Source organism: Neofelis nebulosa, chromosome 2 (assembly GCF_028018385.1).
Source record: "Neofelis nebulosa isolate mNeoNeb1 chromosome 2, mNeoNeb1.pri, whole genome shotgun sequence".
NCBI classification, from domain to species: domain Eukaryota; kingdom Metazoa; phylum Chordata; class Mammalia; order Carnivora; family Felidae; genus Neofelis; species Neofelis nebulosa.
This window is the reverse complement of record NC_080783.1, coordinates 188,703,654-188,842,367: the sequence shown is the minus strand read 5'-3', so window position 1 is coordinate 188,842,367 and position 138,714 is coordinate 188,703,654. Positions and strand designations below refer to the sequence as shown.

Sequence of the window (138,714 nt, the reverse complement as noted above, 5' to 3'; positions counted from 1 at the left end):
GACATTCAGATGACTAACAGACACATGAAAAGATGCTCAACATCACTCATCATCAGGGAAATAGAAATCAAAACCACAATGAAATACCACGTCACACCTGTCAAGATGGCTAAAATTAACAACACAGGAAACAACAGATGTCAGCAAGGATGCGGAGAAAGAGGAACACTTTTGTACAGCTGGTGGGAATGCAAACTGGTGCAGCCACTCTGGAAAACAGTATGGAGGTTCCTCAAAAAATTAAAAATAGAACTACCTTGGGGCACCTGGGTGGCTCAGTTGCTTGAGTGTTCAACTTCGGCTCAGGTCATGATCTTGCGGTTTGTGGGTTCAAGCCCCGCGTCAGGCTCTGTGCTGATGTCTCAGAGCCTGGAGCCTCCTGCAGATTCTGAGTCTCCTGCTCTCTCTCTGCCCCTCCTCTGCTTGCTCTCTCTCCCTCTCTGTCAAAATAAACATTTAAAAAAGGGTCACATAATGATGAGTTACAATTTATCCAAAATATATAATAATTCTGAAGCTATGGACACCCAATAAAACTTCAAAAGTTAGAAGTGACCTTGTTACTTCTAGGTGAAAGTTCTAAAAGTCTCTATGTGTTGCTATGTGCTCTCTTTTCCCTCTGCCATAGCAATTAGGACTGTCCTAGATAGTGCCTTCTCCATTAGCCTGGGTCCCAGCCTGAGGATGATGATAATACTTTTAGCCAATTCATGATGGACATGGAGCATGAGCAAAAAATCAATCTTTAATAAGTTGTTTTTGACAGCCTTATTGAGCTATAATCGACACACAATGAATTAAACATATTTAAAGTGTCCAGTCTGATCAATTTTGACATAGGCATATACCTAGAGAGCCATCACCACAATCAAGATAATGAACATATGAGTTCCAGTCCAAGATGGCTACATAGGAAGACCCTGAACTCACCTCTCCCACAACACACCAAATCTACACCTATTTACAGAGCAATCCCTTCTCAAGGAAGAACTGAGAGCTGACCAAACAGTGTCTGCACAGCAAAGGGTAGAGAGACCACACTGAGAAAGGCAAGAAAGACAGAGACATAGTAACAAAGGGAATCCCCACTCCCAACTACTAGAATCTGAAAGATTCAGCCCTAGAACTGTGCCAAATGGCAGGAGGAGCTGCTGGAACTCTCCAGGTTGTGGGCAGTGAGCTGGATCTGGGTGCCATTGCTGGCCTGCTTGCCCACACCAATCCTGGACCCCTAGGGCACAGAAAAAAAAAGCTGTGGGTTTAAGATAGTAACTAGAATATAAAAGATCCAGGCTTAGAACATTATCAGGCAGCAGGAGAGCTGCTGGAACTCTCTCTGTGTCGAGTGGTGAGTGCTATGGTTTATCTTCCCCTTCTACCTTGCTGGTGGGGATGGGAGTAGGGTCCAGGCACCTTAGGCAGCCTACCATCTCAGCAAGCACTGGGCCCCTAGTCCACACCAGCCCCAGATGTCCAACCAAGGCAACCCTAGCACAGTGCACACTGGGACACAGGTGTAAAGCACCCTGGAACACTCCAAGCCTGCACCACTTTGGTTCCAAATGACTTGACAGGGCACCCCTGGAGCACAGTGCCCCAGGCCTATGCCTGTCTCAGTTCCAGCCTCCCTGTCAGGGGCCCCTTGTGCAGAGCATCCTGGGACACCCCCAGTTTGCACCCACTTCAGCTTCAGCTGTCCTCCCAGTGTGCCCACAACACAGAGGAGCGCTGGGATAGCCTCAGCCTGCACTCACTTCAGTTCTGGCTATCCCACCAGGTTGGCCCCAGCATAGAGTGCTCTGGGACCCCCAACCCACACCAGCCACAGCTCCAGCCAGCCAAAGTCACCAGTCACACACATTCTACATAGGGGATGACCATACATATGATCATTCCTTTCAGTTAAGGAAGTAGCTGTTCCACCTAATTCATAGAAACAAACACAGAAAGTCAAACAAGATGAAGAGACAGGAATATGTTCCAAACAAAAGAACAAGACAAACCTCAGAAAAAGAATGAAATGAAATGGAGATAAGCAATCCACCTGATAAAGAGCTGAAGGCAATCGTCATAAAGATGTTCACCAGATTGGAGAGAAGAGTAGAACTTAGTGAGAACTTCAACAAAAAGATAGAAAATATTAAAAAGAACCCATCAGAGTTGAAAGTACAATAACTTAAGACTACATGACAGGGAATCAATAGTAGATGGAGGTGCAGAAGAACGGGTTAGTGATCTGGAAGGTGGTATTGCAGAGCACCCAAGATGAACAGAAAAAAAAAAAAAAAAAAGAAAAGAAAGAAAAAAAATGAGGATAGGTTAAGGGAGGTCTTGGACAACATCAAGCCAACAAATGTTCACATTATAGGGGTTCCAGAAAGAGAAGACAGAGAGAATGTGGCAGAAAACTTATTTGAAGACAAAATAGCTGAAAACTTCCATAACCCGGGGAAGAAAACAGACATCCAAGATCAGGAAGCACAGAAAATTCCAAACAAGATGAACCCAAGGAGATCCATGCCACCACACATAATAATTAAAATGCCAAAGACTAATAATATTGAAAACCTTTTTATATGCTTATTTGGCATCCACATCTCATCTTTGGTGAAGTGTCTGTTCAAACATTTCCTTATTTTTTTTTTTATTGGGTTGTTTGTTTTCTTTTTCAACTGGAAACTTATGGTCTTTGAAAGATACTGTTAAAGAATGAAAAGATGAGCTGGGGCTGGGATGTGATTAGAAACAGTAGCACAAGGAGATTTTTGTGGCAAAGGAATAGTTCCGTGTCTTGATTGTGGTGGTGGTTACACAAATATGCACATGTGATAAAATAACACATGTCTATACACCTACATCATGCTAATGTTATGTTCCTGGTTTCGATAGTGTGTAATAATAATGTAAGCTATGATTGTGAGGTAGTAGAAAACATATATGTTAGTCTCTGCCCCAGTTCTTGGCACAGAACTCCTAAAACTCTTGTAATTCCCTAAGTGATAGGAGCACTAGGAACATCTTTTGTTCTAATATTTGTTCTTTGGCCCTGGTTTCTGACACAGAGTTCCTAAGTCTCTGGGAATTTCTTTGTTCTAGGTGACTCTTGATGGGCCCTTGGATGAGGGCTGGTCACCAGAAAAACCAAGCCATGACTGGAAGCTTGACATTTTCAGCTCCACCCACCCCCATTTTCTAGAGAGGAGAGAGGGGCTGGAAATGGGCTTAATAATTGATCATGCCTACGTGAGAAAGCCTGTGTAAGAATCCCGATAGTATGGGGTTCAGAGAGCATCCAGGTTGGTGAACATATCCGTATGTGCGGGGAAGGGGGTGATGTACCCCTACTCCACGAGGACAGAAGACCCTGTGCTCAGTATTCTCACAGCCCTTGCCCTATATATCTTTTCTGGCTGTTCATCTGTATCCCTTATCACATCCTTTAATAAACTGGTAAACGTAAGTGTTTCCCTGAGTGTTCTGTTCTGGTAAATAATTTAATCTGAGGGAGAGGAGGTCATGGGAACCTCTGATTTATGGCGAAGTCAGACACAAGTTGTGGGTAACTTGGGGACTTATTACTACTTGGAATTGGCATCTAAAGTAGGGGGCAGTCTTGTGGGACTGAACCCCTAACCTGTGGAATGTGCTATCTATAGGTAGATAATGTTAGAATTGAGTTAAATTGTGGGTCACCTCGCTGGTGTCATGAATAATGGCTTCTTGTCGGGAACCCCCCCCCCCACATCTGGTGCCAGAAGTGTTGTGGATATGGTGGTGGTGTGAGATTAATGGGGAAATGCAGGTTTCCAACTCAGTAACCATTGAGGGAAACTGGATGAAGCTGATATAAGGTCTCTCTGTACTATCTTTGAAAATACCTGTGAATGTAAAATTACTTCAAAACAAAAAACTAAAAAGCAAAAGACAAACAGACATTCTAAAATAAATGGTGTTTGGATAATTGATTATCCATTAGGGAGAAAGTAAAATTGGATCCCTATCTTACAATATACGTAAAGTCAATTCCTAGAGTTTTAAAGACCTTGATACAAACAGAAAATTATTAGAGAACATACAGGACTGACTTTGTGACTACAAGATATTTCTTTCTCTTTTTTAAAAATTTATTTCCAAGTTAGTTAACATACAGTGTAGTGTCGGCTTTAGAAGTAGAAGCCAGTGATTCATCTCATACGTATGACAGTGTTCATCCCGAAAAGTGCCCTCCTTAATGCCTGTCACCCATTTAACCCAGCCCTCCAGCAACCCTCAGTTTGTTTTCTGCATTTAAGAGTCTCTTATGGTTTGCCTCCCTCTCTGTTTTTATCTTATTTTTCCTTCCCTTCCCCTATGTTCATCTACTGAGTTTCTCAAATTACACATATGAGTTAAATCATATGATATGTCTTTCTCTGTCTTATTTCACTTAGCATAATACCCTCCAGTTCCATCCATGTTGTTTCAAATGGCAAGATTTCATTATTTTTCATTGCTGAGTAGTATTCCATTGTGTATATATATATATATATATATATATATATATATATCCCACATCTTCTTAACCCATTCATCAGTTGATGGACATTTGGGCTCTTTCCACAGTTTGGCTATTGTTAATAGAGCTGCTGTAAACATTGTGGTGCATGTGCCCCTTCAAATCAGCATTTTTGAATCCTTTGGATAAATTCCTCATAGTGCAATTTGCTGGGTAGGTCTATTTTTAATTTTTTGAGGAACATCCATAATGTTTTCCAGAGTGGACCAGTTTGTTCCCACTAGCAGTGCAAAAGAGATCTCCTTTCTCTGCATCCTCGCCAACATCTGTTGTTTCCTGTGTTGTTAATTTTAGCCATTCTGACAGGTGTAAGGTGGTATCTCATCATGGTTTTGATTTGTATTTTCCTGATGATGAGTGATGTTGAGCATCTTTTCATGTGCCTGTTAGCCATCTAGATGTCTTCTTTGGAAAAGTGTCTATCAATGTCTTTTGCCCATTTCTTCACTGGATTATTTGTTTTTTGGGTGTTGAGTTTGAAAAGTTCTTTATAGATTTTGGATACTAACCTTTATCTGATATGTCATTTGCAAATATCTTCTCCCATTCTGCCAGTTGCCTTTTAGTTTTGCGGTTTCCCTCGCTATGCTGAAACTTTTTATCTTGATGAAGTCCTAATAGTTCATTTTTGCTTTTGTTTCTCTTGCCTCCAGAGACACGTTCAGTAAAAAGTTGCTGCAGCCTAGGTCAAAGAGGTTGCTGCCTGTTTTCTCCTCTAGGATTTTGATGGTTTCCTGTCTCACATTTAGGTCTTTCATCCATTTTGAATTTATTTTTGTGTATGGTGTAAGAAAGTGGTCCAGTTTCATTCTTCTGCATGTTGCTGTCCAGTTCTCTCAACACCATTTGCTTAAGAGACTGTCTTTTTTCCATTGGATACCCCTCCCTGCCTTGTCAAAGATTAGTTGGCCGTACATTTGTGGGCCCATTTCTGGATTCTGGATTCTATTCCATCGATCTATGTGTCTGTTTTTGTGCTAATGTCATACTGTCTTGATGATTACAGCTTTGTAGTTCAGGTTAAAGTCTGGGATTCTGATGCCTCCAGCTTTGTTTTTCTTTTTCAATATTACTTTGGCTATTCGGGGTCTTTTGTGGTTTGATAGGAAAATATTTCTTAATTCGTTCAAAAAAGAAAAAGAAGGGGCACCTGGGTGACTCCGTCGGTTGAGGATCTGACTTCGGCTCAGGTAATGATCTCATAGTTTGTGAGTTCGAGCCCCGTGTCAGGCCTGTGGAGTCTGCTTCAAGATTCTGTGTCTCCCTCTCTCTGCCCCTCCCCTGCTCACACTCTGTCTCTGTCTCTCTCTCTCAAAAATAAATAAACATTAAAAAAATTTTTTAAAAAGAAAAAGAGAATTAACATATTTAACTATATGAACATTAGACATTTATAGTCACATAGAGTGAAAAGATAAGCTACAAACTGAGAGAATAATTGCAACACATAAAAGTAAGTATAATTTAATATCTACAATATATGTCTATAAACCAACAAGACAACTCAATTAACACAATGGATGAAGAAATGAACAGTGCTTTCACTCCAGAGAAAGCATAAGTAATCCATAAACATATGAACGAAATGCCAGGTTCACTTGAAATCTGGGATATGTAAGTTGTAATCACAATAAAATCCAATTTCACAACCACCAAATGTAACAGTTGAATAATACCAAATATCAGCTAGAATATATACAGCAGTGGGAGATTTTATATTGTTGCTGACAGTAGTATAAACTGGAAAAGTCCCACTACCTTAAAAAGTTGATCATGCATGTACCCTACAAGCTAGCAATTCTACTAAGTATATATCCTGGGAAAACTTGCACGTGCACACCAAGAGACATGTAGAAAAATGTTTATAGTGGCATTGTCCATAAGAACAAAACAAAACAAACAAAAATAACAAAAGTGACTGTTTTTATGGTTTTGAGATTTACCTATGTCATTACAAGAAGCTGTATTCTTTGATTTTTACTGCTCTCTTGTATGAATACTACTGTATTAGGGAAATGCTATGACTCGTTTAATCTATTCTCTTCTTATAAAGCACTAAAGCCAGACTGTCTTGCTAAACTTTCAAGGGTACAGATAATTCTTCTCCATATGCATATTATTCCAAAGGGGAGAAATTATCCAACTTATTTTTAAGAGGTTAATGTATTACTGATAACCATTTAAGGGCAGTAGAATGGATAATCTCATTTATAAATATGGATGCAAAAATTCTAATCCAACAGCAAATTTTAACATAAGGCATTACAACCACAGTACAGCTTATTCCAGGAATGTAAGGATTTTTTGAATATTGGAAACCATCTCTGCTTTTGGCTTCCTAACCTAGTCCCACTACTTCTGAGGCAATGGCACGGGCGAGGAGAACCATCCAGGCAGTCAGCCACTACAATTACTCTGGGAGTAATTGGGACCAGGGAGTGAATGTCTGGGGCTCATTCATACAGAAAGGCTAGTAATTCCAACACACAGATAAAACAGATATGCAAGTGCATGATTTACTAACTTACACTGACTAGACTGAAGTCACCAGTAGAAGTGGCTGTTTCATGGATCCAGAACCCAGAAGCTCTCTTGAGTATAAAGGCTCAAGATAATATTTTCTTTCATGACATCACGTGTCTTCTGCGCAAATCCCTTGTGCCTCCCCAGACCTTCCCCCCGTGAGGTAGAGCTAACTTCTCTAATTTCCATTTACTTCCTTTGCACATGGTATTATTGCCTCAGTAGATCACTACTTTACAGTCATCAGCGTAATGGATGGATTCAGGTGAGGATCATCAATGATTGCTAGAACCATTGGGTGAAAGATTGCTGCACAATAGGTTATTTAAACAGTTGCAAAGTATAACTCCATAGGTTACTTGATTAACTACAAAGAGATAAAAGGACCCTTAAAATGGAGATCTGACGAACATCACCTGAACCAAATGATCAAACTTACTATCACCAATTAGAGACAAAATGACATTACATGCTTCCTAACATGATGTAACGGGAAGTACACATCACGTATGTAGTGTTTTTTTTTGCCAAGAATGATTAACCTGAATCTAATAGTGGCGGGAAAGGGACCAAATCCAGATTGTGGGACATTCGAAAAGACAACTTCCCTGGACTCTTCAAAATAGTAGAGTCAAGAAGGACTATCCATATGACGTGTGCATGTGTACCACGTGTGTGTGTGTGTGTGTGTGTGTGTGTGTGAGATTCAATATAAAGATGAAAGGATACTAAAAAAGGCTTGAGGGGCACCTGGGTGGCTCACTCAGTTGAGTGACCGGCTCTTGACCTTGGCTCAGGTCATGATCTCACAGTTCGTGGAATTGAGCTCTGCATCGGACTCTGCACTGACAGCGTGGAGCCTGCGTGGGATTCTGTCTCCCTCTCTCTGTCCCTCCTCTGCTTATGCTCTCTTTCTCTCTCTCAAAAATAAAATAAACAAACAAAAATAAATAAACAAAAAAAGGCTTGACAACTCAGTGCAATATGGAATCCCTACTTGGAGTTTAGATCAAATAACAAAAATGTTATAAAGGAGGGGCGCCTGGGTGGCTCAGTCGGTTAAGCGTCGGACTTCAGCTCAGGTCATGATCTCACAGTTCGTGAGTTCGAGCCCCACGTTGGGCTCTGTGCTGACAGCTCAGAGCCTGGACCCTGCTTCAGATTCTGTGTCTCCCTCTCTCTCTGACCCTCCCCTGCTCATGCTCTGTCTCTCTCTCTGTCTCAAAAATAAATAAAAACATTAAAAAAAAATTTAAAAAAATGTTATAAAGGAAACATGGAGGACAACTGATGAAATTTTAATGTTATTGTATATGAGATATTATATTCATGTTACATTTTTGGATGTGATAGTGGTGTCGCAGATATTTAGAAGAATGTTCACTTTCTTAAAGAGTTATATGCTGAAATATTGAGGCATAAAATGTCTCAATGTCTGGAACTTTCAAATGGTTCAGCAAAAAAGAAAAAATTACATAGATGGATACTTAGATAAGTAAAATGTGGCCAAATGGTGATAGTTGGTGAATCTAGGTGTTGGATAAATTAGGTGTTGGATTAATTCATTATGCTATAATTTTACCTTTCCTGGGGATTATTTTTCAAAAGAAAAATTCTGCAGGAAAGTAAAAACAAAAATCTAGAAAATGCACCTAATGTGTTTTACAGAAGCAAGAGCAGCAAAGGATAAGGAAATGCAGTGCATCCATTACTAAAGCTTTAATTCTAATTGGTTAATCACCCACTGTGTTCTTGAAACCCTAACTTTTGTCGTCCCCAAAATGGAAACATTCCTTAATTTCTGCTTGTTTCTCTTCTCTCTCTTCATAAGGTCTGACTGATCTGAACAGTTTCTCCTGAATTTACTGCCTTAGTTTTATTTTTTCTAGTTAACCGTATGTCTTTCCCTCCTCCTGTACATTATGTAAATTCCTGCAGGAGTGCTGACAACACTGACTCCATCTTTGGCCCTCCATCTTGTTCATGCTTGCGCAATGACCTCCCTGGAGGCTAGGCGTTCCAGGCCCCATGGAGGTTAATGTATGCCCTGATCTTCCCTAAGGTAGTGGACAGGAGGCGCCACGTTAGATAACTCGTAAAGATTTTGGGGCGCACAGATGGTGCCACTTTTGACCTCACCACAATGCCCCTTGTTCTAGAAGAGCTGTGGGTTAAGATCCAGATTAGGGGGGAAATAGCTGCATGATGTTTGGATTGTCTGTTCTCCTGATTTCCTTGTCAGTAAGTTACCCTGGATAAAACTCTGTATAAACAGTAGGGAGTGGTTTGCATTGTTTTTTCCATCTCCAAGTGCTTTTTCAGTTTAAATACTTAACTGACTCTCCTCCACCTCATAACAATTTCCCTTCCTAATTTCCCCTCCTTTGATCAATGCTGTCCTTTCAACAAATGGAATTCACCTTAATAGATTAAAGGAGGAAAACCATATGATCATTTCCCTTGATGCAAGGAAAACATGCAAAATTCAGTGCCTCCTAAAAAATGAGAAAACTTCCTTTTTAAAACAACAAAAAAAGCATCTATAGCAACATCTCTATCAAAACTCATACTCAGAAGTATCATTATGCTTCTAAACTTTAGAAGCATTTCCTTTCACATTGGTAACTAAGCAGGCCAATAAGATGGGGTACTTCTATCACCATTAATGCTCAATATGATAATGGACGTGCTGACCAATACAATAAGACCAGAAAATGAAGGCAGATGTATAAGGATTGGAAAGGAAGAGATTTAACTGCAGATTATCTCACCATTTGCATAAAAAATAAGAATAACTAACATTTACTGAGCACTTAATATGTGCAGGTTCTGTTCAGTAAGCATTACATGTATAATGCCATTTAATCCTACTTTTTAAAAAACCCTAGGAGGTGGTCACAGTTATTGTCCCCATCTTACAGCTGGGGACACTAGGGTAGAGAAGGTAAGAAATTGACTTAAGACAACTAAGCAGTCTAATCCTAGGGCCTTAAGTTTTAACCACATTCTATATTATAACTTTACTGTCATTGATGCAACTTGCTTCAGCAAAGAGAGGAGAAGATCTGATGTAAGAAAATTAACGTGTCTTTAGAGCTGGAGGAGAAGGCATAAGAATGGTTCTCAACTTTGCATATTAGAATCACTTGGGAAGCTTTCTGAAAAACCCAAATGCCCACACTGCCCCAGACCAATTACATCGCAATCCTGGAAGAAGGGTGGAAAGGCCTCAGTTTCTAAAGAACAACATAATTAAAAGTGCTCTTAAGAGCACTCAAGAATTCACTCAAATTGTGATAGAAGTTTCCTTGCTTGCAACCTGGGTGAAGTTGCAAACTTCAGTCAGATGAATTACAGAAGAGTGTAATTTGAACCCAGGAGAAGGGAAGACAAGAAGTCCCCTGTAGTTATGGTGACTATAAGAAGGGGTCACTGCATCCACAGGTGGCTCAGGTAGAATCACTTTGGAAGCCTGCAGAGCTCAGGTCCTGCTTCCCAGTGTTGAATCTCTTGCTGATAATGACCTCACTGTGTTAATAAATTGTCAACCCAATAGCCTCTGCTTGTTTAAGATGTCAACTTCAGCCTTGCTGAGAAGGTAACTATATCAGAGCCATGAACTGTTGAGCTGGTCACCTCAAGGTGGCCTCCCCTAGATGGTAACTCTATCATGGTTGTGAATTGCTGACCCAGTAATGTGATCTCCCTGGAGATGCTAGAACTTCTTTCTTAGTGATTAAGTAGCTTTCAAACCTGAAAAGGCTTAAAGTTAAATATAGTGATGATAGAGGCACCTGGGTGGTTCAGTTGGTTAAGTGCCTGACTGTTGATTTCGGCTCAGGTCATGATCTCACTGTTTTGTGAGTTCAAGCCCTGCGTTGGCTCCCCAGTGACAGTATGGAGCCTGCTTGGAATTCTCCATCTCCCTTTCTGCCCTTCCCCTGCTCACATACCTGTATGCACTCTCTCTCTCTCAAAATAAACATTAAAAAAATAATAAAAATATAGAGATGATAAATCAAATCTATCATATTCATACTTTTGTGTTTAAAATATATGTCTGTGTTGTAATCTTGAATAATAATAATATAATTCGTCATATTGACGAATCTGGTAGATTAGTCTGTGAGGTGTAAGAAAATGTAATTAAGTTTGGAAATAGTATTGGAATACTTCACAATTAGATCTACTAGATTTGTGTTACATGTACATATATAAAACAAATTTTTGTCAACTACTTGGGAAAGATTTGCTCATTAGGGATGGTAACTAAATGAAAATAGAATATATGAGATCTGTAAGTTTAGTTCAAAATGCTTAATGGGGGGGCACCTGGCTGGCTCAGTTGGTAGAGCATGTGACTCTTGATCTTGGGGTTGTGGATTTGAGCCCCAAATTGGGTGTAGAGAATATTTAAAAATAAAATCTGTAAAAAAAAATGTTAAAGGAATTACATTTTATAAGTTTTAAAAATGGGATTAATTTTTTAAGAGTTTAGATTTTTCTGCCTGTTACTTGAACAATATTAAAAGATCCCCTTAAACCTAATTAATATTTGTATATAAGTATACAAAACTTACAAATAGAATAGTATAGCTGTAAATTAAACATTTAAAGCTTAAATAAGACCGAAGTTTTGAATTTGTAAATGAATAAAGTTAATATTAACATAAAACCAAAGATGCTATAAACAGTCTTTTCTGTTCACAAAAATCTGTCCTCAGACATGAAAAAAAAAAACCACACTGATGCTATTATTATCTGGATTTAACCAGTGAAGAAGCTGAAGCTCAGAAAGGTTAAGACAGCAATCAACTCTATGCATGTCTGGCTCTAAAGCCTGGGCTTTTTTTTTTTTAATTTTTTAAATGTCTATTTTTCAGAGAGAGAGAGAGAGAGCGAGTGGGGGAGGGGTAGAGAGAGAGACACACACACACAGAATCCAAAGCAGGCTCCAGGCTCCGAGCTGTCAGCACAGAGCCCGATGCAGCGCTCGAACTCAGACCATGAGATCATTACCTGAGCCTAAGTTGGACGCTTAACCGAGTGAGCCCCCCAGGCACCTCTAAAGCCTGTGCTTCTTAACCAGTTTACATGTGGCTTCCATGACTGACCAACCCCCTAAAAAGTCAGGTGACTTTGGATCAATTAAATAAAATCTTCTGAAGTGACTTAATGTTTGCTTACATGCATTATAGATTGACTTTATAGCAAAGCAGGCAATTTTAGCTCAAGGAAAGAGAATTTATTGGCTTATATAACTGAAAAGTCCAGCTTCTGACAGGGTTGCTAGAGACTCCAATCCTGCTTCTTTCTGCCCATCTATCTATATTAGCTCCGTTTAGAGACAGGCTTTCTTTCCCCTTTTGGTGCAAGATGACTGGACCTTACCTCTGGGCTCAAGTACAGCTAAAAAACATGTGACTGCCTCTCCCAAATGTTCCCCTCAAGGAGTCATTGCATCTCATTAACTCTGGGTAGCTTATGGGTCTATTCACGAACCAATCACTGTGTCTGGGAAATGTGATGCTTTAATTGGCCATGCCTGTGACTGACCCCAGAATTTGAGGTAGAGTCGACTCCATCACAAACACACAGGTTTGAAGTAGGGATTGTGCAGTGTGTGTGGGACAATATCAGATGGACCAACATATGCATTGTGGACATCCCAGAAGGAGGAGAGAAAAAGAAAGGGACAGAGAGAATATCTGAAGAAACAATGCTGAAAACTTCTCAAATCTGATGAAAGATATGAATATAAACACCTAAGAAGCTCCATGAACTCCAAGTAAGATGAACTCAAAGAGACTCACATTGAGACACATTATGATCAAACTTGGAAAAGAAAGACAAAGAGAGAATCATAAAAGCAGCAAGAGAGAAACAAATCATCAAACACAAGGGATCCTCAGTAAGATCATAAGCAAATTTCTCATCAGAAACTTTGGAGGCCGGAAGGCAGCGAACCAACATATTCAGCGTTCAAAGAACAAAAACTGCCAGCTAGAATCTATATGTGACAAAAATGTCTTCAAAAGGGAAGGAGAAATTAAGGCATTCTCTGATAAACGCTGAAGGAATTTGTGGCCACTCGATCTGATCTGTAAGAAATGCTCAAGGGAGTCTGGAGAGGTGAAATTAAAGGACACTAGACAGTGACTTGAAGCTATATACAGAAATAGAAATCTCAATAGAAGTAAATACATGGTAACTACAAAAGCTAGTGTTATTGTAACAGTGGTTTGTAACTTTTCTGCACTTGGTGTTTTCTACTTGAGTAAAGGGAATAATATTTTAAAGGAAAAAAAAACCCTAATTATTGGTTTAAAACGTGTTATGTGTTATCATAACTTTGGTTTATAACTCCAAATTTGGTTTTTGACATAATTTAAGAGGCTAATTAATTTAATTTTTTTTAATGTTTGTTTCTGAGAGAGAGAGAGAGAGAGACAGAGTGTGAGTGGGGGAGGGGCAGAGAGAGGGAGAGGGAGACACAGAATGTGAAGAGGCTCCAGGCTCTGAGCTGTCAGCACAGAGCCTGATGCGGGGCTTGAACTCACCAACTGCGAGATCATGACCTGAGCTGAAGTCGGACGCTTAACCGACTGAGCCACCCAGGTGCCCCAGGAAACTAATGAATTTAAAAGAATTATTAGTTTATGTTTTGAGGCACACGATGTATAAAGATGTAGTTTTGCAGCATCAACAACCAAAAGGGTGGGGACAGAACTGAAAAGGAATAGGTTTTGTTTTGTTTTGTTTTTTAAGAATGTGTATTTATTTACTTTGAGAGACAGAGAGCTTGAGCAGGGGAGGGGCAGAGAGGGAGGGAGAGAGAGAATCCTAAGCAGGCTCTGCACTGTCAGCACAGAGCCTGATACAGGGCTCAAACTCACAAAGCATGAGGTCATGACCTGAGCCAAAATCAAGAGTTGGACACTTACCCAACTGAGCCACCCAGGCTCCCCAAGGAACAGATTTTTTGTATCTTATTGAAGTTAAACTCTTATAAATTCAAATTAGAGTGGTATAACTTTAGGATGTTAAGTGCAATCCCCATGTAATCACAAAGAAAACAGCCACAGAAAAATCACAAACAAAAGGAAAAGAGAAAGGAATTTAAACATTTTACTACAAAACAAAAACAAAAACAAAACAAAAAACTAAACACAAAAGAAGACAGTAATGCAGAAAACATGAGACAAAAAAAGCTATGGGGTATATAGAAAATAAATAGCAAAATGACACAAGTAAATCCGTCTTTATTAGTAATTACATGTAAATGGGTTAAATTCTCCAATCAAAAGATAGACTGGCAGGATGGATCCAACTAGATGCTGTCTACCAAAGACTCACTTTATTTATTTATTTTTTGGGGGGGGGGTTATTTATTGGGACACCTGGGTGGCTCAGTTGGTTAAGCAACGGGGTCTTGATTTCGGTTCAGGTCATGATCTCACAGTTTGTGAGATTGAGCCCCGGGGCAGGGTCTGTGCTGACAGCACAGAGCCTGTTGGGGATTCTCCCTTTCTCTCTCTCTCTCTCTCTCTCTCTCTGCCCCACCCCCGCTCACTTCCAGGAGCTCTTTCTCTCTGTCTCTCTCTCAAAATAAATAAATAAACATTTTATTAAGTTTATTTATTTTGAGAGAGAGACAGAGAGCATGCACATACATGCATGAGTAGGGGAAGGGACAGAGAGAGATAGAGAAAGAGAGAGAGAAAATCCTAAGCAGGTTCTACACTGTCAGCACAGAGTCCGGTGCAGGGCTCAGTCTCACAACATATGAGATCATGACCTGATCCGAAATCAAGAGCTGGATGCTTAGCTGACTGAGCCACCCAGGTGCCCCCAAAGACTCACTTTAGATCCAAAGACAGATAGATTGAAAGTGAAAAGATACAAGTATGTAGTCCATACAAATAGTAACCAAAGGGGAGTAAAGATAGCTCTCCTAATATCAGCAAAATAGACTTTAAAACAAAAAAGTTTACAGATTACTAGGGGCATGAGCAGGAGGTAAGCATGTTAGAAAAAGCAGGCCATAGAGTACAGAGCCTTAAATGACAGGTTGGGTATTCTTTCTGCAATGTGCAGTCAACAAGGCTATCCAGGAGTAAGGAGATAATCCCAGATCTGAGTGAGAAGAACTGAAACAGTGAAGAGTATGGAGGAAGTGAACTTGGTTGAGGAGGTATTTCAGTTTACTCAGAGAACAATAAATGTTTTCCCATAAATGCTTGGCTTGAAATATCCCTTATTGAGCTAGCCTCTGAAGATACATCCTAAAGAGTCAGATGTGATTTTTGAAAGTATAAAATGAGAGACTAAAGCCTGCCTGAGCTCCAGCACCTATCACCCAAAGAATAAAAGAACAATTTTATAGATTTTTGGCCCACTTGCTTTGGATCTATGTGGTTTTTAACAAATCCAGCATAAGTTGGCTATATAATAATAGTTATTATAGTAACCATTTAATGAACACTTGCTGTGACCAGGTACTGTAAGTCTCTTCTCATCCAATACTCACAATGACCCTGTGATGATATACGTTCAGTTATCCTCTTTCCATACTTGAAAAAACTGAGTCTAAGAGCAGCCACAGAATCAATATGCAGCATTACTTAAAGTTCTGTGCTTCCTATTTCAAAATCATGTTCTCAGCCACCACACTTCACATACATAAGCAGTTGCACTTGGCGAACAGCATATGGCACTGCCCCCGGGATTATGGGCTCACAAAAGAACTGCTTGACTTTTCTTTTTTAATGTTTTATTTATTTTTGAGGGGGGGGAGGGGTAGAGAGAGAAGGGGACAAAAGATCTGAAACGGTGAGCCCATGTGGGGCTTGAACTCATGAACGGAGAGATCATGACCTGAGCCAAAGTTGGATGCTCAACTGACTGAGCCACCCAAGAGACCCAAGAACTGCTTGACTTCTTTAGGCCTCAATTTGTTCAGCAATAAATGGAAATAAAAAGTGCTTCTTTATTGAGCAGGGTGATGGAAGATAAGACCAGTTTTTCCTCTTGATTGGATTTTAGAGGAAGCAGATGGAAACAGGAGGCCAGTTAAGAGGGTGTAGTTACACTGGCACCCAACTGCAGTCACCTCATCTAGACAATGGGCATAATAATAGTAATATCTACCCCCTAGGGGGTTATAAAGATCCAATGTATTAATAGAGGTCATAGATTTAGAACAGTGCTTGAGAAATAGTACTCATTATCTAGACGCCAGCTGCTATTGGTATTAAAGATAGAAACTAGGCCACCAGGGATCCTTGTGGCTGTAAATATATGTAACCTCCAAGCAGACAGAGAAGCCCACACTCACTTTGGCTGCCTCTCAGTTGGCATTTAGCTTGGAGGATTAGCTAGCTATAATCTTGGCTAATAGAAAGAGGAACACAAAGACATGACATGGATGGAGACAGAAAGTGTTGAAAACCTAGTTCCTATTTTTTATCATTTCTCTGGTCAAGCACTACATGAGGAACATACCACTGGGTCTTGTCTAATCCTCACAGATCTCCAAGGTCAGTATTCTTACCTGTGTCCTTTGTCTTAGCTTCCAATTCCCACCTCTGTAAAAAGACAATAAAAAGTGATGAGGAGTTGTGTCTGGGCAATATGCCCCATGAGCCTGTACTCCTGGCCCCTATCTTCATGCTTCTTGAGGATCTGCCACTAAGAACCAGATGTCAAGGCCAGGTGTCAACAAAGCTATGGTGTGGGGGGACTGGGACACACTGTAGATTACATCACAATCTGCACTAAAGCATGTGGAAATAAATGATAAGCTCCAAATACTTTGATATGCCTTGTTTAAAATTAGAGTTTAAACCCTAGGCTACAAGTATCAATGATACTTCCTGAGAAACTTTGAGGGCAGCCTATTGACACAAGCACTTTTGAAATACAAAACACTAAAAGACCTTCTATCCTCTGCTTAGAAAGAAAGGGGGGGCGGCGCCTGGGTGGCTCAGTTGGTTAAGCATCTGACTCTTGATTTTGGCTTAGATCATGATCTTGTGATTTGTGAGTTCTAGCCCCATGTCAGGCTCTATAAGTCTGCTTGGGATCCTTTCTCTTCTCCTCCCCAACTTGTGCACATGCGCACGCTCTGTCTCTCAAAATAAATAAATAAAGCTTAAGAAAGAAAGGAAGGAAGAAAGAGGAAGGGAGGGAGGGAGGAGTGAGGAAGGAAGGAAGGAAGGAAGAGGAGAGGTAAGAGAATATTTACCTATAAGTTTTTATAAAGTTTAATTAAATCTATCCTTATTCTTTATACTTATTTCTACCAGAGACAGCAATTGAATTCTGAAGCCTCCTTACTAGGAAAGGCAATGAAATTCTTGTAACAGTCAGAGGTTTGTTTTCATAATTATCTTTCATGGGTTGTTGTAACTCTACAACTCTATTTTTATTATAGAAAACTACATATGTAGAAATGTGGAGAATTAATTGTATTGGTCCCCTCAGAGTTGTAAAATATGCCACAGGAGTTTGGATTTGCTCACCAACCCTGTGATAACTAACATGCTGACCATAACCACTGATCATAAATAACAGAAAATATAAAAATTGTGAAGTCTCTTCTTACATTTAAAAACAAAACAAAAAAGTTTTCATATGGTCTAAAGGCCCTGTGTGATATAAACACCCTTTCACATTTCTTTTTTTTTTTTTTAATTTTTTTTAATGTTTATTTATTTTTGAGACAGAGGGAGACAGAGCATGAGCAGAGAAGGGGCAGAGAGAGAGGGAGACACAGAATGCGAAGCAGGCTCCAGGCTCTGAGCTGTCAGCACAGAGCCCGACGCGGGGCTCGAACTCACGAACTGTGAGATCATGACCTGAGCCGAAGTCGGACGCTTAACCGACGGAGCCACCCAGGCGCCCCACCCTTTCACATTTCTGACCTCATCTCCTTGTTACCCTGGTCCCAGTTGCCCCAGCCTCCTTGCTAGTCCTCCAACACATGAGCATGGTCTCACCTTTGCACCTTAGAGCTTACTGTACCCTTGACTGACAAGGTTTTTTCCCCTCAGACATGTGTATGATTTGCTTCCTCGCTTCACTCCAGTCTGTACTGAAATATTGCTCCCTCGGGGAAGACTTCAGGTTATCTCGTCTAAAACTGACCTATCTGCACATGCCCTCACAATCCATCAGCCTCTCTCCCAGATTGCCTTTTACCCCACAACACAAATCACCATCTGATACATTTTTATTGATTGCTCACACTCCTGCCCCCCGCCCCCCATTCCAGCCCCAGAATGTAAGCTCCTTGAAAGACTATCTTTCTTATCCCCAGCACTGGAATAATGCCGGACACCCAGTAGTTGGCCAGTAAATGAATGAAGCAAAATGAAAGAAAAAATCTGAGTCCCAAGACAGGAAACAGCTTGCACTGGGAATCCATCACCACGTGGTTTACGAGATGCTGACCGTCAGAGCCAGAGATGACCTTGAGAATGGAAGAGACCCCTGGGAAATCACAGAAATCTCAGGGGTAAGTACCAGACTTTCTGAAAAGAGTGGAAGGGAGAATGTGGACTAATTCTAACTGATGCCAGCTTTATACATATCTTATTTCATGTTAATATCACTACAGGCGAGGAAACTGAAGATCAGAAAAGGGAACTGATTTCTCCAGGGTTATTCCACCAAGTAACATGTTCTTTCCAAGACACCACACGGCTTAAGAAAAAGCTTGGCAAAGAGTGTATGCTCAGTTAAGTAACAGTTGAAGGAATGAATGGATGCTTTGTAGAGAAAGTGACAGTTAAACGGCCTTATAGAGAGAGCAAAGGCAGACCAGGAGAAAGAAGGAGATTGAACAAAAAGTTTTGGGTTAGGTGAGGAGCTGTCCAGGGAACACTGAGCACATCATTGTGGCTGGATCCTAGAGTGCTGAAGGAGTGTGTTGGGAGATAAGGGCTCCAAAGACCAGAATGTGAAAGATCTTCACTACTAAGTTAAGGATTTGGGCTTTATCATGAGATAGTGGGGAGCATTAAACCCTAGGATAATGTAGTCAGACACTGCTTTAGGAAGGTCATTCTGGGATGCCAGTGACAGGGTAACCAAACAGATTTGTTGTAATAGTCCCAGTGAAGGATTATCTCCAAAGCAATCTATTGTCTCTGAACCCTTGAGAGGTTGAGGTTAAAACCTGCCCCAAGTGTTCACACAACAGCCACTAGTTGGCAGCAGTGTCCCAAGGAGCAGCTTCTCCCGGGGCTGTGATGGGATAAACCACCTGGTGGACAACTGGAGTTGGTGGGAAGGCCATCTGCGTGGAGGGGACCCAAAGCCCCTAAGGCAAGGAGTATGTAAAGGTCAAAGGACAGAGTAATCAATGCCTAGAGGATGGTTCAGGTGAGGTGGTGGGGAGGGGGCAGTGGTGAAAGATGAGGCTGTGTGTGAGTGCTAGAAACTGATCCTGAATGGTCTTGAATTTCTGGACTAAGGAAGCTGGGCATTATCCAAAGGGAATTGAGGACCCAGGGAAGGTTTTAAGTAGGAGAGAGACATGACCAGATGTGCATTTTATAAAGATTTGCAAGGGTGCCTGGCTGGCTCAGTCAGTAGAGCGTGAAACTCTTGATCTTGGGGGTTGTGAGTTCAAGCCCCACATTGGGTGTAGAGATTACTTAAAAATAAAATCAGAAAAGAGAAAGAAAGAAAGAAAGAAAGAAAGAAAAAGAAAGAAAGAAAGAAAGAAAGAAAGAAAGAAAGAAAGAAAGAAAGAAAGAAAGAAAGAAAGAAATAGATAGATAGATAGATTTGAGAATAAGGGAAGGCAGAAAGCAGAGAGAACAGTGAGGAAGTGCTGCAGTGATCCCTGGAGAGAGATGAGTGGCCCGCAGCCTGCAATAAACAGAATGGGTCAGATCTGTAGGTGATTTAGGAAATCAAAATCATAGGATGAGAAAGGGGGCACTAAACATACTGTTATGACAGGAGAGAATGAACATTCTTTCCCCCTTATACATACGGTGAATTGTTGGATTTTCTGCCTAAAACTGCCCTGGAAAAAAAATCAGATTGTGGAACATCACTGAATCTAAATTCTAGTTCATTTGGTCGCCTGACCAAATTGTGTGGTGAGATCTGAGGCCAAAGGAATGGCTCAGCAGTTGCCTCCCCAGTCTGGTGTTGGGACAGCCAACTCCCAGGTAGTTGATGGAGGAAATACACGATGCTGCGGGGTCCAGCGGGTAACCTGATCCAGGTGTCCAGGAAGAGGAGGCTTTTGAGCAGAGGATATCCGACGAAGGAGCTCACAAACTGTCAGCGAACTTAGCTAAGCCCTGGAAAAGAAGGTGGCCGGGAGCACTCTCGTTACCTATTTACTCCTTTTCGTCAGAATGTGTAGCCGTCCCCTTATGGGCGATGGGAATCCCAGGTGGCCTAGGTTCTCCAGGTGCCGGCGCTAAGGTTCAGAGCAAAGGCACCTCCCAGAAGGCAGACTTACAAGACGCTACAGGAGCGCCGCCGGAGAAGCCAGGCTGTGATTGGTGGTGGCCTGGGGCCCGCCTCCCCGCCAGCCAACAGTGCGGCCTGATTGGCGGAGGTACCGCGTAGCCCCACCCCTCCCGCGAGGCGACCAAGGGAGAGACCGCCAGAGCAGGTCCTGGAGCACCGCTGGTGGGGTCTGGGGAGGACGGCCTGTCGCCCCGGCCGCGGTGGACGCCAGGAGAAAAGGCGTCGAGGGAACGGAAGCTGTGCCTCCCACAGCATTGTGGGCCACGGCTGGGGCGGGACTGGGCTCCGGGCGCCTGCGCGCACTGCGCACTTTGGGAAATGGCCGGCACCGGGCACTTAGGGGCAACCTAGTGCGGGCAGGGAACCGGGGAGGGGGTTCTCGGGCCTTTTCACACCCGGGTCTGGAGCCCTGGGCCGGGGCGGGGCTGGGGTGCTGTGGGCTGTGCCCCGCTTCGGAGCCCGGGGATCGTGGGCGCCAAGGAGCGGCGCGGTCTCTGCACGCCATGGTCTTTGCATCCTCGAGCTTCGGCCCTGGGTACGCCCCTTCCGCCCCAACCCAGCCCTGGTCTGTTAACTTGCATCCAGCGCAGCAGCCGCCGAGTGCCGCCATGAGCTTTTAAGAGCCTGGTGAAACTCACTCCTGGCATTCTGGGCCCCTAACTCTCCTCTTTACACTGCCCCTTCGGGTGCCTCCTCGAAGTTTACAAAGATATCTTGCTTTCAGCGTTAGATTTTTGGAGAGACACAAGGCTTTCTCCATCCCACGCAACCTCTCACGTGGCCTCAACCCTTCGCGCTTTAAGCCTTCAGGCTCAGGCAGGGCATTACTCTGAATCGCACCCCTCATTTGTGAGATGGGGATGGATAGATAACGCCTCAGATTCTTTGTAACTAATAACATACATAGACACTTCCATTTACTAAGTTCCATTTCCCTTCTCACTCCCTCCTCTTGGTGCCAAGGAAATTTTATAGTTTTGCCTGACTGCAGTTATAAAGGCTTCTACCGGCAGATTCCCCCGATTTTCTCCTCTGAGTCTCTAGGGACAAATACCCTTAGTGCTTTATTTCATCAACTATTTTCCAAGCGCCTGCTGTGTGCCAAGCCTGCCTTTAGTGCTTAAGACACAGATGAACCAAATTTGACATTCTATGACATTGATACAAGGGGAAAATTAGGAGTTGTAGATAAAGGGTGCAAGAGTACTGTGCCATAGGAAAGGAACAGAGGAGGCCCTTGAAATTCCTGGGTGGGAAAGGGGGTGAGAAGTCTTTTGAGAGGCCCCAGTAGCATGTAAGCTGGATCAGAGGGGTCATTTCCTAGTTTAAAGGTTGGAGGAAATCAGCTATGGGGTAGGGGTTGTGTAGTGTAACTGTTAAAAGTAGGGGTTCTAGCATGATTTACTTGGAGGTTTCAGGCACATAACCTCTGAGCCTTTCAAAGGCAGATATGGTACCTATGTCACATTCAAGATAATGTGTATCAAGGCATGAGCATCAAGGTTAGCACATAGCTGTCATTTTTTGAATACCAACTATCATGTGAAGGAAAATAGGAATGTCTTGGATGCCAAGATATTTAGATTTTCTCTGGGGAATAGGGATTAGACAGATTTTTAAGCAATGGAGGGTCTCCCATCCAAGTACTAACCAGGTCCGACCCTGCTTAGCTTCTGGAGATCAGAGGAGCTCAGATGCCTTCAAGGTAGTATGACCCTAGACTAAGCAATAGTGGGTGTTCATTCCTTGGAAGGGACTGGGTTTCAAGTCACAAAGTTCAAAGTTGCTATAGCCATTATTTCGCTCCCATTCTATCTCATTCTCCCTACCCTTAACGCACAAGCATTTCAAACCATGTTTCTAAAAACCAGCCATTTATATCTGTTTAGGTAAGTTACAGAGGAAGTAAGGTGGTGTATTTACAAGTTGGTTTGTCCAGATATACTATAACTTAGTGTCTGTATTTAATATTGACAACCAAAAAATATATATAAATATCTTCCATCTATACACAGCAGGGCAGGAGTGTCCATGTCTTCTTGAGCAGTGAGTTCTCAGTCTCCTATGGCCCTCCTCTCATGGTGATCGTCTGGCCCTCAGTGCAAAGGAGACTAGAAGCTGGCAGCCCAGTCTGGCCCTTCCCCTCTCCTCCCTGCACTCCAGTGCTCCCAACTGGTCTCAGGCAAGGCAAGATTACTTTGAGTGGTTGGGCAGGAAGGGATGGGTATGGGCGAACCCTAGTGGAGCCTAACCATTAGGGTAGGGAGATCCAGGCCTCAGAAGAGAGCGGCCACAGCTACCTCTTGGGGTAGAAGCCTCATAGTTCGTTGTTTGATTAGTATGTCCTTGGTCATAGGTCCAGCCCTACAGATTAGCGTGGCGAAGAAGGCAAGTGTCTAGGCAGGACTTGGTCCCCACCTTCAGGTACTGAGCCATTCAGAGTGAAGTCTGGGTGTAGGTACAGGAGACTCTGGCTGATAAAAAAATAATAACAAAATCAGTAATAAAAAAAATTATAAAACCTGTTGCTTGTCTGAATAGATCTGAGCAACAGTCTTGTTTTTGTTAAAATCCTGGAGCCATTAAAGTCCTAATATTCTTCTGGACATCACTGTTGGCTGAAGAAAGGAGCCCCAGGCCCGGCTCTGCTGAAATCCATCAGTTTGAAAGTCTCATCCAGCTGCCTGTGCTCCGAGAGATCCTTGGGGCTGCTGGGAGCAGGCCGGGCTGGTGGTGTGGGGCACCTCACACTTGGGAATCGGCCCCCAGGGGGTGAAACAGCTCCTCGGGTGTCTTGTCACTTTGACCGGCTCCTCCCTGCCGGAAGCCGGAAGCAATCTCATCGAAGGTCCGGCCTTTCGTCTCGGGAACTTTGAAGTAGGTGAAGATGAAGAACAGAACCAGGAGTACGGTGAAGATGATGAAGACATATGGACCACACAGTTGCTGAAAGACACACACACACACTTGGTTGGAGTACTGATCCTACATCCTGACTGTAGGACCTTGGCTTATAGGACTTGATCTTTGATCTGAAAAAGGGAACAGCTACTCAAGGCCCAGGCATGCTGGGATGATTAAATGAGACTGCCTGCACCTGGCATGTGATGGGCTCCAGGGAGCAGGGTCCCACCGCAGAGCAGAATAGAGACAATTCAAAGCTAAGGAAAGAACCCTGGAATTGAGGTCAGTGTTTTTAGCTGTGTGACCTGGGCTTCTGAGCCTCAATTTCCTCCTCAGCAGGATTCCAATGAGAACAGCTGGGAGAGCATTTTGCAGAGCAGCATAGGGTCCTGCATGCAGGAGAGCAATGGTGAGCAGGGACAGTGCAGGGTTCTTACCTCTACATACTGGAAGCACATGCCCACAATGAAATTGGAGGTCCAGTTGGAGAAGCCAGCAACAGCAATCGCAGCTGGGCGAGGACCCTGGCTGAAGAGTTCAGCCACAATGAACCATGGGATAGGGCCAGGGCCCACTTCAAAGAAGGCCACGAAGCCAAAGATGGCCACAATGCTGAGATAGGACATCCAGGGCAGCTGTTCCTGTTGAGGACAACAGAAGGGTGGAAAGTTAGATTAGGTTGTTATGGATCCTCAGAGGAAACCAAAACTGCAGAGGTAGCCCAGGGCAGGGCTAAGAGTCCTAGGCTGGGAGGCAGTCCTGGGGGCTGATCCTGGATTTGCCACATAGCTTAGGTTCCCTCCACTGGGTCTCCGCTTCCTCATCTGAACAAAATGATCTAAGTCCTGCAGGATGGCTGTGAGCTCAAGCCTACCCTCTGGGAATGGTAATGCGGTGTGCACATGGAAGGTGCTAAGAAGAGGTCCCTGTGGTCCCCTGGCTCTAGATGCAGAGCAGTCCGCCTGAAGCAGAATGCTGTGGAAGAGCATTCCTAGGACTAAGTGTTAAAGAGTTTGTAAGGTGCCCAGCTCAGGGCCAGCAGAGTAGGCCCAAAGCATGTGGTCCTACATCCTCATTCTCTTCGAGGAGGCCACAGTAGAAAAGGTATAGGCTTTGGGTCTGATCCCAGATCTGCCACACATTACCTGCTGTGTGCTGGACCTCTCAGCTATCACCAGACTTTCTACGCTCCGGTTAAGTTGTAAAATGAGCATATTGTTGCTTCCTTGCCCAGAGGGTAGACAAAGGAGGGTTCGTGCATGTGAAGTGCCTGGCACAGGGTTACCACAGTGGTTACAGTCACAGGCTCAGGGCCAGTAGACCTGGGGTCGGTTCCTGGCTTTATCCTTTATCTGCTGAGTTACGAACCTCAGCAGGACTAGAATTTCTCACTTGTGAAATGGGAATACTAACTACACCTGGCAGGGGTGAGAACTGAGAAAAGGCATGTTTCCATGTCTTGGTGGTAAGGAGGGGAGTACTTTCTAGGGCTGTTCTGAAGATGAACTAAGGTCACAGTTGAAGACTTTGGAAGACTTAGTACTGGGCAGAGCAATTCCTGGGGAAAGGGGCCTTAGGTCCTGGGGCCAGAGGTGCTGTGGTGAGAAAGCACGGAACAGGGAGGAGCCAGTTCAAGACAGGATGTGAGTGGGTAGGAGACAATCTAGGGAGCCAGAACTAGGGAGAAGGCAGCCCCTACCTGGTCTCTGGATGCTTCTGGCCAGACTGGGGCTGACACAGTCACTCGGATCAGAAGCTGTCGTGAGCTTTCCCCCCAACCCCTGCTGTCTCGCAGAGCGGAGCAACTCACCAGCAGTGCCAGCGCGATGGTCATGAGCACAGCACAGCCTGCCATGCCAGCCAGGCCTATGAGGTGCAGGGTCCGCCGGCCAGCTCGTTCCACTACAAACAGCTGTGGACAGAGACAGAGTCAGTGCCACCCCCTCCTAGTGCCTCTCTGACCACGCCCGCCCCCCATCTAGAGGCTCGTCCCAAGTGTTGAGAAAGCCAAACAGCACTGCCTCCTCCGTGGGGCTCAGCTTAAGGACCACATAGGATCTGTGGGCAGAGAGCTGACTCCAGGCAGCAGGACAGGGGGTGAGAGCCAGCCCCAGAGAGCCAGACAGCAGAGCATCCTGGCTGTGACTTTGGGCAAGCCGCTGCCCTTCTCTGAGCATCAGTGCCATGGGCTGTTTGATATGAGTAATGAACTTGACAGGTTTGTGAGGATGAGACGACACAGCACTCAGGAAGAACCTGACACACTGCTTGGCTTGCAGTAAATGCTGCCGTTCGGTCACAAGGCCCTGAGGCCACCCTGAGCTGGACCCTGGCAGCTGACCGGTGGTGGGCAATGACTCAGACTCACCGACACGACAGTGAAGGCTGTGTTGACGATGCCGGAGCCAATGGTGGCATACACAGGCTGCTGCACCCCCGCCTTCTCGAAGATACTTGTGGAGTAATAGAAAACCTAAGGGACAGAGAGTTTGTTGGGACTTGGCCAGGTGCCGTGGCTCTTTCCCCACCTCCGTCGCTGTGGGTGTGGGACACGGGTGAGTGTAGAATGAAGGGGACATGTCTGGGTTTTGGTTCTGAAGGAAAGCTGCTCCATTGGAAGGGGCTTGTCCGTTTTAAGTTTGGGATCTGTTCACAGCACACACTTGACCACGGGATTTGGCTGGGCCCAAAGGAAAGGGTGGGTGAGGGGCACTCACAGCGTTGATGCCCGACAGCTGCTGGGACAGCTGCAGGACCACGGCGATGAGGATGGGCTGGCGGTAGGCGGGCGAGCGGAACAGCTCCAGGATGGTGACCTTCTTCTCCCGCATCATCTGCCGACTCTCCTCCTTCATCTCCTGCAGGTCGCGGGTCACGTCAGCCGTCCCGCGCAGCTTCTTCAGCACTGGGGGGACCGGAGGGAAGGTGGGGGTGGCTCAGAGCAGGAAGGAGGCCGGGGCGGGAGGGGGGCTGGGGGGAAGGCAGGGCCCCGCCCGTACCGCTCTTGGCCCGGTTCTCCTCGTTGCGGTTGATGAGCAGGAAGCGGGGGCTCTCGGGGCAGAAGGGCAGCAGGACGCACTGCAGCAGCGCCGGGACGAAGATGACGCTCAACAGCAGGGGCCACAGCTCCTCGCTGCCCATGATGGAGTCCAAGCCAAACACCTGTGGGCAGCAGGGGTGGGGAAAGCCGCCCTGAGCGCCCTAGCCCCGCCCCCACACGGGCCCCGCCCCCCCCAGTGGCCTCCGTGGTGTCAGCGGCCGCTTTACCCCAGTGTCCTCATTTGTCACATGAAGAAAGGAGGACCGACCTCACAGCATAAGTGGGAGGACAAATGGCACACGGCATAGGGGCTGTCACTCTGCGGCGGGACAACTTTGGGGAGGGGAAAGGGAAAGCCTTCTAGAGAGAGGGTAGTGTATACAAGGAAGGCCTCAAGGCCTGCAGGCAGCAGAGAACCTGGCATGTGGAGGTCCCAGGGGGCTTCCCTGTGGCTGGCTCCCCAGGGGAAGGACAGGTCACGAGGCTGGGACCAGAAGGGTCAAGTCATCTGGGACTTGCGCTCACACCAGGGAGGCCTTGGCGGAACTGTGAGTGACAGAGTGCTCTCTGGGGCCTGTGCCTACTAGGGTGTGTGCACGAGGCTATCCCTTGCTGCAGGGCTGTGGAAGGCTGGGTGACAACTCTGATCAGGGTGTCATCTGGACACAGGAGAGCCACCAAAGCTGTGGGGTGAGGGCAGTGCTGGGCAAGGAGACCCAGCCCCAGCTTACCTGGGCGATGAGGATGCCAACAACGATGCCCAGCTGGTGCAGGGTGCCCAGGGCCCCACGGAGGGCCGTAGGGGACACCTCCCCCACATACATGGGGACGAAGCCTGTGGTCAGGCCACAGTACACACCGATGATGAAGCGGCCCAGGATCAGCATCTCAAAGGACTTGGCCAGTTTCGAGAAGCCCATGAGCATAGAGGACAGGACGGCCAGCAGGTTTATTATCAGCATTGAGTTCCGCCTGGGGGTGGGGTCACAGGTCAGGTGGGTGCCTGGATCTCCCCAGATTCCCAGGGGCTAGGTCATAGGCAACACCCTGAACAGGCAGGGAAGTCTCCCCCACTCCCATCTGGGATGCCCTGGCCAGGGCCAGGACCCCTTCTGCTCACCGGCCAAAGCGGTTAACAAAAAGGCCCACAGAGAAGGAGCCAATCATGCCTCCTACAGAGAAGATGGCCACGGAGAGGGACCACAGCGTGGTGAGCGTGGTAGGCAAGATGCTCTCCCCATAGCGGTGGATCCAAGTCTGGTTGTAGAACTCTTCAATCACCTGCAGTGGGGGAAGCAGCCTGTTGAGTCGGCCGGGACCCAGCCTCCTTTTCCCCTTGCACTGCACTGCCCCCTCAAAGAGGGCCCAGCACCCGGCCAGACCCCAAACTCACTGCATGTCATTGAGCCAAGTCCCTCCCTTTTGTGGGCCTTAGTTTCCCCAGGTGAGAAACAAGGGGATGGGCTCCATCTCCAGAGTGGCACCAGCTCTCCTGCTTCCCCCAGGTGTGGTTTCCAGTGCTCTATGGTTTCATCTGTTCCACAGAACTTGCTGGAGTGGACAGCAAATGACCAATGGTGGAACTTCAGGCACAGAGCAGAGAGAGGTTCAGGGAGAAAGTGCTTCTTCCCACTTGCCCCTTTTCTCTTCAAAGTGCCTAAGGTGCTAGGCCCTGGCCACCTGGGCCCTGTCCCCAAACCCCTGCTGGGAAGGAAATACAGCTGGACAGATGGTTCCACGTTCCAGACGCTCTGGGATGAAGGGAAGGCTCATGGACTTCACGCTCAGGGCCTGTTGTGACCAACATGCACATAAGACATGCTCCAAAGACTTGTGCAAATTGCTTTCTGACCCCCAGGCCCAGCTATTTGTGGGAGTTACACCCTGAAGGACCCATGGCCTCCTCCCCTCTCCAGGGTGCCGAGCTAGGAGGCATGGGGAAAGCTAAGGACAAGGAAGCAGTTCCAGGAACTGGAAACACCTGTCCTAGAGGCCTGCCCACTACCCCCGCCCCCGCCCAATGGAGGGCCTTACCTGATCCACCGGTTCTGCCTGAGCACGTTCACCCTACTCTAAGGCAACACAGATATACACCCAGTGCCACGGGACTGGCCAGACCCACCCAGCCACATGCGTAGCTGGGCACAGGCCCAACATACCCAGAAACAGCTTCCTGTGTACATGCACCATCACACACACATACTAGTGCTCACACAATCTGAATATTCCTGGCTTCAGCCAGTCACAAACCTGGATGTCCCTCTTTCCCTTCAAGCACCTGCAGCTCAAACTTGTGTAGCTAGCCCATCCTGGCACCCCTCTGCACATGCATGCTGCAAGTTCATGTGCACGCAGCAGTATGCAGCCTCTTACACAACCTGCATGCCACTGCCCTTGAACCTCTCTAATCCTCCCCCAAGCCCCAGGGGTCTAGCAGAAAGGATGAGGTGGGTAAGCCATAATTGCCAAGGGGAGAACGAGGCTCTTGGTCCCAGGAATACTCATCGAGTATGCTGGGCCTGGCCGACAGCTGCAACGGGTCCTTGGCCTCTACCTTCTTCCTGCCCTGCTGCCATGATCTGTCCCAAGTCTGGAGACACCTGACAGAGGCCGGGCTCTAGGGGGTGAGGACAGATTGACACAGGAATGGGGAGAGGAGGAAGGCAGACCTAAAGATCTTATGTCCCAAGGAAGCCAGACAGAGTGTAGGGGTTAGGAACCTGGACAACAATTGAGTTCAGATCCCAGCTCCACCATTTATCTCAACTGGGACCGAGGGCAAATTATTTCATCTCAAATGGCGACATCAGCAATATCTATTTCATCATGCTGCAGGGGAGTAATGAAACATAGAGTGCTTACATGGTTCCTGGCACGTTCACTGAGCCAAGGGACCCCACCATGTTCTGGTACTGACCCAAGGGCAGTCAGACCACTGACAAAGTACAACCAACCCTGCATCCCATCATTCAAAATCAAGGCTCCTGCCAGGTATCAGTCTGACCTCCCCACCTAACACCATCTCTACCTTTGCTCTCGGCCTCATTTTCATGCTCTTCATGGTTACTCTGCCTTGAAGGCCCATCCTGCCTTACCATGCTGAAACCTTTTGAGATCCAGCTCAAAGGCTCCCAGGAGTGTGTCCTCCCTGAGCGCAGGGACCCTAGTGGATTCACACTGGGACCTGTCCCAGAGCTGGTGCCAGGGATGCCTGGTGAGTGAATGAAGAGAGGGCCTTAGGCTCTCCTCCTGGGAGCCCCTGCTTCTGCTGGGGGCAGAAAGAAGGCAGATTTTAACAAAACAAAACAAAGTGCTGTGTTCTTCGAGGGATAAAACCAACCCCAGAGGAGGACTGGTTGGGAGCAGTAATGGTCCATTTATCAGGCCCTGCAGAGAACAAGCTGTCCTGGATAAGGGGACTGTCCAGATAAATGACGCTTGCCCCACTAAGGACCCATCATCAGGGTGGAAATCTTTCTCCCTTCGTCACTCTCACTCTGCTGCCCTTGGGGCTCTCCACGGGGGCAGGAAGAGGTGTTTGCCCCAGATGGCCTTTAATTGATGCATTCTGTAGTTCTCAGGGTCTTCCTCCACACCCCCGTGGTTCAGATGCTGTCTCAAGAGAACTCTCCACATCCAATTTAAATTTTGCCAAGAAGTCAGCTAATGGAATTGCCTGAATTGTGTGCAGAGTCAACAAGGGCTGAGTAAGGGGTTTCTACCTAAAGGAGCTTAAAGATGTGAGGCTGAGGTTTCTGTTCTGGCTGCTTGGGTCTTTAACCCTCTTCTTGGGGCTGGCTGGAGATGTTGAGGCAGCCAGTAAGAGGACCACAATCCCAGAGGCTCCCTTCCCCCAGTGAAGTGTGCTCCTTGTTGTAACAAGTGAGAGGGACCAAACCTTGTCGAGAGGTAGCTCCTCAATGGCTCATGAGCTCCCCTGCTACTCAGATCAGACCTCTTTATGGGCATGCATAACGGGGAATACCCAGCCCCCTTCACCTTCACCTTGGCCTCAGGCTCATCCTTTCCACCCCCAGCAGCACTTCCTGGCCAAGCTGAGGCTGCGCAGTGAGTTCCTGCCTTCTGATCTGGGGGTCTATGCCCCACGTGGGGCTGAACTGGCCCTTGGCCCAGGAAAGGCAGGGAGTCCCTGGAGAATGGGAAGAACCCTACGTGGGGACAAGTTCTGGGTCACCATCCACCGAGTCCCTGCCCTCAGCATCCACCCTAGCACTGGCTGAGTGCCCCTAAGCAAAGAAGGGCCTTCTTCCTCAGAAGGATCCCACAGACCCAGTCTCCACTACACAGTCACTGGCAGCCTCTGCAACCCTGGCTCATGTTTGAGGCCTGGCTGGTGCTTCTGAAAGCTCCCACTCCCGTGCTCCCTCCCACCTCACATGCTTTTCACGAGGCTGGAAGACCCTTGATCCTGCCACCGCCCCACATCCAATCAGTCACTAGGTCCCGGTCAGTTCGCCCTCTTCATCTATCCTATTCTCTGCCTGTACAGCACCTGCCCTAGGTCTCACCCGGATTCTCCTCCTGACTCCTCCCATCCACCCAACTGATTCTGCCTCCCGTGATTAATTACTCTCCATGGAGCCCTGCACATCAAATGCATCAGGTTTAGCCAGATCTGTCTGTATCTCTGCTCCCTTCCCAACCTATTCCCAAACTCTCTACCCACCGAGGGTCTATGTGAATGCATGCATGCTGGGCAGAAGTGGGGGGTGCTCCTAGTCAGCTTGAGGGGGGACCGCCATGGCATCAGACTCTCAGGAGTTGAGGGCTATGAAGGATCTCTGTCCAATCACCCCACATTGACCCTAGAGGGCAGATGGCTGCTTAGTGACACTGTAGGAGCCAGCGTGGTGGTGAAGCAGACCTCCTCTGGGCTGCTGAGATCCCTTAGACTGGATGGTTCCCAGTAAAACCTATTCCTCATCCCAGCAGTTCTCAAGAGGGTGGCAGTGGCGGGAGGCTTGCATCACATCTGACTCCTTGGGAATCCCCCCTCCTCCCTCTCCCCACCCGGGCAACTGTGGGAGAAGGACCACACGTCTGCCTGTCTGCAGAGGAAGTTCTGACTTCCTCTGTGTCTGGGCAGTGTCTGTAGTGAGGGCCTGGGCATGAGGCACAGTCTGCTGCCCAGCATACAGAATAAGCGGTTTCTTAAGTCACTGTTGTTCTTTCAAGGAGAGAAGCTGCCATCAGAGGAGCATTAAGGACAGACAGGGTTTTCCATTTTTAAAGTGCCTGAAGATACAGCATTATCCTAAGGAATTTATAGTGCAAGAAAGACCTGAAGGAACTAGGGCCCTGCCTCAAGGAGTCTTTCTTCAGACCCTGCCTGGCTGCCCCACTCATAGAGAAACCCAGCAGGTCTGCAGAGCCCCAGGGCACAGGCTTCACCTCGGGGAAGAAAAGCTTTCTAGGCTTCAGAGGAGGAGACTGTCTACCTTACAGGTAGTGAGTTCCCTGTCAGCAGGGAGCATACAAGTCAAAGTTTAGGGCAAAGATTGCTAAACATTTTATGTAAAAGGCTTGATAGAAAATATTAGGGTCTGCTGACCACATATGGCCACAGTTGCTTATTTTTCTTCCCCCGTCTCAATGTAACGTAATTTTCTCCCCCCTTTAAAAACGTAAAAACCATTCTTAGCACATGAGCCATACAAAATGAGCTGCTAGCTGGACCTGGCCTCCCTGCCAACCCTTGATCTAGAATTCTACATTACTGCCAAGAGAAGGGGTATGCTTCAGAACCCCCGGCCGGTCTCAACATCCTTCCGTGTAGACTCCTCCAACCCAGGGTCTTCTAGATCATCCTGTGAGGGAGAGTTAGAGCTCCCACCTCAGCTTCTCTTCTCTCTCCCAGATGTTACTGGGGGGCGAAAGGGTTAAAGAGCCACCTAAGCTCTGAGCTCCAGTTAGAAAGAGGAAAGGGCCAGCTTGTCCAGTTCAGTCCCTCAGCCCGGCCTTGACCACGATTTCCTATTCCCTGCTCTCCCCTCCCCCACAGCTACCCTCCCTCAGCCCAGAGTTTATGTCTCCATAGCAACTTTCAGCCACACCCCAGGGTCAGCTGAGAGTTCAGAGCAGATGCCACAGGTGGTGTTGGACAGATAGCCCCACCTGCTGGGTCCCCTGGGGCCCCTCCTTGGAGCCTGGGGAAGAGGCCCAGGCAGCCAGACGGAACTGGAAGCTGGGCCCCAAGCCCACAGGAGAGGTTCCCGTCACCCATGCTGCTTCTCCAGAACAGCCCTGGCATGGTTTCTCTCTAAACCCAGGCCAGGCCTTCACCCTGGCCTCCTCACTGGTCCCTGATCTCCAGAGTCTCCCCTGCTGGCAGAGAGATCTTCATGTCCCTGCAGGAGCCCTGCTCCCAGCCCTTCTTGGCTCCCCACTGCCCCCTCCCACCCCCACACAGTGACTCCCCCATACCACCCAGGCACCCCACATTGCTGCAATTTCGCTTGTGCTGCTCCTCTGCCTTCTCCCTGGCGAGTTTCAGAGAATACACAAACACTCCTCTGGAGAGCCTTCCTGAAAGTACCCCTCCTCCTCACTGCAGTGGCTTTCAAACATGGGCAGTGTGGCTTTGCAGAGGACATCTGGCTACATCGGGACATTTTTGGTTGTCGCGCTGGCAAGGATGCTGCTAAACATCCTACAATGCATGGGACAGCCTCCCACAGCACCAAAGAACTATCTGGCCCCAAAGGTGAATGTTGAGAAAAACCCTGCTCTGTGGGCCAGGTACCTTCTCCCTCTCCCTTCTCCACTCCCACAGAGCCTGCCCACGCTTCCATCCACGCTTCTGTCCGTTGTTGACCCAAGAGCTAACTACAAGGAAACATGTGCTCCCTCTAGACTACATTTCAACACGGGAGACGTCCGATTCATCTGTGTCACTAGGTCCCAGCACAGGGCTAGGGGTAGAAAGAGTTGTCATTAATCGATAAACACGCCATGAATTCGAGGGGCTTAAGGGATGATGTAGCTATGACAGGGCTATAATGGTGTAGAAAAATTATGCAACCATGTGTGGGAAACCGTTGAGATGTCTGTACCTGACTGAGCTTGACTCGGCCTGGAAGTCAGAGTAAGAGGGGGCAGCTGGGTAGCAGTTATAGGTGTGTGAAAGGGTGTTTCAGTGCCCATCTGACTGTAGTATAATTGCCATTCCTTCTACGGTGGTCAAGGATGCAGACTGGAGCCAGACTCCCTGGATTCCAATCCCAGCTCTGCCACGTCCTGGCTGTGTGTCCTTGGTTTAGTCGCTTAACATCTTTGTGTCCCAGTTTCTTATAAAACAGAGATTATAGTGCGTACCTAACGAGGTGATTATAAGAAACAATCGAATTCTGATTTCTGTGCACTTACACAGTAAGCTGTAAGAGTCTGTATTAGTGGAGATGGGTGAAGGCCAGAGGGAACACAGAACTCTCTGGATCTTGACAGAGATAAGGAGAGGCTACCTGGAGCCTGGAGCCCAGTGCAGCCCTAGTGGGCAGAAGTCTGGGCTGAGAAGTGGGCCTCTAGTACTTCTGCTCATAAGCCGGGTCATCTCAGGCAGACTTTGCCTGCTTTCCAGGCCAAGTTCCTCCTTTGTCAAATAAGGAATGCTAAACCAGTGGACCATCAGGCCCCTTCCAGCCCTAACTCTGGCTTCTGAGGATGCTTCATTCTGAGACATGCCCGACACTGTCCCTTGGCCAGGAACGCATGGTTTCTAAATGGCCTTTAGTCATCTCTATTGGCAACTCGGCCATTTGGGGAAGGGAGAGGCCGTTCTCTCCACCCAGTATGGTGGTCAGGATGCCTTGTTCATTTATTTGCTCTCTCTGTGGCTGGGCTTCCCTCCTCCTTCCTCCCCAGAAGGCAGGAGGCCTGGCAGGGGCGTCACAGGGATGTGGTCATCACTCCCTGGTGAAGCCTGGAGGCCAGCCGTAGCTCAGCCTCTTACTTTCCAGGTGACCTCATCAGCCTAGTTTCCTCCTTTATGAGAAGGCAAGATAACCCAGCCCCACCCACCTTGTGGGGTGGCCATGAGGAGACGATTTATGGGGAGGTGCTCTGTAAACATTTAAGATAATGTTATGATTAATTAACCACTTCCAGGAGGAAGCCCTTTGGGGCCTTTTTTATGGAGGAGCCCCAGCTTCTGGCATCCTCACCATTAGTGAGGTGCAGGCTCCTCAGGAAAGCAGGCCGACCCGGCCAGCCCAGGGCAGCTTCCTAACAGTCCTAAACAGACAGGGGATGTCGGTGTGTGGGCTCAACACTTCTGCCACCACATGTCCCCAGTGCCTGGGCCACCTGCCCCTTGAAAGGCTGCCCCCTCCCCCTCTGCATAAGCCTGCCTTCCTCTTTCTCCAGTGGCACCCAGAAGCTCTCCATTAACTATGTTCTGGATCTTCCCAGGGGTCTCCCCGAGTGCGCAGACCTTGGCACAGCTCCACCCCTGCCCCACCTCCCACTGTCTGGGATAGAGCCTGTAGACCTTGTGGAGCGAAAGTGTCCGCAGGGCTGAGGCAGGGCTGAGTCACTGTGCTCGTCACCCTTACCCTTGTGTCATCCTATCCCCTCTTCGCAGCTTAAGTTTATCACATTGAACCCGCCCCTGCCTGGAAGGACTATGACCAGGCTTTCGAGAAGTGTCTGCAACACGGGGAGTCCGAGCGCACACCCTGGAAACACCACTCCATTTCAGTGTGTGCACAATCAACTGTGGCCACTCCGGGCCTCGCTGCCTGGCTCCTGAAGTGATCTCTGGACAGGTGTTCACAAATGCTCCCAGAAATGCCCTCTGTGCTGCCCACCAGGCCTGCTAGACGCCCTGGCCAGTTGCCCCTCCCATCCTTCTCAGCTGTTCTCCCCTTCCGTCTGTCTCTGATTAGGCGGGAGGCACCGAGAACCCGAGAACTTCACTGTGGGTTTGTCCGCATCTACAGCCTCAGAAGAATCTCGGGCCCTCCCCGCCCAGTGCCACCCTGGTGCCTCTGCTCCAGCAGCCCCTGAGTCCTGAGACCTCTCCCCAGCTCACCCTCACCCTCACCCTCTCTGGTGATTCCTTACAGCGCATTTAAAAATGAAGTCTTCGCATGGGAAAAAGCATCCCAGCCAGATGACCCCTGCAACCACCACCCTCTTTTCTTCTTTCTCCACTAAGTCTCTTGGAAGAGCCATCTCTAATCTTTCCCATGCCCTCCGCCCTCCTCAACCTGCTGGAGGGAGGTTTCTACCCACATGGCTTCACCCAGTCAAACTTTGGTCACCACAGGGTCACCATCCAGTCTTTGGCATTCAGCAATATGGGGCTGACTTGTCCAGGTTAACCTCTGGGGCACCTGATAGCACTCCTTCTTCACCTCATCCATCACCTCTTACTTGACTCTTCCTTCTCTTTTCATTCCAGTCTCTCCAGGACATCTCCTGCTATTTGGATACCAGTGACCAGCGCTCAGGTTTTCTCCAGCTGACCACACGCCCGAGAAACAGACCCCCATGTCCAAGTGCTTCCTGTACATCTCCAAATATGTCACCTCAGTTCTGGCACCTATCAATTATTCCTCCCATACCTGCTCCTCCAGATCCCATATTGCCCAAGCCAGAAACCTAGAAGCCATTTTTTTTTTAAATGTTTTTTTATTGAGAGAGCATGGAAGTGGGAGAGGGGCAGAGACGGAGAGAATCCCAAGCAGGCTTCGCACCATCAGTGTGGAGCCTGATGCGGGGCTTGATCTCACGAACTGTGAGATCATGACCTGAGCTGCAATCAAGAGTCAGATACTTAACTGAGAGTCACCCAGGTGCCCCTAGAATCCCTTTTTAAAACCCACTCTTATCCTCACACTGAACTGATGACCAAACCCTGCCCATTCTTCCTGCGTGGTGTTTGTTTTTCCTATCCCTATTCCAAAGCAGCTTTCTTGCTATTTCCTGGTCTCTCATTTCCCATTCTTAGATCCCTCCCACCGCCCAGATGCCCGAATCCTTTCCCTAAAATGCAAATCTGATCATATCTGTCCTCTTCAATGAGTCCCTATTGTCCTCACTCTGAAGTCCCTACTCCTAGCTTGGCCGACTCTTCGGTGCCTACGTGCCCGTCCTGATGGTGCCCTGCCATGCCAGTGGCTGAGATTTTCTAGATGAAATCTACCCACGACACCCTTTGTAGTCAGGCCTGGGCTTACCTGTTGGCCTCCCCAGCCTTCTTTCTCTTCCCACTCACCCTACAGACGCACGAGCCTCTCTCCTCTGCGTACCAATCCCTGTTCTGTTTCTGGAAAACACTTCTTCTATCCTGATCTTAGAGTCCTCGTTCTCTCATTAATTCACTAGGTGATAGGTCGAGACATCACTTAATCCAGGAGCTCTGGACTTTGGACACACATTAGGATCAGTAGGGGAGCATTAAACATTCCATGCCCAAACAGCATCCCAGATCAATTACATCAGAATCGGGAGTGTCAGGAGCGTCCAGGACACCACAAGTGCAGAACTCAACCTCCCTCTAAGACTGCAGGATTTCCATCTGTAGATTCCCAAAGGGAGTCAGTGTCGAGGCACACACCTTGGCAAGAGTTGCTCAGAGCACTTAGCTAAAGCAGGGCTTGGTGCTGTTCCAAGCATGGGAGCCATTTCAGACGAGTTTGGAAAAGTCCCGTCACCTCCGCTGCAGCTGAGCATGACTCAGCAGGCCAGGCCTTCCTGGTGACCTGCTCCCGGGCATCAGGCGTGGCCCCTCACAGCCACCCTCTGCCTATTTGGAGGAGGACAGCTTTGACTCCCAACACTCCCAGTTCCCCCAGACAGGCCACTGGGCCTCGGGAGCCAGCCACACTCACTTTCTAGCCTCCCCTTCTGCACAATGAATGTGGTCCCGACAGGACTGTCCACTCTCATTTCGTCCTCCCCAGGAAGGTACAGATTTTCCAACTGACATGGCAACTGATCAAGGAGATAGCCTGTGGTTGTGGAAACAGAGTCTGGCTTCCAGAGCCACCATTCACTAGCTATGCGACCTTGAGCCTGTTGGTCATTTCATCTGTCCAGGGCCTTAGTCTTTGGGTCTATGAAATGGAGACTCACCACCCAACCTCATAAACATATGCAAAAGGGCTGGTATAGAGAAGGGACTCCTTACAGTATCCTGTCCTGCCCCTTGACCCCTTTCATCTTCTCTCCTTCCTGAAGCAGGTGGGCTGAGCTGGGGGTGATCACAGGGGACCCTCCCAGTCCTGACATTCAAGGAACAAGTGAGGACGGATCTGGGATGTGCTGCGAGAAGAAGGAAGCAAGCCTTCCTTCCAGCAGACCCCTAATCCCTCTGGTTCCCTAGGATAAGACACCATTTTTGATGTGACTGGCGCTGGGCCTCCAGGGGAAGGAGGCTGTTTCCACGTGGAACAGGATGCTTTACGAGGGAGGGTGGTAGGAGCACCTGGTCTGGAGGGCTCCATGGCAGACTAGGGTTGGATACCAGCTCCATCCCTGCCTAGCTGGGGGGATACTGGGCAGGTTTCCTTTCTCTGGCCACTCTTCCCACCTGCAGGAGGGGAGTGCTGGCTGATTGTTGCCTGCCTGCCTTATAGAGCACTGTGAGCAGCAAGTGAGGTAAGCACCACAAAGCCCTATGTAATCCCAGAGTGTTATGTAAATGGAGCATCATCACACCAAGCATCGTTTTGATTATTAGAAATGTCCGTGTGGGTGCGAGGTTGGTCAAAATGACTTATAAAGACCCCATGATTCTGCAGCCCTGAGATTCCAAGGCCAAAGCCAAGGGTTTTTGACCTTTTCAGGGCCAGAATAATTGGCCGGTGGGAGCAGATGGTGAATTGATGTGAACGACTGACACCCAACAGGCAGGGTGAGCATGTGGGATGTGGGGTGTGCAGTGTGCAGCACAGCAAGCTGGTGTTGATAATCCAAGGAAGGCACGGCACTCACCTTCTGGGGGGCATTGATGACTCCAGTGTTGTAGCCGAACTGCAGGGAGCCGAGCACTGCCCCTCCCACGGCCAGCATGAGGCGGCCGGTCAGCTTCTGCAGAGAAAAAAAACCATACTGTGACAGGCATGTCTGGGCCCAGGTTACTACAGGGCAGGACATGGGCTGGTTCCCTCGTTCAGATATCTGGCCTGACTCCTGGCACCACACCAGCCCTTCTCCCAGGAAACTCGGCCACTTCCTGATCTCAGATGCCTGAACCAGCTCCGCTGACTTCTAGACACTGGGCCGGCCAGACTCGTTCCTGGGGAGAGAGGGGAATTAGGGTCTTCTTTCTCTGCAGCCAGGTCTTGGCACTCCGGAGTCTCATTCCTCTGGTGGAGCCATGCCCTGGGTCCAGGTGGCTCTAGACTGTTTGGGAAGCCCAGGAATCAACTCTCCTAAACAATGGGGGCCAAATTATGTGGGAGGAGCTGCATAGGTAGGGGGAAGCACCCTAGATTTGGACCAGAGAGTGCTGCCTTCTGATTCTAGCCCCCCTGCTACTTGTTCTGTGAATTCCAGCAGGCTGTCGCCCATCCTCACTCCTCCCTGGACCCTCGTTTGTTTCTGTGCAAGACGGGAACAGTCATGCCAGTCAGCATTGGAGGTGGGGTCTTGCCCTTTCCTCTCCTCTCCTCCCTCCATTGACGGGGCAGGAAACTGAATCCTGAGAGGCAGAGTAAGTCCCAAATTACTCAGGAGACTGCAAAGAGCCAGACTGGAGCTCAGGGCTCCTGACTCCCTATCTCGTGCCTTTCATGGCAACCATCTGCAGACCATGAGCTTCCCAGGGTTATTTGGACATAGATGACAACAGCCAGGAATGTGCTTTGGAAAAGTACAGGACACCAGGCAAGTAAGAGTATTGGACTAAGGTCTTTCTTCCTCTTTCTTTCTTTCTTTCTTTCTTTCTTTCATATTTATTTATTTATTTAGAGACAGAGACAGTGTGTGAGAGAGGAGGGGGGGGGAGGGAGGGAGGGAGAGAGAGAGAGAGAGAGAGAGAGAGAGAGAGAGAGAATCCCAAGCAGGCTTCACACTCAGTGTGGATGGAGCCGGACACTGGGCTTGATCCCATGACCCTGAGGTCATGACCTGAGCCCAAATCAAGAGTCAAACATTTAACTGACTGAACCACCCAGGCGCCCGTGGCCAAGGTGTTTCAACGGGCAAAGGTCTGGGAGAGAAAAAGGGTGGTGGGTTTTTGTCCCATGGCAGCCTGGGGCATGAAGGCCACAGGCAGGGAAGAGGCCGGCAGGCAGAACAGCCCTAGGTGAGCAAGATGACCTTGCTGGAGAAAGGGAGAGGACTCTTCTTTTCTGGCTTATAAAATGAAAAAGCCAAGGGACACCTGGGTGGCTCAGCTGGTTGAGCATGTGACTGTTGACTTTGGCTTAGGTCACGATCTCAGGGTCGTGTGGGATTGAGCCCCATGTCAGGCTCCGTGCTGAGCACGGAGCCTGCCTGAGATTCATTCTCTCCCCCTCTCTCTGCCCCTTCCCTGTGCACATGTGTGCTCTCTATCAAAAAATAAAAATAAAATAAGATAAAATAAAATAAGATAAATAAAATATAATAAAATAAAGAAGCCAAAATGTGACATGAGGCAGGCCCTTAATTGGTTGTGAAAGAATGGAACTGGGGGAGGGGCACCAAAGCAATTGGCATTCACTGTGGGCACCACACACACCCTGGGCTGGGGGCTAGGCGCTAGGGGGGAAGGTTGGGAAGCACTGAGCCACACATGTGGAGGGGAGAGCTGCTTGGCCATGGCCTTCGGCCTCAGTTTCCCCACAGAATCCCGAAGCAGCCCTGACTTCAAGACCCTCACAGAGAGCACTGGGCTTATGGTTAATCAGACAGGTTTCTAGTATGGTCTTTTCATTCCCTAGAAGCTTTCAGGCCAACGATCGCAAAAGCCAAGGTTCTCACATCAGATGCGGAGAAAGAGAAAGAGGCTTTGGCTAGTAGAGTGCACAGGCTGCGTCCATTCTTCATCCGATGAGTGCTGAGACCACCTTCCCACTGGCCCACCTGGCCCCTTTCTGGCCCAACTCTGGACATCCCTCCTATGCTGGAGCTTTCCTCATGGCAGAGGCTGGGTGGAAGACAGACTTTTCATTTTACCCCCTTTTGTGTGGTTTTGAATTTTGAACCATGTGAATGTGTCACCTACTCAGAAGAATTTTTTGTATAAGCCCCGTGGTTTCATATTACTTAGAACACAGCATTTAGATAAAAATATAAGTGAAAAATAATACAGATGATAACGTGGATCTGGTAAGAGCCATGCTGGTAGCACAGGAATGAATGACGCTGCAGCAGAGGCTCCGTGAGAGCTAAGTCCTCGTATTACAGACCCTGTTTTCAGTCTGGCTCTGATGTTCCAGGGGTGTCTGGGCCTCTGAAGTTGTTGCTCTTAGGGCCCTGTTGGGCAGCTGTGGCCTCTGGCAGTAGGGGCTACTGGGAGCCAAAGACAAACCCCTGGGCTGGAATTGCATGGGCAGGTCAAGGTCAAACTCTACTTTAGAAAACCTGCCTACCCACGCCCTGGGTTATATCCACAGCCACCCAGGCAGGCTGCTGCACTAGGACTAATGCTCAGTGGCCCATGCTCCAGGCCCTGGATGAAAGAGGCCCCTGTCCCGACATCAAGGAAGAGGTACCCCAGCAAGTGCAGAGGCCAGAGTGGTCTGAGTTTCAACAGGGGGGGTGGGGGAAGGCATTGTGGGAGCCCTGGAGGGAGAGACTTCTAATTTCGCCTGGGGACAATCGAAAGATAGGTTCCCAGGAGGTGACATTGGAGTTGGGCCGTGAAGGACATGCAGACAGTCTGCCAAGTGGGGAAGCAGCGGCAAGACTGCATTCCAGGTAGACAGAACAGTGTGTGCAGGGGAAAGAAGAGGGGCCTGATTCCACCGGATTAAACAGGGAGCGCTCCGTGCAGCTGGGTGCAGCTGGGTGCGAGATACAGGGGGAGGAGCATCACCCGCTCCTGGGTAGGCTGCCCCCACCACATCCAGCTTGATCACGGCTGTACCGAGAATCAGGAGACCTGGGCTGAAAGTCCAAGAACTGCTTCCCTTCACTTGGGAGTTGGGATATGTGGAGGCCTCTGGGCCTCGGTTTCCTCACATAGGAAATGGGGATCGGAGTTCTTTCCCTCAAGAGTTGCTGTCAAGTTCTGTATCAGTGGCCATCATGGAGCCTGGCAGGGTTCACCTGACAAGCATTTGCTTGCTGAATCAGGGAAGAATGGGAAGCCACCCTCAATTGGGCCACCAGGGCACCATCTGTCCCCACCAGCTCTGTGGCTGCAACTGAAATGCCGTGATGGAATCATTCATTCCATGTGATTCCACAGATATTTATTTATGTACCAAGCTGATGAACTGCTTGGTGAAAACTTAAGAGAAGGGGAACAAAGCCCACAGCTGTGGCTTTCTTGTGAGGCCTTCTTTAGGAGTGGAGGAGCAACATATTTGGGATCTGTGACCCCCAGCAGCCCATCACCGCCCTGGGGCTGAGGCTACCTTCTAGAACATCCCACACTCTTCCAGGGTTTTTGCCCTTATGTCCTCTGCAGTCTCTAGCTGTGGCTTCTAGCAGTTGGGAATACCCATTTGCTGTTCACCTACCAGTCTGGGAACTCCCTAAAAATGGGACCTGGGTCTTACCCAGCTCTGCAGCCAGAGTGCCCAGGGTCGGGCATGGCACAGAACATTTGTAAAACAGACCACTTTGGAATTTAGCTCTCAGGCAAAACAGGCTCTACGTGTATCCACTTTGCCAGAACAGTACTCATCCTAACAGATTTTAACCCGGCCATTATCGAACCTCTGATGAGTACTGGAACATCAGCTCTGAGAGGGAGAGAAACAGGCTAACAGTAACTCACAACTCCTGGGACCAGAGAGAAAAGATCTCTGAAATTAGGCAGAGTACAAACCCTGACTCTCCTAGGAGCGCCATAGACCTCTCAGTTCAGCAAATGCCCAGGCTCAGAGTCTAGCACAGAGGAGGTCCTCACCCCCTCACCCCGACCAGCCCTATGCCAGTGTGAGGGTCCCAGGGCCCACTGAGGGTTCTCCCCCTCCCAGGGTGTCAGCCTCAGGACCTCTCCTCCTACATACCGGGATGCCAAATGGCACCGGCCGTGTCGCATCACTTGCTAAGCATTGTGGCCTTTTGACCCATGCCTGTGTGCCCTTCCTCAGCACAGTGCTCCAGCCTTGGGCTTGGCCCTTGGTCAATATTGGCAGAGGGAGGGCATATGGCTACTGCCATTCAGAGGCAGGGCCTTCTCTGCAGGAGGGTCACGGTGCTGGCACGATCCAGACGTTGCTCTCATCCTGGCCTCCTCCCACAGCTTCCCCATGGTTTTCGGAGGTGCACTGAAGCCTAGGACATGGGGAGCTTTTAACGGCTTGGTCCCCAGTTCTAAGGAGGGCGGGAGGGGTTGGTGAGGGAGGGGATTATGGAATCTGTAACAGCTCCTTTTTTATTTATTTTGTGTATGGTTCTGTTTGTTTTTAATTCTGGGCATTAAAAAAGAAGCCCAAGAAATTGCAGAATTCCTGTAACACTCTTATGCGACAGATGGGGAGCCTAAGGTCAGAGGGCAGAGGCCCAGGATAGTCAGAAAACAAAAGCCAGGGCTGGGACTTGAGTTCTTTGGATTCCTTGACTGGCAGTTTACTCTCTGACCTCTTCCATCCTGCCAAGTCTTTTCACAAAGAAGAGTGATGGGTTACCCCCTCCAAAGCCTAACCTTCAGGTGACCTCAGGCATTTACTCCTCTTGCCATTTCCTTCAATGCACCCCATGGTGGCCCTGGGGACAGAAGGTACTCATCAATCTTTAAAGCAGAGGGGAGAGGAGGGAGCTGCTGCATTTATCAGTACCGGCAGCACCAGTGAGGGAGGCCCTAGGCGCCATGCCAGGGGCTCACGGGTACTGATTTAAATCACCGTGAACACACGCTGGGGGAGAGATTACTCTGACTTCACAGATGAGAAAACTGGAGGCTCTGAGAGGAAAAAGTGGATAATCAGAAGGTCCTCGGCTTCTGTGAAGCTTCCAGCAGGAGGTCTCTGATGCCAAATCCTATGCCCTTCCTGCTCATGTCCTCCCCCACACCTTGCTTCCGGGTACTCTCCCTGAAGGAAACAAGGTTTCTACCTGGTGCTTCCTATGTAGGTCAAATTATATTCTAGAAACTTTTGGGCCTTGGCCAGTCTGAGCCAGGACAGCCCAGGCCAGAGCTCAGAAACCTTTGGCCACTTGGGTAGATTTTGCCCTAAGCCAAGGTTGGCAAACTATGGTCTGTTGGCTAAATCTAGCTTGCCAGCTAAGAACGAAGTTTACATTTTTAAGTGGCTGGGAAAAAAAGACTAATATTTTGTGGTACATGAAAATGATACGAAATTCAAATTTCAGTGACCACTAAGAACATATTATTGGAACACAGTCACACTCATTGATTTATATGTTGTTTATAGCTGCTTTTGCACTACAATGGCACACAGGGACCATATGGCCCACAGAGCAGAAAAAGTTCATCAATCTCTGCCTGAAGCCCTATGTCCTCTGAATGGCTATGTGCAAACCTAACACATGAACTGCACAGGATTTTCAAAGGCTTCCACGTAAAACCGAATCATTCTCTCTAAAAAACCAAAAAGGTGTTTGTCCTAAAATGGGATGTTAAAAGCAAACAAGCAGGGTTGTATGCATGGGCCTTGGTCAGGCCCTGGACATCTGCAGAAACCGACACCCCTGACAGGTACCCATTCAGTAGTGAGACGGGCACCAATTCGACCTTGATGAAATTAATTTGGTAAAACCACGGGAATATGCAGAGGTCCCCGGCAGCAGACAAGTTCAAGTCCCAGCCCCCCCACCCCCGCCCCCGCACTCGCATGACCCTGAAAAAGCCCCTTCCTTTCAGACCTCTTTTTCTCCACAAGAAAGGTTTCCTAATAATACATTACTAAGGGAAGATCATACCTGTATGCACGTTCCCAACACTACTCTAGTTGATGGGGATTCGGCAATAAACTACACCAAACCCCTGCCTGCACGGAACTTGATATTTTAGTTGGGGGCGGGCAGGCAGAAAATAAATACCTAAAATATATCAGGCGGTGAGTGGTATGAAGAAAGAAAGTGATGGGAGTGCTATGGCTTAATCACAGTGGGATATGCCTGTAATGGAATATTATGCAGCTGTTGATGAAGGGAGTGTCAGGGCAGACTGTTAAGGGAAAAAGCAAGGTGAAAAATAATGTGTAGGATATACATTTTGTGTAAGGAAGGAGAAGAAAATGAACTTGTACAATGGCACTTGGCTTGTAGGGGCAGAGCAAATACACCTGTAAATATTTACCTCTGAGGGGTGGTGGGTGAACAGGATGGGCTGCTCAGAACTATGTAGAGAGTGAGATTCAATCACATAAAAGTCACATTTATAGGCACATATATACACATGCCCAGAAAGAGGTCTGTGAGGGTAAACACCAAACCATTACAACTGGGAGACAACATTCACTCTTTTGCTTTGTATGACTGACTCCACCAGTTCTGTAATTTTTTTAAATCCTCAACCTGACCCAGAGAGGTGGATATGACCCCCACTGCACTTGAGAAAACAAGCTCCAACAGGAGGTGTGTAGCTTGCTTGAGGTCAAGTGGTAGAGCTGTTTCTGATGGATGCCTTCCTCTGCCCCCGGCCCGACTCCCAAATGACAATGGTGGGCCAGCCCTGGGCTAGGAAATTTGGGCAGATGTCCTGTCCAGCTGAGGCCTCAGTAGCCAAAGGTTCCATAAGCTGGGTGTGGCAAGAGGTCTCTCCCCTTTCAGGATGCTGAAGCCCTCCCCAGGGAGGCGAAAGCCAGCAAGGTACTGGTGCTGAGGTCTTAGAGAGGGTGAACTCTGCCCTCATTCTGCCCTGAGTTCAAGGCCTGGGAGCCCTGCTCAGTTACTATAAAACCCCAACATTTATGCATTAGCTACTGCCTCCCTGGCTTGGTGGCCGGATGGCAGAGCCTTGGGCTCCACTCCACCCCTCCCACGGAGGGAGGTAACAATCAGAGGTTTGTTTTGGTGGCCAGGCTTGGGCCTGCCGGCCTGGTCACAGCCTCTGGGAGCCCACGAGGCCAACCAGGAGCCTTCTCAGTCTCCACCATCCCCGGGATGCCAGTTACCCAACTGAGTGGCTTTGTCACCTGCATGCCCAGGAGTGAGGCGGGGGAAGGGTGAGGCTGCAGATCCCAAGCCAATGCTGCACACTTCTCCCTTTGTTCCAGGCCTCCCCAGCTCTGCCAGCCCTGGGGGAGGGGGAACTGAATGCCTGTACCCTTGGAGCCAGAGAAGAGCTCTAGGCCCTATACCTCGTGACCAGGAGGCACTGGGTAAAGCTGAGCTCCCAGAAGTCACAAGCTGATTACGGAGGATTTGGGACTGACCCAGCTCTGGGGCAAGTAGAGTTGGGTCCCCAAATGGCTCAGCATGGGACAAGGATCATTGTGGATATGTTTATACTGTCCGTGCACCCAAAATGACCCAACAAAAGGTCTTCCCACCTCAACAGCCTCCCCCTTGAGTTGGGGCACTTGGCCAGCTTCACCGTACCTGCCACGGGGTAGCAGGCTCCATCTCCAGGGAAGGAAATCAAGGCTCTGAGGAAAGTCACTTCCCCAAGGTCGTGTTTTTGTGAGGACATGTTTTATTTCCATTCACAGAAGGGTTTCAGCTGTCAAGTTATGTCTAATCCAACTCTTATTTATTTATTTGTTTGTTTAAAAAAAATTGGGGGGGGGGAGTGCCTGCTGGCTCAGTCGGTTTTACATAAATAAAAAAATAAGCATTAAAAAAAAAGACTTTTTTTTTCTAAGTTTATTTACTTAGCGCATGGTTAGAGAGAACAAGCTGGGGAGGGGTAGAGAGAGGGGGACAGAGGATCCAAAGCAAGTTCCCTGCTGACAGCAGAGAGCTCGATGCAAACCATGAGATCATTACCTGAGTCAAAGTCGGATGATTAAATGACTGAGCCACCCAGGCACCCAAAAAACTGTTCTTAAAAACATTTTTTTTAATGTTTCTAAATTTATTTTGAGAGAGAGAGCATGCAGGAGCATGGGGGAGGGGCAGAGAGAGGGAGACAGAGAATCCCAAGCAGGCTCCCCACTGTCAGCACAGAACCCGATGAGGGGCTCGAACTCACAAACCATGAGATCATGACCTGAGCCAAAATCAAGAGTCAGATGCTTAACTGACTGAGCCACCTAGGTGCCCCTATCTAATGCACCTTTGAAACTCCTACTGCACCCAGAAGGAGCTTGGCAAGTCCTGGAGTGTGGGAATTCTTGTTCATCTGGGGTGAATGGAGGGTTGGCACAGAACACAAGGGTGTAGAAAAAGCATCTTTTTTTTTTTAATACTGTGGAACGTCACAAGTTTTTTGTGACACCCTTATCTTGTACAAGTTTCTTTCCTTCTCAGGCCTCATTTTCCCCATCTGTCAAACGGAGGGCTGGGTCATGCACCTGAAAGTCCCTTCCTGCTCCAACTTTCCTTTATCCTCTCATGTCTTCCTAGAAAGGCTGGCAGCATGTTTTGCAGTAGAAGGCTCAGTGTGTGACCTTGGGAAAGTCATTTTTCATTGGACGGTGATGTCAATTGTGGCTCATATCTCCCTCACAGATGAAACAGACGAGACAACGCAGCCACATTAGCTGACCCATCTCTGGGCCCGGCACTCCTAGCCAGGTGCTACCTCTGCAACCTGGCTTCCCAACAAACCCTGCTGCAGAAGAATTGGTCAGTGGGATCTTTAATGATTTACCCAACCAACCAACACTCGTGGCCTGGGGATTCTGGGGCTCCCCAAAAGCTCACATTGTCAGAACGCCAGGCTTCTGGACAGAGGCCACCACCCAGGTACAGGTCACCTGGGACCAAGGTAAGTCTAATGCATCATAGGAGTCCAAAGAAGCAAGGAACATTTATGGAGCATCTATGGGGACAGACGCATTTTTTTCTGAATTCTTACAGACACTCTAATAAAAAATTACATCACTCTGCAGATGAGGGAACTGAGCTAAACTGGAATTCAAAACCACATCCACGGGACTTCTAAAGTCTAAGCTCTTCATACCACTGAGGAGCTGAGGAGCCCTGCAGATGTCTGATTTCTCCTTCATCTGGAAGGCAAGATAGCAGAGATCCCGCAGAGACCCAGGGCACCACAGGGAACTAGCCAGGAATTCTTCACAAAGGGCTGCATGAGATGTCCCAGGGGAGGGCTCACCTGCTGCCCAAGAGGGGGCATGAGTGAACCCTTGGCTGGGAGGGGAGGCATTCAACCTGTCCCCCCAGTTAAATTCAGCCCCATGCGCAGAGGACACGACAGAACACAGCGAAGTCAGTTGAATCTATTCTCAGTGATAGGAGATGAAGGGGAACACAGCAGAAAGAACTTCAGGGGCGCCTGGCTGGCTCAGTTGGTGGAGCCTGAACTCCTGACCTTGGGGTTGTGAGTCTGAGCCCCACGGTGGGTGAAGAGGCTACTTAAAAAATTAAAAAAAATTAAAACATTAAAAAACAAAAAAACACCAAAAACTTCAGAGTCAGACACGCCTGGTTTAAAAGACCTTGGGTAAGGGCCATAACCCTTCTAGGCCTCAGTCTTAACATCCTGCACAAAAAAGGGCTGTGCTTGCTGACCAAATCAGCAGTCTCCAAAGAAAAAAAGTTTTATTCCAGAATGTATACAAATGACCTATACGGGGTTTAGGAGGGGGAAAAAAAGTGTGGTTTTTTACCATAATTGTTACCTGTGTCTTTTTAAATTTCTATTTTATGTAGTCATATAGTCTACTATTGTAACAGGGCTATATACACGAATTTTTAAATAAACCACCGAGAAGGAGGTGCTCCAAAATTATTTACTGATGGGCAGACAGTTAAGTTTGGAGCGTATTGCATGAAAAACACCTACCAGCTACAGCATTGAGAACCAGCTCATACAAGGCAGCCTTTGAGAGTTTAGGCAAACTCCCTTGAGCCCAAAATTCAAGAAAGGCTGTGGTGAAAGGGAGCAGTGGAGACTGAAAGCCCTTTCTGACTAGCCTGGGTTTAGATCCAGCCCCGCCATTTATTAACTGTGTGACTTCAGGAAAATTACCTCCCTTCTCTGAGCTCCAGACCTGTGAACCAGCAGGGCTATATGGAGGGTCAGTGACACCATGGTATTTTAGCCAAGAGCCTAGTAAACTGTAAGTGGCTATTGATTTTCTCCTGCACTTTTCTGTCTCTGCTCAGAATGTTCATTTATCCACTCCACAAATAAACACCCAGGTCCTGCTGAACAGGACAGTTCTTACTGTTGAGGAAGTAAAAAAAAAAAAAAAAAAAAAAAAAGCCATTCTCTTTTACAGAAGACAGACAAACTGAGGCCCAGAGGGGTTAAGTGGCCTATCAGGGCCCTGAGATAAAACAGCAAGTATCTGGACTTGAAGGTCTCAAGCCCTCACCACCAGCTAAAACTCACTTCTTGTTTTATTTTTATTTTGTTATATTCATATCCGAGCATAATGGCTCACCCATGAATGTGGGGTTCCCGACTCAGGGTCTCAACTCAAGCCCAAGGGCCAGGGTGGGGTGAAACAAGCTGTCTGGATTCAACAGGTATGAAGGAGATGGTCTGTACCCCTTGAGAGGACAGCCCAGCGTCAGTCAGGCGCCACTCTGCCCAGGCAAGACCCGCTGGGTCCCGCTCACACCTCCACAGCCCATAGGAAGGGCAGTGTAGAGTTCAGTCCCCTCCCCGCCTTCCAGACTTTTTTAAAAAAGGGGTGTGTGGGGGGGTGGGGGGGAGACACCCTCTGCCTCCCCCTGCCAAGAAGCTGGGAAAATTCAAGAGGGAGCTTTTCAAATTAAAAAGTCACTTGAAAATACTCTATACAAGGGGGAAGGGAGGGAAGAAACAATGCCCTGTACACAGGAGATCAACAAATATTTGTTGAAAAGGAACCGTTCTGGGAAAGTCACAAAGATCCCCTGCAAGACAAGCCTCTTTACAGATGAAAAAAGAGATCTTATCTAGGCAGTTGTTCGCCCCCCGAGGAAGAGACCACATCTCTTCAGAGTACGGAGTGCCCGCCGGACCCCGGGCTCCTGGCGTGCGCTCCTCTCGCTCCGTGGCGGCTAGGGACCCCTTCCCGGGCCGGTCCCGAGGGGCTCGCACTCTCCCGGGTGCTCTCTCGACCCGGCCCTCGCCAGCCCCGCCCGAGCAGGGAAACGTGCCACCTTGGAGCTCCTTTCCCCGGTACTTGGCAAAGCTTTGGGGCCTGCACTACGCGGAAAGAAGGGCCTCGGAGGCCGGCTTTCTTTCTCCGCCCTGGAGCCGGGCATCCTGGAGTTGAAGCCCCGGCCTGAGAAAAGTGCCCTCCGCCTCGGAACCTCGGAGGACTGGCTCCGGGACCGCGCGAGGCCGTGTCTAGCGCCAAGCAGCAGGCCGCGCGGAGTGCGGCCCCCCGGGAAAGGGGAGCACCGGCTCCGAGCTTGCCGAGTGGGGGCGGGTCCCGCCGCCTCCGCGCGCCGGGGCCGGGGCCGGGCCGGGGGCTCGGCTCGCTCAGCCAATGGGCGCCGAGCTCGAGCCCCCTCCCCCGCCTCGGGAGGAGTCGGCGCGGGGCCTCCGCCGGGGAGATCGTGAGCGACGTGCCGCGCCAGGGCCCTGGGTGCCTTGGCCCCGCCGGGCCGCGTGGACGGCGCGGCGCCCCCGGAAGGAAGCCAGATACTCAATGCGGGCGCCAACTACGCACGCGGCGCCCTCGCGCCCGCCACATCCCGAACCCATCCGCACCCGCGTCCCCTGCCCCGGCAGAGCGCGGCGCTGCAGGCCAGCGCCGAGGAAGGCTCAGAGAGGCGCGCCGCCCGCCTCGGGCGCACAGCGCGGAGGGGCGGCGGGGGAGGTTCGGGCAGGCGGAGGGTCGGAGGGGTCTGCGCCTTTGTTCCGGGCGGGGAGGGCCCGCGCCGCGAGCGCGCGACTCACCTTGCTGCTAGGCTCCATGGCCGCGCTGCGCCGGAGGCTCTGGCAGCGCCGGGTGCGCGGGCGGTGACGGGCGGACGGGCGGCGCTCTCCGATTCAGGCTTCTGCTCCGGTTCCGAGACTCCGACTCTGATTCCGGTCGTTTGGCCTCCTGCTCCTTGGCGAGCTCGTTCCCAAGACCCTCGGCCCACGATCTCCGCGCTAGCCGGGGCTACCTCTAGCTTCTTGCCTCGAGCGCGCGGACGGTAGAGTTTATAGGACCCCAGCCATTGGCTGGCGCTGCCGGTGTGTGTGGGGTGTGTGGGCAGAGCCTGGGGGCGGGGCCTGGGGCACGTCCGGGGCGGGGCTCGCGGGGAGGGGGCCAAGGGTGGGGGAGGGGTCGGGGGATGAGGGCTGGAAGGCGCCCTGTCCGCACTTCGCTCTGGCGGCGGTTCTCTCCCGCTGCCCGTGCCCTGGGTCCCAGGAAGCGCGCTCGCTGTGTGACGCTAAACAAGTGTGCACACCTCTCTGAGCCTCAGGGACTTCTAGCAAAATGGTGGAGCTGGTACCCGGCTGTACGGCAAATTGGGAGCGGCGTAGGGTAGCGCTTAAGAGCGAGGACTCTGTGGAGTCCTTACTCCGCCGCCAGATAACTTCCGTAAACTAAGGACAATAATAGTGCCACCTCATAGGTTTGTTAAGATTAACTGAGTTAATATTTATAAAGTGTTTAGAACAGTGTCTGTTTCGTGCTAAGTGCTATTTAAGTATTTGTTAGATTAACTACAGGAGGTCTCGCTCCGAGATTTTCTCCTAACCCCCGTCCACCCCCAACATTCCTGTTTGCCAGCCAAGCCTTGCTTTAGCACGGGCTGGGCCCTCTGCCTGAAAATCCATACCCACCTCTTCTCTGGGCTTTCGCATCATTCCTTTATGAAGTCTTCTCTACTCCTGACAGGACATGTGAGTCTATGGCAACAGGTAAGTGTGAAAAATACAAACGCTAAGAGCACAGGAGGCCTTGGGTTTAAGCCAGCTCTATTGTATACCAGCCCTAGCATGATCCCAGGCAACGTGCTGGCCTTTGAGCCTCGGTTTTCTTACGGGTAAAACGGAATTAATACCACCTTCAACCTCATGTGCTGTCGTGAGAGTTATAATTTCCAGATAAGTCCATGAAGTACTCAGCGCTTGCTGACACACAGCAAGTCCTCCTTAGGGGTAGTGGTATTACTTCACCTTCTTTCCTCTTCTAAACTGTGTCTTACTTGAGACACAGTGAAGGCAAAGACCCCCAATCCAAAGTCCCGAGGTTAGGCAGAGCGTCCCTTTTCCTGTGGAGAAGGACAGAGAGAGGTTACTTTCAGCTGGAAAGGAGCAGGCTGAGCTGACCACATGACTCCTGGACTCGTTTGTCTGGGCTGTGTGTCCACTGCTGCAGAGGGGGCCCCCTGGCTGGGCCCAGAGCTCTGGAAGGGGGAGCAGGCCCCTTCTGGACACACACCTGCCGGCGGCTTCTATTTCTGTGGTCAACCAGCTGCTCAGCCTGGAAAGCTTGGGGGTACCTCTTCTTCAGGTACCAGCGGCCACCAAGTCCTGTTGATTTCAATTTCTGTACCACCCCATCCTCCTTCCCTCCCTGCTGTCTGCAGGGCCTCTGCTCCTCTGGTCTCACCTCCATTCCTGACCTTCACTGTCATGCCCTGTGTGACTGATGCTGCCGGAGAGGGAGCAAGGCCCAGCCTGCTTAGTTTATCAGCTCTGCCTCACCTCCACACCGGCATTTTCTACATCTCTACTCTTGCTCGGGTTGTTCCCTCTGCCCGATTCCCTCCACTTCCCCCCTCAGTGTGCCAGAATGCTTCAGACTGCACAAAGTACCTCTGGAATGGGGCTTCTGGAAAGTGTCCCAGAGTCCCCCAAGAGAGAATCTTTATCTTCTTTACCCTTGGGCCCGTCTTTCTTTTTCTTTCTTTCTTCCTTCCTTCCTTTCTTTCTTCCTTCCTTCCTTCCTTCCTTCCTTCCTTCCTTCCTTCCTTCCTTCCTTTCTTTCTTTCTTTCTTTCTTTCTTTCTTTCTTTCTTTCTTTCTTTCTTTCTTTTTCTTCCTCCTTCTTTCCTTCTTTCTTTCTTTAGGTTTATTTATTTTGAGAGAGAGGGAGAGAGTTCATGGGGCTCAAACTCATGAATCATGAGACCATGACCCGAGCCAAAATCAGGAGTAGGTCGCTCAACTGACTGAGCCACCCAGGCACCCCATACCTTTGGTGTTTCTTAGTGTGCTGCTGGTCCTTCCTATCCTCCCCTAGATGGAGCACCCTGAGGACGGCTTCTGTGGTGGAGACACATGGTGAAGGAGTGAAGGCAGGTGATAATGAACGATCAGATGACTAGCTAGTCTGCCTGTTTCCTGCCAACGCTTCCAGTATTTCCTTAAGTACCTTTTTGGTTTTGCCACTTCCCTGCTCAAATTCTCCATAGCTCCTTGTTTCCAAGCACATTCAGTCTATTGTTCATGCCTCTTCCCAGCTGTGAGTATGTCTCACTCAGCCCATGGGCCACACTCACCATCAGGCTTCCTTTCCTTCTCTAGACCAGCCCTGTGTTGGTCACTTCCCCAGGGATAGACGCATACGTGTCTGTTGCTAGCTTTATGGAGCCCCTAAACTGGAAAGGATGTAAGAGGAGAAATGGAGAGCAATAATACCAAGTTGAATGTACAGGGATAAGAATGTGCATAGGAACAGAACTTGTACCCCAGAAGAAGGAGAGGGAGTAGAGAGCTTCAGGGAAGGGAGGGGGCATGCTGAGCAGGGTTTAGAAGGCTGAACATGAGTTCACCAGGTGGATCATAGGGAAGGCCATTCTTGCAAGAGGGAAGAACATGTGCAAAGACAGCAGGTAGAGAGAGAGTAATTGCTAAAAGGAAGAAAGAATCTCTAGACCATACTCAGAAACTGATGGTGGACCTCTGGATTCAGACTCCTGAGTCCCAGTTCTGCAATTTATTTGCCAAACATCACTGAGCAAATCCCTTCTCTCTGAGCCTCAAGACTCATATCTGTAAAATAGGTATAACAATTTCCTCCTGGATCGGCCTGAGGAAAAATGGATATGTGTAAAAGTTTATCCAAATAAACAGTACTAATTAATAATGTCAAATCAAATCCCCTTCCTGTGTGCAGGGTAGCATTAGAAGACAAAGCAGAGTGGCCAGAAAAACAGCTTTACCTTCATCCCACTTCATCATACCTGCCCAAAGAGACCCCCGTTATCTGCTTGAAATTCCATTTCTGGGTGTTCTCTCTCTGTAAAAGTTTTATGACCCCCCCCCTAGAGGCTGCCTTTTAGAGGTAAATTCATGAGAAGCTATTAACTGGATCAGAGGTTCGATTCTCAGGTGGGCTAGTTTATTTTGGGGGGTGGCTGAGTCCTGGAAAACAGGATTTAACTCCAGCCAGAGAGGTAACACCAGAGAAAAAGCCTAAATGGCATCTGAGCCTGGAAGTTTGGGATGTGAGGGAAGAGAGAGCATGAGCAAATGCCCAGAAGGGGTCATGAAGGTGCAGCCTAAACCACAGACCCTCCTAGGCAGCCCCTGTGGCTGCCACGTAGGGACTTGGGAAAGAGAGGAGATCAAGTTAGGGAGAACTGGAGCTATGGAAGAGCTGGGGTCATAAAGCCCCTCAAATGCCAGGGTATAGGAGTTAAGACTTTATTCAGTGAGCGTTGGGGAGCCATGGAGGGTTTTTGAGCAGGGGAAGGACCGAAGGAAATCTCAGGTTCCCCTCAAGCCTCCCCTACCCCATGGTTTTAAAGAAGGCTGCAAAGGAGGCTGTGGAGTCCTGGTGCTCAGCTTGGAGGGACTTAGGGCCCCCTCCACTCCCCCTCAACCCCAAGCTGTGCTCACACTGGCAGCTTTGTTCCCTGGAGGCTGCCTTTAGCTCTGGAAGGAACTCGACTTTTTCTGGGTCTGATTCCAAGCAGTTCCAGCCCTAGCCAGTCGGAGGAAGGGCTCTCTGGGACTGAAGGGGCGGTGCCAGGTGGCCCAGCGGCTGCTGGCGCCGGGGTGCGTGCCTGAGAGCACGCACGTGGGCTCGGGCGGAGCTGTGCAGGGCGGTCCTAGCGGCTCCCTACCCTCGAGTGAGTAAGGAGGCCCGGGAAGAGGTTTTTTTTTTTTTTTTTTTTTCCTTTTGCCTTTAAAGGCAAGCTGCCCGGAGAAAAGGCGAAAAACCGTTGCTGAGTAAGCCTCCGCTGATGCAAGGGGGGCTGGCCCTGGCTGGGACCGGGGCGCCCCTAATCCTTAGTATGTTTTGCAACTCAAATCCTCCCAGGCTGCAGGTAAACACGGTGTTGGACTCCGGGAAGGCTGATGGGCCAAGCAGGACAGTTTTCTGTTTAATATTTTCATTCTAATTTGCACACCTGTTCAAACCACCCGCTCTCCGAGAACTTTTCAGTTTGCCTTCTTTATCTTTTCGTGCACCCTTCCCCGGATCTCTGCAAGCGTTCTCATCGGGGCAACCACCTGCTCGCTAATGCTGGAGGACAAAGAGGGAATATATTCCTTCTCCATTCTCTCCAGAGCGGCAAGCTTGTCTGTACAGCTGCCTCCATGAGAGCCCTCTAAATGTCCTACAGGTACCTACCTAGCACTCACTTTGTTTAACTCTAAATCCATCTTCCCCCCCCCTGCCCCCCCCACACGGTCCCCACCTCAGAGATGGCTCCTCTATCCACCAGATTGCCTAAGCCAGAGACCTAGCATCTTCCTTGACTCCTCTTTCTCTCTCATTCCTAATATCCTGTCCTAAGAACTCTGTCCTTCCAAAATATCACTGGACTCCACCCCCTCCTCTTCATCCCCGCTGGCCCTGAGCCAGCACAGTCTAGAACCCCCGTGTATCCATGCTCCCACTTGCCACCAGAGTGGTCTCTCTAAAACGCCCAGCCACTGCATCCTTCCCTTGTTTAAACATCTTTCCCAGGCATGCCACACATGGCTACATCTCGCAGACATAATGTGGAGTGAAAGAAGCCATATGCAAAAGAGTGTGATTTCATGTATACAAAATTCAGAAACAGGCAAAACTTACCTGAGGGATTAGAAGTCTGGATAATAGTTACCCTGGGAGGGAAGGCAGTGACTATGAGGGGAGCTGATATGAGCGCTGGGACTGGTATAAGGCAGGATCAACATTACTGACATTTTCCTTTTACCCTGAGCTTTCATATGACTCAACACGGTACCATTAGTAATCCCGTCTTCATATAAAATTTAGATATTTTGTCATCATGGATTTTTTTTGCATTAACTTTGAGTTTTTGAAAAATACCACATTGAAACATTGTTTATCTTGATGACTGAACTTTTTGACCCCTCCCCCCACCCCACCTTAAATTTTACTGTGGAGGTGAGCGCCTCACTTGCTATATCCTAGCCCTGACCCGGCTGGGAATGTTTTGTAATCAGGGTGTTAGTTACAGGGTGTGTTCAGTTTGTAGAAATTCACCGAGCTGTATGCACTTTCAATTTTTGCACTTTTCTGTATGTACATCATGCTTCGATTAATTTTTTTCCTTTTTTTACTTAACAAAGTAAGTACACTTGCCCTAGCATCTGTAGCACCAAGAACAGTACCTGGCACATGCTGGGACTCAGTACATAGTTGTTGAAAGAATGAATACAATATTATTCCAGTTAACTTAATTCCCACAAGAACTTGATGAGATAAATATTTTTCTCTCCCATTTTCTTTTTTAAATTTTTTTTCATGTTCATTTTTGAGACAGAGAGAGCAGGAGAGGGGCAGAGAGCGAGGGAGACACAGAATCCAAAGTAGGCTCCAGGCTCTGAGCTGTCAGCACAGAGCCCAACACAGGGCTCGAACTCATGAACTGGGAGATCATGACCTGAGCCGAAGTCAGAGGCTTAACCGACTGAGACACCCAGGTGCCCCTCTCCCATTTGTTAAAGAGACAACCGAGATTCAGGGAAGTGAAGTAATTTGACCAAGATCAGGTAGTAAGTGTGAGTTCTAGCACCTTGATGAAAAAAATAAAAACTCTGACAAGCAGCACTTGTTCAGGTACTTGGCCCAACACCAGCACAAGCATGTACCTGGGTCTGGCTCTTATCAATTAGATTACAATGATTTGAGCCTTATCTTTCCCCAGGTAATGACCTCTTTGGGGCAGGGGCTCAGGCTTCTGTCTTCTCTCTGTCCAGCTAGTTGCTGAGCACAAGGAAGAGGCTGTAAATGTTTAATAAATAAATGAAGCAAAGAATGAATGAATGAGTGAGGAGTCTGTCAGTGATATGTGGTAGGGAGAGCACAGGTATTGGAGACAGATCTGCTAGCTGTGTGTCTTTGGGCATATTACTTAGGCTTTCTGAGTCTCGATTTCCCCAACTGTAAAATGAGAGGAATATTAGTACGTACCTCAAAGACCAATTGAGAATAGGAAGTGAGAAAATGATTGTCGGGTGACCGGCATATAATAAATAGTTGAAAAGTGATAACTGTGTTTTACGTTCTCAAAGCTGGATTTACGTCAGGGTGGCAGGAATCTACCTCTTTGGAGTTCCACGTATTGTTTTCTGGGGGTCTCTGGAGTTAGAAGGAGGGGACCTGATGCAGCCACGAGGGCTTTCCTCCTCAAGCCCACAGACAGGGAGAGTACTGGAACAGTCCTGAAGTTGGCCTTATGGCTCAGCTCCATCCGGCCAGTGGTACCATATTTGACACGTTGTGTTCTCTCTGTGAGCCTCAGTTTTGTCTCTGTAAAATGGAGCTCAGAACAGTCTTGACCCTATGGGGGCCACTGAGGAGGGTTCATCAGCTTGTCCCTGGGCCTCGTGCCCAGTAGACTCTCTGTTAAGGTTGCGTCTGAGGAATTAATCTGGCACCCTAAGGTAGGACCAGCAAGAAGACTGGAGCGTCTCAGCGACCCTGAGAAGCCCAAGGACTGATGGGAAAAACAAACAGCCTGACCGGGGTCTCTTTTGTTCTTGGAGACTTGTTTCTCCTGAAAAATGACATTGCCCTTTATGCTGATGCAACTTTTTTTAAGTGTGTAAGATACCTTCCCACGCATCATTCCTTGCATCCTCCTCACACCTTGTGCTGAGGGCAAGACTAGATTTATTCAGATTTCCACAGTGCGGTTGAGGAGACGGAGACGCACAGGAGTCAGACGCCACACCAGAGGCGGGATCTGGTAGCAAATCGAAGGTATGAAACCTGGGCTTCTTAACGGCCGAATACCACCGTGCGGCGATTGGGATCCAGACAGCTCATTCCCCAAGCAAGCAGCCTCGACACAGCAGGTGTCACGCTGTGCTCACCCCCCTCCCCCAGCCCCCACCTGGATGCCACCTGGCAGTCACACGCACATTCATCAGGAGTTGCTGGCTGACTCACACCGTTTATACCAGAGCTGACTCATGCTTTAGAAGGGGGAGAGTGAAAACCAGTTGGGCGCCCCAGAGAAACCCTCCCTTCCTCCATGAGGCTTGAAATGAATGCCCCAAATCCATGGAAGTTTAGTTCTAAAAAAAGGAAAAGTGTCGTGGGCTGGCTGGAGACAGAGGACTCAGAGAGGGTTGGTGGTTCCGCCATGCTGGGCTGTGTTATGGGTCTGCTGGGTGACTTCAGGCCAGTCACTGTCCCTTTCTAAGCCTCAGTCTCTTCCATTTTGTAACGAGGAGCTTGTAACAGGTACCCTCCAAGGCCCTCCTGACTCTGGGTTGAGAGGCCTTGTCATAAGAAAAAGTCATGCGGGGGGCGCCTGGGTGGCTCAGTCGGTTAAGGGTCCAACTCTTGATTTCGGCTCAGGTCATGATCTCACGGTTTGTGGCTTCGACCCCTGCATCTGGCTCTGTGCTGACAGTGTGGAGCCTGCTTGGGATTCTCTCTCTCTCTCTCTCTCTCTCTCTCTCTGACCCTCCCCCCACTTGCTTTCTATCTTTCTCTCAAAATAAATAAACTTAAAAAAAAAAAAGAAGTCATGTGTATGGACAATTTGCTGTGTGCCAGGCACATGGCTAAGTGCTCAGCGTGGAATTATCTTCTTTAATTCTTATAACCAATCCCAGACCCACTCCATTTCACAAAGAAGTTAACCAAGGCACATTTCTCGAGTAATGTGCTCCAGGTCAAGCAAGTAAACAAGTGGCAGATCTGAGAACTGAACCCAGTCTGTTCCTAGAACTCTCATAAACTGCTCTACACCCATTCTGTTGATCTTGCTAGACCTCACTTTTCCATTAAAAAAAAAAAAAAATCATGGTAAAATATATACAACATGAAATTTACCATTTTAGCCGCTTTTAAGGGTATAGTCCGGTGGCATTAAGTGCATTCACACTGTTGTGCAACCATCACCACCATCCATCCCCAGAACTTTTTCATCCTCCCGAAGTGAAACTCCTTACCCATTGAACAGTCACCCCCATCACCTTACCCCCAGCCCCTGGCAACCACCATATTACTTTGGGTCTCTATGAATCTGACTGGTCTGGGTACCTCATATAAATTTTTCTCATCTTTAAAATTATGATAATAAAAGTTCGGGTAATTTGTTCCTTCTCCCAGGGGAGCACTTGGCTCCAGTTCTTCCATTCAGCAGCTGTGTGCCCTCAGGCAGGTTGCTTCATCTCTCTCTCTCTCTGAGTCTCCCGTTTCCACAACCCTAAAATTGGCCTAATGAGCCCTGACTTGTGGGGCCGTTAGCAGGATTCCAGGAGACCATGAGTGAAGGTGTTCGGAGGGTGCGATGCCACTGCTAGGGCTTGTTATATGTACTTTCTTCCTGGAGCACTGGGACCGGGACCCTGGCTTAGATTTAGGGGTATGAGAGCTGGAAAGATGTTCAGGTTGCACATGTCAACCTATGTACAGATGAGAAGACTGAGGCCCAGAGAGGTAGAAATGACTTGTCCGGAGTCGTGCACAGAACTCCACGCATCTGTGGGCATCTATGCCTTGAACACTGTGACCTGCAGATGGCAGGTGCCCAATAGATGTTTGCTGCTGAGGCTGGAAGGTGCAGGCCATGGCATAAAGAGAGGGTCTTGACTGCTCAGCTGTGGAGCCCTGCCCTCAGGCAGCTTCTTGCATTCCATCCTGTGTACCTGGTACTGGAAGGTGGCTGGTAGAGCCTTGCTTATAGCAGGTGCTGGGGCGATATTCTTCTATCTTGGCTTGTTCTTCTTTTCACTGGTTCCCAGAGGCCTGGGAGGTCCTCTGTGCCTGAGAGTCCCATCTTTCTTATACCCTTAGAGTAATCATTGTTAGGATTTTTTGGGTGCAAGTATCAATATATTTAAGCCAATTTCAGCCAACAAAGGAGAATTTATTGAAGGATACAGAGGTGCCTCACAAACCAGGGGCAGAAAGGCAGTTGGATGCTGACAAAGCTGTGCCATCAGCGTGGAGGCTGCCACAGGGATGGTCTGTGTCGCTCATCCCTGCTTTATTCTTCTTTCTCTGCCCAGACAGGCATGTCTCCACAAGGCAGATTATGCCAGAATATGCGTGGGACCATTTCAACGACCCTCAGGCTGATTTGACTGTCTCCTGGTCCTGGTTCTAAGTTTGTAGACAAGAGAAGCATATCAGCCCAGTTTGGGTGAGATGTTTATCTTGGGTCCGATTGGCTATAGTCAGGTGATGGGGTCATAGAGCACATACCAGGCTGGCAGGGCTCACCTCTGTGTGGGGGTGGGGCGGAGGAAGATGTGTGATGCCTGATGGAGGCACACAGGCAAATATGTGCACCCATTAAAAATGTTGTTTAGGGGCGCCTGGGTGGCTCAGTCGGTTAAGCGTCCGACTTCGGCTCAGGTCATGATCTCATGGTCTGTGGGTTCGAGCCCCGCGCTGTGCTGACAGCTCAGAGCCTGGAGCCCGTTTCAGATTCTGTGTCTCCCTCTCTCTCTGCCCCTCCCCTGTTCATGCTCTGTCTCTCTCTGTCTCAAAAAAATAAATAAACGTTAAAAAAAAAAATGTTGTTTAATGGACATATACCGTCATTGACATGGAAAGAAAGTCAAGAGGGTTTTTTTGGATGAACAAAACAGGTTACAGAACAAGCATGTTTATGCCATTTTTAAAAGTAAATATCATATGTAATGTAAATGAATCTCTATACACAAATGTAGGCTAAATATTAATTGAAATGACGAGTAGTAGACTTAGGGGTAATTTTTATTTTCTTCTTTTGTAATATCTGCATTTTTCTGATTTTTTTCCCTAAAGAATGAATATCAGTTGAGTCATAATGAAGGTGCTCTTACTTCACAGGGCTGCAGTGTGTGCTAAGACATTTATTCACTTATTCCATAAATATTTACTAACCATCTCGTGCATGATGGTGTTTGCGAAAGCCACGCAGTGATGGGCCAGTGGTAGATACTCAATAACTGGGCTCAGCCAAGGCTCTTCTGTCAGGTGGCACACATGGGAGCTGGGTGCTCAGTCACAGGTGCTCTGTTCTACGGGTCTACATACATTTCAAAAATCTAGGAAATGAAAACACTGGGGTGTTTCCACTATCTAAGCCACTCCAAGCTGAGTGGCTTTAAACGGCAATGATACGTGATTTCTCCTGATTTTGTGGATTCAGCAATTCTGCTCCCTGTGGTGCAGCTGAATTTCCTCATGCAGGTGCATTCAGTGGGATACTTGGTGCGGGCCGGTCTCTGCACGTGGTGTCACACTCTCCTCTGTCTCCAGTAGCCTGGGCTTCCTTACAACCTTGTGTCTGGGGCTAACAGGGAGTATTCCAAGTGGGCAAACCCCAATGTGGGAAAACGTATCAAGCCTGCTCGTATCAATGCAAATTGTTCCGAATATAATTTGCTTTGTTGTCTAATCTATAAGGAGCACTTTCTCAGTAAGTGAATATTCTTCCCAGCTTGACTTTTAATGGTTGACTGATAGACTATCATTGGTTTAACCAATCTCCCATTGATAAATATTTAGGTGGCTTTCATTTGAGGGCAGTTGTGAACAACTCTATGAAGATCAACTTTGTACCAAGAACTAGGTATGAATCCTTTCAAGAGAGGGATTATGAGGTCAAAGGACAGGAATTTTTAAAGCGTTGCCAAGTCACCCGTCAAAAACATGGTATGCATTGCACTTCTACCAGTGTAAAGGGACCTGCCCTTCTCACAGTCCTCTGCCAATACTGGGTGTGGTCTGTCTTTTTTGTCTTTGTCCATTGGATCGGTGAAAAATAGTATCTCATCGTCTCCAGAAGAGAGAAAATTAAAAGTGGCCTCACCCAGAGGCTTAAGGAGAGTTCTTGTCATTTACTCAGAAGTGGCCCTTTAGGCCCTTTTGTGTCTAAAATCAGTGGACACAAAGCCAGTGCGATGCAATGTGTTTCTGTCCGCTGACTCAGGCTGTAAAAAGGAACACAGTGCTGACAGCTGAGCTCCTGACAGTGGAGATGAGGTCACTGTGTCCCCGCTGTGCGGTCGATCGGGACAAGTGCTCTGCTTTCCGGTCTGGTGTCTGCGGGTCTTCCGGTAGTCACAGGGCACATGGCCTCACCTGCCACACTGCCACACCCATCTTGGGTCTGGCTCTTTCCCCTCTGACCCACTCTGGAGGGCCTAATAGTTAGGTCTGGACCTGGCTGGCTATGACTAATGAGAGTTGTAAGGAGAGGCATATAAAGCGGGACCCTGCGTCCTTGGCCTTGAACAGCCAGAGCCATTCCTCATGGCCTCAAAAACTCATGAACTGGGGGACACCTTCCTGTGTGGTAGCAAGGGTCCTGGACTCGAGCCAGCAAGCAATGGAGCCTTTCTGAGCCTCAGTTTCTTCATCTAGAATCTTCATCTAGAATGTGGGGGTAATAGAGCTTTAAGGATTATGTTCTTTCTCTTGCCTGATACCTGTAACTTTCACGGGATCCTCAAAGGTTGGGAGTGTCCTGCCCACTTTACAGATGTGGCAAAATGAGGCCCAGAGAAGGGAAATAACTTGCCCCCAATCGTGCAGCTAATAAGTAGCAGAACTGGAAAACATGAGTATGATTTTAAAACCCTGCTGTCACCCAGCTGGACCAGTAGAGCATTCTCAGTGGGTGGGATGGCTGGGCTGGGGACCCACCACGGAGAGCCAAGTTTACTGCTGGAGTTCTCCAAAAGGGTGCTTGACTTCACAGCTGTGATTCTATTTTGTTCCACTCTTCCCTCAGAAGGAGGCAGGGCCCTTCACTTAGTAACTGCTACCAATTACCTAGGGAGGTATTATGCCTGTGTTAGGCGCCCTTTATATGTACCTACTGCCTTTCCGCGTTCAATTCCCATGGTGATTCTGTGCAAAGGTCTTCTTGTGATCCCATTCATTGGATGGGGTGCTGGGGCACAGGGAAGGTCGGTGACCTGCCAGGGCAACAGTGCTGAGTTGCATGCTCACTGGAGTGAGGTACTCGGGGCTGGACCACCACCAGTATTTGCAAAGCATCTTGTCTTCTGATCACCAGAGCCTCTTCTCAGCCCTGGAAGGCAACCACTGTTTGCCTTACAGATGGAGAAACTGAGGCCCAGGGAGAGGAGGAGGCTTGTTTCCTCTACAGACTCAGCCTACTCAGTCCAGATTGCTGTATGGGGAAGTAATGGAGAAAAACTTGCCAGCAATGAACGGACTTCAGCCTGCCAGCTGAAGTGGACTCAGCCAGGGCTGGGTGTTCCTTCCAGGGAACTCAAGGTGGGGCAGGATGAATGGGAATGAGCTTAGAGGGCAGGCCAGGCCAGAAAGAGGAGAGGGCTGGTCTCTGGGGGGGTCATGGGATGAGAAAGGGAGCCTAGAATGGGGCTTGGCCTATGGATTCCTTACCAACATGTTTAAAAAGGGGCCATGTGGGAGTGTGGAGCTCGGGAATCAGGGCTCCTGGGTGTAAATAATGTGTGTGCTACTTATGGAAATGGGGAGTTTGGAAAAAAATTATTACATATATATAAAAAAAAAAGTGGTGAGTTTGGGGGCAATATTTCCCTGAGCCTCAGTCCTTATTTGTAAAAGGGCTGAAGTGTGGTGGGTAAGACTGTGCAATCTGGCGCGATCTGGAGCAGTGCCGGGAGTAGATCTCGGCTCTGCCACTTCCAGGGTGACCCAGCGCAAGGGCGTTTGCCTCTCTGGGTCTCAGTTTCCTCATCTGTATGATGGGCCTGCTAGTAATAGTACCCCCCTCACCTGGCTGTTGTGAGGATTTAATGGCTTCAAGCAGGCTTTTCCCCTAATCAGCCTTTGCTTCCACTGTCATCATCATCATGATCATCACTTACCTCCAAGGATGTTTGGAAGGATTTACCAAGGCTGCTGGTGCAAACTGGCGCAGCCATTATTAGATAATTACCGAGCAGAGTGACAGGTGTTGTGAAATTCACAGGAAGGAGATAAAAGTTCTGCCTGGCTGGGTAGGAGAAGGGTGTGGAAGGCTTCCTGGGGAAGTGGCGTTTTCTGGGCGTGAAAGGATGTACAGAAGTTCCCCAGGTAGAGGAGGGAGCAGGTAGAGAGATGAATTTGAGGAAGGGCTCAGCGGTGAGAGAGCCTGAGCGTGTCTGGGAACCACAGAGCCGTTTCATTAGTTCCTATGCCTGTTGTCCATGTGGCAGAATCACCCAGAATACTTTAGAAAAACACAGATTTTTGTGGTTCCACCCAGCAATATGCTGAGTAGTAGGTGTCAGGTAGGACCTAGGCTCCCTAGGAAATTCTGGTGCCCAACCAGGTATGAGAACCCCCTGCTCTGCGGAGGAGGCTACCTCTAAGCAGGGATAGGCCTCACTGAAATACCAATCCCAGACCTCTAAGATCTGAGCAGAGATCTTGAGAAGGTGGGGAGGTAATACAAGCAATCCCTGACTTAGTCTCCTCACCCCCTCCCCCTCTCCAAGAGAGTCCCACATTCTGATGGCCACATTTGCCACCAGGGATAGACCCCGGAGATGCTACTCCCCTGGCCCCCAAGCAGGACAACTTTCCTTCCCTCTGTCCATCCATCCATCTGTCCGTTCACCAGACACAGTTCTTGAGCTCCCTCACATGTGCCAGGCGAGGTTTTGGGTCCTGGAGGTACAGTGGTGAATAAAGCAGACACTCTGCGTTCCCCCTACAGAACTTTCCATCAGCCCTGGCTCCCTTAGCTGGCGGAGCATGGTGTGCTTCGTCATTAGGAATGTGGCTAAGTACAAGAGAACTGGGACAGGAAACCCACCCGGGGGGCTCAGACAGAGACAGCAGCAGCGCCCAGTGGCCCAGCCTCCAGACTCCGTGGCTTCCTGATTCTTCTCTCCCACAGGCCCCACCTCCTCTCCCAGATGGCTCAGGCCTTGCCTGCCCAACTCTCAGGCTCTCCCCATGGTGCCTCTGCCAGGCAGGTCCTGGTGCCCAGGGGAGGGGTGAGCTGTGCAGCCTCCACCTCACCCCCCAGCCCACAAAGAAGCCAACAGCCTTCGGTAAGTCCTGAGCAACTCTTCTCAAGGGCAGGGTCAAGGAGCATTTCCTCACAGGGGTAGCAGAAATAACAAACACGAGGAAATGACAGGGATTCTGGGGATTTCAGAGCACGCAGCCTGGGTACAGGATGGACCCACGCAGAGAGATGGGGGGAGAACCTTGTTGCAACAACTTCCTTGCCCCCCGCCAGAGCCATCTCCTTGCGTCTTCGTGCCTTTATTCAGTCCTTCTGGTTCATCACAATCCCTTGCCTGCTCCAACCCCCACCCAAGCTGTCACCAGTGTGGGTGCTGCGATGTCACTGTCCCACTCACTCACTCTGCCATTCATTCATTTCTTCCCTCATTCATTCAACATATAGGTGCCACGTGCCAGACACAGGATGAAGCCATAGGCAGATGAGAGCCTCTCGTGGAATTGCCAGCTGAGTGGGTAAACAAACAACAATGGGACAACGGTAATACAATGTGACTATTGCCACCATGGAGTTTTGCTCAGGGTGCCAAAAACCCAGGGAGGAACCAAAGGAGGGCTGATTCTTGGTGAAGGAACAGGAACTTAAAGAGAGTGTAGCATACAGTGGGAACAGCAAGCATCAAGGCAGTGAAAGATGGTTTGCAATGGCTAGAGCACAAGGAAGGCTCAAGGGACAGAGGGAGTGGAGCCTGGAGAGGTCAGAGGGGTGGTCCATGGAGGGCCTTGAATGCTGGGCTAAGGAACTAGAACTTTCCACCATAGGCAATGGGGAGCCATTGGAGGATTGTGAGCTGGGGAGGGACATGGTCAGATTTGTGTCTTTGAATGACAACATGTGGCAGCTGGTTTGGGGGAATGGGCTGGAGCAGGAAAGGCCAGGCAGAGCAGCCAGGAGAGGACAACACATAGTCCAGGTGGGAGAAGCCAAGGCCTAACTAGGGCAGGACAGGTGGGTGGCTCAGCAGGTGTGAGCACCTCTGGGCATAAGAACCGAGGTCAGCGTGGGGCAGACAGGCTGCAGAGCTGGCCCCATCAGGCAACTGGGCGTTTTTAGGGCTTGAGGTCAAAGACAGACTGAGGCAGGCAGGAGCTCTAGGAACTCTTGGCCTTTGGGCTGGGGTAGGCTCAAGGTCAGCAGATGCAGCTGGGTCTGGGTCTAGAGACTTGGGAGGTCCACAGCAGGACTCCAGCCTGCATGCAGGAATCAGGGCAAAGTCCAGCCCCGGAAAAGAGTTCCCAGGAGCCAGGCAGGGTGTCAGAGCCCTGGTCCTGAAGGAAGAGTCTACAAGGCAAAGAGCAGAGGACTCCTGCCTCCAGTTCCTTTATGTCATGAACCACTTCCCTTCTATGGCTACCTGTGAAGATGGGCTGCGGAGGCACCTGGGGCTACTTTCTTGCTCATGCTTCGTCCGTCTTCAGATGAGGCTCCCCTCAGACTCATCTTGAGTCCAATGACCATCTGCCCCCATCCTGGGGAACCGAAGTCTGCATGGGGTCTGACCTGCCCCTGGCTCCAAGCTCTGGTGAGGATGGACTCGGGCATGGCTCCACCCGCAAAGCGTGCAGTTGGAATGCCACATTTACCGCCAGGAAGTTTCTTGTAAAGATATATACACTTACATTACAATCCAGCAGTCCCACTGGTAGGTATTTACCCAACATGGAGGGGAGAGTATGTTCACCCAAAGACTTGTAGGTAAAAGGCCGTAACAGCTCTATTTGTAATAGCCGAAGACTGGAAACGATCTACATGCTCGCTGACAGGTGACTAAAGAAACAAATTGTGATATAGCCATACAATGGGGCGCTACTCAGCAACGAAAAAGCATGAGCTAGTAATGCATGCAGCAACATGGACAAATGTCAAAGCCAGTTGAATGAAAGAAGCCAGAAAAGAGAGAGAGCATACATAATGCATGTGATTCCATGTTTATGAAATTCTCGGAAATGCAAACTAATCTGCGTTGACAGAAAGCAGACCCATGGTTATCTGGGATGGAGGGTGGCGGAGGGATGACAAGGAGGATGACCAAGGGGATGAAGACCTTTCGGAGGTGATAGATAATGTGCATTATCTTGGTGGTGGCCAGAGTTTCAAGTGCGTATACATGTGTCAAAACTTGTCAGATTGTATCATTTAAGCATGTGCTGTTTCTTGTACGTCAGTTATACCTCAATAAAGCTGTCTGAAAACTCTGATGCTAGTTATGCACGGTCATAGCCAGGCTGGTCCTTACACAGCATCCGTCACCGTGTCTTCCTCCCAACCACCAGGGAGTTTGGGGCGCCTGGGTGGCTCAGTCGTTTAAGCATATGGCTCTTGATTTCAGCTCAGGTCATGATTTCATGGTTCGTGGGATCGAACCCCATGTCAGGCTCTGCACTAACGGTACGGAGCCTGCTTGGGATTCTCTGTCTCCCTCTCTTTTTACCCCTCCCCCACTCACACTATCTCTCTCAAAATAAATAAATAAACACTTAAAAAATGTATGAATGGAGTTTTCGCTTAAGCCTCACAACAGCCTTGTGAGGTGGTGCTGTTACTATGATCTCTTTTACATCTGAGGAAACTGAAGCTCAGAGAGGTTAAATCACTTCTCCAAGGAAATGTCATCTCACTGAATCCCAGCCCCAGCATTTGCTCCTAACCTAATCCAAACTCTGTTTGATTTGTTCTTATGATTATGCAAACATTGTGATATTTGTGGAGAACAGCGTTGAAACATTTAAATTGTTTTCCGTCTCTTGTATATCATTAAGTATCCTAGCACATCTCATAATATTTAGTTTTTCCATATTTTTATCCATATGAAGACAGTGTTTTTACTACCGTAATTCAATATGTGCATAAACATTTGTTCCCCCTCCCCCAACCCTGCATATTTACATGTGGTCTTATACTCCTCTGAGCAAAGAACACCAAGAAAAACAGTTTTTAGGTAGGTGATTTTAGGTTCTCAGGGAAAGTCCTGAAAAGTGGAATGCAAGACACAAAGTGTTATGCTTTTTCCTCCTTATCTGGGTCTAAAAAAACACAACTCAACCTTTTTCCTGCTCAGTCTAAGCTGGAGCCTTTTGGGAGCTCTAATCTAGACATCCTTGTGACAGTTCAAACACCCATTCTCCCTCTTTGCAGGAAGTTGCTCACTCCCCACACCAACAACAGGTTCTGATTGGTTTTAGCCAGTCCATATATCCACAGCCATTGTCCAGGTTTGGCCCCAAAGCACATCAGAGCCAGTGAAAAGCAAGATTTCTTCTGTTACTCCTGAGAAGGAGAAGCGGCCTCTCTTCTCCATGGGTGCTACCAGGAGACCCCCCTTTTATGGAACACTGCAGGGAGGCACAAGGAGGCTCTTGGCAGACTGGTGGTGGGTGGTGGGAAGTTTTCGAATGGCACTGCAGACAGAGGTCAGGGCAGAGAGATAGAGAGCACCCTCTTCCCCATTCTCGTTGATGTTTGAGACACCGGAAGCCAACTAACAGATTCCTTCTGTTTAAACCAGTTTTCATTCATCCATTTATTTGAACAACATATACTAATCTCTCCCTATGTGTTAGATACACTTGTAGGAGCAATAGGAGTTAGGTTTTCCATGACCAGAACCCTAAATATAATCTTAACCCAATCCTTAGTCATAAACTACAACTCTGATCCTTTTCTAGCGAAGAGCTTTTAATGGCAAGAAACAAAGGACGAAGGGGCATTAGTATGAGAGTATGTATGGTGTGCTAAGCGAAGTCCCAGGAATATCCTTTTTACTTTTTAAGTTAATTTATTTATTTTGAGAGAGAGAGAGAGCATGCAAGTGGGGAATGGGCAGAGAGAAAGGGAGAAAGAGAGAGAGAATCCCAAGCAGGCTCCACACCAGCAGTGCAGAATCCGATGTGGGGATCGGACCCACAAACTGCAAGATCATGACCTGAGCTGAAGTTGGATGCTTAACCGACTGAACCACTCAGGTGCCCCCCACGAATATTCTTACAAAGATCCTCCAGTGCTGGGCCTCAGGAGGTCCAGATGGAGGTAGGTCCCTAAAGATGAGGGATGCAGCCTCTGTCTAATCAGCGGAACTTCATGTCAGGGTCTAAAATCAATCATCTCCACTAACAGAGATCCTGAAATGATTTGTTCTCTGGACAAACTGTGATCCCTTTATAGATTTTTTTTTTTTTGAAAGAGAGAGGGCGCAAGTGAGCAAGGGACAGAAAGAGAGAGAGGGAGAGAAGTGGGGCTCACCTAGGGCTCACCTAGGGCTCAAGCTTACCCAAAGCGGGACTCAAACTCATGAACCATGAGATCATGACCTGAGCTGAAGTCAGATGCTTAACCAACTGAGCCACCCAGGCGCCCCCTTTATAGATCTTTAGTAGCAATCTCCACCGGACAAATACTGTAACTCATATATATGATACTGGACAAAAATAGTAAATCCTTTCAAATGTATAATATTAGAACTCCTTTCAAATTAAAAAATTTTGCTCACGAAAGTGCTCAGTGCCTTTCCCCTTTGGCTAAACTTCCTAAGATTTCATTTTTCCTACCTTGGTGCTCTGAGGCCCCTCCTACACTGCTGACCACAAGGCCAATCTTGGAGGTGGCTTTGTGTCTAAAAAGAAGCCTGTATTTTTAAAAAATAGGTTTTATTTAGACACAAATTACACGCAATAAAATTCTCCAGTTTCTAGTGTAAAATATGATTGACAAATGTATAGTTGCATAGCCCCCATATATATATAGATATACATATATCTATACCTCAATGTATGTATTGAGATAGAAAGCATTTCTATCACCCTAAAAGTTCCCTGTACCCTTTGAAGTCAATCCCTTCCCCCTCCTCTCAGCCTCTGGCAACTACTGATCTGCTTTCTGTCATCATAATTGTGAATTTCCAGGATTTCTTATAAACGGAATCATCTAATATGCATTCTCTTGTGTCTGGCTTCCGTCAGCCAGCATAATGATTTTGAGATTCATCCATATTATTGTGTATATATCACAATAGCAGTAGTATGCTGAGTAAATTCCATTCTGTGGATATACGACAGACGATTAACTCACTTACCAGCTAATTGGCATTTGGATTCTCTTCAGCTTTTGGCTATGGTGAACAGAGTTGCCATGGACATTCACTTATATGTCCCTCGATAAATATCTCTCGGTAAATATCTCTTGGGCAAACATGTAGGAATGGGATGGCATGGGTGTAATGTAAGTGCGTATTTATTTTACAAGGAACTGCCAGACTGTTTTCCAAAGTTGGACCATTTTTCATTCCCACCAGCATTATAGGGGAGTTATAGTTGTCCACATCCTCGTTACCATTGGCATGGTCAATTTTTCTATTTTATTTTTTTATTTTTAGTCATTCTAGTGGATGTGGAGTGGCATTTCATTGTGATTTAAGTTTGGGTTTCTCTGATGACTAATGACGTCAAGATACGAGTATCTCCTTATGTGTGTTTTGGCTGTTTATGTATCTTCTTTGGTGAAGTGTCTAATCAAATCTTTTTTCTATTAAAATAGTTGGTTGCCTTCCTACTTTGAGTTGTCAGAATTCTATGTATTCTGGCTAATCCCTTATCTGATAAGTGTTTTGCAAATGCTTTCACCCATTTGTGCCTTGCCTTTGCCTTTTTAATGATGTCTTTTAAAGAGCAGAAGTTTTTCATTTTCTTTTATGGTTTCTGAGTTTTGTGTCCTATCTAAGAAACTTTTGCTTAGCTCAGGGTTTCTTAATTCCAGTACAATTGTTGTTCTGGGTCAGATAATTCTTTGTAGGGGGAGGCTGTCTGTGTATCGCAGAATATTTAGTAGCTTTCCTGCCCTTTACCCACTAACTTAGTAGCATCACCCCTCCAGTTGTGACAACCAAAAATGTCTTCAGACATTGCCAAATGTTTCGGGGGTGGGGGGAGGGGAGCCTTTCCCAGGTTAAGAAACACTGACCTAAACCAACAAAAAAATTATTTTCTTCTACATTCTCTTCTAGAAGCTGTATAGCATAAATTCTTACAATTTCTATGACGTATTTTGAGTTGATTCTTGCATTTGATGTGATGGTCGAGATTCATTTTGTTGCATGCAGATACTTAATTGTTTTAGCCCCATTTGTTGAAAAGGCCATCTATCCTTCCCCCATTGAATTATCTTGACCCCTTTATAAAAAATTGATTGACTACGTTAACTGTAGGTCTATTTCTGGACTCTCTGTTTATTCCACTGATTTTTATGTCTATCTTTACATCAATACTGCACTGTCTTGATTACTGTAGCTTTATATTAAGTCTTGAAATCAGATAGCATAATACTGAAACTTTGTTCTTACTTTACAAAATTGTTTTGGTTGTCTTAAGACCTTCACATTTTTGTAACTTTGGAATCAATTTGTTAATTTCTACAAAAACATCTTGCTGGTGTTTTGATTGAGATTGTATTGAATCTATAGATCAGTCTAAGATCTATACAATACAATACAGGTATTCTCATCTACAAACATACTTTATCTTTGCAAAGTTTTATTCACAGCGTTTTGTTGTTTTCAATGTACTGGTTGCGGTGGTTTTAAAAATATGCTCAGGGGCGCCCGGGGGGCTCAGTCAGTTAAGTGTCCAACTCTGGACTTCAGCTCAGGTCATGATCTCACGGTTCATCGGTTTGAGCCCTGCATTGGGCTCTGCATTGACAGTGCGAAGCCTACTTGGGATTCTCTCTTCCTCTCTGACCCTCTCCTGTACTCTTGCGCATTCTCTTTCAAAATAAATAAATAAACTTAAAAAAATAAAAAAATTAAAATTGAAAATATGTTCAGAAATTATTTGATATACCTCCATTTCAAAATTGGAGACTAATTCTCCCCTTGAGTAAGGGCTAGATGTGATGGCTTGACTTGTTCAAATGATACAATAAGGCAGAAGTGACAGTGTGGGGCTCTGGAGACTAGGTCATAAAAAAACACTGGGGCATTCCAATTGAATTGCCCTTTCTCTCTTAGATCATTCACACTGGGAGAAGCCAGCTGGTATGTTGTAAGCAGCCCTATGGAGAGTTCCATGTGATGAGCAACAGAGGTTTCCTGCTAACAGCCACATCAAGCCTTCAGATGACCACAGCTCTGGCCAACATCTGGGTTGCAACCTACGAGAGACACTGAGCCAGAGCCATGCAGGTAAACTGCTCTTGAATTCCTGATCCATGGAAACTGCAGTAGCAAATGTTTCCTGTTTTAAGCTACTAAGTTTGGGATAATTTGTTACACAGCAGTAGATAACTAATACATACATCTTGCATTTATTCTGTTAAATGTATCACTATTTGATTTTTTGATGCAATTTTATTTTTTAGTTTTATGTATTTTTAAGATTTTGTTTATTTATTTTAATTTTTTAAATATTTATTTATTTTTGAGAGACAGAGAGAGAGACAGACAGACAGAGCACAAGCAGGGGAGGGGCAGAGAGAGAAAGACAGAGGATACAAAACAGGCTCTGCACTGACAGCAGGGCTCAAACTCACAAACTGTGAGATCATGACCTGAGCCAAAGTTAGGTGCTTAATCAACTGAGCCTCCCAGGAGCCCCTAAGATTTTATTTTTAAGTGTCTCTATACCCAGTGTGGGGCTTGATTTCACAACCTCGAGATCAAGAGTCACTCTACCGACTGAACCACCCAGGCACCCTTTGATGCAATTTTAAAAGATGTTTTATTTTAATTTTTTAAGTTTAATTATTTATTTTGAGAGAGACAGAGACAGTGTGAGTTGGGGAGGAGCAGAGAGAGGGAGAGAGAGAATCCCAAGCAGGATCCATGCTGTCAGCCCAGTGCCTGACGCAGGGCTCGAACTCAAGAAACTGTGAGATCATGACCTGAGCTGAAACCAAGAGTTGGACACTTAGCCGACTGAGCCCCCCAGGCACCCATAAAAGACATTTTAAAACTTTGTTTCCAGTGGCTTATTGCTAGTATATAGAAATTGGATTGAATTGAGAATATTGGCTTTGTATCCTGTGACCTTGCTAAACTCAGTGTTAGTAGCTTAGAAGTCTATAATTTTGTTTTTGTTTTTTTTAATTTTTTTTCAACGTTTTTTATTTATTTTTGGGACAGAGAGAGACAGAGCATGAACGGGGGAGGGGCAGAGAGAGAGGGAGACACAGAATCGGAAACAGGCTCCAGGCTCCGAGCCATCAGCCCAGAGCCCGACGCGGGGCTCGAACTCATGGACCGCGAGATCGTGACCTGGCTGAAGTCGGACGCTTAACCGACTGCGCCACCCAGGCGCCCCGAAGTCTATAATTTTGATGTGTTCATAAACTGATGTGACAATCCTCAATTCCCGGTTGGTGAGCATGCTGCTCTCTCTTTCCAGCAGTACACTTTTAATAAACCAAGTTCTTACTAATTTCGAGTCTCTGATCTCACCCTCTGACTCTGGGAACCTTGAGAACCACCAGCAGCAAAAGTTGGAAATGGACTTTTACATTCACATCTCAATACTAACTCCACAACTCAATTACTATCCAACTTTGCTTCACTTCATTCTGCCTGCTATTAACTCATTTCCTTTCCTTTCCCTTTTTTAGCCACTGGCTTAAACAGGTTCAGATCTCTGGACTTCTCCCTACCATAATTCCTTTGCCTCCATTTTCCTACCATGTTTCCCAGTGTCCCTCACTTCAAGTTCCCAAGTGTGACGATCTGGTTTGGCTTGTCTCAACTTTTCCCTCCATGTCATTGGTTGCCTGGCAGCCCTCTAGTCAGGTCCCCCTTCTTCCTTCCAGTTGTTTCTGTCCACGGGGTCAAAATTCCATGGTGCAAGTGTATCCATTTGGGCGTTAGGACTGGGAACAGAGTGATCCCTTGAAAGGAGTGTGACGTGGTGGGTCCTGTGATGCAATGAAACCTCTCATACAGACCTCCAACCCTAGGCCCTACCTCCTCCTAAACCTCAAGTGACCTTAACACTGCTTGTCACCCAATCCGTGAAAGAAATGCAAATCCCATTTATAGGATTGAACATTCTTTTTTTAAATGCTTTTTTAAACGTTTATTTCTTTTTGAGAGAAAGAGCGTGTATGTGTGTGGGGGTGGGGAGGGGCAGAGAAAGGGGGACAGAGGATCTGAAGCAGGCTGTGCTCTGCCAGCACAGCACCTGATGCGGGGCTTGAACTCACAAACCGGGAGGTCATGACCCGAGCTGAAGTCAGATGCCCAACTAACTGAGCCACCCAGGCACCCCTGAACATTCTTATGCTTAATATGCATTATCTTCATCCTCTCTCCCAAACCCTCCCACCCCTTTCCTTGCTCATTCACAATCGGAACTAAAAAGGCCCAGAAAAAGCATGCACTCCAATCCATGAATCTGACAGGTGAGAGAACTGTGGCCAGGAGAGCTAAAGCGAACTTGCCCAAATTTATATAGAGGCAAAATGGAGTATAGGCCTCCTGATTTTCCCAAGATCCCCTCTCCCTCACTAATCAGTACTTGACTCCTTCAGACATGCCCACCTCCTCCCACTCCCTCTGGGGTCTGATGGGGCAAGAAACTGGTACTACAGTCTAATGGAGGCAGGCAGGGCCAAGGAGCAGGTGGCAGTTAGGACTCAGCTTATGTTGTGGGTATTAGATGTCCCACCCTACCCAGGATCAGACTCTAGATCTTAGTGAGTGAGTGCCTGGGGGTCTAGGTCCAGGTTTGGCTAGGAGATGAGAAGTACAGAGGCAGGGGGCTGGCTGAGTTGGAGCTAGAACCAATAGACCTGTGTTGGTTTCCTGCTGGTCCTATAATTACCACAAACTGGGGAGCTTGAAACAGTAGAAACGCATTCGTTCATGGCTCCGGAGGCCAGAAATCTGAAAGCAAGTCATTAGCAGGGCTCCCCTGCCCCCGGAGACTCTGTTCCTTGCCTCTTCCAGCTTCTGGTGGCTGCAGATGTTCCTGGGCTTGTGGCCACATCACTTCAGGCTCTGGCCCCATCTTCACATCTCCTTCTCCTCTCCGTGAATGCAGGTCTTCACCTCTCTGTATCCCTCTGACTCTTTCTTATAAGGACACTTGTGATGACTTTTAGGGCCCCCTGGATAATTCAGGAGAAGCTCTTCTTCTCAAAATCCTTAGCTTAATCATGTCTTTTGCCATATAAATAAGGTAACACTCATAAGTTTCAAGGATTTGATGTGGATATCATTTGGGGCACCTTTTTCAGCTCACCACAGACCTCATTATCCTCCTTCCAATGGCCTCTGAGCCGGGGGATGGAGTGGCAGCCTTCCTTATTCCTCCTGGGAGTCGAGGAAACTGGAGGTAGCCAAGAGAGAGAATAGTTATGGCCCTCCTACTTATTAGACACTAGATTAGCTTGGGCTGCCATGATAAAATACCACAGACCGGGTAACTTAAACAACAGACATTTATTTTCTCACAGTCCTGGAGGCTGGGAGTCTGAGATTAGGGTGCCAGCGTAGTTGGCCTCTGGTGAGAGCCCTGTTCTTGGCTTGTAGACAGCCGCCTTCTTGCTGTGTCCCCACAAAGCCTTTCTTCCACATGGACATAGGGGGAAGGGAAGGAGAGGGAGAGAGAGAGAGTGAGCTCAATCTCTCTGGTGTCTTTTCTTATAAGGACACTAATTCTGTCCGATCAGGATAGACCCCTCATGACCTCATTCAACCTTAATGAATTCCTTCAAGGCCCCATCCCGAAATATAGCCATACAGGGGGTTAAGCTTCAACGTATGAATTTGTAGGAAGGGATACAAACAGTCAGACAAGAATAGACCCTTATGTTTATGTTTTTATTGAATCATCTTAACCGGGAATTCGTATTCTATTGGACAGATGAGGAAACTGAGGCTCACAGATGAAGTAACTTGTCCGAGTCACTCACCCAGCTAATGAGTGTCAGAGCCAAGATTCCAAGCCAAGCCACACTGATTCCATTGCCCTGGGCTCTGCTGGAACTCCACGGTTAAGGCTTCAGCTCTGCCCTGCACTCACAGCATCACTGCCTCTTGTGAATAGTAAGGGAGATGATTCATTTTCAGAAACACCAAATAAAAGCTGTGCTGTCTAGTTAACACTAGGTTTACAACCTACTGGAAATATGTATAACACCCCCTGCCCCTCCACAGTGGAGTCCCAAACCCTTATACACTTCACTTCCTGGTTCTGCTTCCTCTCTCCACTTCCCGGGCTTATTTTGGAGGGCTTTGTAAGGAATGTGTGCCAAAGAACAAAGGGAGGAGGGACTGAAAGTCTCTGCATCACCTCAGGGAATATACATTTCTTCCAATCAGACTACTTTTTGCCTTATATGGGCATAGGCGATATTGGGGGTGGGGCGCTAGGCTGTAACCTCTGTAGTACTTAGCCAATGAGGAACCAGGGGAGGGACTTGCATACTCGGAGATAAATCGTCTGCTGTAACTGCCTCAAGTGTGCCTGCTCGTCAGACATCTGCTCTTACAAGAAGGTTGATTAAGGCCTTGCTTTACTGTGCTCCGAGTCTCCACGTCCCTCTTTTGATTGGGGTCTCTCCTTTGATTGGGTCGATGGACTTATTTCTAACACTCTGCTTTTACCTGAAGTACAAACTCAAGAGTTCACAGCTTCCTTAGCGTAGCATCTTCAGCCTTCAAGAAACCAATAAGCTCATAGCTCTCAGGTGTCTTGAGGAAGGTGATCACTGAAGGAGGAAGACAAGGGTCCGTGGGCTGGGCTTCCCTGTGTCTTGGCTTGCTTGAGCCCTGTGGGGGTGGGGTCTAGATGAGAACAACCTGGGGAGGGGCCAGGGAGAAAGCCCTCCTCCCCTGGGAGTGCAGAGACTTTAGTTGAGGTCCAAGCATGACAAAGCACCCACTCCATGGGTGATCTCTGGCAGTCTCTTTCACATTCTGGACCTCGATTCCTTCATCTTCCTAATGGGGGATTCAGTTCATTTATAAGATATGTTCAAGTCCTGAACCTCTGTGACTTAAAATACTGTCATCAGGACCAAAGCCGTCCGGTGAACAGAATGCTGTCGCTCATCACTACCATTCAGTGAACACTTACTTCATTGCCATGTGCTTGCCCATGTGTTGGGCAATGCTGAACAATAGAGGGCATGCAGAGGGAGGGGAAACCCAATTCCTGGCCTTGGAGAATATTAGTGCAGGTAGAAAGGCAGATATAAAGGGAGGGGAGGGTAAGAAGGTATATAGTGTGCACAGGGCCCTGGTGCTGAGGAGGTTGCTGAGGGGGAGGGGCTCAGAGGGCAGAGTAGAGCTGCGAGAGACCCCACATTCAGTAAAGCAATGAAGGCATTGTTGTCTCCATTTTACAGTTAAGGAAACTAAAAGCTCCGAGAGAGAAATGGCTGCTAAGCCACACAGCTGCGAAGTGGTCAGGCCTGCCTCCATTTCGGGTCCTTGTCTTTTGGCACAGTTTGCCCTACACTATAGGTGACACTGGGACGGGGACAGAAAGGAATCTGACCCAGACACTGAAGATGCATGTGAAAAGTTCTCAGTCTGGGGAAATGGACAATCAACACGCAGCTCTAGATTTTCAGAAAGCACAGCTTGGCCACCTTGTGGATGTCAGGCCTTGGACCCAGGAGCAGAGGGACTGAATCAAAGTGTTTCCAGGCCCCTGGGGAGCTGTAGCCTGCTGGGGCGATGACACATTCCAGGGTCAGAGCGGTGACAATCCACAAAAAGTCTCAGCCTAGGCCTGCTGAGGGTTTTCAACCCAAAGAAATTTATGGCCTCGGACATTCATTTATTCATCCACTTATTCACCTACTCATTATTCCTTTCATTTGGCCATCGCATGGTACTGAGAGCCACCTATATATCTGTTTGGGGAGCCTGTCCTCCCTCTTTGGACACCAATCCCCAGGCCTGTGCCCCTGGGCTACAGTTTCAAGTCTGCATTTGTGTAACTTGTTGCTCAGTGCCTGGAGGGGGCAGGGCACGGGCCCGGTCTCCTGCCTCTCTGGTTGACCTAGGGGAGATGGAACCAGGCCAGTTGACCTCTCTGAAGCTTCTCTCTGCTGCTCCCAGAGCTCCCTCTCCAAGGCATGGGGACTCTAGGCCAGGTTGCAAGGGGGAGGTATTTGTGAGCACAAGGGCCCCACTCCCTAAATCTGCAGATCAGGTCCAAAGCAGAAGGGCAGAACTGGAGGGGGAGATCACAGAGCTTGGCCCTGTTCGCCACTGTACTGATAAAGCAGAGGCAACCACTGCTTTATCAACCACCCACTGCTTTATGCAACCACTGCTTTATGCAACCACCCAAACGGTAGGGGCCCAGCCTTTCAGTTCCCAGTTCTCCCGCTGCCTACAAATCTATCCTGGGTGGTCCCCAGGCTTTGCATTTAGCTGTTTAGATGGGGGATGGGAGGTCCCTCCGCAAAGGCTTGGCCGGTGGGTGTGGTGGGGGAGGGCAGCCGCTCCCGGTCCAGAAAACATTCCCTCTCAGTGCTTTTGATCTCCTGTGAGCCAGGCCCCATTCTTTCTCCCTATCTGTCCCTGGATTGCCCTGCGCCGAGGACAAAGTGGTGGAGGAGTGGAGGCGAGTGCGGGGAGGGTGAATTGGAGAGATAATGCAAAGGTCGTTCTGGGGTTTATTCTCTAACCCTTCTCGACAGTCGGGTATCTCTTGAGTGGCTGGTGAGGGGCACAAACCGACGCGTGCATATGTGAGATCAGGTGTGGACAAGGGTCTGTGGGACTACACACAAGTGCACGCGCATACGTGGGTACCCGTGTGTTTGCGGGATTGTGAGCAAGCACGAGGTAGCCTGTAGGCACGAGTGCCCGCAGTGGTGGTGCTGCGGCTGGCTTGAGAAGGCGTTGGTCTCCCCACTGACCTCCATCGGCGCCACCTCTCCCCCTCCTTTTGATGCGGACAGGACTGGACAATCTGTCATAAAGGGCCCCTTGGAGACCGGTCCATCTAGGTTGGCTCCTAGATAAGACATTCCGGAGCGCAGACTTGTGTACCCGGATGTCCTTGTACATCGAATTCCACTTAGAGGCCCGAGGCGGAGTCCTAGTCCTCACACGCGGGGTGGGGGTGTGGTCGGGGCGTGCGTGAGTACAGGGGAGCCCTGCCCGCGCCTCTCCTGCAAATCCCGGGACTGTACATTTCACCACCTGCTCGACCCCCGCCCGGCCGCCGGCCTCGTCCCTGCGGGCCCCGGGGCAGCCCCTCTCTTTGTCTGGGTCCAGACAGGCGGCCCGTAGCACCCCGACCCCGCCGCCTGCCTCGGGTGCAAGAGACTGCCCCAACCCCCTTTCGGTCCGCGGGGCCCCGGAGGCGCGGGCGGCCGGGCAGGTAGCGGGCAGGCGCCGCCCCGCCCGACGACAGGGCGCAGGGTCACCTGCCTGGGCGCGCCAGCAGACGAGCGCTACGTGCTCTGGCCGCGGGCAGGGCGGGGGCGGGGGGCGCGGGAGCTGCCCGGTCGGGGGCTGATGGAGGCGGCCCTCGCCCCCTTAGTCCTGCCCCTTCCCGAGCGCGCCCCGCTCCTGGCTGCCACCGAGCTTCCCGGTCGGGGTTCGGACGACCCCTCCCCCCCCCCCCCCCCCCCCCGCCAAGCGCAGGGCCCGCCTTCCCCGCCCCCGCCACCTGACCACCTTGCACTCCAAGGCCCAGTTCGAAGGCTGCTTCTGGGAAGCCGCCTCTGACTCCCGGTTTTAGTCACTGTCCTCGGGGCGCCCTCCGGCTCTGATCACTCGGGTCGAGGCTTGCTTCCCCTCAACATGCAGGGCGGGCCCAAACTGCCCGGCACCGGCCCCACCGCCACACTGCCTCTGTCCTCGGAGCGGGAGTGAATGGGCGAAGGCAGAGAGGGGCCTGAAGGAAAGCCGGGCGGGGGCCACAGCTCGAGCCGATGTGGGAGCTTCCCTGTCAGTCCCGGCACCACCGACCCTAGGGACGCCTTGGGTGCTTCATTTACGTGAACTCCTCAGCCAGGACCCCCTAGCCTTTGCTCAAGCTGTTCCTTCTGCCTGATACACTCTCTCTTCAGCCACAGGTGCACACTGGGTCCTGGGGATCGCTCCTGGGGAAGCCATGCCTGATCCTTGGGGCCTTGTGGTGATCTGTGCACCTGACTTCCGTGCCAGCTGTTTACGCATAATGTTGCATTTCCCCCTTTTTATGACCCTGCCAGATAGTGAGGTGACAGCCTTGGAGTGACTGACCTGGGGTGTGAGCTCTGTGCTAGAAAGACATCAAACATCAAAAAGACATCAAAAATAAGCTCTTTCTCCCACCTCACACTGTGGCCTTGCTCTCCCAGGCCGTCCTCTGGGGACAACTGTTGCTCTGAACTGCTCCCCACCTCCCCTCAATCCTCCCCCCTCTCAGGCCAGAACAGGGCAGGGCTGGGATTCTTGCTCCAGGGCTAGGTCAGTCTGGGTCCTCTGTGGCTTTGGGCCTCCTTGAGGAATTTCAGGGGTGAATGTGCAGGGTGTGGAGAGGGGTGAGGTGGGAGCTGCAAGAATGTGGGGCTCCCAGAGGGAAGGCCAGCAAAAGGTGGAGAGGGCGGTGCGAGTGGGCTTTCCTGGGAAAAGGCCCTGGGAAGCAAGGGCTACTTTGAATGACAAAGGTTCCCTGGGGAGCAGAGGAAGGCTCGGGAGGGTGGGAATGTGGGAGGAAGAGGCTCAGAAGGGCGGGGAGGAAGCTGCCCAAGGGCTTCCATCCGCAGCGGCCCTTTCAAGTCCTGCTAAACCCGTAACAATGAGAGGAACTGACCTGTGGACACCAGGGGCAAAGGATGATTAACGTAATTCACCGAGGAAATACAAAAACCTTATGAAAATGTCAGAAATCCCAAAGTACAAATGAAAAGGAGATTCCGGCTTTTCTTATCTATAGAATTGGTCAAGATAAAAATAATGAAAACACCAGATGCTGGTACGATGTGGGGGAAGCCAGGGCCTTTTTTTCTGCCGAGGAGGTAAATTGTAGTATTCTGCAGGATAATTTGACAGTACGTATGAAAACTTTTAGAAGAGTAATCCTTTGAGTTAGCAATTCTGCTTCCAGGATGTGCCCTAAAATCAAAGCTGATGTATCCCAGTCTTATTTGTAATTGGGGTAAATTGGAAGTCTTCTAAATTTTCAATGACAGGGACCTGGGTAGATAGACTGTGCAGCACTCGTAGAAGGAAGGCTGTGGGGAAATTAAATATCACACTCTTGAAGAATATTAAAGAGATGAGGAAACCTCAAGATATGCTGGTAAGTGAAAAGGGGAAGTTATAAAACAGCATGACTCCAATTTTATACGATGTGTATATAAATATGCATAATAGCTGCCACGTGTAGTGCTGGGATGGGTGCTCTGCCGTGTGCTAAGGACTTCACTCAGTCTTCCATTCAACCTTCCCAGCAACCTCGCAGAGGGAGAGTCTACTAACTGCATGGGAAAAAAACTGCGAGGAAATTAACCCAGATCGGAAAGCTGGTTTGTGCTTTACCCAACAGAGGTGGGAGGTCAGCAGAGAACTTTAAACAGGTGAGCAACAGGTGAACAAGCAAATCATCTAGGTGGTTGAGGAAGATCATAGTGTAGCAGTTTGGATGAGGGACTGGAGAAGCCGAGAGGTAGGGAGACCTGGCCGGAGCCTGTTGCAGGATAAGGTAAATCTGGTTTTGACTTGTGTGAGGGTCGGAGGAAGAAAAGGTGCTCTGGAAAGGGTCTGGAGAGGATCCAAGAGGCAGAAACCCGGGATGACCCATCTCAAAGAAGCCCAGGAAAGAGAGTGAAAAAGGGAATGTGAGGAATAGTACAAGAGTGCACGCTTCTACGTGGGGCCTTGTGGTGTCTCTGCCTGCACCCAGGTAGAGGATCCCCCAGAACCTCCCTGGGCTCCCTGCCTCCTTGCCTGGGGCTTCCGTATGTTCTTTGGTAACCCCAAGGCCTCCCCTCCCCCACCTGAGGGGCATCGTCATTCTGCTTGCCCTCGAGCAGTATTTGGAGCTTCAGATGAGAGACCAGAGACAGTGCTTTACAAACTGTCCAATGTATAATCTCTGACTCAGGCTTTTTAAGTCTCAGGCTATTCCGAGGCTAGTTGGTAACGTTTTCTCTTGTCTTTGGTGGCTGCTTGGCTCACCCTTTTCTTCTCCGACCACATCTCTGTTCTGACTTGCTTCATAACCTGCCGTGAGTCGGCAGCTGGCCCATCCCAAGAGTTGCTGTCAGCCATTCGGCCCTGATTTATTGAGGGTGACTCTGCCCTGGGGCCTGCTCTTTGCCCCACGGCTCCTCCCTTCACTCTCCTGTGTCTTGAAGGTCTTCTTCTCTATCATATTTTCCCCCAAGAGACCCAAGTTTCTACCATAATTTCAAAGGGGAACAAAAATTCCTCTTCTACATACTACTTCTCCAGCTCCCTGTCCTTTTGCATTCCTTCCTAACCAAGCTTCTCCAGTAATTATCTACCTTTTTTCATCTCCCTTTTGTCCTTTTTTTTTTTTTTTTTTAAATCTTCTTTCTCTCTCTCTTTGTTTTCCCTCTTTGTCTCTTCATTCTTTGCAGTCAGGCCTCTGCTCCCGCCTATCCGCTGAAATTCTTGTCATGATCGCTTTTGGGTTAAGTGCTAGCCCCCACAGGATATGTCCAAATCCTAACCCCTGGAACCTTTGAAGGTGAACATATTTGGAGAAAGGGTCTTTGCAGATGTAATTAAGTTAAGAATCTCAAGATGAGATCAGCCTCGATTTAGGGAGGGTGGCAGGTGTGTTTACAAGAGAAAGCCAGGAGGATCTGAGACTGACGCAAAGAGAGGATGATGGCTCTGAGATGCAGAGGCAGGGGCCATAGTAATGCAGCCACAGCCAAGAAACACTGAGGATTCCAGGATCCCCCTGAAGCAAGGAGAGAGGCCCAGAAGAATCCAACCCGCTGATATTTTTATTTCAGACTTCTGGGCCTCTAGAACTGTGAGATGATGCATTTCTATTAATTTAAGCCATGAGTTTGCTGTGATTTATTACTGCTGTCCAAGAGACTAGTTCAGTAATAATACCAGCAGCCAACATTTATGGAGTGCCTACCCTGTGCCTGGCACGGTTCTAAGTTTTACATGCATTATTTCATGTAATGCACGGTTTACATGCATTGTTTCACTTAATTCCTACCACCAACCCAATGAAGTGGACATATACAAGCAATGTCAACAAAAGCAGGTTTGGGGTTTTTTTTGTTTTGTTTTGTTTTGTTTTTATTGAGGGTTTTTCATGTCTTTGGCATTTGAAAATTGAACCGTCCACCTGAGCGGCATGTTTCATTATTTTTCTCTTTTATACGTGAGGAGCCTGTAGACCCAAAACTTAGGTAATTGCCCAAGGTTACACAATGAGTATGTAGTGGAGCCAGGATTCCAGCCCTGGTAACTCCTGTGGGTGCCTTTAACTGCTTTGCACTTCCCAGGCTGCTGGTAGAGAGAGATCCCACGAGGCCAATGGGCTGAGTGGCCCAGGGCTGGGTATTGCAATTGCAGGGCTGGAAGTTGCCAAGCGCCCTGTGAGTTTGGGGGAAAGACTGGGGCTAGGAGAGTAAATCAGGCTGAAGGAGGAGGAGATGGGAGGTCTTGGTGACCTCAGACAGCATAAGCCCCTGGAGCAACAGAGCAAGAGCCTTGTCTGTGGCTCCCCCCTGGGGACTCTGGCTTTTAAGATCCCTGAGTGGGCGCAGTTCTGAGACATGATAGGTCTAGTTGTGGCCATGGGAGTAAGTGATCAAACATCAGTGGGGCGGCTGGGGGGACAGGAGGGGTGTGGGCAGGGAGATTGTCAGTCGACTCCACTTGGTCAAGGAACCTGGGAGACAAAGATCATACCATAACTGATCAACTGCTCTGGGAGTTCAAAGCTTTGAGCCAACACCACTCTTTGTTCTTATCATGAAACAAATGGAACCTGAGCTGGTTCTTGAAAAACAGATAGGAGATGACGAATGCAAAAGCCAGCAGGGCTTCTAGGTAACAGGCACAGCAAGAACAAAGACATGGAAGGCCAATGCACAGGGCATCTAATTTAGAGTTTAAGTTGGCTCTAGTCAAGGGTGCATGAAAGGAGACGATGGGACTGAACTTTGAAAGTGTCCTAATTTGGGTACCCTGCAAAGGAGACACTGAATCCAAGATTTAGGTGCAGGTGCTAGATTTCACAGGGTGTCCTCAGGAAGCATAGTGAAGGAGTGGAGAAGAGACAGAGAAGAGAGAAAAGCCAATAAAAGATGAGCAAGTTGCCTCTTAGGTAACTGGGGCTCAGTCCCACAGGGGACCCATGGATAAACTATGTGGAACACACCGCAGAAAGTGTCCCACAGAAGGACAAGGAAGCTGGAATATTTGTCTACCCGATCCAGTCAGTCCTCTGATCCTGCTGCCACAGAAGGCTCTTGGGCAGAGACCAGCCACTCTTGTTACCAGTCCACAGTGAGTTAAATACTAAAATTCTGAGTAAACATTTAGAAACATTTTGCAGCAATTTGACATTGCTTTGACATCCAAGTGCAAAATATGAAAAAATGGCTCTGAGATGTGTTGTCGATAATTCGAGAAACGTTGCTCTATTCAGTTATTTCTTGAAGAAAGGCATGAGCGAAGGAGACCATTGTGGCACTAGTGGGTCCTCCATAGGGAGGCCCAGGTGGGCAGAATGTCCATCCCACCACTTAGATGGTGGTTTTGTCACTCTGTCATCCAAAGGAAGCCTTCCTAGGAACCCTACCTTTAGCATAGGCTGCTACAGGTGATATGTCTCTCCTGGTGACCAGAAGGTCAGACAACGAGGGTCAGGCACAAGCAGCTCCAGTGCCCAAGGGCTCTTTGGTTCTGTTCCAGCTGGAAACTTGCAGATTCTTCCCCAGGCTTGTGGGCCTCTAGCACCTAACCCTGTGCTTCTACCCAGTGCCCTGGAAGGAGGGTGATGGCTAACAGGAGCTGTCTTTGGGAAGCCACCCTAAGACCAGACAGTTTATTGCCACCTCCCATCTTGACAATGGATCCTTGAGTTGGCGCCAAGGATGTGGCATGATTCCTACTCTTGCCTCCCCCTTGGCTGGAAACTGTCTGATCCAGGGTCTTGGGTCAACAGAGCAGATCTAGGCACGAGTATTCCTCAAAGCCAAGATGACTCAGGTTGTCAAGTGTGAGCCAAAGTAAAGGCCCAGAAGCTAGTTCAGTCCTTTAAGGGAGTTTAAAGATCCTCCACCCTGGCTATGTTTTCACTGACCTGTTCTGTCGTGCCTGGTGCAGTGAAAATAGCCCTGATACCCTGGGTTGAAGCTCAGTTCTGCTGTTTTGCTGAGTAATTTGGGGCTGTTCACAAAACCTTTCTGTATCTCAATTACCACACTTGGAAAAGGATAGAACACCCACTTCACAGGCTGATTCTGAGGATGAACTGAGATAATGCTATGGAACACCTAGTATGCGTGGGCCCTCAGAGTATGGGAGTGGATATGAGAATGTATCCTTCCCCTTCCCGGCAGCTGGGGAAACTGATAAGAATTCTGGCTTGGAGTCAGACGGACAGGTTTTTGCTCAAGCTCGGTCATCTCCAGCGTGTACCATGGGTAAGTTTCTTAGCGTCTCTGAGCCATGATGATCTCATCTGTAAAGAGCAAAATACCTACTTGCCAGGTCGTCATGAGGATTAAATGCGACCAAATGTACAGAAGAACGTGGCACCCTGTAGATGCTCACTACATGCTCGTTAATTGAACACCTACTATTATTAGTAATGCTGGAGACTGCGTCCACTAGGTCAGGCATTGGGGATACAATAGTGGGCAAAGACCCACTCTCTTGCCTAGGAATTCATCGAGGGAAACGATATTATAAGGGAAACAGATAAACGTACAGATAATCAAGTCACAACCATGGCACTACAAAGAGAGCTATAGAGTGCTAAGTAAAGATGTAACAAGATAATTTGACCAACTTTGGGAAGTCAAGGAGGGCTGCCCTTAGGAAGTGGTACTTGAGCCAAGTCTGCAGCGTGAGTGGGAAGAACATTCCAGATGAAGAAACAACATGTGCAAAGTCCTGTGATGGGGGTATTCTAGGAAGTTAAAGGGACTCAAAAGAAGCCAGTGTGGTAAGAGCCCAGGGATGGAGGGAGCATGAGGCACAGTGGGTCTGGAGAGGAGAGGGGAAGTCAGACCTCACAGGCCTTGCAGGTCGAAAATCCAAGAGAAAGGAGGGATAATAAGAAATACAAGCCTTCTGGGAAAGAGTGAAGGGAGGCCATCAAAACCCAGGAGGAAAAATTGACCTTTGATGAGAAAATCAGCTTCCATGTTGAAATAGAAGAAAAAAAGAAAAGGATGGGTATAGAGGTGTGTGTGGGGGGGTGGGTAGAATATAAGGGATGGGGTTTTCTTTCTCTGTTAAGTAGAAGATAGAATCACTACTGAGAATGAAGGCAGAAGAAGCTGGCTTGAGGACTGTGGTGAAGATGTGACAAGGCCATTGGAGGGTGGATGATTGCTGGTCAGTGTCCAAGGCCCTTTTGAGGTGAGGGTTCCAGAGTCTTGGGAAAGTCCTCTGCCCCATGGCATGTAGCTCTTAGCAGTGTTTGGCTGCCAGGCACAGCAAGCCACAGGAAGCAAATGGGGAGAGGTTTGCCCAATCAGTCTATCAAAAAAACAAACAAACAAACAAACAAACAACAACAAAAAAAAAACCAAGGGGGGGTGGCAAGAGAATTCACGGCATTGGCAAGACTACCATTGAAAAGTTGGACCTTCACTCTGAGCTGCAGTAAAGGAAGACATGACCCACACCTGGTAGAATGGCCATCATCCAAAAGACAAGATATAGCAAGTGTTAGTGAGGATGTGGAGAAAAGGGAACATGTATCATTGTTGGTGGGAAATGTAGATTGGTGTAACCACTATGGAAAACAGTATGGATGTTCCTCAAAAAATTAAAAATAGGACTATCACATGACTCAGCAATCCCACTCTGGGTATATAGCCAAAGGAAATGAAAACAGGATCTTAAAAAGGTATGCACACTCCTGTGTTCATTGCAGCATTATTCACAATAGCCAAGATATGGAAACAACCTAAGTGTCCCTGTATTGATGAATGGATAAAGATTTGGTAGGTATACAATGCAATATTATTCAATAGTGAAAAAGAAGGAAATCCTGCCCTTTGTGACAACATGGATGAACTGTGAGGGCATTATGCTAATGAAGCAAGTCAGAGAAAGACAAATACTGACAATATCACATTATATGTGGGATCTAAAAACAAAACAAAACAAAAACCTGTTAAACTCACAGAGAGAGTAGAGAGGGGTTGCCTGGGGGTGGGGGGAAAGACATGAGAGAAAGAAGAGGGTTGATGGACTAGAAGAAGATAGAGGGTCAGTGGCTGGAGAAGCCAGTGTGATGGACAGTTGGAGGCGACTAAGGTGGTACATGTGGTGAAAGAGTGGAGGCTGTAGTCAGTTGGATGTTCAAGTTGTGATTTTTGAGCTGGAGCCATTATGGTTGTTGGCAGGATCCAAGGTGGGGCTGTGGGAGGTGGTGAATGATGAAGTGGGTGAATATATTTGTGGGGTCACATGAACTGTTTTCTTTCTCCAATTAGCCCAACAGCCTCTTTTTTCTCAACCTTTAGTTTACAACAACCTTGCCCCTTCCCTCTAGACTTCTTCAAGCTTCCTTCATGTTTCAACTCAGAATGTCCCTTCCACAAGGAAGCCTTCCCTAACTCTTACCCCAAGAGGGGACCCTGTGCGAATTAAACATCTTGTGAGGTGGAGAGATGCCACACCTTAATCACCTCAGCTGTGTTCCTGAATGTTCCCTGACTGGGTGGAAACCCCACAGCAGGCACTTGTTATAATTATTATTAGTCAGCAGAAATGACAGCTCCCATCAACTGAGTGCTTATCATATGTCAGGCTCTGCACTGAGCTTTAACACACATTTCCCCCACTCATCCCCATTTCGCAATAATTTTCTGAGTAGGTGGGACCACCACACCCTCTTTTCCAGATGAAGAAGGCTATAAGAGGGCAGGGGACTTTCCCAGGGTGTATAAGCAAATAGTGCTTTGGCTCCTCTTTGTACTTCTAGTCCCAGAGCAAAGGGGAGCCATGGGTGAGCCACAACTCACCCTGCTCAACTTCAGTTATCTGTGTCATACTTGACCCTTTGCAAGGGGTTTGCATGGGCCTCAGCTTCTCCAGAAGTACAGAATCAGATATAGAAGGGCTTTCCATGGTGAACCTAGTTCAGCTGCCCTGTTCATGCTGAAAACCCTGTTATGGACTGAATGTTTGTCCCCCTCAAATTCATATGTTGAAGCCCTAACCTCACAATGTGATGGTATTTGGAGATGGGGTCTTTGTGCCGTCATTAGGTTTAGATGAGGTCACAAGGGCAGGGCCTTCATGATGGGGATAGTGCCCTTATAAGAAGAGACACCAGATGGGTCTCTCTCTCTCTCTCTCTCCCCCTCCCCATGAGCAGGCACCAAGGAAAGGCCATGTGAGAACACAGGAAAAAGGCAACTGTCTGCAAGTCAGGAAGAGAGATCTCACCAGAAACCAAATTGGCTGCCATCTTGATCTTGGACTTCCCAGCTTCCAGAACTGTGATAAATAAAGCCACCCAGTCTGTGGTGTTTTGTTCTGGCAGCCGAAGCTGACAGATATAGCCCCTTTTCCATATCCTCTCAAAGTGCTCACCTCTTTCCCCTCATAACGGGGAGCTCACTGCTTCCCTGAGGCAGCCATCCATCTTGGAAGATCTGTGCCTGTTGGCAAGGTCTTCCGTTGTTGGGGAGGAAATCTGCCCACCACGGCTTACATACAACACTCCCAGCTCTGTCTTCTGGACCCACCCAGAACAAGACCATTCTCTCTTCCCCACCACCCCTTCAGATATTTGCAGGCAGGGACTGTGACCATGCCACCTACTGTAGGTCCCATGGGGACAGAGGCCATGTCTGTCCTTTTTATTTCTGTGTCCCCAGCACCTTGCACAACACTTGCCCCAGAGGAGGAGCCTTATACATATTTGTTAGTTGAATGAACAAAACTAGTTCTATCCGGGTTAAGTATTTCCAGTTCCTTTAACTGTACCTCCAAGAACCTGATTTCAAATCTTTTCTTCAGTCTCTTTCTTCACCATGTCATGCTACTTTTCTTTTTTTTAATTTTTTTTAACGTTTATTTTTTTTATTTTTGAGACAGAGAGAGACAGAGCATGAACAGGGGAGGGGCAGAGAGAGAGGAAGACACAGAATCTGAAACAGGCTCCAGGCTCTGAGCCATCAGCCCAGAGCCCGACGCGTGTCATGCTACTTTTCCAGAAACTGAATTTTTATTCCTGTAGAAGAATGAGGTGTTGGCTCTTACAGCTTGATGAATTGTCAGACATTCCTCCTCTGTCATCCCTTTTCCTGCGCTCTTCTGTCTTCTCTATCCTTCCAGGTTACACAGACTCCCCACAAGAGGACAGTGAATGTCGTAAAAAGCAAACAAAAGGGAAAGAAAAGCTGACACTTGTTAATGTTCAGTGCGAGTCTTTCCTTGCCTAGGATAGGACAGGCAGGGTGGTGCAGGCATTAGGGAACAGAGCTCTGAACCCAGTAGGACAGAGTGCAAATCTCAGTCTTGCTCGTTGCAGAGCTGTGGGATCTGGGGTAGGTGGCAACCTCTCTGAGCCTCGGACTCCTTATCGGTGAGACGCCTACCTTTCATCCCCACCTCAGGTGGAGAGTAAATGAGATCATCAATACCTGAGACAAATCCCTTAGCAGGGTGCTCAGCACATGGTGCTACAGAACATTGATGCTAATAGAGGATGTGGAGGAAGGCAGTGGGTCCTACAGTGGAAGGGAGACACCGTCTCTGTTGGAAGGAGCTGGGTTCAAATCCCAGCTGACTTCCTGACTCACTGGGTCACCTTGCACAAGCGGTTTTCCCTCTCTGAGCCCCCATGTTCTCATCTGCAAAAATGGAGATGCAAGGCAGTTGGAAAGACTCAGTGAAAGGGTGGCATGAAAGTCCCCAGCATGGTGACAGATCCCCAAAAGAAGTTTGCTCTCTGCCCTTTCATGTATAGTGTGAGCTCCTGTGCCTCCCTCTCGGTGAGTCATTCAGAAGGAAAAGCTGATTCTCTTGAGTAGACCCACAGCCACATCGCTGTGGAGAAAAAAAGTGCAGGTACGCAGGGCTGTCAGAAGAAGGGCACAGGGCCAGTCCCCAGGTGTGCTGACACCCCCGCCCCCCTTCCAGATGTCTTCTGCATAGTAATATTGTTCTGGACCTGCTGAACTTGCTGTTGAACAGAACTTAGAGTGGTGCCTAACACCTGCACGTATAAACACTTGACTATTTATTGAGTGAATAAATGAACAGTATGGAATGAAACCTAGGTTGTTGGTTTTTTGTTTTTGTTTTTTTTTGAGTGGTACACTCTTCATCCTGCATTTATGAATATATTTTAAGTACAAAATAACACATTTTAATTCTGGAAAAAATAATTAGAAAATACAGTTGATCAAAAAGAAAAAATAAGGGGCGCCTGGGTGGCTCAGTCGGTAGAGCATGAGACTCTTGATCTCAGGGTTGTGAGTTCAAGCCACACATTAGGCATAGAAATTGCTTAAAAAAACGTAACAATCCCATGCAATCCTCCTGTCCAGCCATAACCACTAGTGTTAACAATTTGCCATTAGATCCTTCCAGGCATCCCCCTAAATATCAGTCAAGGTATATGTTTTGGGAACTGGTTTTATTTTTCTTTTCACTTAGTAATACTGTGGATGTCTCTCCATGTCATTGAAAGTTTTCTAAGACCTTTTCATTCTTTTTTTTAATGTTTGCTTTTGAGAGAGAGAGAGAAACAGAGCATGAGCAGGGGAGGGGCAGAGAGAGAGGGAGACACAGAATCCAAAGCAGGCTCTAGGCTCTGAGCTGTCAGCATAGAGCCCAATGCGGAGCTCAAACTCACGAACCGTGAGATCATGACCCGAGCTGAATTTGGATGCTTAACCAACTGAGCCATCCAGGCGCCCCTCTAAGACATTTTTAGATTTTACTCTTCGCTATTTTATATTTTACTATTAAGCTATACAATAGATTTACTATTATATTATTTATACGTATTTATAATTCCATTGAATGAATGTTCCATAAACCTATCTTTTGTAATTTGAAAGACAAACATTAAAAAGTCCCTCTCGAGAATTGTGTCTGCAACTCTGTCCCCCGGGATTTGATCTGTTCTTAACAAGGCTGGAAGGGCACTAACCACTCGTGGATTATATGTTGCTAATATGTAAGCCCTATCGATCCATCCTGTAGGAGCTGAGGGGTGGGCGGTGTGTGTGGTGGAGAAAAGCAGGGCTCTGATGTCTGATGCCTGTGGCTGAATGCCCAGCTCTGCCACTCCTTAATTTTCCCATCTGCAAAATGGGGATAAGAAAAGCTCCCCTTGGGGCGCCTGGGTGGCGCAGTCGGTTGGGCGTCCGACTTCAGCCAGGTCACGATCTCACGCTCCGTGAGTTCGAGCCCCGCGTCAGGCTCTGGGCTGATGGCTCGGAGCCTGGAGCCTGTTTCTGATTCTGTGTCTCCCTCTCTCTCTGCCCCTCCCCCGTTCATGCTCTGTCTCTCTCTGTCCCAAAAATAAATAAAAAACGTTGAAAAAAAAAATTGAAAAAAAAAAAAGAAAAGCTCCCCTCATGGAGTCATTGAGAAGATGATATGACTTACTATATGAAAAGTGCATGGTTAGCAGTCAATAAATGGCAGCTATTATTATTAATATTGTAAGGAAGATGTGTTTAGCCCCAATTCATAGGTGAGGAATCACATAGCAAAGAGCTGAAGTGACTTGCCCACTGACAAAACTTGAAGAGAATCTAAACGCTGTCTGGCTCCAAAGGGAACTAGGATTTATTAAGTTTCTGTAATACACCACATTCTACAATAGGCATAATTTTGGGTAGTGTCACCTTACACCATTTAAGACCTAGCAAATATGGGACATAGAATATCCTAAATCATACTTTTGTGTAGATATTGTTACCCTTACTTAGTGAAAGAAAAATTGAGACCCACAGATGTTGAGCGATTTTGCCCAAACTCAGAAATCAGCAAATAGTAGGGCTGGGATCGGAACCCTTCACGCGGTGGCTGCCTGTCTCTCAAGCGAGTCTCAGAAGTTAAATGGCTTGCTCACGGTGTCGCTACAGTTTCTACTTTGTCATACTACCTCCCCAAACAGTCCTGTGGAATTTTCCAGGAATCTGGGGCTGGAGGTGACCTCCGTCTATGGTCATTAGATGCTGGAGGAAAATGACCAGGACAGCAATATCCTGACTGTCAAAAGATCACACTTGGTGCCCAGGGGGCCAAGTAGGTGAAATGCAAGAATCCCAGGCTGGAGATCAGAGGTGTCTGCAACCCCCTCCTTCCCTGCCTGCCCCTTCCTTCTCCCATCGGCCCTGGCAGGAAGGAGTTGTTGCCATTAGCTTCAGGAAGCAGCTCGCACAAAGAGACAGTGCCGCACCTTACCCTGACCCCTCCTTTCCCCTCTCCTCCAAATAGTGAAAGTCGGAGTCATAATAATTATCACGACAATACTTACCACGTAGGAAGGACTTTTCATACCTTTCTTCAGCCTGGCCCACCCAGGGTTTCCTGGCCTCCTCTCGTGGTGGGGACTCTCACAAATACAGCAGGTGCTGTTGGATCCCTGAGTCCATCTTCACGATCACCTCTGAGGTTGGTGGCTGTTGTCATTCCTGGGTGACAGAAGAGGAAGCAGGCTCAAAATGGGCAAATACTTTGCTTAAAGTCCTGCAGTGAAGGTGCCGGGACTGGACCCCAAGTCTGTCTGATTGCAGAGCCCTTGATCTTAATCAGTATCCTGGACTGCAGAGTCAATGTTGGTGCTGGGCACTCTGTGGCAAAGGGACCTGGGATGCTACCACTTTGTGAGTGTACTTGGGGGGAGACGGGGTCTGGAAGCAGCACCTGAAATACGATTCTGGGTTGGGCTTCTTCCTGGTTTCCCGTATGACTGTGATGTACCTCTCTGTGCCTTCAGAGACCTCAGTACTACAGGGTGAGGCTAAGAGGCCCATGCCCTGACTGGGCCGTGTGAGGAAATCAGGAGAAGGAAAACAGGAGCAGGGGGAGCACCTATGAGCTCCAGGGAGCCATCAGCAACCCCCTGGGCCCCACCTCCGGTCTGTGGCCTCCACTCTCTGTTTGAGGATTTATCTAAAATGAAGTCTACCTCTGCCCAAAGTTAAGCTGCAGTAAAACCCAACACTGGGGGAGGGGGAAATGAGTATACGAACTATTTATTTTTTTAAAAAAGGGCACTGGACGTGGGATCAGAAAGTCTGTGTTTTGGTCTGGACCTATCATTGCCAAGGTGTGGAGCGAAGTCCAGTTTCCTCCGGCTTGAGCAGGGCTCTGGGTCCAGTTCCATCTCCTCTTTGGGCTTGGTCTTGAGATCTGTGAGACGAGGGCGTCTTTCCAATGGTCTCTCTGACACTGGTGCACTCCTATGGTGTCTACCGTCAGATTCTTGTCCCGAAGCCCCTAGGTTCACCTTACTGTCTGGGAAGGTGCAAGGGCCTGGGACTCTGGGTTCAGGTCTCAGGGAGGACACAGGGATGGGGGCGCAGGTGGGTAGAGGACGGGAAAGGGGCACAGTGCCATGAGGACAGACCGCTCCTGGCTTGGCCCCTGTGTCTCCCCCCTGCATGGTGTGGGGGGCCTGGCCTGAGATCAGAGGTCCACCCGCGTCAGCCCTGGCTGGGCCCTCGCGTCAGGAGGCGCCTTCTCAGCACAGAACAATGCGGGCTCTTTGAAGGGTTGGGCAGCAGGGGATGGGTGTTTCTCCAAACATAGGGCCTCCTTTGCAAAACAGGCTTTGATTCCCAGGCCCGGAGGCCCCAGGTGCCTGTTGGGCGGCAGGCGGGGGCTGGGGGCTTTGTTTGGCAGGAAGAGGGGACTTGGAGACTTGGGAACAAAGCCTGGGACACAGCTGGCCAGGGCTGAGGGCTGGCCTGGGCAGGCAGGTCAGGCTGGGATGCCAGTGGGGGCAGTGGTCCTTATGTCTCGGGTCAGCACCCCTCAGCCTGGCTCCCTCGCATGGTAGGTCCTGGCTCTCTCACGTATGTGGAAGAGGCCATTGAACTCCAGGCTATCATGGTGGTCCACCGGCTCCCCATGTCCCTGCTCAGGATCGAAGTAGGCAAAACTGAAGTCTAGGACACAGGATCCAAGAGGTGGGGAGGAAAGAGCACTAACCAGAGCCCGCTGGCCTGCACTCAAGCACCTAGGTCACCAAGATGGATGATGGCTCTTACCTCCTGCCAGACTCCATGGAGGACACTTGACAGGCATGTGTCGCTGATTTAACCCTTGTTTTCTCGCTTGACAATGGACTATAAGACCCCATAGGGCCTCTCTGGACTCCTCTCCTATCACTCTCCCACTCACTTGCTCCACTCCAGCCACTCTGGCCTCCTTTCAGTCCAGAACATCCCAGGCACACTCTTCTCTCCACATCAGCTGTTCTCATCACCCAGAATGCTCTGGCATGGCCAACCCTTCATTCCTTTACGGGGTGGCTCACATCCTATGCTCTCAGTGAGGCCCATCTTGAACACTCTCTGCAGGACATGCCTTCCAGCCTGCTCACTTTTTTTTTTTTTTTTTTTTGTCTTTCTTTCTTTTTTTAAAGTAAGCTCTACACCCAGCATGGGGCTTGAACTCACGATCAAGAATTGCATGCTTTACCGACTGAGCCGGGCAGGCATCCCCTAGCCTGCTCATCTATCATGACCCCTTAGCCTACTTTTTCTCTCCACACTGCTTTTTGTCTCCTGCTTTATGCTGGTTATTGACTCTCTCGACTAGATTGTAAGTTCCACTACGTCAGGCACCTTTGTCAATGTTATTCACTCAGGTACCTCAAGCACCTAGAATAGTACCTGGTATGATTTAGACATTTGCAAGGTTAACTTTATGTCAACTGTCTAGGTCAGGGTACCCAGTTGTTTAGTACAACACTAGCCTAGATGTTTCTGTGAAGGTAGTTGTAGATATGAGTCATATTTATAATTAGTTAACTCTAAGTGAAGCAGATTACCCTTCATAATGTGTAGGTGGGCCTCATCCAATCTGTTGAAGGCCTTAAGAGCAAAAACTGAAGCTTCCTGAAGAAGAAATTCTTCTCAAGACTGCCACATAGAAACCCTGCCTGAGTTTCTTGCCTGCTGGCCTGCTAAATTTAGACTCTAGATTGCAACATCAATTCTTACCTGAATTTCCAGGTACTTACCTGAACTTCCAGCCTGCCCTGTAGATTTCAGATTTGCCAGCTCCTTAAAATGAGGTGAGTTTGCCAATTCCTTAAAATCTCTCTTGCTTTTTCTGTCTCTATATATTTATAAAACCTATTGGTTCTGTTTCTCTGGAGACCCCTGACTAATACAGCACTCAAGAAATACTAGAGTTGAGCCATAAGAAATTGCTGTCTTTGTGAGCTAAAAACAAAGGGGGGGGGGTGTTAAATACCAGCAATTTCCTATGGCTCATTCTAAAATTTGTTGAATGAATAACTGAATGAACCATAAAGCCATCATGAGGTGGGCGTTATCTTACTGACAAGAAAACACAGACTCTAAGAGGTGAAGCTGCTTGCTAAGAAGGGCACAGCAAACAGTGGCGGGTCTGGGATTCGAACCTCAGACTGACTCCAAGGCTCCTAACAAATGCAGCAGCTTCTGCCTTCTCTAACCAAGCAGCCCACCACAGGGAGCCCAAGCAGAGCCTATCTCCATTGAGAGCCTTAGTTTGAGAAGTCAATGAAACCGTGGCCCCGAAAGTGGGCCAGTTTAGAAGCTCTCCACCTGCAAGTTCTGAAGCCACCGTGAAGGTCGCTGTACTAGCGTCGGCTCCCTTCCTCTTGGGCATAGCTTGGGGCTGCCGGTGGCCTTCCTTGGTCCCAGGGTCTTTCCACAGCTGCTGATAGCCTCTCTCTAAGGGAGTCTGAAGAGAGACTGACAGAAAGGCATTCTTCGTTGTCTCACCAAAAATGGAGGCATCCCGTGGGGAAGGCAGCATGGCATGCTGGAGTGTGGTGGTGAAGGTGGTCTTGGCGCCAGAGTACTTGGGTCTGAAACTTGGCTCTGCCACTTAGCAGCCAGGTGACTTTGGTCCACTGATTTAATGTGTCTGAGTCTCAAGCTCCCCATATATATAAAGTAGGATAATAATGCTTTGCCCCTAGCATTATTTCAAACACTAGATGAGATAATGCATGTAATGTACTTAGAATTCTGAGAGCTCAGTAAACAGTAGTAGTTAGCATTATCACTTTTAGCAAATAATATCACCACAAAGTTTTAGATATTGCTGGAGGCAAAGAAGAGAAGTTCACAGCATCTATGTTGGGGCCCTGATTACATCGCTTTGTCCCCTCCAAGATTCCCTCCCCCTCAGTGTGATGGGCCCTTGGAAAGGGACCTGATTGTCATAATTTACTGTGGTTTCGCTCTGGTGAGTTTATACCATCCAGGTGTTACCCTCTGGGGGGTATTCCTTGTTTAGACCTGAGCTTTCGTTCTGGCAGAAAGCCTTTGTCTGCTGTTTAAAAAAAAAAAAAACAAAACAAAAACCAAAAGCAAATCACCAGCACTTCAGTCTCCTGGAAATGACACCCCATGGCAGATAATTATAGTACCTTGCATTTTTCATATGAACTAATGTTTATGTTAAAACTGTAAGGGACGCGTGACAGTGACAGGTACCATAATCCTGAATTTCACTGCCAGAGGAGCTTAGGTGCAGAGGAGACTCAGCTTTTCCGAAATCATCGGTGGTCATGCCAAGCTGTAAGCTCCCCATGTGCTCCACTCCTTCTTAAGTGTGAAAACAGCTCACTCTGAGGGAATGCCGTATCCAGAGAGAGGGTGTAAGACGATTCTCCACTCTAAATGCATTTTATAACAAAAGCTTTATTACTATTTCACATAGAGGTAAACAAATGCAGTATTTAGAAATAAAATGCACACACATTGGAAACAGCACGCTTAAATGATTTTTAACCAATAATGGTATGAGATCAAAGAGGCTTAGACACCACATCTCGGGGGAGCTGTCCTGAACTTTGGCTTTCAGGATGACTTCCTTCCTGCTCTAGGGCTCAGCTCAGGTCAGTCCCTGCAGGGGAGCAAGAGAGACCAACAGCATCATTTTTCAGACGTTGGTAGACCCTCAGCATGGTCAGAGTTGCCTTCTCGCCCCAGCTGTTGGACTGTCTGGCTCTCACTGGTAGGAGGTTATCGGCACCAGAGCCTTCAACAGCTTCTTCCTGTTATCAGAGCCCAAGTGTCCAAGAAGGAGTCTGAACCTCCTGCTTCTTCCCATCCTGCTGGGATACAGTCTGTCCTTGGAGCGAGAGTAAACAGAGGAGGTGACAGTGTCAATAAATGTCTCCCGTGTGGCCTTGGCTAGCATGCATGCCTTTCTACTAAGGGGCACAGGTAGATTTGTGTTCGTGGCCCTTCCTATGACACACACAAGAATAAATATTAAGACAGGAAATAGTAATAAAAATAAAGAAAAGAACAAAGAGGAAAAGAATGTCCCTTTGTGGACTCTGAAAGAGATCTTAAAAAGCTAGTTCTGGGTAATACAAAGTACTATCTTTTGAACCTTGTCACACCATAGGCGATGAGTAGCAAATTTGGTTAAGAGCCAACATCACCCGAAACAACGAATTTCCCAGTCACTTACAAATACACAATGAGCATGTGTCAGTTAACTCATTCATTAACGAGAGAACAAGTAATATGGTACAACTGGTCCAAAGGATAATTAAAAGAACCTCACATTTACAGGTTATAAGAATGCTGTTGTATTAAAAAAATATTTACAAAACTGGTCTATCCATGGGGCAATAATCAATTGTGTTGCACAGCTTCCAATTCATTTGATTTCTATGGAAAAGAAGAATTTGCATTATTATCAATTTTGCCCAATGTAGAGAGTTGTAAAATATCTTAAGGGTAATAAGATGTGAAGTTGGCCTGGAAGAGAACTCTAGACAGGGCACCCAGTCATCTTTTATGCCATGTCAATGCCTTTCTCACAATTTTTCCTGACACCAGAAAAATAAATTTGGCAAATACATCCAAAGAAAGTCATTAAAGACTTGGTTCTATTTGAATCAAAGTGGGAGGTGAATCACTGCAGAGTTCCGTCTTTGTCTACATGTGGATGATTCCAGAGAAGGCAGTATACTATCGAGGTAGGAAGCAGGAGATCTGGGTTAGGTCCAACCTCACCACTCTGTAGTTGGGTGGCCTTGGGCCACTCCCTTCTCTCTGACTTACATGACTTCTGACTTTCCCATGACTTCTGACTTGCAAAATGGGGCCAATAACAATGACATTACAGAGAGGAAAGAACTGTACCAAGCCTGGTGGATAGTGGGAACTCAGGGCACAGGGGCTTCCTTCTGGCTTCTTGAAACTATTCCCAGTGGCTACTCAAGGTGTGTCCATCTTTTCCAGGTGCAAACACTGCCCATTTAAGCCACCTGGCACTTCTGAGTGTGAGATCCCAAGTGGATGGAGTTTTGTCTGTGTAGACCTTTGTAGGCACCGAGCAAACCCTGTGAGAAAGGTAGCCAAAGTCTTCTTCTCTTTGGAGGAAAATGGATCCTGACCCACGGTGTCACCAGAGGGCAGGTGTCTGGGAATGTAGGGAAGGGATGAAGTCAGTGAGCCCAGTGCAGAGCTAAGAAGAAATGTTGGTTAAGAGGAATAAACCAGGGTTTCCTACCTTTCAGGGGATGGTAAGAGACCTCTTCAAAAATAGGATGAAAACCTTACACTCACTCCCCAGAAATAGGTATATAAGCTGGCAGGGGCTGTGGCAGATAGCTCAGAGGGGCTGGGCCTGGAATGGGCACCCTCTGCAGCTCCCTCCCTTGGTGAGTGTCTCTGACTTCAGAGGAACTGGGGCCAGCCTCACAGAGAGAATGGGAGCTCCAAAGTGAGAGGTGGCAGATCAAGCTCCTTCCTTGTCACCTAAGTGGTGGGAACAGGTGAGCTGCTGTGGCCTAGATGGGGCTCAGCCCCTTAGAGCCTTTCCTATCTTATCCGGGGTGCGGGGGGAGGGCTGCCCTAAGTCTCCCTCACCCCAGTCTTTGAGTCCACACAACAGAGGACCAGTGTGGGGGTGGGGGTGGGGGAGTTGATGGGGTGGGAGGACTTCCAAAGGGCAAGTATGGGGCCTTAACTCCCTCCCTCCATAGTTCATGGGCTCCCTCAGGAAGGTAAAGGATGTGGGCTTTGGAACCGACTTGGGATTTATGTCAACTGTGGAGGTGCACCCTTCAGCTCTCCCAAAAAAGAACTCGCTGTTCAGCTGTGTGGTTATTTCCTAGGGCTGCCATAACAAAATACTACACACAGTGGCTTGTGTAACAGAAATTTATTTTCTCACAGTTCTGGAGCTGAAATCAAGGAGCCAGCAGGGCCATGCTCCCTCGGAAGGTGCCAGGGAAGGCCCCGCTCCATGCCTCTCTCCTGGCTTCGGCTAGCCTCAGGCATTCCTTGGCTTGTAGATGCATGATTCCAATCATCTGTCTTCACATGGTGTCTCCCTGTGTGTCTCTGTCTTCAAGGGCCTTCTTCTTATAAGAACACTACCCATGTTGGATTAGGGACCCAGTCTATTCCAGTATGACCTCATCTTAATTAATGATATCTGCAAGAACACAATTTCCATATAGGGTCACATTCAGAAGTACTGGGAGTTAGGACTTCAAAACATGTGGGGTTTTTTTTGAGCAGGAGGAGTGGGGAGACATATTTCAATCCCTAACAAACTACCAGGAGTGAGGGTGTGGACCCCTCTTGCTGCAGTAACTTCAGGTAGCTGCGCTTTCCCCAGGCAGCTCTCAAGCAGCGGGACACAGGCTTTATCAGACCTGCATCACCACAAGACAGCCTCCTCCTGTTCCTCCCCCTTCGTCTTCCACAAGCATTTGCTCCCAATGAGCATTTGGTACTCCTAACTTCATCACTGTCTGCTTTTTGAAGGACCAAAACTGGCATAGGCGGTAAAATGAATTTATTTACTGGATCACTTGCTGCCCAGCTGGCAGTGAAGACCCCATCCCCGGGGGTGTGTGGGGCACAATAGTCCTTGGTGCAAGGTGGCAGCTCAGTTCCTAAATCCTTCACCATTAATGACTTGGAAGAATACTCAGAGGTGCGCACACCCTGGGCCATGGTGTTTGAAAAACACGGGGCATGGGCGATGGAATTAGCTGGCTGTATTAAATTGCATAAGTTATATTGACCCTCCAAAGAGATAATGGAGAGTTGAGAGCACTCAAAAAACAATACCTAAGTGTGAGGAGGTTTTGGGGTGTTTTATAAATAAGCCTTTATCTCCCCAGAGGGAGAGCAGAAAAAACCTGTTATCAAAATCAGGATTTAATGGTATGGAGCTTCAAAAATGATAAAATGTTCAGCTGAGGCAAATAGGCTATGCAAAGGCCAGGGTCCTGGTTGGGAGAACTTGGGACCTGTCACAGGATGAGGACACGTGGGATGGGGACACGTGTATAGAAGGTGATGACTCCTAGAAAAGCCAGGAACTTTACAATTTATAAATTACAATTATTGTAAAACTAGCACAGTTAAGGTGCCAGCCAGAGGAGCTTGACTGCAGAGAGGTTTAGAGATGGTTAATAGAATAAAGTATCCCTTTATTCCTATTGCCCTTCAGGCAAGGTAGATTGGTAACCAGCAAAGGTGTCATTAAAAGAAAGCAAGAATGTTGAAGCAGGAGGTTTAGGCTGATTATCCCAATAAAATATCACAGTTCTTTGCTCAAAGTTCTCGGACTTGATCCAGTTTTTGGGTCTTTGACTCAGTAGAAGAGAGAACTTGTTGACTAAAGAGGTGACTGGGTCTCCAGGAGAAAGGACTGTGCAAGAAGATGGCAAGCATTTCCTGTAAGAGTCTTCTCGGTCCTTCCCCAAAAACACTGATAGCCATTCACTCAGAAATTGTTTCTTGAGGAAATGGGAATGCCCAGACACTCCTAGGACTATCGGACCCAAGATCTGAGTTGACATTGATACCCAGAGACCTGAAATGTCATTGTGGACCTACCTATGAGGGCCAGCTAATAATGCCTGGAGTCTTGTCCATTGGGAATGTGAGACCACTCAGTACTCACTTCTCTGATCTCTGAATTTATGTTGACGTGGTTGGCAGATAGAGTGGTTCCTATATTGGGTCCTTGCCCTGTGAGGTAAGAGCTACCACACTGGAGAAGGCCATGTGGAAGCCTTTGAATCAGTCCCCCTCTCCCTCCTTCCCTGTCTGCTCTCTGTCCTCCATACTCTCATTCGCACCAAGATAGTAAATCAAGACCAATGTTGTATCCTGGGGGTGGCGGAGATGGCAATATTAATGCTATCATTAAGGATCTCAAGATGCCTGAGTGGTGACCCCTATCATACCTCTATTTAATTTATCAGTCTGGTACTTGCAGAAATCGGATGGATTCTCGAGTATGACCGGAGACAAACGAGAGCTCTATCAAACAGTAGGCTCAAATGCAGCTGCCGTGCTGACCCAGGGTCTTTGCTAGAGCAGATGAATATGGCTTCAGGTCCGTAGTGTGCCACTACTGACTTGGTAAATGTGTTATTTTCTATCCCAGTCAGGGGACAAGATCAGGGGCTCCTGGGTGGCTCAGTCAGTTAAGCGTCTGACTTCGGCTCGGGTCATGGTCTTGCAGGTTCGTGGATTTGAGCGCCTCATCAGGCTCTCTGCTGTCAGCGCAGAGCCCCCTTCAGATCTGCCTCCCTCTCTCTCTGCCCTTCCCCGCTTGAGCTCTCTCTCTCTCTCTCTTGCTGTGTGTCTCAAAAATAAATAAACACTAAAAAAAAAAAAATAATAAGGAAACAAGATCATAAAGAGTTCACATTCACATGGAGCGGACAATGATATGCATTCATAGGCTTCTCCCTGGGCTATGTTCATTTTCTTGCTCCTTGTCACAATCGATCTCAAAGTGTTGTGGACTACGTGCACATCCTGTAGAACATCACATTGATCCATGTCATTGATAACATCAAAAGCTAACCAGGAAGATGAACAAGAGGTGGCTAGCACACTGGAGGCCTTGATAAGACACATGTGCGCCAGAGGGTGGGAGATAAGCCCTTACAGATTTACAAGCCTGCCATGCCAGGAAAGATTTTAGAGGTCTGGAAGTCAGGGGCGTGTTGGGACATCCTCTGCAAGGCAAAAGACAGATAGCCGCATTTTGCTTTTGCCACCATAAAGAAGGAAGCATGTGCCGGTTTGACCTTTCTGGGTCTCAGAGGTACACATTCCATATTGAGACACACTGCTCCAGTCCATATGTGGGTGACCAGCAAGGCTCCTAGGTTTTTTAAAAAAGTATTTTTAAACGTTTATTGATTTTGTATTGAAAGAGAGAGAGAGAGGCAGGGAGAGAGGGAGAGAGAGAATCCCAAGCAGGCTCTGTGCTGCCAGCGCAGAGCCCGATGCGGGGTTCAAATTCGTGAACTGTGAGGTCACAACGAAGAGTCAGACGCTCAACCGACTGAGCCACCCAGGTGCCCCAAGAAGAAAGGTTCCTAGTTTTGAGCGGGGCCCAGAGCAGGAAAGGGCTCTCCAGGAGGGCCAGGCTGTAGCGCAGGCAGTCTTGCCATTCAGGCCATGCGATCCACCAGATCCTGGTGTTGGAGTTGCCAGTGCAGAAAAAGATGTGGTGTGAAGTTTGTGGCAAGTCTGGGAAGGAGAATCACAATGGAGGCCCTGGGATGAGGAGTGAGGGCTGGCCAAGGTGACAGCCGTGGGCAGAGGGTAGATGCTGCTGGGGTAGACTTAGGGATCATGGAGGAGGGACGTGATGAGCACTAACTGATGCTCCAAGATCAGCTGCAGGGATGGGAGCTGTAGTTTGTCCCACTAACCTCCCTGTTCTAAGTCTCTTCCCCGCAGGAGAAAATCCCACTGAAAGCCTGGAGAAGTGCGTCCGTGTGGGGCACAGGTGGGCTGCGGGAGCCATGGAAGGGTACCACTCAGACCTCTGTTCAGTGAAGGGCTCACCATTCAGCTGCAAAGGGTGCAGGAGATGACAGCTTTCAGCTGCAGAGCCTTCAGGCCAAGGTCATGCTCTCTGGGCATCTGGGTCCTAGAGATCTGGTCATTTTTGCCCAGTGTGGGCCTCTTCTAATGGGAAGTCTTTGCTCAGGGGCTCCCCACTGAGTTGGCTGGATTTTGTCAGTTTTGCATCACAGTCCGACAGCAGCCGGAGCAACTTTCCATATCTGGAATCACAGCAGGTGACCCTGGGCTTTCAGTGTCCATTGGATGGATCCAGAAAGTGAGAGTCACTCAGAGGCCCCATTGGAAGGCCACACCTTCCCCCTGACAGCCTCTGGTAGTTGAAAGGGCACAGGCTTTCGAGTCAGACATACCTGGGTTCTAATCTTAGCCTCTCCACTGACTGGTCATGGAACTTTGGTCTCTGGGCTTCCTGAAGAGGCTTCATCTTTATCAACTTTCTCTGAGTCCTCTTTCTTTCTCTTCTCCTTTCCCTCCAGACTGCATGCCCAGCCAGAATCCTGCAGGAGCAGATTCTCTGCCAGAGGCTGCCAATGCCATTGAAGAAAAGTCTCCATTTCCCTCCTCAGGATCATAGCCTTCTTTAATTACCAGAAGGAGGCCAGGCACCCAGACATCTGAGCTGAGAAATTTAGCAAAGTTCCTTGAGTCCCACTTTGTACCGTGTCCCAAACTGGACCCTTACCCATAATAACCTTCACAAAAACCCAACGAGGCAGGCTCTGTTGTTATACCCGTTTGATAAGTAGGCAAACTGAGGCTCAGCAGAGAAGGCTGACTCATAACTGGGTAAGCAGGGAGACAGGCCCACAGTGAATTTGGCCTGCTCTGGCTTGCGGTGTCTAAATGCTGCAGGAGGCTGCTGCAGGGACTCCTGGGGTCAGGCAAGTCATGGGCAGACCCCGAAGACAGACTCCTTGGAGAGTTTGGGATTACCAGAGCTCTTTGGATAACAGCAAAAGTCATGATAACAATATCAGTTATGATTTGTTAAATCCTTACTACATGCCAGACATGGAGGGTTAACAAACATGATCTCATATAATCCTCCCAGCAATCTGAGAGGGCGGAATTGTTATCCACAATCCCCCATCCTGGCCGATGTGACTCCAAAGCTCACACACATTCCTTGATGCAGATCCTCATCTCTCCTCGATAATAATTACTGGCTGTCACCCAGCAGACCATGTCTTGGCCAGGCCCCTGCCCTGCTCACCAGTCCTCCTTTACTCGGGCTCCTCAGGGCTCCCCAGAGCAAGTCCGAGCCTTAGCACGAGGTTTGAGGCTTAGATCACAGAAAGGATAAGCCCTTCCTAGGTGTGGCTGCGTCCCACCTCCCTGACACGCCGAGACTTACCCTTACCGAGGATGGAAGAGACTTTCTAAACCCCATTCAGAACAAGAGAGAAAAAAGCAGGTGTGCTCTTGATGTTTATAGGACAGAACAGAACAGAACCCCAAGGACCCTGCCTTCTCCATTAAAGAGAAAGCTCTTTAAACCAGAGAAGTAAAACAATCCCTTCTGACTAACAGGAACCAAAGGCCAGGGGGGTGCTGAGATGGGGCTGCCCCCAACTGCCATTGCTCTGTTTGAGGCCTTCCAGGCAGAGATGGGTCATTCCGGGGGCCCTTCTGGGAAGGTGAGAGGTGCCAGGAAGAAAGCCAAAAACATGTTGCCTCTATTCGAGCATGGGAAAAATGGTGCATTGAGCTTATCATAATCCTAGGCAAAATTCCAGAAGTTCCTTTCCTAAGCAGGGATTACTGGGAGCCAAGACAGGTTCACTTAGGTCAAGGCATGTCTAACTTTCCAGATTTCCCCTGTAGGAAGGGTGACCAGAACATGTTGTGGGAAAAGGGTCGCAGATATAGGCTTTAAAAATAAGACTTTGCGGGGCGCCTGGGTGGCGCAGTCGGTTAAGCGTCCGACTTCAGCCAGGTCACGATCTCGCGGTCCGTGAGTTCGAGCCCCGCGTCAGGCTCCGGGCTGATGGCTCGGAGCCTGGAGCCTGTTTCCGATTCTGTGTCTCCCTCTCTCTCTGCCCCTCCCCCGTTCATGCTCTGTCTCTCTCTGTCCCAAAAATAAATAAAAAATGTTGAAAAAAAAAAAAAATTTAAAAAAAAAAAAAAAATAAGACTTTGCTGTTACAAGAACTGCATTGAGGAAGAAAGGAGGGAGTTCATCAGCCAGGGTCTGGAATCTACCACACCCCAACTCCCTACATATAAAAAATTATAGGCTTCCTTTTATAGCAGAGTAGACTCAAGAGCGATGCCAAAATTTGTCTTGTGGTCAGCAATGGAGGAGGAGTCTTGGGACACACAGGAGAGAAAGATGAGATGCCCTGAGGCATGTGAGGATGTTGGCAACAGACATCTGAGAGGGCTGATAGTATTAGTCCAATAAAGCACTTAAGATCTAGAAAGGTTGCAGAATTTGTCCAGGGGAATAACACATCAGGAACCTCTTAGACTACATGACATGAATTAAGGAAGGGCTGATTTCCTCATCAAGCGCCACTGGCACCAAGGTCAATTTTGCGATTGAAATGTCTTTTTTTGAAATGCCTCTCACATGTCTCTTTGAGGGTTAATGGAGACATATGGGTCAAATCAGGGTAGCGCAACCTTCACATGGTTGTTTGAACCCCTCTACTCAGGGGAAGAAGCATTAATTGATTCTGTTGGATGGGACCCTGCTGTTTTTATGACCCAGACTAGCAGCAATGTGGTCCTTCCACTAACACTCACTGGTGTCTGCTGAGGGTGTGCCCTGTGCAGAGGAAAAGAATGTGTGTCTGATGTATGAGAGGAAAACCCTGCTGGATGCCCCCTGGTCCAGAGATTGGTCCTATGCTACCCTCTACCTGCCTGCATGGCATGACCATTTCTATTCTGACAGCCATGGAGTGGAGAGGTTCAAAATGAATGCTCTGGAGTCAGACTGCCTTCCTCCCCCACCCCATCCTATTGCAACTTAGCTGTGCCACTTACTAGTTGGGTGACCTTAGGCAAGTCATTAATTTATCTGTGTCTCATTTTTTTCTTGAAAACGGAGACAGTGGCGGTGCCTAATTCATGGGGTTGGAGCACTGACTTTCATTTTTTGACTTGTGACTCACAGTAAGAAATACATTTTGAAAGACCTAAATGTGAGACAGGAAACCATCAAAATCCTAGAGGAGAGCACAGGCAGCAACCTCTTTGACACTGGCTGTAGCAACTTCTTAGTAGACATGTCCCAGAGGCATAGGAAATAAAAGCAAAAATGAACTATTGGGACTTCATCAAGAAAAAAGCTGCTGCACAATGAAGGAAACGATCAACAAAACTAAAAGGCAACCTTCAGAATGGGAGAAGATTTTGCAAATGACAGATCCTATAAAGGGTTAGTGTCCAAAGTCTATAAAAAGAACTTATCAAACTCAACACCCAAAAACCAAATAATTCAGTTAAGAAATGGGCAGAAAACATGAATAGGCATTTTTCCAAAGAAGACATCCAGATGGCTAACAGACACACGAAAAACTGTTCAACATCACTCATCATCAGGGAAATACAAATCAAAACCATGATAAGATACCACCTCATAGCTGTCAGAATGGCTAAAATTAACAACACAGGAAACAACAGATGTTGGCAAGGATGAGGAGAAAGTGGAATCCTCTTACACTGTTGGTGGATATGCAAACTGGTGCAGCCACTCTAGAAAACAGTATGGAAGTTCCTCAAAAAATTAAAAATAGAACTACCCAGCAATTGCACTATGAGGAATTTATCCAAAGGATTCAAAACTCCTGATTCAAAGGGGCACATGCACCCCAAAGTTTATAGCAGTGCTAGCAACAATAGCCAAATTTATGGAGAGAGCCTAATGTCCACCAAATGAATGGATAAGGTGGTATATATAGTATATATATGTATATATATGCAATGGAATATTACTCAGCCATCAAAAGAATGAAATGTTGACATTTGCAATGATGTGGATGGAGCTAGAGTATATGATGCTAAGCGAAATAAGTCAGAGAAAGACAAATACCATATCATTTCATTCATATGTGGAATTTAAGAAATAAAATAGATGAACTAGGGGAAAGAAAAAAGAAAGGGAGGCAAACCATAAGAGAGACTCTTTTTTTGTTTGTTTAATATTTATTTATTTTTGACAGAGACAGAGTGTGAGCAGGGTAGGGGCAGGGAGAGAGAGAGAGAGGGAGAGAGAGAGAGAGAGAGAGAGAGAGAGAGAGAGAAATACAGAATCTGAAGCAGGCTCCAGGGTCTGAGCTGTCAGCACTCAGCACAGAGCCTGATGCCGGGCTTGAGCTTGTGAACTGCAAGATTATGACCTGAGCTAAAGTTGGACACTTAACCGACTGAGCCTCCAGGCACCCCAAGAGAGACTTTTAATGATAGAGAACAAACTGAGGGTTGATGGAGGGGGGTGGGTGGGGAGAGAGGCTAAATGGGTGATGGGCATTAAGGAAGGCACTTGTTGGGATGAGCACTGGGTGTTATATGTTAGTGATGAGTCACTAAATTCTACTTCTGAAACTAACATTACACTGTATGTTAACTAACTAGAATATAAATAAAAACTTGAAACATTAAAAAAAAGAAAAGAAATACATTTTACATCAAGATCCAGTATTGATGAACTACAGTGTTTTCTCTTCTGTTCTGTTTTGTTCTATCCTTTCATTAAGCCAAATGATAGTTGAGAGCCATTAAATTGATTTTTACTACTTACATGGGTCACCGCCCACAGTTTGAAAAATGCTGGGTTAAGGGGCACCTGGGTGGTTCAGTGTCCGACTTCAGCTCGGGTCATGATCTTGCAGCTGGTGAGTTCAGGCCCTGCGTCCTGCTCCATGCTGTCAGCTCAGAGCCCACTTCAGATCCTCTGTCCCCCTGTCTCTGCCCACCCCAATTTATGTGCATGCACTGCTCAGTGAGTGCTTTCTCCCTCTCAAGAATAAATAAAAACATTGAAAAAAGAAAAGAAATATCCATATTAAAAAAAAAAATGCTGGGTTAAGGTTTTTCCAGAGTATTGCGTTCAGTTCCAAAAGCTACAGTTTCCTTTACCCATTTCACCTTTTAAAACTATTTTCAAGCTAGAGGGTGTCCAGAAGAGAATGATCAGAATAGTTCTTTATCTCCTTTCCTTTTCTGCCTTCAATCCACTCCTTCATTTGATTGTTTCTTCATTTATTCATCCATTTATCATAGGTTTAGTGCCTGTTTCATCTGAAAAAGAGACTCCAGAGAGAGGTTTGCCTGTAAATCATGGGAAGGAGGAGCTAGAAAGATTCCTTGCAGTGCCCTAGGCAGAACGGGGGCCTGTGGGAGAAAGGGACAGAGAATTCTGATCATCACATAGAAGAATTTTCCAGTCTTGGGTGCTGCTGGATGATGGGTCTGGCTGCCGGTGCTACTTCTCTTTGGCATTGAGCGATCACAAGTGGGAGAGGCATTGAGAGATCACAAGTGGGAGAAGGGAAGCCATGAAGAGGCTTTCACTATTGGGTGGAAGGTGGGCTGAAGTTGGTTCTTCACCCCACGGTCCCTTGAGCCTGGGGGCCTGCTTGAGTCACTGCAGGGGTTGCTATGGGAATGGGGAGGAAGAATCTAGCTGGGGTTCTGTGCCCCTACCTGACAACCAACTTACTTCTGGTTTATACCATGGGATTCTCTATGTGGTTTATTTTGGAAGGGGGTACTGTAGACACGTTCCACTGATTTTTTTTTTTTTTTTTTTGTAAGTTTAATCCTTAAGCCAGGAGCTCATTAAATCCTTGGGAGTCTTAGAAGCAATCATTTCTAGGATTCTGGGACTCATTTTTTTCCTTACAAAAACAAGTCCATTAAAATTACAGCATAAGCCTTTGTTTTGTACTCTTAAATCCAGATATAATTGAGAGCAAGAGTTAAAGAATTACAAATGTGGCAGGATAATAGATTGAGATGTTATTTTGGGTTGGTGGTGTCTCTTCTCCCTGGGTCCCTCCCCATCCTGCCCCTCCTCCAGCCCAGCTGGAGAGCAGGGAGCTTCGTCTTTGTGTTACTTTGCCTCAGGGGGTGTTGGTGAAGACGGGGCTGAAATCAGAAGTCCCCAGCAGACAACTGGTCTTTCAGGCTTTTTTGATTGAAAGCCCGAGTTTATTGAGGGGATTGTGCTGAAAGAAAAGGAGGAAGGAGAGGGCGATGGGTGGGTGGGTCCTGGGAGGAACTGGCAGAATTCCAGAGGCTGCTGTGTGGTTCCCTTGGGAGTTGGGACCTCAGGCTCCCACACTCCTTCCATCCACCGAAGCTGTCGGTATCTGGGCTAGTCTGCAGTGTTTCTTAAACATTAGTGTGCACATGAATCACCTGGGAATCTGGATAAAACGCAGATTCTGATGTGATAGGCCTGGGTGGGGGTCCTGAGATTCTGCATGTCCAGCAAGCTCCCCAGGGACTCTGATATTGCTGGCCTTCAGACCTCATTTTGAGTAGCTAGGAGCTCAAAGCGTCATTCTTTCTTCCTCCTCCTCCTCCTCCCTCCTCCTCCTCCTCCTCCTCCTCCTCTTCTTCTTCTTCTTCTTCTTCTTCTTCTTCTTCTTCTTCTTCTTCTCTTCTGACACAACATAAGCCTTCCAGACTCTTGTGCATCCTCAGAACAGGGAAGACCCTCCCAATAATGGAACTGGAATTTTCCATCAGTGCAGCATAAAGGGATGCACAATTAGGTTTAATTTGATTTGAAAGAACTCACACACTTGAGCTTGTGATCGCAAATTCATAGCCACTGCCCAGGTTAAGCTGCATCTCTATGGGAATTCAAAGGTTATTAACCCCCTCTGTCTTCAGGGTTGGATTCACTAAGTGGAATTCAACTGCTTGCTCTCCCTTCCCAGGGTGAGAAATTCTCTGGGTATCCAGTCCTTTGTTTCAGTTTTCCTGGGAGTAGAGGCCACTTCTCCTCTCCTCCCTTTCCCAACCCCAGGGGGTTTAAATCCCTTTAACTATCTGCTTATCATCATTTCATTGGGTGGAATTTTATCTGTCCCTATCTTGCCCCTGCCTGGAGGCACAAATCCTTCTGTCTGGGTCCTCCCCCCAGCTGGGGATCTGAGATAAACCTCGGAGTCACAAAGGAATGGAGTGGAATGCAGCCAGCTCCCTCCCCTCTTTCGTGGTCTCTCCTTTTGGGAAGTGGTGTTAGTGGCACCTGTGTTCACTTGTTCATCTCCACTTCCTTCGCTTGCTTAAAGTCCTACCTGGGAATGTGCATTATTTTGTAAAGCAAAAAAGGCTAACCATTCTGTCCCTGAACTAGTTCCTGCCAACCTCAGGGAACAATTCTTAAATGGGGCATTTATTTATAAAAGGAGCTCCATTTATAAAAGGAGCAATTTTTTTTTACTGTTTATTGATTTTTGAGAGAGAGTGTGCATGAGTGCATGGGGGAGGGGCAGAGAGAGCAGGAGAGAGAGAATCCCAGGCAGGCTCTGTGCTGTCAGGGTAGAGCAAAGAGGAGCGATTTATAAATACTCCTTGCCTAGAAAGCACAGTACTTTGCATTGCGTGGTACATTTACATTTTTCAAAGGAATCTAGCATTAATTGAGCATCTATTTGTGCTAGGGACAATTACCCTTCCCAGCAACCCCTATGAGGAGGTATTAATACCCCCTCTCCCTTTATCCACAAATATTTAAGCGAAAGAGCCTTCCTGGTTCAAGCAAAAGCTATCCAAACAAAAGCAGAAATGTTGTTTGCAAGAAAGAAAAATGAAATTTAGAGAGGCAGAAAGCTGGAACTCTGCTTCCTGGACCCATGGGGGACACCCCAGAGGGTTATTTCACCTCTCTCTGGCTAAAAGCAAAATGTGATAGATGGGAAGTGTGAGGTGGCTGCCGTGAAGAAGGGCTCAGTTCTCAGGGAGGTGGGGAAAGTGGGTTGGGCGAGTTTTTGAATGTGCCAGTGTGCTGGGTCTGGTTTCCGAAGAAGTGAGAGAGTTAGCACCAGGCTGTGCCCAAGCTTGGAAACTAGGTGACATGTTCTGCCCAGTACCTTTGGCACCAGGAGACCTGGAGTCTAACTTAACAGTTCCACTCACCAACCAAGGGCCGGGACCTTCCAGGTTCTAAACCTCAGTTTTCCCTTCAGGGAAGTGGAGTTGTTGGACTGCATCCTCTCCAAGGTCTGAGATGCTCTGATCTTCCAGCTTGAGAAGGGAAATGGCTCCCTTGCCTGAGAGGCTGTGACTTGTTTGCTTTATTGGAGGGGGTGGGGAGTGGGGAACACACATATACACACACATACATTGGGGTCGAACTGTGTTAGGTCCTGTGGATGCATCAATGAGTAAGACGGTGCTTTGTCCTTGCCCTCGCTGAGCAGACAGAATGTCAGAAAAGGCAGACACACTTTTTACCAGTTACTGCTTCACTGAGGGTTAGAACAGAGACCAGAGTGTTAAGAAGGAGCAGGCACGTGAAGGGGAGAAGAGAGTTCCAAGCAGAGGAAACAGCATGTGCAAAGGCCTTAGGCAGGGACAGGATTACTGTATTGCTGGGGACAGAAGGAAGCCCGAGTGACACCAGGGTGAGGGGAGATGGAAGGACAGTGATGCCTCTTTCATGGTCTGGGTCAGGGTACAGAGTTCTTTTGGAGACAAGAGATTGAACTAGGTGCCCCTCTGTTTCTTCTTCCTACCTACCTACACACACACACACACACACACACACCAACTTTGGGAAGCCTTGCATAGAGCTGGGTAGGGGCTTTGTGGTAGATCATTCAAGGCAGGAAAAACTCTGTTCTTCTCCCCCCACTCCCACCGGTGGGGGGACCTTGGGGTCTCGCCCAAGGAAAGGAAGCACTGCTTCCTGGTTTATGTTGAGATGGGAAAGACTTGCCCAAGAACAATGGCGTTTTCATAAAACACCACTTTGTTCTGGTGAGACCAGGAGGGGGTTTCCTTCGGGACCTAGCCTGGTCCCATTGCCCTGGCCTGCCAACCACAACAGCCACATGTCATTCCCTCAGACCAGCCTTTCATCTGAGATACTTGCTCACGCACAGCCCTGACCTGCTTAACCCTTGAGACCCCACCCTGCCCAGGCAGCAGCATCTCAGGGCTACAGATCCCAGGACAGGCCGGCCAGGGGAGTCTCCTGGGGGAACCAGTGGATGACATGACAGTCCCTGATGCCCCATTTGAAGGGTCTTCTGGAAAAGGGCTCAGATTTGTCCTGGGAGTTTCTCAGCTCAAAAAACCTTCATAGCCCCAGGGTCAGAAGGACACCCCTCTTCAGGTGGGGAAACTGAGGCAGAGAAAAGGAAGTGTGATCACTGAGGCCACACAGATTGTTAGTGGTAGAGCCAGGGCTAGAATGCAGGGCTCTGACTCTCAGGCCAGCACTCTTCCCACATACTGTTCTGCTCTAGAGGAGCGGAACAAAAGTTGGGGAAGGAAAGGGATTAAGTCTACACTGGACAGACAGACAAATCTACAGGGGCCCAGAATGTCTGGAGGGAGATTCGGAGGGAAGAGCGTGTGTGATGTCGGGAGCTGGACTTCTTGATGTCACAGGCAGGAGGGGGTGACTCCTATAACCACTTCTGTGTTTTTCAGGCATGCATGGCTGTTCCTCTGTGAATCGCCAAATGAACCAATTGAGCGAAACAATCAAGTCTGTCCAGAGGAGGACATTAATGGGAAGTGAGTGGGCGTATAATTGTATAGTCAGAACAATAAGTTGGAAGAACTTTGCTTTTGCTTTTCTCCAACTGTTGTTTTCGCATGCTGCCTGGCATTAGAAGCTGGCTCAGGTAACCGGCGAAGTTTCTCATCCGAAGGAGGAGGTGGAGTGGTGGCGGTGACGGTGTTGGGGGTCCTGACGTGTTCATGGCGGTGGGGGTATTGCCGACAACTCTGTGGCGGCTACAGGAATGGCGGTGTAGGTGTCGGTGGCGCCATGGTTAGCAGTATTGGTCGTAGTCAGGGTGACGGTGGTATTGTTTATAGTATGGTGGTAGTGACACCGGTGGGGAGGTGGGTTTTGCTGGTGTCCAGTTGAGCAGTGTTGATTGTAGCTATGGTAATGCTGGGAGCAGTAATGGAGTAGCAAATTGACAATCATCTTGGACGGTGGTGACAGTGATGATGGGGTTGGTATAAGGGTTGGTGTAGGAGTCGGTCAAGATGACTTCAGTGATGTTCTGTGTTGGCAGTGATGGTAGTGGCATGGGGGTCAGTGCTAGCGACGGCACCATTTTTGATGGCGTTGGGGACACCTTCCTGGCTCAGGTGGTGGGACCGACGGATGAAAGTGGTGGCGTGTGGGCGCTGGCAACAGCGGTGAATTTGCTAGTAGCCTTACTATCAGACTGACGGTAGTGGCGATAAAGGAGATGGTCACAGTGATACTGGCGGTCATAGGGACGCGGGGATTGTAACCAAGATGGTGGTGATCACACTGAGAGAGGGACGAGTTCAGGCAGAGACCCCAGTATTACAGGAGCTCTCTGGAGCTGACAGTGTGCTGGACGTGGAAAGCCTCACTACGTTGCCCCCAAACACTCCTTCCCATTTGCTGCCATCCTGGTGAGGATTAGTTCTCTGTGTAGGAGGAGATGGCTGCCTTTTGGGGGTCAGTGGGGATGATGCTGGAAATAACTCTGTCGCTAGGCAAGTAGACAGGGAGGGAGGCTCAGGACTGCTGAGCTGGAGAGCGCTCTAGGGGGCAGGTCAGCAGGAAACAGGCATCTGAGGGCATGCCCGTGGTGGGGGCCACATCGGGCTGGCATGGAGGCAGCCGTGGTGGCCGTGCAGGGGCTCACGTAGCTGGCAGAGCAAGGCCTGTACTTCCTGCTGACTCAGCAGAGCAGGCTGGGACTGATTCTCCTGGACTAATGTGTCTTCTCCCCAGGATTAGCTCACTCAGCTCTGGCTGGGAAAGGGGGAGGGAGGCAGCCTCTCCCATCTCCCCAGGCTTAGGGGCCCTTGGGGAAGCTGTGGGCAGACGGTGAGGCCCCAACAGGGGGCTAGCAACAGACCCTGTGTGCCCTTGACCTCATTCCCAATGGGCCCCCACTTGGCTGGCAGGGAGCCAGGCTCCACAAGCGTCAACGAATCTAACAGTCCTGTCCCTCCCCCCGAAACCCACTCCATATGGCTGGTTCACCCTGTGCTCCTGTCCCAGCTCTGCTATGAGAAAGGCAGCACAGCCTGGGAGTGGGGAGAGTAAGCTCTGGAGTCAGACCAGCTCGCCTCAATTTCCAAGTTCCCCCCACATTAACTGTGTGACTCTGGGCAGTCACTTCCCCTCTCTGTGTCTCAGGTCATCGTCTGTGAGACAGAGGCAATGGCTGTTGTGACATCAGATGCATTAAGGCAGATGAAATGCTTGAAGAGTTGGCATGGAGCGGGCATTCGGTTTGTTTGCTGAAATTACACTAACTTGAGTAACTTTAAGAGACTCTTAAGCTAAGTCTGTTTTCTCACCAGCAAAATTGGGGATAATCCTTAATGTACACACTCGATTGAGAATTGAAGGGGATGTAATGGGGGAAAGGGTCCATACCAAATAGAACAGTAGTTGCTACTGTCCTTGCTGTTGCTAGTACAAGGGGTGCCCCAGCGTCCCTCTGGAGTAGGGGGCTCGTGTTACGTAGGATTCTGGATCCCTGGAGCCATGCTGTCCAGGGACCCCAGGACCTGGTGCCAGCTCCTGCTGTCTCCTGACACTGGGCACGACCCTTCTCATGACGGGAGGGTGTGAAGAGATAGGCAGCCCCATGTCTAGCTTCTGCCCTTTCCTCTACCCCAACCCAGGACTCACGCCAAGGGTGGGGTGGAGAAAGGAAGAGAATGTTCTGGGAGAGTCTTCCCATACTGAGGCTTCTGTGGAATCTTTTCTCACACCTTTATTCTTACCTCTCTTTCTCTTCCTTCCCTTCCTCATTCTCTCATTCATTCATTTCCTCATTCATTCGTTCCTCTACAAGGCATGCAAGTCTCGGGGTCTGCCTTTGTCCCAGGGCAAAACTAGTTTAGGTTTTAATCAGGGCTTCGGTAAATAATTCTGAGATGGAGAGGGAGAGAGAAAGAGAAAGCATCAAATGAAAATTAAACTTTTTTTTAATTAAGGAAAACTATCAACAGTGGTGCTGTTTAGATAGCATAACATCAACACCTAAATAAAAGAACGACTGTATCACTTGTTTATCTTCTCAACTGTAAAAGAGATAAAAACGTACACGCTCACGGATTATTTTATTCTGTTTGTTTGGACCTCAGGTGCATGGAGCTGGTTACTCATACTCCTCTCTGCTAATTTAATTTCCTCCCTTCTTCCCAGATCCCTATTCTCATTCCTTACTCCCTTCCTCAATCCAGGAATCTACTCCAATATGTTTTTTTGTTTGTTTGTTTTTTGTTTTTTTTGAAGAAACCTTTATGCCCAACTTGAGGCTTGAAGTCATGACCTGGAGATCAAGAGTCACATGCTCTACCACTGAGTTAGCCAGGCACCCCTCCGATATGATTTCTAAAAAAATATGTCCTTCAGAGGGGCTCGTCTTTATAAAGTATGCATTTTGAGGGGTTAACCAAAAAAAAAAAAAAAAAAAAAAAAAAAAAAAGAACCACTATTGCACTATAAATGTTTCTGGTCCTACTCTTCTTAACACCGTGACTTTGAGGTCTGTCCATGTGACTGTATGCACATTGTTCTGTCCCTTCTGGCTACTGCAGAGTCTTCCATTGCAAACATCCAACATGCTCCACTCATTTCATTCCCCCACATGATAGACACACCCCGCCACAGCCTCATAGCCTCACTGCAAACATTACATACAAAGCCCTCAGTTCTGAGCCTGCCCCGAGCTCCCGTTCGGCAAAGTCAGCGATAATTACTGGCATGTCATTATGGCTTCTAGCAGTGCTTTAGGCAACATCATTTCTATAATATTTAATAATCAGTTGCACAAGTGCTTCTTTTTACCTCATCATGATGTGGCACAATTCACTCCCTCACATACCGCTGATGTTCGCCGTAATCCGTGTCCAGTACTGTGATACGTGTTAGGGGAGGTGGGGAGGCTGTGTTGGGTGCCTGGCCACGTGTCCCTCTTTCCCTGTACAATGGGAGGGCTGCATCTGAACCCCAGAGGCTCCCCATGCCTGTCTGGACAGCCATGTGATCCGTGTCCTCAGGACTGAAGGGACGAATTTCACCAGGCCCGATGTCCTCAAGATGCTCACAGTCTAGGGAAACAGTTCAGGTCGGGTCAGGGGTGGGACACAAAGCAGTCAGCGATCAATTCCTTTCATAAAGGGAATGGACGAGAAACAAGAGCCAACGTTTGCTGAGTTCTTATTGTGTGCCGGGCACCATTCTCAGTGGTCAGGTAGCCACAAAACAACTGTAGCAATATATTACTACCTTTCCCATTCTTCAGGAAGGGAGACAGAGGTCCAGAGAGGTCAGTCACTTGCCTGCACCCACACAGTTTACAAACGGGATACCCAAGAACTGAAGTCAAGTGCCCGGGTTCATAATCACAACGCTAGGACCTCCAAAAGATGAGGAAGGTGAGGAGGTCAGATGTGATCGCAGAAGACCTCACACGCCAGCCAAGTGGCAAGGAGGAAGGCCCAGGAGGCCCCATAGGAGAACCCAGGTGCCGTGAGGTGAGTGTGCAAGATCACGAGAGCGTGTGAGGGTATGTGTGTGGAAAGTGTCATATATGGGTGTGTATGAATGTGTGTGCACCAGTATGTGCACGTGGGTGTGCTTGAGCGCATGTGGGTGTGCCAGGTACACACATGTGTGCCACAGTGCAGGTCCCATTAGGACAGTGTGTGTGTGAGAGAGAGAGAGAGAGAGAGAGAGAGAGAGAGACTGTTGCAGGTAAGTGTGGGAATCTCTGGCTGTGCACGGGCTTCTGCATGTGGCCGGTGGGTGTAAATGTGGGCCTTGGCGTTCCTGCCACCATGGGGCCCCAGGGAAGCTGTCAGAGCCCATCAGCCTGGACTGGTGTGAAGAGCCTGGTCTCGGCCTCAGAAGCTGGATGGGCACACATCAAAGGCAGCCTGAGCCTCGTACCAGTGGGGTGGAATAATTTAATGAGGGTCCAAGAGGGAGGCTGCCGTTGGTGAAGGGTAGGCAGGCGTGCCAGCTTGTGCCCAGGGCAGCTCCCATGCTCCACAGCCAAGCATCTGCGGTCTGCATATGTGTTGGGGAGGGGGGAGGCTGTGTTGGGTGCCTGGCCATGGTTCCCTCTTTCCCTGTATAATGGGAGAGGTGCATCTGAACCCCGGGGGCTCCCCATTCCTGTCTGGACAGCAATCTAGCCCCCAGGTATCCATGAAACTTCAGGAAAACAAGAACACCAAGTCAGGCATTTTCATCTCTAAGGCCCTTCTGGCGTTTCCATGAGATGGAGCATGAAGAATCATTCCTAGATCAACTATTCTAAGCCCCTCACCTTACAGAGAACTGTGTGTGTGTGTGTGTGTGTGTGTGTGTGTGTGTAGATGGATGTCCTTTGTGGGGAGAGAGAAATGTGGGGGATCCAATGTACTCAGTTTTTAATGTAAGATGTGGGTGGAAAAAGGAGGATTTGGGGTCAGGAGTAGGAAAGGGGGTGAGGATGAAGATTTATGTGAGGGCAGAGTGGCCCTTACCAGGAAACAGTTTCGTGATAGGCAAAGCAGAACGCTATCCTTGTCTCCAGGGTCTTGGGCAATACATACAGCTCTACTCTGTCCAATGATTATGGTGTGGGGGCTTTCTCCTAGGAGGCTTTTGTTACAAATGTCCTTCCATGGCAAGAACCTCCCTTGGGTCTTAGGCCCATCACACAGCCACGTTCAAACTCCTTAGCCCTCTATTCAAGGCTTCCTCCAAACTCTAGGATCTAGGTTCTAGACTTTAGGACCAAGGGCTGCGAATTCACGGTCTACCACCTGAAGCCAGCCTACAAAGGAGTTTTTGGTTTTTTTGTTTTTGTTTTTTGTTTTTGGCCGCCACAGATCGACAAATATTCTTGAGCATAAAGGCTTTGGCCATGGCATAGACTATGCTGTTAGACACAGGCCCCACTGGCCCCTATTGCTCACACCCACCCATTTCACTCATTTACATCACCTGCTTGGCACCTGAAAGCACTTGAATTTGGGACTCTTGAGCTTGTGCTCTTGGAGAGACAGGCTTGTGTATTTTATGTGTCACAATCCAGCACATAGTAGGTGCCTAATAAATGTTTGATAAATGGCTGACTCCAGTTTGCCTCATTTCTTGTATTTCCAGCCTACCCTCCAGCTCTCCACCTCAGCCCACACTTAAGCTGCTCTCTGTTCCCTGAAACACAATTTTCCCTCTGGAAAACTTCTTGGTGAACTCTGACTTGCCATTCAAGACCCAGGTCGAGTGGCCTCATCTCTGGTCCAACTTGAGAACTCTCTGCCCTGTTCTGTCACCATGTCCATCCGTCTCTGTGTTACAGTCCTGAACCCTGCGTTGTAAATGCTTATTTATTTTTGAGACAGAGAGAGAGAGGGAACATGAGGGGGAGGGGCAGAGAAAGGGGAGAGAGAGGATATGAAGCAGGCTCTGCTGACAGCAGAGAGCACAATGCAGGGCTTCAACCCACGAACCGTGAGATCATGACCTGAGCAGAAGTCGGACGTTTAACCAACTGAGCCACCCAGGCGCCCTCAACCCCTTCGTTGTAATTATTTGTTCACGTGTCTCCAGCACAGAGCATCTGTTATTATAGAGCTGTGACAGTTGTCACTGTTTATGGGCTAGATTTTGAGATTAGTTTGTATTTGATACATACGTTGGGTTTCAGTCACTGAGAAAGACTTAAATGGACCATCTCAAAGTGTCATTCTGAAGCCTGAGTCAGATGGCTCACTAACTTTGGCAAATCCCATTAGCAGTTATGGGTGTTTTGCCCCCAGATCCTGGCACCCAGATCCTCATCTTCGGTGGGTGTGGGAAGAGGCCTTAGGACTCAGGGTCTGGCCCTTGGAGGGAGGAGAGTCCTCTATGCGGCTCCAGGCAGAAGACAAATACTAGCTCACAAGCCAGAACTAGTCCTGCCTCCAGCCTGGCCTGGCCACTCCTGGCCCCATGACTCGGCACTTTCTGGGGCTACCTGCTGGGTTTGGCCAAGGCGAGTTGCCTGGGCCTGTGGGAACCTGCTGGCAGAGCGCATGTCCCCGGGGCTGTGGAGTGCGATGCCAGGGCACACCCATGCAATGCCATGCTGGTTCCAGGGCTGCCCCTCCTAAAGGCTCTGTGTGTGGCTCCCGCCGAGGGTCCAGCCTTAGCTGTTGCAGGGTTTCTGATCAGGGTCAACTGATCCCTTTTGCGTCAGGATAGTGGGTACATGTGATCTGAGAGTGAGAGAGCGTGGGCGTGTGTAAGTGTGTAGGTGTGTGTAAGTAGATATGTCGGTGTCAGGATCATGTGAGAATGAATGTCCATGAATGTGCACTGTGTGCAGCTATATATGACAGGCGTGTGTGTGTGCGTGCATGCGATGAGTAGATGTGCAATGGCATGTGTGCAGACATACAAAACAAGAAAGATTAGGTGTGGGGTGTGAATGACCATCCATGGGTGCAAGTGTATGTTTGCATTCGTGGGCTTGTGTGTAAGAGTCTGTGGGTAAGCTGTGTGGCATGTGGCTGCGTATACAGGTGACTCTGTGTGACAATGGACGTGTGAATTTCAGTCCTGATTCTGCAATGTCTTGAAAACTTAAATCAATCCCTTCCCCTCTCTCTTTCTGTAAAATGGAATGGCATAGACACGGTGATCTCTTAAGCTCCCTTCTAGCTCTCACAGTCAGTGACTGGCTTAGGGGTTGAGCACAAGTGTGGGAAAGTTGTGTGTGCACTTGTGCAAGTGTGTGGATGTGTGAATGTGTGTACGTGCGTGCATGCAAGGGCATTGCTTTGAATTCCGATTCCACGCTGAACAGGTGTGTAGTTTCAGCTGAGCCCCTCCCCCCCTCTGGGCCTCAGTTTCCTCAGCTGCAGATAGAGCTCATGATTCCTATGAAACTATTCTGAGGACTGAGAAATATTGTTTGCAAAGTGTCTAGTTCAGCATCTGGCTCAGTTCCCTTTCTGAGAGGTATACGTGTGTGTGCATGTGCATATGTGGACATTCATGTGCACATGCTCGACTGTACAGGTTGGCCCAGAGAGCGGGGTAATTGCTCTAGATCACTCCAGAAACTGGGGTTTCTGATTTCTCTCTGCTAGGTACAGAGCCACCCAGGAGAGGTAGAACTGGGCAGTCAGTCTCCAGCTACCCGCCTGGGCTCACGTGGTCCGGAGGGCTCCCCACTGCCCCAGACTGCCTGTCACATGGGTGCAATGGCCTGGAAAGGAGGATTGGTGCGGGCAGGAGACAGGCTCCCAAATCCGCTTAGTGCCCACCCCACCAGCATATTAGAGACTAAAGAGATTCTTTTTCTTCTTAAAGGGTCAACTGCCAGCCTGGGATGGTGGCTGAACTGAGCACGAGACTTTGAGGTGTCAGAGTGGGGGCCAGGAGTAGACAAGACCCTGCCCTCAGAGAGTTCCCAGCCCAGTGGAGAAGTCAGACGGGGTCGGTGGCTTCCTGGCGTCTCTTCTCAGGGCAGGAAGGGGTCATGCCCTGCACCTGAAAAAAGCGTTGGCTCAGGGGAGCAGGTTTTCTGGAAGGAAAGAGGCTTGAGGGCTTGGGAGAGGCTGGAGGGGATAAGGAGAGACTGGGACATTCCAGGCGGGAAGATGAGAGTGGACAGAAGTGTGAGGTACGAACAAATACAGTGCACGCGCGCATGTGTGCGTGCCTGTGTGTGTGGTGCTCGGGGGAGGACCAGGGAGAGGATGGTACAGGGCCCTTGGCGAATATCAAATACAATCCTTCCACCTTCTCCGTGAGGAAACTGAAGTTAGAGAAGGGAAGGGAGGTGCCTCTGGACAGAGTGAGGTCATGACTGATTCCCAGCTTGAGTCTAGGGTCTGCCTCCAATTCCCGGGTTCTAAGAGGGACGTCAAGCTGAGCTGCAGGGGCCTTCTCTTACTGGCCTCATAGGGGTCGCAGTGAGCTGGGGCTGAGACTTAGCAGTGATGTCTGCCTTCAGGCCAATGGGAGGGTCTGGGGCTGGCTCTTAGGTTCCTGTCTAGAGGCCCCAAACAAACCCAGAGCAGCTGGTGACACCTGTACGTGATCCACCAGGGCAGGTCCCAGTGCCAGACACCCAGAGAAGATCCCCAGCTCTGGATCACATACACCGTCTGGGCTTCCAACCGCCATGCCAGAGAAAGCTCCAGCAATCTGACCTGGAGAAGACCACATCTGGACTCTAAATACCGAGAAAAGATCCCAGCGCTTGTACCAGATGCATCTGGATGGGCTTCCACTGCAAACCTAGAACAGCCTGCGTATATTCTTACAGCTGGATCCAGAACCTCAGGGAAGATCCTGACATCCAGTTGAGAACACCCAGAGAGGGTCCCAACATCCAAACTCTGAACACTGAGGGAAGATTCCAACACCTGGACCAGATCACACCTGGATTGGCTTCCAAGTCAGACTCGGATCCAGAACACCCTCATTGGATCCCTACCACTTGCCCCCAGAGCTGGTCCCAAAATGGAACAGACTCACACAGGCCTCCCCTCGCCCCTATCCATCCTTGGTTGAGCTCATCCGGAGAGACCTCCCAAGGGGCAAGGCTTTTTTCCAGGGAAATCTGTGGTCCTGAGTCAGGACGCGTGGGTTGGAGAGGGGGGCGGGAGGCCAGCCCACGCCTTTCTCGGGAAGGCTTGGCTGGTGGGCTTGGCAGGTGGAGAGGGAGGGGGAGGGTGGTGCGCGGCGGCCCCCTCCAGCTGGGGCGGAAACTGGGCGCCCTGGAGGCCCTGCAGCTCCCGCGTCGGGCACCCCTAAACCGCCCTCGGGGCGCGGGGCCAGGAAATCTGGCGCCGGCCCTTGAAGCGGACCCAAGTCGAGCGGGGGCGGGGTGGCCGCTGGCACCGCGGCCGCGGAGCAACGTGATGGCGGGGCCCCGCCGCGGCCTCGGGTCCCCACCGGGACAAGGCTGCCTCTGTGCAGACGCAGCTGATCCCTGCTCTCGGGCGGCAAATCCCTTCCGGCTGACAGCCCTCGCCGGCTGGGGCCAGGAGGCGTGGGAACCGGGAGCAGGGCTGGGGGCTGGGGGCTGGGGGCGAGGTGGGCGTGGAGGAGGGGAGCCCTGGGGCGGGAGGCCCCCGTGGAGACCCGTCTGCTCCCAACGGTGTTATTTCAGCCCTCAACGTAGCAAAGGGTACTCCACTTCCCAGGTAGGGAACTTGAGGCTGAGGCAGGTTGAATCACTTAGACCCAAGTGGCACACAGCCCATTTCCTAGTTAAGACCAGCCTTCCGAATTAGGCCCCATGATAAACTATATATATATATATATATATATAATTGAGGGCTAGGTGGCATTATGAGTCCCATTCATAAATGAGGGAACTGAGGCTCAAAGCGCTGACGCCACCTGGCCAACGTTCTCAGACAGGCTGGGACTGGAGCCCGCCTGTGCCAACTTTGACCTGAGGCAGCGGGTGCATGCCGTCACACCTGCCACCAGGTAGTCATGGAATATCCAGGGGGAGGCCCTGGCAAGGTTGTAAGTCACTGGGTACATCTGGTCAAGGAGTTGTGTTGCCGGGTTCTTGAGAACCAGAGAAGGTCTGGAGTTCATCTCTTGGAGGCCAGATGTGGGGCTGGAGGGGCAGGGGTGGGGAGTGGGATACAGTGAGGGAGACAGGTGTGAGGGTGGAGGGGGCAGGTGGGCCGGAGAGCACACTGGCGGGGAAACGAACCAGGGGAAGGGTCCTGGATGCCCCTCTGCTCTGCCTCTAGCAGCTGGGGACCAAGCAGGAATCTCAGAGGCTAGAGGAAGGGTCATGGTGGGGGTGGTGCTTCAGACCAGCCTCACCCAGGCCTCTGGGAACAGGGTGGGGATTGTCCAGTGAATTCTTTGGAATGAAAAAGTGGCGCCTTCTCAGTGCTGGGGGAGCCTGGCTGGCTCCTGGGTTTTGTCTAGTTCCTTCCCGCCTCCCAGGATTGGGGCAGCTCAGGTTTTTTCTCCCCTTTCTTGACCAACGTTTGACCTAGACAGGCGTTACGGGCGGGGAGGGCTGCTGAGGGAGAGGGGGGAGGATGACAGGGGCCTGAATGGGGGTTGGTGTCTGCTGAGTGTGCACGTGAGCCTCGGGGTGTGAATGCGACTGTGTGTCTGCATAAGACGAATATCTCTGGATCACAGTCCTATTTGTGTTTGCCTTTGCACATGGGTCTACGTGCCTGGCAGTGTGGGCGTAGTGTATCTGCACGTGTCATTTGTGTCTGGGCACCTTTGCCTCATCGGGATCTGCGTTATCTCTCTGGCCTGGAGTTTATGGCTGTACTGATAACTGTGACTCTTTGTCTGTGCCTGGGTCTCTGCCCCCCTCCCGCCCCAACAGAGCCCTGAATGCCACTTTGCTGCCTGAGTGTGCAGAGGAATGTGGGGGGCCAGGGGAGAGGGGAGCACATGCCCTGGGCTGCAGGCCTGCTGGTTATGGAAAACTACTGAGGGCCCGGCAGGCCAAGCCGCCAGGAGCCAGGCTCATTTGCCCTTCTAGGCTCCTCCCACCCCTTTCTCTGTGGGGCTGAGGACCTGCTGAGATGGGTCCTCCATCAAGTGGAGAGCAAGGCCTCCCTCTCACCACTCCCACTTCCCAGATGGCTAGACAGGCTCTGCTGCTCCCTGGGCCTCAGCATCCCTGGGGGAATGAGAGGGGGTGGGATTATATGTCCTTTGAAGTCCTTCCCAGTTCTGACATTCTCTCCATTCTGTGAATGTTAAAGGGATTCAAAGAGAGCAATTTCACCTCCATTTCGGGGACCATGAGAACATAGGGCCTGTGCTGCTAGAGCAAGGAGAGCTCCTAACGATGATCTGGTCCTACCTCTCCATCTTGTGGATGGGAAAACTGGGGCCCAGGGCCAGGGCCAGGGGCCCAGACCCCTGTTACCTTCCAGAAGGGGAATGACCAAGTTGTCAGGCCTCCTGCTTCCCAGTCACTGGCCTTTCCCCCCTCACGGCTGCTTTCTGGTCCAGCCTGCTCTGCATGGAGGAAGAGGCATTTAGGATCGCTTGGGAGGAGGGCTTGAGCCAACAGGCACCAGGCAGCAAGAAGGCATGGGTTAGAGTGTAAAAGTGGGCAGGTGAGGTATACAGTCAGGAGGGCAGGCGGGTACCCATTGGGCACAGTGGGTGATAGGACTGGAAAGGTGTCTGAGCTCTATAGGAGGGTCCTCGGAGGCTGGGGAGAAGAGCGTGGACTTCATCCTAGAAGTGTCTCTGGCAAAAAGACAGGTTGAGGGGGCACCTGGGTGGTTCAATTGGTTGAGCGTCTGATTCTTGATTTCAGCTCAGGTCTCGATCTCAGGGTCATGAGTTCAAGCCTGTGCTGGGCATGAAGCCTACTTAAAAAAAAAAAAAAAAGGCAAATTGGCAGCATAGCAGAATGGTTAAAGGCTGATGCTCTGTGGTCAGGTCAGATCATCTGTATTCTAATCCTAGTTTCAAGACGTTAGCAACTATAATTATATAACCAAAAGGGGTTGCTTAAACTCTCTATACCTCACTTTTCTCATCTTTGACATGGAGATAATAATAGTACTTCCCTCATATAGTTGTTGTGAGGAATTCATGAATAAGTGATAATATAGGTAAAGCCCTCAATGCCTGACACGTAGTAAGGCTCAATCATGGTTCTGATGATGCTGACGAAGTAATCTATATTTCAGTCTAGGCTGGAGGGAGCGAGTGAAAGCAAGGAGACCAGTGGGGAGCCCATGGATGCCATGTGGATGAGAGGTATGAAGGTGTGTGATGATATCCCCTGAGTGGATAAGGGAAGGGGGCGGAGTGCTCAAAAGATCTGGGGTGTTGCCGGAAGGTGGGCAGAACTCTCCCACTGAGTGGCTGTGGTGTGTGAGTGGGAGGCAGACTTTGAGAACGGCTTCACCAGTCATGGAAGATGTGCTAGGGTCTGTGTCAGGGTTTGGAGAGGAGGGATGGATTCCAGAAGTACTTGTGAGGTGACTGACAAGGACCTGGGTGGTGGTGGGAGAGGGGATGGCAGTCTGGGCTGAGCACCCATGGGCAGACAACAGATGGGGACTGGGGTTGAGTGTGGGGTGGGCCTCTACAGGACTTGTTATCAGGCTCAGAGCTCAGGAGCCAGGTCTGGGCTGGTGATGGGAGTGAGAGCCATTCGATAGGCCCATGGTGTGGGCAAGGTCAACAAGGCAGGCTAATGATAGAGGGAAGGGCCTTGGGAGCCAGGAGCCCCTTCTGAGAAGCAGAACCTTAGAGAAGCAGCAGCCAGAAGACTGAGGAAACCCCAGTCAGCCACGGTCAGAGGGGGCGAGGGAAGAGTGTGCTTCAAGGAGGAAGGCACAACCATGAGAGTCCCTTGCTGGGAAAACTGGGAGGGATTTGGGAAGAAGAGACAGAGCTAGAGAGAAAGTGCAGAGCCGTGGCTTTTGGCCATGAGGAGGCCACCAGTGACCTTTGTAGAGTCCAGGCTGGAGAACAGGGGGCAAAACCCAAGCTATGAGGAGGTGGAGGATTAGTGAGCGGAATTGGGGGAGTGGAGACAGAGGTTGGGGGTCCCATCTGCCTGGAAGCTTGGCTGAGGTGAAGGGGGAACAACAGATGGCCTCTAGGCCGGAAGGCTCTAAGACTCAGGGTGAAGGGGAGACAGGAGTTACCTCCTTACTTTTCAGGTGGAGGAACTGAGTCTTAGGAGCATTCCAGAGCTTGTGCAAAGTAACAAGAAATTAATGTGGAGGACAGCCTGAGATCTCTGACTCTTTATGTGGTAGTTTTAAAAATAGACACTTGAAACAGCATAACACACACACACACACACACACACACACACATACACACAAGTGCAAGGGAAAAATGTAAAAATCACCTATAATTCCACCACTCAGAGACAAGCATTTTTCCCATTGTGTGCTATGCCCTTCCACTTTTTTCTCTGCTGATATACGTAAATACATACTAGGATCATGTACCTGCAGTTCTGAAGATCCCTTGTCTCATCTAGCAATATGCTCTTCCATAGTAATATATATTCCTTGAGAATTTTTTTTCTTTGTTCACAGTCTACTGAGGGAGACCAGACTCACGGACAGGATCCTATAGCAAGCAATCTAGAGCAGATTAACGAGGCAGTGCCTTTTCAGGGTGTCTGGGGGCCATGGCTGGAATGTTGGGGGTTGGGAGTGCAGTGGGATGGCTCATGGGGTCCTGGATTAGTCATTGGTTCACTGGGTAAACTATTTGCCCTCTCTGGGCCTCAGAATCCCAGAGTCTCAGACAAGTCTCTTGAGGCCAGTTGCCACCACTTGTAAAGTGGTGGAGGGAGAGACATAGAAAATGAAACTGCTGTTACCGTCGTACTTCTGCAGGTCATTAAACCAATTGAGCCTCTGTTTCTTCATCTGAAAAGTGGGAATCATGTTTACCTACTCTGGCTGTAAGGAGTCTGGTGAGAATCAAATTAGGTTAACTATTAAAATGCCTAAGAATAACTAATATTTGGGCAATGTTGTGCTGTTTACCACATTATTTCACTTACCATTCCAGCAACCCTATGAAGCAGGAACTATTTTTGTACCGTTTTTTTTTAGCTGAGGAACCAGGACTTGGAGAGATGAGGTTACTTGTTCAAGGTCATAGGAAGTAACTGCTAGAGTTGAGATTCAAGCCCAGGTCTCCCTGTTACCATGGATCTTTGTATCTGGATCCATGGATCTGTACTGCACTGTTCTGACATGGGGCGTGCAGGCCTGACTGAGGAGAAGGAGAAAGACTGGCCACCGTTTGGTTTAACTGCTGTTGGCCAAGGCACCACCATCTGTGGGGAGTGGTCGCCCTCTGGTGTTCTAAATGTGACATGTCTGGACAGACGAGAACTAGCAATCTGCCTGTCCCAGAAGAGAAGTGGGGTAGGAGGAGCTCCCAATAACCCCAACTCATCCTTTCAGAGTTTGGGGGTTCAGGGAGAGTTAGGGCACATCTCACCTGACAGTTCACTGGGCGCAAACCTGGGCCGCAGACAGCACTGGGTAGAAACTTTGAAGGAAGAGGCACAACCCTTGGTTGTATTTTGGTGGTAGCACTTGCCACACTTGGAAATACTGCTTTGACCCTTTTATCAGGTGACTCCGAAAATTCCAGTTTTGACGAGGACCTTGAGAAGAGAGGGCTCTGCAGTTGATCTGCCAGCTGCCCTGCCACTCCAGCGATTTGACTAGCAGATATGATGGTGCCCAAAGTGTCTATGGAGAATGAGGACATTGGAGTCTTTGATAAGCTCCAATAGACAGTCTTGGGCCGACTTCTAGGTTTTATTTTTTTTTTAAGTTTATTTATTCATTCATTTTGAGAGAGGAAACATGAGTGGGGGAGGCACAGAGAGAGGGGGAGAGAGAGAGAATCCCAAGCAGGCTCTGCACTGTCAGTTCAGAGCCTGATGTAGGGCTCGAACTCAAGAAACCGTGAGATCATGACCTGAGCTGAAACCAAGAGTCAGACGCTTAACCAACTGAGCCACCCAGGTTCCCCCAGACTGCTGAGTTTTAAAGCAGGGCCAGAGAAATCCTCTTTATTTGAAAAAATATCTCCGGGGCACTTGGGTGGCTCAGTGGGTTAAGTTAAGTGGGCTTTAGCTCAGGTCATGATCCCACGGTTCGTGGGTTCAAGCCCTGTGTTGGGCTCTGTGTTGACAGCTCAAAGCCTGGATCCTGCTTCGGATTCTGTCTCTCTCTCTCTCTCTCTGTCTCTCTCTGCCCCTCCGCTGCTTGCACTCTGTCTCTCTCTCTCTCAAAAATAAACAAACATTAAAAAAAAATAAAAATAATAAAAGTTTAAAAAAAAAGAAAAGAAAAATATCTCCTGGTTTGCTTCTGAGCCTTGGTAGAGACTAGATGCCCAACCATGTGACACCAAGAGACTTTGTGATCATAACTGCCTGTCATGAGCTGGTATTATTGGATCACTATGGATTCACTGAGGCATGAGGCTGGGTGGACACAGCAGCAATGCCTGTATGACGAAAGTAGTCATTCGAAAGTCATGAATAAATTATAAGAACAAGTGTGTCAGACTCCCACATCATTTCCTCATGCAATTCACTCTATGGCTTCGCCAAGTAGTTCCTATGACCAACTGATGGAGGATGAATAGATCTGAGCTTGGTTCACAGATAGTTGAGTGTGGTTTGCTGCTGCTAGAGAGGACTGTTCCTGAGGATAGACCCTGTTAGTGATGGTCCTGAAAGACATGAGTGAAGGAAAAGGTTCCCAATGAGTCAGTCCACTCGGTCATGGATTCCCTATCAAGGGAGAAATGGTCCGAGATACCTATACATATTAATTCCCCATTCCATGATGAACGGCTCTGCCAATTGGTCAATGGCCAAGAAGGAACAAAGACTGAGAGTCTTGGGGGAAGAGTTATGTTAATGGGCTTATGGGAGTGGGCACAAAGCATGCACATCTGTGACTTACGTTAATGTCTAGAAGAGAGCAGTCACTTAGGACACTTTAAAAAAGCACACATGCCACCTTGGTCTCTCTCCTTGGCCATCCTAGAACTTGCTCAGTGAGTCCAAAGATAATGGCCATGGTGGCATGGATGAAATTCTGCATGGGATCAGCTACATTCACTCCCTGTCACTAAGAATGACTTAATGCTTGAACTTCTAACATCAAAGAATGATGCACAGCCCATGATATGGTACCGTTCTTCAGAGAGACCTTCCAGCAAGTAGCTGGCACACATTGGATGCCTTATACCTTGGATGAGCCCACAATTTCTTCTTGCTAGAATTGATAATTTGATAGATTTTCATTGTCTGACGCATCACCTTCAACAGCACCATTACCTGAAGTCTTACAGAATGCCTGTCCATTGTCATGGCATATCTCATATATTGTCTCAAGTCAAGGGACCTGTTTCATGGCAAAGAACATTAGACAATGAACTGATCGCTACATGAGTCACTCATGCATCACTCATATGCAAGAAGTAGATATCCTCATATCGCAAAGTAGCCTGCCTGATATAACAGTGAAACAACTAAGTGCAAGCTCCACTAAAGCCCCAGCTTGGGGGCAGTATCTTACGGGTATTTGTGTGTGTGTGTGTGTGTGTGTGTGTGTGTGTTGTATATGTGCTGAATCAATGGCTGTGTCCCTAAATCAGAAGAATATCCAGGTCCACAAACAAAGGGATAGAATTGGGATTGGCTCTCTCATTGTCAATCCTGGCGGCCTGCTTAAGAAATGTGTGCTTATCATTCCTGCAGATGGAGGCTCTACCAGGCATCCTGGTTTCTGGTTATGGCGGGAAAACACTTTCTCTAGAGGACACAGTAAATTTTTTGTTGTCTTTGACGCTGTGACTCCTACTTAGCGGTTTTGGTTTCCTCATGCTGGTGGACCAATGGTGAAGAAAAGAGATCCCAAATAGGCAGTGGTAATTGCCCTGATTCACATTAGGACTTAGGGCTGTTAGTACACAATAGGGGAGGGAGCAATATATCTAGATGCCAGGAGATTCATGGGGGTATCTCTTGGTGCTTCAGTGCCCAGTGATAACCATGAATGGGCAATTGCAACAACCATGGCCTAAAAAAGACACAGCAACTAAGGGCTAAGACCCACTGGGGATGAAGCTCTGGGTCACCCCTCTAGGCAAGGAACTGAGACTGAAGTGCTAGTTGAAAGTGAAGGAAATCCAGCATGGAGTGTGGAGGAGAATGGTGACGAACATCAATTATAGCCTCAGGATCAGCCACAGGATCAGCCACAGCTTCAGTCGTGTGGACTGGATCTTGGGTTGTTAAGCCTATTTAAATCATTGTAGGATATTGCAACTGGCCATTATCCTGAAGCATTGAGCTTGCACTTCTTCTCTTAGGTAAGAGGGCTTCTTGTTGTCGTATGTGTTGCAAATCTCATAAGAGGGTGTGAATAGACATGAGTGATGCAAGATGTGCACATAAGCCCAATGTATGTGCCTTCCTAGATTTGCTCATGTGCCCTTCCTAGGCCCTAACCACTTACTCGATGGTGACACTTGTCCCCTCTTGCCATGCCTCATCTCCTGACACTTCCAACTCTCTGGCCTCTTTTAGGCTTTCTCTTGCTGTCTGTTCCATCACTTGATCTGGGGGAAGGCTGCTACTGGCATGACACGAAGACAGTCAGGCAGCCCTATGGAGAGACCTAGGTGGTGAGGAACTGAGTTCTTCTGCCAAAAGCCATGTGAAGGCACCACTGGAAGCCATCCTCTGGTCCCAGTCAAGCTTTCAGATAACTGCAGCTTTCCTTGACGTCTTGACTACAACCCGGAGAGACTGTGAGCCAGAGCCACCAGGAAGAAGCTCCAGAATGCAGGACCCACAGCAACCGAGATAGTGTTTGTCATTTTAAGCCAAAGTTTTGGTGGAATTTGTTTTTCAGTAGATAACAAATCGGTATCTTTATGATATCCCCAATGATTCTTGATCTTGGTGTTAGTATTATTATTCCCATCTGAAAAATGGGGATAAAAATTGTGTCTCACTCATAGAGCTGTTTGTGAGGATGTAAAATGCTCAGAATGGTGCCAAGAACAGAGTGGGGATTCAATGGATATTAATAGTAGTAGGGTTAGTAGTAATCTCAAGATTCAAAATCCCAGCAAAGAGAATCTGATCAGCCTGGCTTGGGTTATGTGCCCTCTTCTTGGGCAAGGAAGCACAGGGCGCTTTGATTGAAAGCCCACTGAGTCTATATTTACTCAAAGGAAATGAAGATGTTGCTGACAGATTAAGGGGCAAAGGTTGCTAGGCAAGCGAAAGCAACATAGGTTACAAAGGGTGTGCGTACTTTGAAGGTTCCTTATACATAAAGCCAAATTGCTTTCCAAACATGTATCAATATCCGCTCCTGCCAACAGCAGGAGAGCCTCCTTCTCTCTCCATCTTTGCTAACATTGCTATTATCCTGAAGAAAAAAAGAGCCAGTTTAATGACTCTTATTGTTGCTTAAGTCTACACTTCTTTACTAGTGAAGTTGAACATGTTTCCATGTTCCAATGGCCATTTGTATTACCTGTCTGGTGAATTAAGGAACACGCATCTAAAAAGTGCAATTTAGAATTATTTTTATAGATTTATGGGAATTATGTATGTGTTAATAGTATCTAGTTAGTTTTTTAAACTTTTTGCTGACAGTGTTACATTTTCAACAATGGAAATCGATCAAGCTTTTTATTTGTTCTATTCTTTTATCCTTGGAAAGTCTATCACGTTCCAGAAGTTAGAGAACTATCTATCTACCTGTATTCTTTTGGTGAATGGTTATTTTATTATTTTCATTTGATTTGAATTTATGATTTTGACATATGGTATGCAATGTGGGTCTTAAAACCAGATTATTTTATTTTATTTTTTTGTGGACTTATATGTTTTAATGTCTGCTGCCCTTCTCCCACCCTCACAAGTGGAAGGGTTTGGAAGATTACCACTCAAATGTATGTTCCCAAAGTTCTCTATGTTCGAGTTCCCACTCTGAAGCTTCACAACAACCAAAGTGAGCACAGAGTGGACAGTGGGGTGTGTGTTTAAGGCCACAGAGTTTTGAGTCCTCTGGGGAATGGCAATAAGGTACAGGAGTTCTTCATGGAAATGGGAAAGAAATAGTGATGGGGGGCTGAGGAAAAGGCATCTCCTTCTTGAAATCCTGGTGTGGAGGCCCAAGGTTTCTTGACTCCAGCTACCAATGCTGACAACTCCTTCAAAGAGAAGAACGCATCAGCCCCTTTGCCATGTGCTGTCATCGGAGGGGCTGATTTTGCTGGCAGTCTTGGAGGGTGGGTGATAACCTGTAAGTTTAGCTGAAAGATAAACACCAGCTTCAACTTACACCTGAAAGCCCAGAAAGCAAAGGAGTGGTCATTATTTACCACCCATTTGCCACTGGCCCTCCAGAACAAAAACTCGTGTGATTTTCACCTTCTGCTGGATTGCCACTGCATAGGAGTCCCCCACTCACACCCAAATTGCAGTCTATTTAAGAGGTTGGTAGCTAAAAGGAGAGGGACAAAGCTGAACAGTTACAACAGGTGGGTGCTCTCGAGGCTAAGGTGCAGTGAAAGAGAGAATCGTAACAAAAGACCAGCCAGAACTCCTAAGATGATGCAACTGAACCTGAAAAAGGCTTTCCAAAACTGTAGGACAGGATTTCTGAATTTAGAGACTTGGCAGGTTGGTTAAAAAGTATGGTTGGAACTGAGGACTGAATTACCATTCTGATTGTTTAAAAAAAAAATCTTATAATCCAGTATAAAAATACAAAAGAAACAGAAATCTTGAGTGGAAAAAAGTAGTTGACTCAAATGATAGATCTAGGAGGCTGAGCATGCTAATAATAGGAATTACAGAGGGTAAAAAAGGGAAAATAGATGGAGAAGTAATAATTAAAGCATGAATAGAAAAATGCAGCTTTGTCCAGTTAAGTGTGGGCTAAATTTACCATTGAAAAGCCCACGCTAATTCCAGTTCCTTGGCCTACATGTGACAAACACACATGAGTGTATATAATTAAAAGAAAAAAAAAAAAGAGGGATTATAGATGAAAACTTCCTGGAGCAAAAGAAAGGTGAGCCTTCAGATTGAAAGAGCTCAAATAATCCAAGGTACCATTTTTAAAAAAGGCAAAAAGTCACTTCCGTGGAAGTTTCTAAACTTCGACGATAAAGAGAAAATCTTATAAACAGAACAGGTTACCTCCAGAGGGGAAAAAAGAATCTGACTAATGTTGGCTATTTCATTGACAACAATGAGGGATAAAAGAGAGTTGGTCAATGTCTACAGACTACTGAGCACAACAGATTGTGTGATCCAATAATCCTAAATCCAGCAAGGGCATAACTCAATTGACAGCACAAAAGAAAAACATATGAAGATTCAGAGAAACTACCACACATGGACTCCTGCTAAGAAAAATATTTTATCAAATGGAAAATTGAATTAAAATAGAGATTCTCAAGATTAAAGAAGCTGCCTAGTACAGGAAATGGGGGTGAGCAACAAATCTGACAACATACATAATTAAAATTGAATGGACCATATAACATGCCTGGGAATCTCAAATATTACTTGTGAAAGATTCTTGAAACAGAAGACACATGATTAGGCAAAACCCACAATAGACTGTATTCTTAGAAATCATCTTACTACCTTGTGACTCTGCTTACTATTAGATCAGAATGGGAATAAAATGTATGTAATCAGATACGAGAATGAATGTGGGATGGCAAGACCTACAATAAAAGCAAATGTCTTTGAGGGAGCCTGGCTGGCTCAGTTGGAAGAGTGTGTGACTCTTGATGTCAGGGTCATCAGTTTGAGCCCCACATTGGGTGTAGAGATTACTTTAAAAAATAGATAAATAAACTTAAAAAAAAAGTTCAAATGTCTTTGTATAAAAGTCAACTATAGAACAACCAGACAGAAGATAAAGCAATAGAGGACTTCATAATAACCTAACTGGATCTAACAGGCATATATACAACACTCTACCCAACAAGAGTATACGCATTCTTCACAAGTGCACTTGGTGTATTTTCCAGGATAGACCATATTTTTGGGCCACAAATTGAGTCTCGATGGATTTTAAAAGATAGATATCATAGAAAGTGTCTTCTCTGACCATGATAAGATGAAGAACATTGATTCTTGATCTCAGCTCAGGTCTTCATCTCAGGGTCATGAGTTCAGCCTCATGTTGAGCCTACTTAAAAAAAAAATAACGGGGGGCACCTGGGTGGCTCAGTCGGTTAAGCGTCTGACTTCGGCTCAGGTCACGATCTCACAGTTCGTGAGTTTGAGCCCCACGTCGGGCTCTGTGCTGACAGCTCAAAGCCTGGAGCCTGTTTCAGATTCTGTGTCTCCCTGTCTCTCTGACCCTCCCCCGTTCATGCTCTGTCTCTCTCTGTCCCAAAAATAAATAAACGTTAAAAAAAAAAAACGGAAGTAAAACTTCGAAATTCACAACTTTGTGGAAATTAAACAGCACACGCTTAAAGAACCAACAGAGCAAAAGAAATCATAGGGAAATTAGAAAATACACATGAATGAAAACACAATATAACAAAAGTTAAGGGATGCAGCTAAAGCAGGGCAAAGGGGGAATTTTATAGCTATAAATGCCTACATTTAAAAACAAGAAAAGTCTCAATCAACAACCTTAAAAATTTACAACTTAAGGAACTAGAAAGAGAATAACAAACTAAACCCATATAGCTAGCACAAGGAAGAAGATAATAAAGATTAGAGCAGAGATAAACAAAATAGAGAACAGAAAAACAACAGAGAAAAAGAATGAAACCAAAAGTTGGTTCTCTGAAAAGATCAACAAAGTTGGCAAACTTTTTGTTGGATGGACTAAGAAAAAAAAGAAACTCAAAGTATTAAAATCAGAAATGAAAGTGGGGACATTGCTACTTATTCTACAGAAACAAAAAAGTTTGTAAGAGGGAGAGAGAAAAAAATGAAGTTCAACACCAATATCTGGAAACGTTTGCATGAACAGTTTGACCCTGACAAGTTAACTGGTCTTAGATTATCAGTGTCAATATTTAGTATAAAAAGTTTATGTATGTAATCAAACTTTGGAATTCTACCAAAAGAGGGTGTTCCTTTAAGCATTAGAAATATACCTAAAATCAAGGTGTCTGCAAAAGTGAATGGTGTGTTTTGTTTTGTTTTGTTTCCTACAACTGGAACTAAAAAATTTTCTTCTAACTTTTAGTTTTGATATAATTTTGGACTTGCAATTTCAGAAAAGCTGGGACAGAGTTGTATCAATAATACCAAGAATCAATTGTTTACACTTTGGGATTTCTGTATGTAGATGTATAAATTTTCTGAATTTTCAAGAGTAAGATGACACTTTACTCTTAAATATTTCCATGTATATATCCCCTGGACAAGAGCATTCTTTTAATAACTCATTATAATGATCAAAACCAGGAAATTAACACTGACACAATCCTATTTTCTAATTTATAGACTTTATTCAGATTTTGCCAATTGTCCCAATAGAGTCCTTTATAGCAAAAGGAAATCTTTGATCAGGCATTGATTCCAGTTGTCTCTTTAGACTGAGTTCATCAATCTTTTTTTCTTCATGACATTGAAATTTTTGAAGGTATGGATGTATTAGTTTCCTTCCGATGCTGTGACAAATTATCACAAACTTGGTGGCTTTGAACAACACAAATTTATTATCCTATAGTTGGAGGTGGGACGTCCAAAGTGGGTCATGGACTAAAATGAATGTGTTAGCAGGACTATATTCTGTTTGGAGGCTCTAGAGGATAATCCATTTCCTTGCCTTTTCTAGCTTCTAGAAGTTACCTCATTGACCCAAGGCTTCATTGCTCCATTTTCAGAGCCAACAATGTTGACTGAGACTTTCTTAAACTGTTAGAGCCATCTATCTGGTTCTTGCTTCCTGCCTTCTTCCACTTACAAAAATCCTTGTGAATACATTAGGCGCACCTGGATAATCCAGGATAATCTCCCTATCTCAAAGTCAGCTGATTAGAGAAACCTTAATTCCCTTTGACAGGTGACCTAACATAGTCACAGGTTCTGGGGATTAGGATTGGACATCTTTTGCCTACCGCAACAGGCCAGTTATTTTCGACAATGCCCCTTAATTTTGCTTTGTCTGATGTTTTCCCTGTGATTAGATTAATCTTTGGCACTTTTGGAAGAAATACCCCAGATGTATTTTAGTCAGTCAATCGTGTATCTGGAAACTTTGCTGAATACTTGCATTGGTTTTAGTCTTTTGATTATTTTTTTTCTGTGTTTGTTCATATCACTTCTGGACAGTCACAGTATACCTATTCTCTTCACATTTCTATACTTATTTTTCTCATTATATTGACTGGGATCTCTAGAACTGTGTTAAATGGTAATTAGGATAGCAGACATCCTTTCCTTATTCTTGATATCACTGGGAATGCATCTAAAATCCCATGCTAAGTACAATATTTGCTATAGGTTTTTTTTTAAAGCTTATTTATTTATTTTGAGAGAGAGAGAGCAGGATGTGAGCATGAGTGGGGGAGGGCAGAGACAGAGGGAGAGAGAGAATCCTAAGCAGTCTTCATGCTGTCAGCGCAGAGCCCAACTGGGGGCTCCAGCTTATGAACCGTGAGATCATGACCTGAGCCGAAACCAAGAGTTGGACGCTTAACCAACTGAGCCACCCAGGGACCCCTGCTATAGGTTTTTTAATTTATAGATCTTATCAAATTAAGAAAAGTCCCTTCCATTTCTAACTTCCTCAAAGATTTCATAAAAAGGTATTGAACTATGTAGGGTTTATCTCCTCTTCTTTGAAATGCATGTGTCTTGGGGTGCCTGGGTGGCTCAGTCGGTTAAGTGTCCGACTTTGGCTCAGATCATGATCTCGCGGTCCGTGAGTTTGAGCCCCATGTCGGGCTCTGTGCTGATGGCTCAGAGCCTGGAGCCTGTTTCCAATTCTGTGTCTCCCTCTCTCTCTGACCCTCCCCCGTTCATGCTCTGTCTCTCTCTGTCTCAAAAATAAATGTTGAAATGCATGTGTCTTACCAAGGCATTCAGAGTTCTTGTCAGTTTTCCCTGATTAGGTACTATTTTTTTTAAAGTTTATTTATTTTGAGGGAGAGAGTGCATGTGAGTGTGAGCAGGGGAGGGACAGAGAGAGAGGGAGACAGAGAATCTGAAACAGGCTGTGCACTATCAGGCCAGAGCCAGACCCAGAAGCCAAAGTCTGGAGCTTAACCGACTGAGTCACCCAGGGGTCCCCGCTCATTAGGTAGTATTAACATGATGTTTATTATTAAAGTGATGTTTTGTAGGATGGTCGATCAGTCCGGGACCCTTTGGGTTTGATTGTAATTCAGGACAGAAAAATCAGGACAGTCTCAGAAAATGTGACTATGTAAGCATTCTTGATTCTTGAAAAAATATACTATCTCCAAATCCAGCTCAAGGTGGGTGTTCTTCTGTACTCCTGAGGCACTATATGCTCACTCCTATCTTGGGAATTATTGTAAGAGTTAAATTTAAATGAGACAAAGATACTCAAACTTTGTTTAAATCAGAAATCCTGTAGTGTCATTTTAACTTTTTACCTCTATGCATGTATGAGAAGAGAAAAATGCCAAAGATCCTCATCTGGATTAACCAGAGAAAGTCACAAATATTTATATCTTCCAGAAAATAGGGATGTCAACAATTATTAAGGAAGATGTCCAATCATTAAAAGTCTTTTAGAGATTATGGATTATTGTCATAGGACATACCAGCAATCTCAGAAGCTCCGATGTTTTAAAGGGCTATCTTGTTAGAAATAACATTTGCGAGAACAATTGTGTGGTGCACAATAAATAGTTTCTTTCCTTTTTTAAATGTTTATTTATTTTTGAGAGAGAGAGACAGAGACAGAGACAGAGACAGAGACAGAAACAGAGCATGAGCCAGGGAGGAGCAGAGAGAAAGACACAGAATCCGAAGCAGGCTCCAGGCTCTGAGTTGTCAGCACAGAGCCGGATACAGGGCTCAAACTCAGGAACTGCAAGATCATGACCTGAGCCAAAGTTGGATGCTCAACCGACTGAGCCACCCAGGCGCCCCCAGAATAGTTGCTGCTTATCCACAGCTGTGAAGAAGAAAGGAACATTTTCTCTTCTTACCTAGTTAAGAGTTCTTTCGCCAGTAGTTAGAAGGACCTATAATTTGATGGCTTAAGCATTGAAATTCCATGAATTAGCAATGAAAAAAATCTAAACATCAGAGACATAAAACTTACCGTATAGAATAGAAAAAGACTTATTAATACATAGAATGTGGGGCATATCATGGTTGGCATCTATTAATTTGATCCATATAGAATTGCTATTTTGTATGTAAAACCAGTCAAAGATTGGCAATTTCACAAGGTCCAATCTAACACACTCTGGGGTATGACTTATGAATTATTTGTCCATCAATCCTGCTGGACTGTGAGCCCTTGGAAGGCAGGAACTATTTCTTGTTTATCTTTGAATAAAGATAGTAGTAGCACATAGTAGGTGATCAATAAATGTTAGATTTTGGTTCTTTGGCTCTTTCCTTTAATAAATGAATCCATTGAGGACATCCTTGCTGTGTTGCCATTTATTTCTAAAGCTAAATTGGCTTTCCAGCAAACATGCAAACACAGGCTTTCAGATTCTCTTCTTTGACTGTCTTCCCAGAATGATCTGTTGGTAGAGTTTCAATCTCTACTTTCCAGTCCTGAATCACCATCAAAAATTTGCTGTTCATTTAAGGAACAGATGTTTACTGTATTACTTTATTAGAAACGAG

At 48.0% G+C, this 138,714-nt stretch overlaps 1 protein-coding gene, 1 long non-coding RNA gene and 1 other non-coding gene across 4 annotated transcripts; 2 read left to right on the top strand and 1 right to left on the bottom strand.

Annotated features, from left to right (window-relative positions):
• Positions 1-22,432: 22,432 nt before the first annotated feature.
• Positions 22,433-50,785, bottom strand: SLC2A1 (solute carrier family 2 member 1). The gene is made up of 10 exons (XM_058717777.1): positions 50,575-50,785; positions 38,478-38,573; positions 27,640-27,800; positions 27,251-27,491; positions 26,479-26,641; positions 26,197-26,384; positions 25,848-25,952; positions 25,290-25,391; positions 23,917-24,120; positions 22,433-23,521 (listed from the first exon to the last, which is right to left on the bottom strand). The coding sequence occupies exons 1-10, from the start codon at positions 50,590-50,592 to the stop codon at positions 23,321-23,323; spliced, it is 1,479 nt and encodes a 492-aa protein (XP_058573760.1). The 5' UTR covers positions 50,593-50,785; the 3' UTR covers positions 22,433-23,320.
• A 144-nt stretch (positions 50,786-50,929) lies between these two features.
• Positions 50,930-134,258, top strand: LOC131504889 (uncharacterized). 2 transcript variants are annotated; one of them, XR_009258177.1, is made up of 4 exons: positions 50,930-51,531; positions 72,003-72,176; positions 125,045-125,114; positions 130,456-134,258. It is a non-coding gene; the product is annotated as an uncharacterized LOC131504889 (long non-coding RNA). The 2 variants fall into 2 exon arrangements; XR_009258176.1 differs by lacking the exons at positions 72,003-72,176; positions 125,045-125,114; positions 130,456-134,258 and adding an exon at positions 65,390-67,201.
• Positions 90,563-90,635, top strand: TRNAK-CUU (transfer RNA lysine (anticodon CUU)). Its single transcript has one exon. It is a non-coding gene; the product is annotated as a tRNA-Lys (tRNA).
• Positions 134,259-138,714: the final 4,456 nt, after the last annotated feature.

What these genes read in the sequence shown, in the direction of transcription:
- SLC2A1 (XM_058717777.1), bottom strand. An exon ending in TTGGCATCCTCATCGCCCAG is followed by an intron (nt 26,642 to 27,250) that starts GTAAGCTGGGGC and finishes TGCTGCCCACAG; the next exon opens with GTGTTTGGCTTGGACTCCAT. An exon ending in CCATCGCGCTGGCACTGCTG is followed by an intron (nt 24,121 to 25,289) that starts GTGAGTTGCTCC and finishes TGTCCTCAACAG; the next exon opens with GAACAGCTGCCCTGGATGTC.